The sequence below is a fragment of the Lepisma saccharinum genome, chromosome 7 (assembly GCF_977018435.1).
Source record: "Lepisma saccharinum chromosome 7, izLepSacc3.1, whole genome shotgun sequence".
NCBI lineage: Eukaryota > Metazoa > Arthropoda > Insecta > Zygentoma > Lepismatidae > Lepisma > Lepisma saccharinum.
In genome coordinates, this window is record NC_139235.1 from 9,860,907 (window position 1) to 10,005,085 (window position 144,179).

At 39.1% G+C, this 144,179-nt stretch overlaps 1 protein-coding gene across 1 annotated transcript; it reads right to left on the bottom strand.

Annotated features, from left to right (window-relative positions):
- Positions 1-27,470: 27,470 nt before the first annotated feature.
- Syn (synapsin) lies at positions 27,471-104,239 on the bottom strand. Its single transcript, XM_083125737.1, has 11 exons — positions 104,080-104,239; positions 97,993-98,098; positions 82,128-82,187; positions 58,519-58,842; positions 55,373-55,522; positions 42,444-42,579; positions 39,628-39,732; positions 36,344-36,549; positions 32,604-32,868; positions 31,387-31,600; positions 27,471-30,205 (listed from the first exon to the last, which is right to left on the bottom strand). The coding sequence occupies exons 1-11, from the start codon at positions 104,237-104,239 to the stop codon at positions 30,027-30,029; spliced, it is 1,905 nt and encodes a 634-aa protein (XP_082981863.1). The 3' UTR covers positions 27,471-30,026.
- Positions 104,240-144,179: the final 39,940 nt, after the last annotated feature.

Sequence of the window (144,179 nt, forward strand, 5' to 3'; positions counted from 1 at the left end):
GAAGGCACATTTACTATCTACTAGAAGAATAGGAAACAACGGCGTTGGAGGCACACCAACCTGTATAAAAAAAGAACTGGTACGGAGCTTATGATGAATTTGAAGTTACATTTGTCCGCACAAATATTCATCTCGGCACCTATTTTCCTCCAGGCATCATCTTTTTTTTTAATTATTTTTTTTATGGTCCTTATGTTTAAGGTTCCCAGAGTAAAGATTTGTTGGTTTCATAAATACCAATAAATTTTAGTGCATTTTCCTATGACCACTCCATAATTACATCAAGAACTGCAACAAAACCAACAGAAAATCTGGAGGTTCGAGAGCAGAAGAAAAGCAACGAACTACTCACGACGCCGTCGCGAACTGCGAACCGACAGGAGATTGATTGCCACGAACGGTTCCCAAGCAGTTCGCCCGGCGCTGCAAACTACGTCCCAATGGTGAGAACAAGTGGTTCACAAGCGGTTCGCGAACTGTTCAGTTCGCACATACATATTCACTTCAAGACGCAATAGTACATACGAATATCAGCTGTTTTTGTCGTTGCTAGTTGCATCTCATTTACGATTTTGACGGTGTAACGATAGTGTAGTTAGTTTATGTCATGTGTGAGAACACGCGCGCGTTTGAGTGTGACAATGTATTGAGAGACTTGTGTATTTGTGCTGCCATTAAAACAACTGGTTTGTCAAGTCGTCGTAAGAGATTTATAAATTATTTGTTGCATTTGTAATTGTAAACTAAGGTATGTCTGATAAAAGGAAACTCTCGGGCAAAATGGGTACAGAACAGGATCCAATCACACTGGACACCCTTTTATCCTTCATGAGGGAAAGTAATGAAAAAACTAGCAGTAGGCTTGATGAACTTAAGGAGGGATTTAGGACAGAAATTAAAGAAAGTAATGAGAACACTAGCAGTAGGCTTGATGAACGTAAAGATAGGATAGAGAAAAGTGGGAAAAAAACATGAGCTTAGAAATGAACTCCAAGCTCTTAGTGTCAGTCAGGATAAGAACTGTCAAGAGCTTAAGGGAGAGTTGTTGGAGCTTACAAATAGTATAAGTGACAGCATCTCTGAACTCAAACAAAGGGGTGAGGAGTTACTGTTGTGCCTGTCAAAATGGAACATGATGGTCCTTCCCAGACAGTTAAGGTTGGGGCTTCAGAAGGTTCCACTCTTCATGGAAATATTTTGTCAACTTTGCAGTATATCGAGACATCAATGGCAAAGTTTTCTAATGTAATTGCCAAGTGGGAAGATAAGTTAGACAATGGAGGAAACCACATGCAGTCAAGGAGACTGAAACAAGTTTTTATAGGAGTCTTTCTCGAAATAAAGTAGTCTGGGAAAGGGAGAGTAGAATAGACAAAGCTACGTCTACTGATGATTCAGATACTGAAGGCAATCAGCATGACTTTAAGAAATTAGGGACTAAGAAAAGTGGTACTTCCAATACTACCAATCTTCGAGTGGGAACTTGGAGTATTGGTCGAAAGCTTCATTTAACAATAAGAAAAGCTTCATCAAAACTCGACATAGGAAAAAGAAGTTAAATTCGGGAGAAGTGGGGTCTGGTCAGCAATAGGGTCAGAATGGGATTCATGAATTCTCAAACGGTGGGAATCTATCAAAATCCTCAGTTCGAGCAGCGGCGGCTGGCCAAGTGCAACAAGTGCAGATGTTTTCACCTAATTTTCAAATTAATATTGACATTTTTCATTTGCTTGTTAAATTAAACTATTTCCCAGCAGAACGCACACGATAATACTCAAATAATACGCCGCTCGGCGCTACGCACGTGAAGAGTTCGTCGTAGCATAAACAAACCAAGAGCAGACTCCGCCAGGTTGCGGAAGACTTAGCCGGTTGTCATGGCAACGGTGACGTCACCTAGCGTTTAAATTGAATGGGTGTCGCCATCTAGGTGCAACATTGCATCCAGTGGTTGTGGCAAAATCGTTGCGTTCTCGCGAGATCTTGTTCCGCGTGTGTGTTTCGCGTTTCCTATCGTGAGTTGTGTTCATGTGTTGAGCTGAGGTTTGTACAATCAACCCAGTAAATGACGTAGTGTGTAATTTGTTGCAGACACAATTTTGCAGATGGACGGATGAAGACAAAAAAGAAGTTTTAAATTGGGGGGGCACTGACACTTACTATTTGTTTTTCATTGCCTATAAATATACTTCTTCACCTGTTGTTTTAGGCACGAGCCGCTACTGGTTCAGTCGACCTTCAGTATCAAGCCTCAAGACCTATTTAAATTCCCAAAGTTTAATGGATTGATAACAGATAATTACCCCGTCAGAATTTATCGAGATGATAGAAGAAATGATTGAGTTGTATGGAGTTGACAAACAACTTTATTTAATATATGTACCGAAATTACTTACTCATAGTGCCAAAGTTTGGTATAATTAGAAAAAAGTCAGTGATAGGTACTTATTCCTGCTTTAAGAAGGAATTCATTGCACATTATGAAAGCTCGCGCTGGAGGAGTACATGTCTAGCAAAAGTTCTCAATTCTCAATATGTTAAAAAGAATGACGAATTTGTATTACAATTCTTCTCAAAGAATTTTAAATTGTTGCGATCGATTCAGCCCAGCTCTGAAGAATCACATATCATTGCTCAGGTAGGTACTCTCCTGCCATATAAGTTAAGAGAACACTTTGTGATGCAGGATGTTAGTACCTTTGCAGACGCCATACACGTGATTGAAAACTATGAATCGTTAAGGGAGGTAGTAGTCAGAAAAGAAACTACACCTACTCCTAAGTCAAAAAACTTCAAAGGAGGAATCATCAGGGTAACGATTACCTCACATGATCAGGGTATTTCTAGTTCCAAGGAAAATTCTGAAACTAAAGGTTCTCCGAACCGAGAAAGGCTACAGTTAGTCCTAAGACTTTTAGACGTTCGCAGAATAGGGTTGATTGTTCTGGTGGCATGTCGTCGGGAAACGAGTCACAACTCATGTCGGAGGGGGTGATGTGAGTTGTCCGCAGAATAATCCTCTTGTGAATAGAGTGACTTCCACTTATGGTCCGAAACCTATTTCCTCTTCCGAGCAGAAATGCAATGCAAATTTAGTAGCGTCTGATTCTTTAGATCCTCTTTTTGAAAACCACCAGCTGATAGGTGACAGCATGTTAGTGAAGTTGGCTCAAAAATTCAGAGGCTACACCATGAGTTTTGAAGATGATGGAACTAGAAGGATAAGCTTGGCTGTTAGTGGCCAAACATGTGCGCAATTGAACGAGAGGCTTTGGTCGCGTACAAAATTCGCACCTTCTGTTATTGTTTTAATAGGAACCAATGACATACTGAAGTTTAACTCGTTAGAGAAGATTAAACAGGATCTTTTAGAAACTTTGAATTTGCTCTCCACTAAGACAAAACAAATACATTGGTTAACTCTCCCACCGGTTCCAAAGATTTTTGGCTTCAAAGGTTCAACTGGTTGGCGAAAATGGGAACAAATCAATGAGTACATTTTATCTTTTCACGACGGAAAGCAAATTAAGGTTCATGATATAGCCCATTTATTCTTTGACGGAAAAGGAGCCATGAACTTAGAATTCTTCGAAGAATTCCTGGGTTCTCTGTCCAGAGGAAGGACAGATAAGAGTTCACTGGAATAGATTAGGATTGTTGCAAGTGTTAAGTTTCCTGAGACAGAAAGGTTTGTTTGGTACTTTAGGTTGCCCTGAAGTTAATTCTAGTTCGCAACTCACTGTGGAAGCTGAAGTTCATTCCAATGATAAAATGATAAACAATTCGGGAAACAGGTTGGGAACTCTCACCTACGCGCAGGGGGTGAACAGAATATAATAAATCCTGCCATTTGTTTTGTAAATATGGATGATGAATTGTGTGAGTACGAGTATGGTGATTTAAGGGATTCCTTGATACCGATTAATGTAAATTATGATAAAAAGGCATCGGCCATGATAAAGGTATTAGTTTTTGAAAAGAGTTTCCTAGCACTTTGTGACACTGGCTTGGAGGTGTCTTTGATGGCTTTTGAAGTGTGGAAGGAATTATCATCTGTAATCTCAAGACCGAGATTAGAATCATCCTCTAATATCAAATGAATGAATGAATGAATGAATGATTTGGTGTTTTAAGTCCACTTTATGCACAGTAAGGCTAATCGGGACTGGACCTACAGTTTAAAGTGGGATCCGAACCACAATGTGCCTCCACCGCGTATTGAACCCGGGACCCCTAGATTACAAGGCGATGACGCTACCACTGCGCCATCGGGGAGGCCCTCCTCTAATATCAAACTAGTTGATTACTCTGGAGTGAAATAGAAGTCTGTAGAAGGATTAGCTAAGATGATGATTGATCTAGGGGGTTTGAATATTTATGAACAGTTTGTAGTGGTCAAAAAATTAAATGTACCTCTTATATTAGGGTTGGATGTAATTTATAACGTTCATGGTGAATTGAATTTTGATCAGGATGTCATCTTTTATCATTCGCCGAATGGTAACATTTTTCAAAGGTTTGTGCCACTTGAACAAGTCATGAACCCAGGTGGTGATTAATATGTTAGAGAAGTAGCTTTAGGAATGAATGATGATGGCTTTAGGTCCGAAGACTTCATAACAAAGATTAAGGATAATCTTAACTTGGGGACGGAGGAAAGTTCTCGCTTCACGAATATGTTAAAGTCCTTTGAACAGATGTTTTCAGATAAACCAGGCTTGTGCACCGAGTATGTGCACAAGATGGAACTTGACACTGATCAACCAGTAGTAGCTAAAAATGATCCCATTACTTTGGGTCAAGGAGCAGTTTAATCAAATGATATCATGGGACATAATTGAGTTGTCAGATTCGGTATATCATTCACCTCTTCTTGTGGTGCCAAAGCCCAATGGAGGAATTCGCTTGTGTGTGGACTTAAAGAAAGTCAACAAGCATGTTAAGCTTAAATAGTTATCCCCATTGAAATTTGGAGACATTCTGTACTCGTTCCAGGAATGTCAATTCTTCATGGTCCTGGACTTGGGCAATGCTTATTGGCAGGTCCCATTGCACCCTGACAGCCATAAATTTACTGCCTTTTCTTTTGGTGGAGTTTTGTATCAGTTGAAGAGGGTTGTGTTTGGATCGGTGAACGGGACTGCTGTATTCTTTGATGTTATGAATAAGGTACCCTGTTCATATTCTGACTTTGTCGTAGTATATGTAGATGACATAATCATCAAGTCGAGGGATTTTGACTCACACATAGAACATGTGCGGTTGGTACCTGCTCGATTAAAAATAGCTGGTTTTATCTTGAAATTAGAAAAATGTAAATTTGTAGTAAAGGAACTGAGGTTCTTGGGACATATCATCACCACGCAAGGTTACAAAAAAGGACCCTGCGTATGTGGAGACTATAGTCAATTTGCGTAAACCTGAAAATCTCAAACAGTTGCAAAGGATTCTAGGAAGTTTCAATTGGTTGTCGAAATACATTCAGAACTTCGCTTTAGTTGCACACTCTCTCTATGATTTATTAAAACAAAAATCCAAATGGAAATGGACGGATGAAGCTAATGAAGCTTTTGTAAGACTAAAGACTTTAGTTGTGGCGGAAGTATCGCTGAACTACCCAGATTTTTCAAACACTTTCTTCATTCAAACCGGTGCCTCTCTGATTGGCATCGGAGGATTCTGTTACCTGTTGGATAACGGAGTCATTAAACCTTTGGGATTCGTCAACCGTTTGCTTAAATCGTATGAGAAATCCTATACCTCTACTGAGATAGAGGTGCTTGCTATTTTGTACACCATAAATAAATTTGCCACATTCCTCAAAGGAAGAAGATTTGTTGTGATTACTGACCATAAGTCACCAACATGGTTAGAATCGGCACATACGTGGAATGCGCGGTTAACACGTTGGTTTATTCAAATACAACAATACTCTTTTGAAATTAGGTATTGCAAAGGCTCTGAAAATATCTTACCTGATACTCTCAGCAGAAGTTTTCAAAGTGTGCCAAATTCTAGATTTATGGTTAACGTGCCATCATATTCTCGTTTCGGTCAGGATATATTTCCAAGGAAAGAATTGATCACTTCACAGTCTGAGGATGTCGCGCTGAAAATGATAATAGATCACCTGAAAGGTGTTGATATGGGTGTTAATTTTCGATCTAGACTATAGAAACAAACGTATTGTTTACTTGATGACATCCTATATATCAGGGATTTCCATGTAGCATCCAAGTTCAGGATCTGTATACCCATAACATTGATTGGAAAGGTGTTGATACACGATGTTGTCACGATGGTTTGGGTCCCTTTGGGGTGGCCAAAACGTTGTCTCTAATTTACCAAACCTTCTTTTGGAAAGGTATGAAGTCAGACATAAAATCGTACGTAACGAATTGTGAAACATGCGTGCGTACCAAACCTAATAAACATCCTTCAAAATTTGTAGCTAGGTCTCATGTGATAGACAAACCTGGTCAAGACTTATTCATAGACTTGCAAGTTACGTTTGCTTCTGGTCCCAAACGGGAGAGATTTCTTCTAACAGTCTTGGATGCAGCTTCCCGATATCTAGTCGCTTATCCCATTGTTAATAGTAATACGAAGACAATTTTGAATAAGCTAATAAACTCATATTTCGTTCACTTGGGGGTTCCAAAGCGAGTCTTTTTTGATAATGGTTCGCAATTTAAGTCTAAGATGTTTCGGGATACAATGAAAGAATGGGGAGTTCGTGAGATGTATGTTCCTGTTTGTCATCCCAGCTCGAACATGGTCGAACGCTATCATTCTGTGCTCAACAGGTTGATGAGAGTCCTGTGTTCAGGTAAGCACGCAAAGTGTCCTGAGAAAGTTGCAGACTCGTTGTATCTTCTTAACGGGTCTATCTCATCTCAGACAGGGTACTCTCCAGAAGAATTGAGATTAAACATGACGAGAAGTTTGACGGATGCACGGTTTGGAGTTACCCTTTCAGATGACGAATCTTGGAACTGGTAATGGCCAATCTTTCCAACCTGACAAAAAGGCACAATAGGGTGAATAAGATTAATGACAAACATTTTCTTCATCCCGTTATAAAAGAAGGAGATCTCATATTCGTGAGGAATCAGGCTCCTGGTAACTTAGGGGACAAAGTTATAAAGAAGTATTGTGAGCTATATCTGGGTCCCTATCTTTGCATAAATAATAGTCAAGATTCGACCTTGAGTTTGATAGATTGTTATACTGGGAACAAATTACAGACCCAATCCATAGAAAATTGTAAACTGTTGAAATACTCACGTGAAAAGTTGATCTTTTGGCTTAAGAAAATGTTAAACTCAGGTTGGATTGATAAAAAGGATGTGGATGTTGATTTAAGGGACCTATGTGAGCAAGGGGATTCTTAAGTGATGTTTCTACAAAATTTGCAGGAAGTAGGAATACCGTAACTGATTTCTGTGGGTCAAGTATAGTCTTACCCGCGGCAGGCCTAAGGTCAAGTAGCTAGGATTATAGGGCGGACTAGCTCAGGAGTTGGTGGTCTGTGTCCTAAAAACCTAGCTATTTGAGACATTACAAAATTTTAAAATGCAGTATGCACATGTGGTTCCTCTGCCTGAATTGATGGATGTTTGTGTAATGTTAAGTTCTTAATGGTTGTATATAATGTTTATTGTTCTTGTATCGAACATGTGTGTGGTAAAGTGTTGATTCTGGAAAATGTAAAGATATCTGTTGTAATGCATGTTGCGTATGTTCAACTAAAGGGTATATTTTGAACCATGTTCATGGTGTAACTTTGAATGTTGTATAAGAGGTTGTATAATTAATACAGTTTCTCTTGGGTCCTGTCCTTGTTGGGCGCCATCTATGACGTACCGCCATAGCACTCAACAGATTGTGGCATTTCGCCCCAAAACATTGGAACGATGAGTGACTGATGAGCAAAACGTCTACATAATGAATGCACTTAGTGGTTTGTAGGATTCACGAGGGATGGTGCCAGCATTCAGAACACAACTGCGTTAGATGATCTGTTTTTACTTCCGGAACAGAATCAAAGTAAATTGTTTGATAAACAACTTTTACATTATCGTTCATAAGAATGCGTTAATAGTGATTGTTGATCCCACGCATCATTGTTGTACTCGTCTTGCAACTTCATTATTAACATTGCCTTGGTTATGATTAAATTTAAACAGTCTAGGCCAGATGCGAGTCCGCGGTGATGGACAGCTCGGCACACCATTGCATGAAAGTTGCGTTCTGCTGATGCTACACCTTTATTTTAAAAGCATATCTAGGAATAAAGATCCAAGTGTTCTTTATAATGTAAGTTTGAAAACACGATGGAACGTGTGTTTGGTTTAACAAGTGATTCCTTGGTTTGTGTGTTTAAGAAATTTTAATCGATTCTGCGCCGATGTTCGATTCGAGATGGAAGTTATCGATTTCTGTGCGCGGTGATCGGAAGGGACTTCCGGAGGAAAAGATGGAGTGATGAAAGAGAAGTTATTGTAGTCAAGGAAATTGTCATTGTTTCCAGTTGTTTCTGTGAGAATCCGACGTCTGCTGTTGTGATAAAACTGCGGATGAAAGCATGGACTAGAAGTACAACGCAGAAAAACGTTGGAGGTGAGTCGAACTCTCGAGTCCCAGGAAGGAAAAGAGTGGACTCGTGCATGCCGGATTCTCCGTCCCTGAGACATGAGGTAAGGAAACTTAATTTCCTTAAGTGACGTTGAGAAGAAGAAAATTCTCGCAAAACGTGGTACCTACGGGTACGCAAAGTCGTTAATGAGATAGCTATCTCGCGTGTGTTGAAACTAGTGTGACACGGTACTATTACTAGCTACGATCCATGCGGTAATTACAAAATGGCCTTCGACGCTATGTCAGAAAAACGTTGTGTGCACACATAAAGCAAACTATTCTCGTTCGAGAAACGTATAGTACATGCCAAATAATTGAGGAATATGTTCCAGGATTAGTTTTACGTCTATTCTACGAAGTAATATGGGCTATTTGTAACCAATTTTATGTAACATGGCATTTGCAAGCTAACGCTCGTATGTTACGGGTCAATGTTAAAGACATATTGACATTACCTTTTTTTGCCAAGAGAAAACGCTTGGTAAGACTATTCGATCGTTTGCTCATTTTGAAAAGCAACTCTTTATTCTTATTTCTTTCAAAAATTAATGTAATATTCATAATATTGCGGTTGCTGGAAACGATCATATAACCATCTATACACGTTAGGTAAAAGTTTAAATTGGAAGATTGTCAAACTATGTTATAAGTGTATGTGGCCTAACGTCGAATTAGTTCAGACTGGATGATATAAAATTGAACGTTTGAAAGTACTGATCTTACATACTAAACAATTGTGACTATTTTTTTTATCTTATTTTTGTATATACACAACAGTTTGAATGATCATTAAGGTTCAAGATCACACTACAGAATTTTGTGAGTAAACATTTCGTTTCTTGTAATAAACGCAAGCTTAATTAATGTCCATGTGTTGTAATTTCAGCTGTTTGCATATAAACTTTTCTATGTCAACAATAACACATAATTATGTATGCTAATTAAGATATTCCTTTTCAGTGGGGTGACCATCATGTGCATACTGAATTGGGATTTGGCCTTGATATATTGTGAGGGTGAATCTAACGAATTTACTATTAAAATTGAGTCATGAATATTTATGTTTCTATGTGTCTAATAAAATAAGTGAGCATGTACATAGGCTATTCAGTATCATTGTAAAGTACAGAAAAGAGGGGGAAATTTGTACTGTGGCTTGGACAACTAATATATATTAAAAGTTTCTGGGGATCCAAAAACACTGATTTCTGGAAAATGTTGGTGGACATCCTGGTGTATTAAAATTAGGCACAGGGTGTTCCAAAAGTAAAGTGACCAAACTTCGAATTTAATTTATTTTGTTTGTACAAGTTTGAATTATCATATATATATTTTTTATTATTCTTTTCATTGCAAGTCATAGTACTGCGAAATTCCAAACGGTGTATCCGGCGTCACCGTATGGTTGCCACATGAAAATCGGATTAAGTTGAAATTTTGTGAATCTTAGGAAATTTTTGTTGGTTGAGGATTGATGATGGGGTATTCATATGACATGAGGGTGTCGGCTACCGCGGCAGGGTCGTACCGTTAACATGTGCCTAATAATTTTATTTCTCAGTATCTTTGTGGAATAGGGAGAGACAAAAAATAATGGCTATTAGTCGACATTCGTAAAGGAATTATATCAAGTGGATGCTAGTTTCTGAGAATCACAATTTTAAGCTTGAATTTCATGAAATCCATTAAATGGAGTCTGTAGCAATAAATATCTGAGAGAAAAAAACAGAGTTACCTATCTTAGTGGAGTGTTATTTTGCTCAAAACAACAAAAAAGAGTAATTTAAAAATATAATTACTATTGTAAAAATTAAGAAGATATATTTCATATGTTGTGAAAAGGAACATTGTTCCAGTCTAACTATCTAACATCAAATCAAAATGCGACTACTAAAGAACTAAGTAACTAACTAACTCTCTAACTTTCTTAAATCCGAAAGTATATGGCTGCAACAACACGAGATTTCCATCTGTCCCTATCCTGGGCAAGATCAATCCAATCTTTTTCATCCTTACCGATTTCCTTTAGGTTCATCTCAATGCTATCCCTCCATCTTCGTCTTGGCCTTCCTACTGGTCTCTTTACCATCAGGTTTCACAAGAATTCTGTAAAGTCTTCTTTCATGTCCCATTCGTTGCATATGGTCTTCTCGATTTAATTATTCTAATAATATTTGGACATGAAAACATATCATACAATTCTAAATTATGTAACCTTCTCCACTCACGTGCCTTCTCATCGCTTTTAGGTCCAAATATTTCTCTTAAGGTTTTATTTTCAAATGCTCTTAATTTATGTTCCTCTTTTAATGCCTACTAAAAAACATTAACCAATTATCTTAACTTTTAGTATATGTAGATCTTCTCTAAACCAAATCTTCTCAATGTTGTTTCCGACACTCACACTGCATTTCCCTATTCACACACATGTACACAATGTGGCACTTCAAGGAGGAGGGGGGTGAGGGTGAAATTCCTTCTCTGGTTTCTGGATCTACCTTCTCGATACTAATGTTTGGCACTTGATGGAGGTGGAAGAAATGCGTGGGCTATAATTTATATAATATCCTGTTACTTCAGGGGTAGTTGCTGGAATTCTACTCCACCGTTCTCCACGTTAAATTTTCAAATACCGGATTGATTGTACAGCCACGGACACTCCTAGGTTGTTAACAACTCACAGACAGAAATCAAATACCCGAAAGCACTTTCCATTTACTTCTAAACCAGTGGCGTATACTCAGCCCCGGCCCTAGGAATTTTACCGCCCCGTGCAATTTTCTTTTTGCCGCCCCACCACAAAATACGTACAAAGAAAACGTGATTTATGAACAACTAAATTTATTATCCCTGGCAATTTCACACGGTATAACCAATTTGTAACATAATAAAATGAAATAATATAGGAGAAGATAAGTTATTGATAAATAAAAGCAATATATATTTAAGCCTAATAATAATAAAATATCTGTTGCATTTACTCACCATAGTGAAAAATAAAATCAGGTTTCGGTCTCTCAGGTGGGCCTTTTTTTAACGATCTCCACTCTTTCTGCGTCACTCAAATGTGGATTCCATTTTGCTGGATCTGTATATTCTTCATACAGTTCCACTACATCCTGAGTACCGACAAAAGGAGATTCTGTGTCACTTTTTTTTGCTGAATTTGCTACCTTCATTTGGTGCAAAGGTACATAAACCTTAATCTTACAACTCAGCTAGCTTATCTACAGGGTAGGGTTCTTTGTAGACAACGAAACCAGACAGGATGCCTTCCAATGGAGACGTTTAAACGAATATATTATTTAAACACAGGATACATGGAGTAAGAATTTTACATGATAAGCTACATTCTTCTATAATTTTCTTGTTTACAGTCAATTTTCATCTCAATCTTCTTCCTTCATTGTAATGGGCAGATCTGGATCGGAACTTCCTTCTCAATGGACTGTCTGACTTCCCTCTTAATGGACGTTCTGGGTCGGGACTTCCTTCTTGATGGACGGCCTGGATCGGAACTTCCTTCTCAATGGACGGTCTGGATCTAGACTTCCTTCTTAATATGGAGGATATGGACTTCCTTCTCAATGGACGTTCTGGATCTGGACTTCCTTCTTATCTTCTTTGTAAACTTCCCTCTGGATTTCAATTTATTTAGGTTTTGACTATTTTACGAATTCCTTTATCCTTTTCCAACTTTTTCCTCCAAGCTTTGGGAATAATACTAATATCCTCCCTTGGGGCTGCAATTGGAACGAGCCACCACTAACTAGGTACAACAGAGTGTATACTTGGTGCAGCCGATTGACATGCGCATCCAAGTAGGTGCTACGGTTAAACCGAGCAACCAAAAAGTGCTGTGGGGCGTCGATCAGAACGCGCTCGCCACTGATGTAAACAAAATTTCCCCTATAGGAATGGTAAATCAATCATACAGATGCAATATATGTTCAAAGACACAAACTTGTATCAGTGCTTTGACTTCCTTAATTTTCATATTAACTTACATGTGATCACTGATTTGATTTATAAAATATATATATTAATTTACTTCTTTCATATTTATTCTTTGTCTTCTTATAATATATTCTATTGTTTTTCATCTTTCCAATTTGCTTTGTTCTTATTTATAAAGTTATTCACATATATTATGCCAATTCTTAACCTTGCACGCCTGGTGCTGCCATCTCTATTCTTCTTTGGCAAACTATTCACATTACTTGGTCCTATTGGGTACGTAACAAATTACACCATTATCATCAGAATCGCAATTAGAGCAACCTGCCACGAGTTCAGAATCACCGGTTTTGAATTCTTCGGTTTTCCCTACTTCGCTTGCCTCAAGTTTCAGAAATTTATGCAAAGCTCCAGTTTGTTTTTCTATATTGCGCTCTTCTTCTAGTTTGCGTTTACAATATTCTGCACCTTAGAGTATTTTTTCCGTTTTATCAGACATACCTTAGTTTACAATTACAAATGTAACAAATATTTTTCAAATCTCTTACGACGACTTGACAAACCAGTTGTTTTAATGGCAGCACAAATACACAAGTCTCTCAATACATTGTCACAATCAAACGCGCGCGCGTTCTTACACACGATATACACTAACTGCACTAACGTGACACCGTCAAGATAGTAAATGAGGTGCAACCAGCAACGACAAAAACAGCGGATATTCGTACGTACTATTGCGTCTTGAAGTGCGTATACATGAGCGAACTGAACCGTTCGCGAACCGCTTGTGAGCCACTTGTTCTCACCATTTGGACGTAGTTTGCAAAACCTCGATAACAGGGGGCGAGGACGGAGGACTGGCGCCCGATAAAACAATAGATAGCGTTGTAACTTGGGACAGCACACGCACAGTAGACGTTGCTTACCATTTTCACAGACAAACAATAATAGCTGCTTTTGAAAGAGGACAGACAACTAATATAAACTTTCGGCACTGCTTTCTTTAGCAGTTTCTCTTTGCTTTTCTTATGCGTTTCTCCTTTATACTGCATATGCAAATGGATTTAATTGGAATTTTCTCCGCCCCAAGAAGACCAAACTGCCTCAAATAATGCAGCTTCCATTTTTTATATATTTTGCCGCCCCCTTGAGCTTGCCGCCCAGTGAAAATGCACGTGTTGCACGTACGGTTGAGCCGGCCCTGCGTATACTGAGTCATCTACGAATAGAAATAAATTTACCAACTCCTAAGAAATCAGGTTGCCAACTCATAGGAAATCAGGTTGCCAACTCATAAGAAATCAGGTTGCCAACTCATAGGATATCAGGTTACTAACTCACAAGAAATCAGGTTGCCAACTCCAGAATCACCATCATCATCATCTCACTGAAATGAATAATTTTATTTAAAATTTCTGATCGATTTTTCTCCTGTATTTTATTCTCTAGACTTCAGGCTTAGCAGGTAGCCTAGCTAGCCTAGAATATACGCTCCTGTTCAAACCATTTGTGTCCCCTATTCTAGAATACTGCTCACTCATCTGGAACATGACTGCCCATTCTCATCCCTCCAAGATCGACAGCTTTTTCCTCTCCATCGTTCGATTTAGAGTACCGGCACTGAGACACTTATCCAAGAGAGATTTACTTGAAAATTACACAAATACCCTAAGCACGTAGATATACTGCAGATATGAAATTTCCACATAAGATCATAAATGGAAACTTGAGATGTAGCATCCCACTTTATGAACACTCCCTCAGAGTGCCTGGACATAAAACATGGAGCAAAGAAACTTTCCACACTGCAACTTCCAGGTTCTCACTCATACAACGTTCATTATTCCATAGGCTACCGAACCAATTCAACATCATCTCAAGCCAAGTAAATATTTTCAGCTGTTACTCCTCTTACGTCACCAACCTACAAAAAATTGTACATCAGTAATGCTATTGTGAAACAGCTCTGTTCATCTTGGTACTGTTTGGTTTTCCGTTTGTTTATTATTGTTGTTTCTTTCCGGTTTAAAATGGTTTATGCTCTACTGGAAATTTAAAATAAATGAATTGAAAGTCACTGGGATTGTTACAATCAAGAAGTGTCCGTGACTGTACATAGTTGGTTCTCTGGCGCATGGTCGTAAGGTACAAGCGACCTTGTGCCCCACTCCAACTGAAAAAAAGAGGCCACCGCAGATGGTAGCCACGTTGATGCCGTTGTGGGGCTTTCCTACTGAGAGCTGCCTGCACCATCTTTTACAGTCCTTGCAGTTCAGGGGAATCAAAGGCAACAAAAGAAAGCTCATAGTGGCGGATAATCCGCGCTTTCCAGCATTCACCAGCGTGCATCAGACTTCTGTACCAAAAATCACGTAAAATTCGGTGAAACACGGAAAGCTTCATGCTGCAGCAATGAAAGCTAGATTCGGAATGCGCGCGCATATTCAGTGGTATTCATTTGTAAAAATGTCGAATTTTGCAAATGGGTGCTTTCCTGCATGTTGCAGCAGATGGACGCATGTTTTGATGCATTGGCATACTTTATTTGACTTTGCGTTCAAGTGAAGGAACAGTAGTATTTAAAATGTCGACAGTTTATGCCTGCATCCAGTTTATTCGCCCTCCGTGCAACAAAATCAGCGTGTCATTCCGTACTATTGCCTACAGGACGCATATCAACCAAGAGAACACGTTTCAGTACAGACGACGCCATTTTGATTCACCAGCCGCACCAGCTCTTGAGACTGGTGTAAATTGATGACGTCATGGTTTAACCTGGTGAAAGCTTTGGTACGCCCCGGTGAAATACATAAAGCCAAAGCGTGCATCAGCGATGCACCAGCGCCTCCACCGGTTGATTCTGGAAAGCGCGGAATGCCTTCAGTGCTCGGCATCTTTGGCTAGAAACCGCTTATAAGCGGCGGGAGCCAATAAAAGAAGAAGCCTTCCCCGACGACTCCTCATCTTTCATCACGTAAGGTAAGCAGGGTAAAAGCCTGGAACTGGATTTTCAGAAGGAATTTCCTAGTTGGTGCTGGACTGGCTACCTGGTTGGCTGCTAGACTGGTTTTGACGACTGGCTTTCTCTGCTTGATTTTGTGGAACATCCAATCAGAGCAAAAGTTTGGTTATGTGAAGGTAATTTGCGAGTTTGGCAAATTACCTTCTGTTACCCCTCTGTTTCCGTATTTTTTTTTTGTTGTTCGCTGTTCGATGAAAGACTTGTCACTGAGTCCAATGGAAGCGTCGCACAGTAATTTTTCAAGTCGGTCGTTCATAATAGTCAACTCTTCGGGGATGTAGCTGATTAAAATCATGTACAGTGGTACGTGAACTTCTCACCCTAGACGTCAGTATGATATCGATGCGATATGGGCGCTATTCACTGGATGTTTACATTTCTGTGCTTCCTTGGCGCTGGCGGGGACTGCACTTCCGGTTTTGAAAAGATTAACATTGAATTCAGAGGTGTAAAGGCAGTGTCTTCGGAAAAGGCGACAATATTTGTGTCGTGAGTTCAACATGAGATAGGGAACAAACAATTGTTCTCAGGCAGGCACGTATCCAGGAATTCCTTTGGGGGGGGGGGCTGAACACCAATTTTTAAAGGGGTATAGATAGAACCTCACAATTGTATGTTTAAGGCCAGTGGTGGCAATTGGGTTCCAAAACGGGTGAAGGGGTTTGTGGGGGGAGGGGTGGCAAGGAAAGTTTACTTTCTCTTGGTAGACAAGGCTTAACATTCAGAGGCCATAGTGTGATAGTGAGGAGGCAAAAAAATGGGGAGCAACTATCCCCTAAATCGTCGCCATTGTTTAAGGCTGTCATTTTAATCACAACGTGAAATTGGAACATTTTTTTTACCACTCGACTTCTCTGTTTCAATGCATTAACATTGTGAGCCGGAACCATCTCAATATGTGTGTTTGTCCATTTCTTCTCATCAGGCATCAAAACATCTATGGTGTCTGTGAGTGTTTTTACGAAGCTGTTACACATGCACGGGATGGACAATCCACTCGACAACACGAGATTAAAACTAAGCGCTGCAAACTGGACGCAGGCTGTTCTCGAATATTTCTCTCTGATTCGAGGATGAACACCATTAATGTATCTTGTCATACCATGTTTGCAGCTCTTATAAAAGCCGAAACTCACCAAATTGTTCATATTCAGGCGTAAGCGCTCGCTAGGGTTCAACATTGTCTGACACAGCTTCCGCAGTCTTGTCATATATCGGCACGAAAGAAAGGAAGTCTTCTAGAATACAGCTGAATCGGAAAACAATTAATGCACAGTGAAAAGCCTTCTGTTCCCAACACATCTAATGTTTCGTCTCCCAATATGATCAAATGCTTACTCATTTATCTCCAGTGACGTGCCCAAGGGAGGGTTGGTGGGGACATAACCCCATTTGAACAAGTATTCCTTAAAAAAAATAGAGAACTTCAAAGACAGAAAAAGATTGCAAAATGACGACTGACCACCAAAAATAGTATGCGTAACCCCTCTCCATTCCGAAAATCCTGGGCACGCCACTCTTTATCTCGGACACATTTTTTAAAATCAACTCGCCAGAAGTTATCATCATTTCGTATTGGAGACTGAAGTAAGATGCGTTCTTCCTGCAGGTTTGGATGTTATCCTTTAGGGTGCTGTCGCCTGCCTTTGGACCTAACCTTAACAAAGACCTAATTTTCCATCCTTGTAACTTGGATCTTCAAGACTTAAGAATATTTCAGACCGAAGGGACACGAGATGCATGTCGTTTGGAACGAAGCAATCAACAGCAACGTTTCACACCGTAGCGACACAAAAGGCCGCACAAACCTACTTTCGACTTGTGAAATCCTCAGGCGACACGATGTGAAATCTCCTTTAGTAGGCCTGTCATCGTCACCTCGAAGTGGTAGCTCTTGTTGACCATTGTATAGGAATATGTTTCATTTATTCTTGTTTTCATTATTTGGTTTTGATGATGTGAGTTACATTATTTTTGTTGTCAAGAGATGGCGTATGTAGTCCATGTATCAGCTGTTTGCGTGGGCGCAAAGCAAAGAGAACGGTTAGTGAGAGAGAAACAACATGGCGCGAATCGCGGTGACATGCAGCTGGACATTACCAAGAACAATCGTCGTCTGATGTGATCAGTATTGCTTTTCAGTTATTCTTCAATGTAGTGCTTACAGGTAGAATATAGATATCTTAAAAGAATCAGCGTGTGCATTTGTGATTGTGTTTTCTTCAGAGAATCAACGCAACTCCCTACATTTTTATGGTCCTCCAAGCCTAGGATGTCTTATATCTCTACCTGTCGTTGTGAACAGTGAACTGTGTGGTGAAGAAAACGTGCAACGGAGTGTTCTCGTTTTACATTGACATTACGTGGTCCAGTTGTGTAAATTCGTATCTCGAAACCAACATTGGAGTAACGGACAGCTCGTGATAATTTGCAGTAGACAAAACATGGCAGTTATTCGTGCGTGCATGCAAACGCGAGAAGTATAACGTTCATTTTGATTGTCGGTGGGACAACAATAAGCTATAGCATTAGTTTTGTGTTGCTTCAAGGATAGTGTCGTCAAGTGTGTATATCTACAATAATACTTAGCGTACATATCACGTGAAAAACTGAACATTTCGTACGGGTAGCAGAAAGAACATTCCGGAATCTCGATACTAAATTTATTGCGCAGCAAGCATATGCAGAAGGCGGGGAAGGAAATCAGCTGATTCTTCGTGCGAGCAGTGCAGCAGTGTTTCCAACCGGCGAGACGATTCTGTGTCCAACATCGGCAGCGCTGAAGTTTGCAGGTAATCAGGCTCATTTAGTACCATTTCCTTTTCCTTTCTTTACATTACATTACGTTCATTAATTGCATTGTTGTGAAACCTTATCAGTTATCCTTTCACCATGACAGAGGCAGAGATTAAACGTTTACAAGTTGTGCGAGGAAGCTACAAAGGGCAATTGACCCGTATGAAAGCATTCGTCGATGCATTTGACATTAATATACAGAGTGTTCAGGAAATTAAACTGAGATTAAGTCACTTGACTGAGATGTGGGACAAATTCAATGAGGTTCAAACCAGTTTAGAACTTCAATCGGAAGCAACCGAAGAGGAAGTTGACAGAATAGAATTTGAAGAAAAGTACAACAGCATTAGGTCTCAAATGGAGACAATAGTGATGCGGCATGATCAAATGAATCAGCCCAGTGTTAGTACTAGTTCTGTTACGTCAGTTCAGTCTCAACTTAGACTTCCAAAGATTTCCATACCCTCATTTGATGGAAATTATGAAAACTGGCTTACATTCAAGGACAATTTTAAAGTGTTGGTCCATGATAACAATACATTACCAGCAATACAAAAATTTCATTATTTGCGGTCCTCATTAAAGGGACAAGCCAGTAAGCTCATTTCAAACTTGCAAGTCAGTGAGGCATATTATACAGTAGCATGGAAATCGCTCACTGAAAGATATGATAATAGCAGGCTTATTGCATCACATTATGTTAGTGAACTATTACACATAAAGTCAGTGCGTAAAGAAGATGCTAATGAATTGAGACAGTTTGTAAATACAGCAACCTCAAATCTGAATGCTTTAAAGGCTCTTAAACTTGAGGTGCCGTTGGATGAAGTCATTTTATCACAACATTTTGTATCTCATTTGGATCACAATACTCGTAAGGAATTTGAATTATCACAAGAGCATGATTACTTTCCTACCTTGTCAGAATTATTTACATTTGTAGAGCGCAGGTGTCAAGCTTTAGAAAACATGAAACCAACACATAGTAACACCAATGCTAAGCAGTTTCTATCACATGATAAACAAGGTAAATTCATGAAACAAAGCAACACGTATTTAGCAACATCCACTAACATTCAGTGCATGTACTGTTCCGCAAATCATACTTTGTACCAATGTGAGACTTTCTTACAGGCAAGTTATAAACAGAAGCAAGAATTTATGAAGAAAAAAGGTCTTTGTTTTAATTGTTTGTCTTCAAAACATTCAGTGAAATTTTGTAAATCTGGAAATTGCAAAATTTGTAATTTGAAACATATTACTCTCTTGCACAGGGATACACCTGAAAGACCAAGATCGGCGAGTGTCAGTAACAATACAAGCAATAGACAACAATTGAATTCCAGGGTGTCTACGCAAGAAAGCAACAATGTGGCAAGAGATGAAGCACCTCAATCTTCATATTGTACAGTCAAAGAAAGACACACTTCACAAGTTTTATTGTCAACTGCCTTAGTGAAGGTAAAAGGCGACAATGGACAATTTCATTATTGCAGAGTTCTCTTGGACAGTGGGGGTCAGTCAAATTTTGTAAGTACATCATTAGTGCAAAAACTACGACTGAAGAAAGAAAACTATGTTGTTCCAGTACAGGGAATAAACAATTCGTGTCTTGAAACTAAACATTGTGTAGATGTTGTAATCCAGTCTAGAACATCTAATTATACAACAACAGTGAAGTGTCTTGTGTTACCAAAAATCACAGGCGATTTGCCTACACAGGCAATCGATTGCAGTACTTAGAATCTTCCAAAGGATATTCAGCTTGCTGATCCTTCATTTCATCAGCCAGGCAGCATAGATTTGTTGATTGGATCTTAACTATTTTTCTTGCTACTACGTTCAGATAGAAGAACAAGAATAGGAAATTATCCTGTACTTCAAGATACAGAGTTAGGATACATTTTAGCAGGAGCTATGCCTCAACAATGTGAAGAACCTACAACAGTTACTTCATTTTGTTCGTACTGAAGAAAGCCTTCAATTACAATTACAGAGGTTTTTTGAGTTAGAAGAAGTATTCACAAAGACGAAGAGCAAAGAAGAAATGGATTGTGAAAGGCATTTTCAAGAAACAACCATCAGGCAGAAGGATGGTAGATTTATGGTTAGGCTACCATTCAAACCAAATCATACTGAATTAGGGAATTCGTTTCAACAAGCAGACAAAAGATTTCATCAGTTGGAAAGAAGATTAACAACACAGCCAACACTCAGGCAGAACTATTCTGAATTCATGGACAATTATGAATCATTAGGCCACATGAAACAAATTAAAACTACTGATCAAGAAAACAAGGAGCCATATTACCTACCTCATCATGCTATTATTAGAGAAAGTACTACAACACCTGTGAGAGTTGTATTTGATGGATCATCGAAAACAGACAGTGGACTATCCATTAACGATGTTCTAATGACAGGGCCTACAGTCCAAGAAGATCTATACTCTATTGTACTGAGGTTCAGAACGCACAAGATAGTTTTTACAGCAGATATAGCCCAGATGTTTCGCAACATTAGAGTCCATCCTGATGACACTAAATATCAAAGAATATTGTGGAGAAAATCACCAAACGAAGAAATACAAACTTATGAGTTATTAACTGTAACTTATGGCTTAACCTCATCGCCGTACCAAGCTGTTGCAGCATTACAAATGCTTGCAAGACAGGAAAACGAAAACTCCCAATGCATCCAGCATATTATTAATGGATTTTTATTGCAAAAATGTAGCATCAGGAGGTGATGACATTGAAACTATGATCAAATTGCAGTCTGAACTGAATGAACTCTTGAAACGAGGTGGATTCATTTTACGCAAATGGTACTCCAATTGTGAGGAATTGATGCAAGCAGTACCAGAAGAACACAGAGAAGTTCATTTACCATTTGAGTTCAATAATGAAGCAGAAATAAACACATTAGGTCTCATCTGGCAACCATCAACAGACACATTTTTAATTTCGTGCAAAGTAGCGAAAGATGGAGACTTTTGTTCACCATTAACGAACATAACCAAACGACAAGTTGTCAATTGTTAGCTCCATATTTGATCCACTGGGACTTATCAGTCCAACTGTCATTTTATACAAGATGTTTTTGCAGAAACTCTGGAGTTGTAAATTGGAGTGGGATGAACAATTAGATTCAGATTTAAGAAACCAATGGACAAATTTGTATCAACAACTACCAGATATAATTCACATCCAAATAGAGAGATTTATACTGACAAGAGAAAAGACAAATGACATTCAGATACATGGATTCTGCGACGCAGCAGAAGGAGCTTATGGTTGTTGCATTTATATCAGATCAAGAGATGAGTCAGGAAGAATCAATGTTAAATTACTGTGCGCAAAGTCAAGAGTAGCACCAATAAAAAAAGGTTACTTTGCCACGACTAGAATTGTGCGGTGCTCTTCTATTAGCTAAACTAATTAAGAAAACAACACCAATTTTGAGAATTCCAATTGATAGTACATATTTTTGGACAGATTCTAAAATCGTACTTGGGTGGCTAGCAGCGTCCCCCACTCGATGGAAAACCTTCATAGGTAACCGTGTTGCACAGATCCAGGAACTTTCTGTTATTAACCAATGGCATCATGTCACATCTAAGTGCAATCCAGCAGATTTGATAACAAGGGGAGTAGAACCAAGAGCCCTCAAGGATTCGGAAATTTTGTGGAATGGACCTACGTGGTTAAAAGAAGATACTTGGCCATACTTGTTATGGAAAATAGCGAACTAGAAGAATGCATAACAGAACAAAGTAAGATTGCTACATCAATGTTTAGCAAGATTAATGCAATAGAAGCAGATTTCATGCTGAGATTTTCCACATTACAGAGATTGCTTCGTGTAGTAGCAACATGCTACAGATTCATTTACAATGTTAAGAATCCTGCTTCGAAGAGGACAGGAAGATTTTCTTATGTTGAAATATGTGCAGTACTAATGAAATGTATCTTAATTGTTCAACGCATTTCATTTCCACAAGAAATTCATGACTTAGAAGAAGGAAAACAAGTATCAAAAAATAGTCCTATCAAAGATCTTCATCCATTTATTGATGACAGACAGCTGTTACGAGTTGGTGGAAGACTCGAAAATTCAGAATTGCCTTATGAGAGCAAATATCAATTAATTTTGCCTATCAAACATCACTTGACACAACTCATAATTGAATCAGAACATCGTCGTTTATTACATACAGGGCCTCAATTGCTGATAAGCTCTTTGAGACAGGAATACTGGATTCCACATATCAGACAAACAGTAAGATCTGCCTTGTATAAATGCTTAATATGTTTTAAGTTGCAAGCCAAGGCGTCACATCAACTTATGGGGCAATTGCCAAGCCCAAGAGTCACACCATCACGTCTATTTTTAAATACAGCAGTAGATTATGCTGGTCCTTGCATCCTACGAACAAACAGAAGAAGCAGAATCACTACCAAGGGATATGTAGCTATATTTGTGTGCATGGCTACTAAGGCAGTGCATATTGAAGCAGTTGTTTCCTTAACATCAGAGGCATTTATCGTTGCTCTACGCAGATTTGTTTCTAGAAGAGGAAAATGTCAAAACATATACAGTGACAACGGGACTAATTTTGTTGGAGCTAATAGAGAACTGAGAGAGCTCAGTCAGCTTTTCAAAGCAGAACAACTAAAAGGTGCACTTGAAGATTTTGCAATAAAAGATGGAATCAACTGGCACTTCATTCCAGCTAACGCGCCCCACTTTGCAGGATTGTGCGAAGCCGCTGTAAAGTCTATGAAATATCACTTTAAGAGGATAGTGGGAAATGCTACATTGACATACGAAGAGCTTGCAACATTGTTAACGCAAATTGAAGCGTGCCTCAATTCCCGACCCCTGACCTCAATATCTGATAATCCCAGTGACACCTTTTACTTAACACCTGTTCACTTTCTTATAGCGTCACCTCTCATGTCCATACCTGAGCCTGATTTAACTAACTTGCTCCAAAACAGTCTTTCTAGATGGCAACACATTCAGCAATTACGACAACATTTTTGGAAGAGATGGTCGAAGGATTATCTGCACGAACTGCAACAGCGCCGTAAATGGACGGCTTCAACAGAAAATCTTCAACCAGGCATGGTGGTTCTGGTCAAAGAAGACAACGCACCTCCACTTACATGGAAGATAGCAGTAGTGGAAGAGACGTTTCCTGGTAAAGACGGTGCAATGCGTATGGCAAAAATTAGATAAAAAAAATGTTGATTGGAATTTATCCAATCAAGAGGGGGGAATATGTATAGGAATATGTTTCATTTATTCTTGTTTTCATTATTTGGTTTTGATGATGTGAGTTACATTATTTTTGTTGTCAAGAGATGGCGTATGTAGTCCATGTATCAGCTGTTTGCGTGGGCGCCAAGCAAAGAGAACGGTTAGTGAGAGAGAAGCAACATGGCGCGAATCGCGGTGACATGCAGCTGGACATTACCAAGAACAATCGTCGTCTGATGTGATCAGTATTGCTTTTCAGTTATTCTTCAATGTAGTGCTTACAGGTAGATATAGATATCTTAAAAGAATCAGCGTGTGCATTTGTGATTGTGTTTTCTTCAGAGAATCAACGCAACTCCCTACACCATAGAATAAAAAATTATCCTCAACCGGTGAAAATGCCCCTCAGTTTTCTTCTTTCTCCTTTATTTTCTGTGCTTGTTCACTATACAGGCAACATCTTACGATTTGACATACACAGGACATGTACTATGTAGACATTTTAACGTAAAATCAGTCGAAGTCAAGGATGGCTGGGTGGCTCAGTTGGTAGAGCAACAATAATAATAAAATTCGAATAAAATTTATTTAATTAGGTATATATTATTAGTGCATGACAATAATTTTAACCGTAGTAATTATTATTATTTCTTTTTCTGTTGTGATCTAAGTATTTCAATGTTTATAATTAATGTAAGCTTCATTTCAACCTGGAGAGGTCTTTTCAAAAACGAAACTGATGGTAGAAGATCAACATTGCCTTGGAAAATATTAGTATTGTCCCTTATATCAGCAGCCAAAGGATCAGGGAAATTGCCAATCTTTTCTAGGTACCTTTGTTTATCTATATCACTCAAAAATTTCAAGTGATCTATTTTCAGGGTTCCCACACACCTGGAAAACCTGGAAATCTCAGGGAATTAGAAACAAAATACAAATCTCAGGGAAAATCTTGTAATTGATTAATGGTTCCCAATGAATCAAAACTGAGGGATTATAATATGCTCCTGTCTGTGGATAATCAAGGCTGTTGTAGCATTTCTCTTTCAGCAAGGAACTCGTATCTATTTGTTTGTCTGTTTCTTGTTTTTAGATGTGATTCCAGGGCTGGTGTATATCCTCATAAGTTTTGCGCTTTTTAAAATTTAATTAGCTGATTTCGATCTTCTACATGACGTAAAATATATTTCAAGATGTGGAAAACGTATAATAAAGATAACCTGATGAGTAAAGTTAACCAGTGTTCATCTGATTTCCCTTATTAGGGAGTAGTTTTAAGTTTTTTCTTCCTTCTTTTTTTACAAAATAGTAAAAAATGGAGTGTCGTGTTTAGGGAAATATTTATTTTCTGTCATCTTTTGTGTACAATATTGTTGATTGTGTATTTACTGCATTTAGAACAGAATTTTAAATATTTACTTACTAGTGCCATATATGAATTATGTACTGTTCATAAATACTTGTTCATATTTTAAGTTTTTGATCATGTTCAACTATTGTTATAGTCATGACATGACATGTGAATTTTTACATGCCTCATAAGCTCACATATGTGTAAAATGGAATTACTTGTAGGACCAGCAGATTTACATTAATATCATGTAGTGAAATAGTTTTTCAACAGATATGCCAGAAATTGAATATCATGAGGTGAAGGCCAGTCGAATGGTGTATACTTAACCCCCCATCACACTTGCACTTGCAACTGTCACTAACTTACCATTACGTACTAGCGTTCCTCCCTTTTTCATCTTAGATTAGGCTTGTTTTCTTCCTGTCATTATCACTGTCACTCATAATATTACCAATTCTAAAGCATGTTTCTCTTGCAGGATATTTGTATAGTTGGTACTTAAAGGCTCAGGAAAAGTAAGTCTACTTTTCACACTAGTTTTAATCCCCGGTGGATTAATAACTTATTATTCCTTTTTAAATCGGTACTAATAATTGTCACTTCATTTTTATACGTTTTTAAAATTCCAATAATTTGTTTGTCTTAACTATCATTGTACGCATTACAGATTAATTGATATTGTATCCATTTATAAACATTTATGAAAAGTGTGAAAATATTTCAATGTTTTATATCAGATATGTTAGAAATTGTTTCAGAGTTGTTTAAAGTTCTAGAAAACTGGACATTTTTGTTCTTAATTACATGCAAAGAAGTGTAATTTTATTTTATTATTGAACTAATTTTGTTATTTGCATCAGAAAACAACAGTAATAAAGAAAGTGAGGATGGTATGGCTATGAGGAAAAATGGAGGAGGCCATTGCAAAATTATAGTAGTCGTTTACTGTGCATTCAATACTCTGGAAAAAATATGAGGATTCTGAAAAACTCAGGGAAATCTAAGGGAAAATGGATTTGGAGTTTGCGTGGGAACTCTGTAAATTTTGTTTCCGATCTTTTATTAGAAAATAAGGTCGTTGACGATCTGTATTCCACTTGTTTACACTGGGAAATTCGCCAAACCGGAAGTTCTTTCCCCGCCATCAATAATCGAATTGTCTGATCGATCATTTTTTGTTTACTCAGGAATAACCCCCATTGACGCGTTGGAGGCTTTTTAATGCTTCTTTCTGACACCTCGAACAGGAGGAAATGGGTACAACCCTTCATTCATAACTTTTTACTGGTTAAAAATACGTCGAAAAAACCTTCACCATTGCATTTCACGTAATCTAGAGTGATTTGATACGTCATACCACCTTCTTTCCGTTTAAAATTTTGGAGTTGAATTCAATATGGCAGCCAACAATATGGCGGACATCGGCTTGACACACACTCCTGGGCCTAACTTGTTTCTATCATGACCAATTGTACGCCACCATAACTCCTTTACACTTTATAGAGGGTGTTTTTCTTAAAAACCTTTGACTCACCCTGTATATCTGCTAAAATGCGAAATAAAACGAAACAAGTAGGAAACACAAGTTAAAAAATCCGAACATTTTGTTCACAATTTGTTATAAATAAATAAGCTGATGGATCAATATTTTTCTATTTTTATTTTGTTTTGTAATACTTTGTTTCACATTTAAATACAGCTTAATATTCCCCCAAAATATTCTGAAACAAATTTTCAACAAGTTGTGATCAGCAACGAAGCTCTAATTCTTATATACATGACTTACAATACTTAATAATACCTTCACTCAAACTATTGACATGCCGTATGTACAACGTAGACGTAAATTTCATCAAATTTAGTATGAACACCATTTCTGTTGGCTCTCTCGTCCTAAAATAAGTTGCAAATGAGTAATAAAATCTGTCAGAAACATAAATCTGCATTTTTATTCAGTGAATGACCAATATACAGCAGTCTTCACATAATTAACAACTGTTTTATTTATTTATTCTTATGGGACAAGGTCTTCTCAGAGCTAATCTTTATCATGCATGTTCTCTATAATTTTCAAAATAGACCCCATTTATAACATCAGTTCTAGTCCTGAATACCATTTGGGAAGTTGTTATCGTTTTTTTGGCAAGATTACCACCTTTTTCTCTTCATAATGAATGATCTTAGTTTTTTTTGTACGAAACTTGAATACCTGCATACACAAAACGAAATGTCTTCATACGTAAATGATAGGGATGAGTAAACATTATAAAACTTACAAAAGTAACACTGTTTTTCACACTATAAATGCAATACAATCGATATAAGGCATTATCACAGGGATCACAAGTCTTTACCAAACTATATTCAAGTTAGTAGACAAACATATTTTTTAATACTGAATAATAAAGATAATGTGTCTTTTTTTTTTTTAAAAAAAAAAAAAGGTTTTAAATTGTTGTGTTGTTTGCCATTTCGATCAACAACAATGATGGAAATCAGGATAGCTCTCACGGAACGCTATTGTCAAGTTGAAACCTTCTGTCCACAAAAAAATTCAAGACAAGCTGCAACCATTACTGCATTGAATTGAATTTTATGCACAGATCTCCCCTACTAGAAAAGAAGACACAAGAAACGAATTCACCTTGATACTTCCTTTTTTATATAGAAAACATCCTCTCACCTATCAGTTACCACATTTCAATGTTACTTCATGTCATTTTTCTTAAATAGGACACTAACAGTTTGCCTACATCTACACAACAAGCATATAGATTTCTTTTTACTATTTTTATGGCTAACAAACAAATCCATTCATGTGCCCCAGTGCAACATTGTTTTTAGCACTACGTCTCATACATATATATATATATCTTCATAATATATATATATATACCTTTGTATATCAGGAAAGTTATTTTTTGTTTACTAGGAAATAATATACCAATGCTCTGTGATCATATAATAAACAAGAAGATATCACACAGTGCAATACCAAGAACAACAACTTGTAGTTACGTGCTCATTGTTAATTCTTGTCGATAAATGTACACGTATAACAGTATGGACATAACAACGAATTATGCGTGAATGTGTGGAGTATACTGTCACAAACATCAAGTTGAAATCAACAGTGAATTAGAAAAGTCCTACTATCCCTTTACATCATTGTATTGCATCAGATATTCTTTTCCAAAAATTATTATTATTTGCTATATCTGCATGGTTACTTCAACACTGAACACGAAAGTTGGAAGAGAATTAGATATTAAAGTTAAGGAGTATATGAGATGCTTGTGTCTTCTGCCTCTTCCAAACAATATATTTTTTTAATAATTGAAATTACACTCACAGCAAGTAGTTATTAAGCTTTTTTTCTTAAAGTTGAATACACAGAGTAGATTTTTTCATTGCAATAACGTTTACAAATATCAGAACAGTTATACAATCTGCTTACACCTTTACTGTAGAATAGACATTTGAATTTTACACCGAATTTGTGTTTCTTATTGTAATATCTTAATATTTGTATTTGAGATACACAATCTTTTCAACGAATAAAAAATCATGCTGCTGTTGTTTTAACATAAATCATGTTAAGCTACCGAGTATGGAAATAACTATAATGATATAGTCTATTGCTTTTATATCACAATGTTAGCTGAAAATGTACATTCAATTAAGGAATAAAACGTAAAGAGCTAGGGTAAGTAGAAGTTCATACCTCATGACAGCCAGACAATGTATCACTTCTTTATAGAATTCTGTTTCTCAGTATGGCAGTTGTTAGTAGGATATAGGGATAGACCTTTCTTTGCAATACTACTTCCGAACATCAGCTAATATCCTTTTTTTTAGAGCAAAGTAACCCACATTTATATACATATACCCAGAACACATTGATACAATAAAAAGGAAATACTGTATTGTATTGCTTACTGCACCAGCCAACCAGAATGCACACATTTCATCCCCAGGCATTGAAAATATCAGTACGTTTCAGATTATAAGTATATTTAACGCTCAACTACCAAAAGATGTATAATTTTTAAGTGTAATGTCGCATTCATTATTCATCCTTTAGTGAATGCTGGCATTTAAATGAACCAGAGAACACTTCCCAGAATATATCAGTAAAGATGACAGATTTGCGGATACAATAACTTCAGAGCATGTTTTTTCAAAGATTTAGAACCGAATATCTCTCTCTCCCTATAAACTAATTTAATTCATTTATAATTCATTATAAATACTTGATATGCTTGGTTTGTTACCACCACAAATATTATTGCAAATATCATCCCAGCTTATGTTATTATCTTGATAGTATATTTCTACAAATGCGACGCCTTCTAACATCCCCCCCAAAATTATTCGTTCCTATAAATTAATAAACGAGCCAGCTCAGTTTTCGTCCATAGCGCACAACTACAATGTTCCCAGAAATTCTGGGCGTAACAGAAAAAATGTTAACATTCACATCAAACAGTTTCCATTCTCAACAATTGATAACTACATTACTTAATATAAGCATTGTTGCTTTACATTGTCATGATACAACGTTACTAATAGTAATAGGCATTTTTTATTATGTTTTTGTATAGTTATTATTTAAAACAGTATTCTGTCTTATTGGGGGTAGGCTAACTATTCTCTAATCTGCTCTACGTGGTGTAAAAATGAAATGTACATAAAACAATTCGTTAAGCTACAATAAACAACGCTTCACCAACAACAACTACTTAATCTCAGGCGCTGGCCATGGTACTTGGAACGTTCATGCTCCCACACCACTCTCTCTCTCAAGAACAAACACCTTATGCATGTTGGCAGCAAAAATTTCAAAGCTTAACAAATGAACCAAACTCTGGGAGGAATGAAATATTCTCTTTTTTTATTTTTAACAGTCAAAGAAGATATTAAAGTGGCTATTGTCCAAGTTGAAGGCCGTGTATTGGATTTCTTGTTATGGCTCCTGGAGGTCACTGAATTCTACATGTCACCGAAAATACCTGCAAAAGTTTTTCTTAAGTTCTTCATGGTGTCCTCGGTGTCGTCTTTTTCCCCGTTTTGAGTTGTGGAGCTCTGTCGTCCGAACAACGAACGAACCTCGTCGGGTCGACGACCTGCGCTGGCGCTGCTTACACCTGACACCGTGCTGGATTGTGAAGCTACGACAGAAAGAAATAGAATTTAAGAACATGAAACTAGTTTTAGCCCATCTTGCTTCCCACCAAAATAGCCATACAAATAAAAAAAATGAGGATGAAGAGGTAGAAAGATCAACAGGCAAAGTAAAGGAGAAACATGGGAAGAAAAGAACAGATGGTAAAAGAAAGGAAGACGGAGATAGGGAAACAGAGAAAGAAAGAGAAGTAGAAATAATAGATTGAAAGAAAGGTAGAAAATAGAGAGAAAGAAAACAGCAAAATACACAGAAACAGAGAAAAGTAAGAAAAGGTAGAGAAACCGAGAAAGAAATAAAGGCAGAAAATGATATAGAGAAAAAGAGAGAATGGTAGGTAGAAAAGAGGTAGAGAAAAATAAAAAATTGAAACGTAGAAAAGATATAGGAACAGAAAAATGAAGAGGAAAAGAAAGAGACGATAGAAAGGTATAAAAAGATAGAAAACCATGAAAAGTAGAGAAAAAAGATAGAGAAATAGGGATAGAAAGAAAGGCAGAAAAGACAGATTAGAAAGAGAAAGAATGATAAGTAGAAATAAGATAGAGATACAGGGAAAAAATAAAGTTAGAAAAATATAGAGAAAGGAGAGAGAAGTATAAAAATATATAAAAACATGAAAAGTAGAAAAGAGACAAATAGGAAGAGAAAGGCAGAAAAGGTATAGAGAATAGAAGAATAAAGATAGAAAAAGAGAAGGAATGAAAGGTAGAAAGAAGATAGGGAACAGAGAAAAGTAGAAATGGTAGATAGAGATAAATGGAAACAAAGATAGGCAAAAAAGTATAGGGAAAAAGAACAGTAGAAATAGAGTTTTGCTTGTTGTTTCTATTTAAGTCTATTTTATGCCACAGAAAGACTAATCGGGACTGGGCCTACAGTTTAAAGTAGGATCCGAATCACTATGTAACCACCGCGTATCTAACCCCTTGATTACAAGGAACCAAAATGTTACCACTAAGCTATTGGGGAGGATTTTCTTTAAAGAATGTTGTAACTCAACGATATAACTACAGTAGTGTGTTGCCTCCCAATGTGGGAGACTGCAATAACTGCAAGTGAGAGAGGGGTGGACTACGAAACAATTACACAAACGACCTGAAAAAGCTGTAGGATAAAACCATTTTAGACCACAATGCTAACTGCAACAACACTAATGCTTCTTACCTTGAGAATCTCTGCGTTGTTGCTGTTGCTGCTGTTGGCTGGGGGACCCGGCTGGAGGAAGCGGGGGGCCTTCACCGCCCACTCCGGGGCCGGCCCCTCCAGCAGGCTGCGCCGGTGGCTGAGTGGGGGCCCTCTCTTCGGTTGGCGAGGTTGCTCCCTGACTCGACACGGAATGTCGGGAAGCCGTTTTAGTCATGGGTGGCTTGCACTGAGCCTAGGAAATATAATAAATATTTTCCGTATGAACACTAGAAGACAGCACACGCATAGACACAAAATGGATCCTCGAGGCAAGAAGTGTTAGTAGTGTTAAATAAAATTAATGCAAGGATTTTGAACAACACAGTAAAAGGCATATTCAAGTGAATGAATGGGAGTTGTTTCAGAGGCTCAAGCTAAATCTACGCTCTATAGAAGAAGAAAAAGAAGGAAGTGGAGGAGAAGAAAACTGAGGTGTTGAAGGAGAAAAGGATGTAGAAGAAGAAGAAGGAAATGTATGAGGAAGAGGAGTAGTAGTATGGAAGAGGAAATAGTGGAGAAGTAAAGAAGAAGAAACTGTATGAGGAGAAGGAGAAGTAGAATGGGGTATGGATGGAGAAAATCGTGGAGAAGTAAATAAGAGAGAAGTAGACGAGAAGAAGAAATGTATGAAGAGGAGGAGAAGTAGAATGAAGTATGGAAGGAGAAAATGGTGGAGAAGTAAAGAAGAAGAAGGAAGTACATGAGAAGAATGAAATGTATGAGGAGAAGGAGAAGTAGAATGAGGTATGGAAGGCGAAAATAGTGGAGAAGTAAAGAAGAAGAAAGAAGTAAATGAGAAGGAAATGCATGAGGAGGAGAAGTAGAATGAGGTAAGTAAGGAAAAAATTGTGAGGAAGAAGAAGAAGAAGAAGAAGGATATAGATGAGATGTAGGAAATGTGTAAGAAGGAGGAGAAGTAGAATGAGGCATGGAAGGAGAAAATGGTGGAAAATAAGAAGAAAGTAGATGAGAAGAAGAATAATGGGGCAAGGATATGAGATGTAGGAAATGTCGGAGGAGGAGAAGGAAACAGATGAGGAGGAGCTGAAGGAAGAAGAGTAGAAAATGAAGAAAATGGATGATGATGCGGTGACGGGGAAGAATCAAACGGGTAGAAGATGAAGAATCAAGAGAACAAGATGCTAAAGGAGAAGAAATAGACGAGAACAGAGCTGAAAGAAGAAGAGGTAGCTAACCTGCATCCTCTGGGCCACCAGCTCCGCTATGTGCCTGCGGTCCTCCTCCTGCGTGTCTCCCATGAGCGTGAGGGCGCTGTCGTTGACCTCGATGATGAACTCTCGGCCGTCCTTCCCCACGATGATCTCCAGCGCGCAGATGTCGAGGCCCCCGAACAGCTCCGACACCTCGTCGATCCACAGCTTGTAGCGGTCCGTCATCTGGATCTGCTCCAGCATCGCTGAACCCGTATTTGTTTTCCAGTTGCCGGAGATGGATTTTCTCCTGGAGAAAAATATTTGAACAGTTTCAGTATTCTTTTAAGTTATCACCCCCCTCGATTCCTTGAAGGACAAGACTCTCGAACTGGATAGAGGGAACTACCCAGGGATTGTGTCCTATGACGTTCATTATAAATTAAGAGCATTGCATTTCAATTAAAAATATAATTATTTTGACCTTTTTTATTCATTTCACTAATGAAAAAACTTATAAAAATTTAACACTTTTTAAAAGATTCAATTTAAAGACTACTACACCTTTCAATTATAACCTTTCAGCTCAATTTAAAAACATCTAGCTTGTTGAACTAGGATAGAGAGTGACGTACCAATCTGATAAGATACTGGGTAGAGTTCATTGCTTGTTGAACTAGGATAGAGAGTGACGTACCAATCTGATAAGATACTGGGTAGGGTTCATTGCTTGTTGAACTAGGATAGAGAGTGACGTACCAATCTGATAAGATACTGGGTAGGGTTCATTGCTTGTTGAACTAGGATAGAGAGTAACGTACCAATCTGATAAGATACTGGGTAGGGTTCATTGCTTCTTGAACTAGGATAGAGAGTGACGTACCAATCTGATAAGATACTGGGTAGGGTTCATAGCTTGTTGAACTAGAATAGAGAGTGACGTACCAATCTGATAAGATACTGGGTAGGGTTCATTGCTTGTTGAACTAGGATAGAGAGTGACGTACCAATCTGATAAGATACTGGGTAGGGTTCATAGCTTGTTGAACTAGGAAAGAGAGTGACGTACCAATCTGATAAGATACTGGGTAGGGTTCATAGCTTGTTGAACTAGGAAAGAGAGTCACGTACCAATCTAATAAGATACTGGGTAGGGTTCATAGCTTGTTGAACTAGGATAGAGAGGTAAAGGTAAAGTGTTCCCCTGTGCTTAGCACCACGCCATGAAGGCGTATAGGGAGTGTGGGGGTAACGCCCCACACTTTCTTGATCCGGACGTGAGTGGGGGTGATGTGATCAGCATCACGCCCCTGACCGCCTTTACCCCGCAGGGTTTCCCCCAGGTACCCATGTTATTCGACGCTGGGTGGGCGCCGGGGCCGCTTCCATCGTTAGAAAAGTTCCCGGATTTGAACCGGCCGGGGATCGAACCCGGGATCTTTAGCATGGTAGTCAGACGCGTTACCGACTGAGCCACCGCGGCCATCACGTACCAATCTGATAAGATACTGGGTAGGGTTCATAGCTTGTTGAACTAGGATAGAGAGTCACGTACCAATCTGATAAGATACTGGGTAGGGTTCATAGCTTGTTGAACTAGGATAGAGAGTCACTTACCAATCTGATAAGATACTGGGTAGGGTTCATAGCTTGTTGAACTAGGAAAGAGAGTGACGTACCAATCTGATAAGATACTGGGTAGGGTTCATAGCTTGTTGAACTAGGAAAGAGAGTCACGTACCAATCTAATAAGATACTGGGTAGGGTTCATAGCTTGTTGAACTAGGATAGAGAGTCACGAACCAATCTGATAAGATACTGGGTAGGGTTCATAGCTTGTTGAACTAGGATATAGAGTGACGTACCAATCTGATAAGATACTGGGTAGGGTTCATTGCTTGTTGAACTAGGATAGAGAGTCACGTACCAATCTGATAAGATACTGGGTAGGGTTCATTGCTTGTTGAACTAGGATAGAGAGTGACGTACCAATCTGATAAGATACTGGGTAGGGTTCATTGCTTGTTGAACTAGGATAGAGAGTAACGTACCAATCTGATAAGATACTGGGTAGGGTCCATAGCATTGTTGAACTAGGAAAGACAGTCACGTACCAATCTGACAAGGTACTGAGTGGGATTCACAGTCTGTTGAACTAGGAAAGAGGGTCACGTACCAATCTGATAAGATACTGGGTAGGGTTCATAGCTTGTTGAACTAGGACAGAGAGGTAAAGGTAAAGTGTTCCCCTGTGCTTAGCACCACGCCATGAAGGCGTATAGGGGGTGTGGGGGTAACTCCCCACACTTTCTTGATCCGGTCGTGAGTGGGGGTGATGTGATCAGCATCACGCCCCTGACCGCCTTTACCCCGCAGGGTTTCCCCCAGGTACCCATGTTATTCGACGCTGGGTGGGCGCCGGGGCCGCTTCCATCGTTAGAAAAGTTCCCGGATTTGAACCGGCCGGGGATCGAACCCGGGATCTTTAGCATGGTAGTCAGACGCGTTACCGACTGAGCCACCGCGGCCATCACGTACCAATCTGATAAGATACTGGGTAGGGTCCATAGCTTGTTGAACTAGGAAAGAGGGTCACGTACCAATCTGATAAGATACTGGTTAGGGTTTATAGCTTGTTGAACTAGGAAAGAAAGTCACGTACCAATCTGATAAGATACTGGGTAGGGTTCATAGCTTGTTGAACAGGATAGAGAGTCACGTACCAATCTGATAAGATACTGGGTAGGGTTCATAGCTTGTTGAACTAGGCAAGAGAGTCACGTACCAATCTGATAAGATACTGGGTAGGGTTCATAGCTTGTTGAACTAGGATAGAGAGTCACGTACCAATCTGATAAGATACTGGGTAGGGTTCATTGCTTGTTGAACTAGGATAGAGAGTAACGTACCAATCTGGTAAGATACTGGGTAGGGTCCATAGCATTGTTGAACTATTAAAGACAGTCACGTACCAATCTGACAAGGTACTGAGTGGGATTCACAGTCTGTTGAACTAGGAAAGAGAGTCACGTACCAATCTGATAAGATACTGGGTAGGGTTCATAGCTTGTTGACCTAGGATAGAGAGTAACGTACCAATCTGATAAGATACTGGGTAGGGTTCATAACTTGTTGAACTAGAATAGAGAGTCACGTACCAATCTGATAAGATACTGGGTAGGGTTCATAGCTTGTTGAACTAGGAAAGAGAGTCACGTACCAATCTGACAAGGTACTGAGTGGGATTCACAGTCTGTTGAACTAGGAAAGAGGGTCACGTACCAATCTGATAAGATACTGGGTAGGGTTCATAGCTTGTTGAAGTAGGAAATATAGTAACGCACCAATCTGATAAGATACTGGGTAGGGTTCATAGCTTGTTGAACTAGGAAAGAGAGTCACGTACCAATCTGATAAGATACTTGGTAGTGTTCATAGCTTGTTGAACTAGGAAAGAGAGTCACGTACCAATCTGATAAGGTTCTGGGTGGAGTTACAGCTTGTTGAACTATGAAAGACAGTCACATACCAATCTGATAAGGTATTGGGTGGGGTTTACAGTCTGTTGAACTAAGAAGGAGAGTCACGTACCAATCTGACAAGGTACTGAGTGGGATTCACAGTGTGTTGAACTAGGAAACAGATTAAAGCATCAATCTGATAGGGGGTAGGGTGTACTTTTCATTCTGAGCTGTGAAACCACAAGAGAAAAGTTCATGGTGGTTAGGCACCTATTCACCTGTACAGACGCCGTTATGACACATGTTTACTTTTCGAATACTCACATGAAAGCCTTGTAGTTAGGCCCTATCTTCTGCACGTGGATGTCATACTTGCTCTCCACGTAGGGCTCCGTTGTGCAGTAGGTGCCGGCCACCGCCACCACGGACGCCATGTCCTGGAAGTCGTTGTTTGTGTCCACCTTCACCTTCCCCAGACCGCTGTGAGCGTGACCTATCTTGAACACAACGGGGAACCGCGCCGTGCTGAGCTGCAACACAAACACAATGAACAAACCTTCTAATGAGGGATCTAACATCTGAATCACGGTGAACATGTTTCAGGTACTGGACATACAAGACGTTATTAAAAATAATGCATAAGAGAAGATATTTCGAGAGTTTTGACAGACCTAATTCGTGTAAAAGACTAAACTTACATTTCAACCGCGGTAGCGTGATGAACAACGAGGACATAAAACTCAGAAGATTGAGTTAAATTCCGTGTCAATTTGAGCATTTATAATTTTCTACTTCTTTGGCAGGATATTCCGTGACCCAAACAGTGGTACAGTGGGATGCATTAATATTACCAAGCAACTTTTCCATCAACATTCCCCGCCACCTTTGTTTTAGCCAATGAGAGCTGCAAGAATTGGAACAAACCGCGAAACAAGCAGTTGACAACCTCTCCACCAGAGGACGTAAAAGTCCATTCCTTAAAAACACGTAGGATGCAAGGGAAAAATTGCCGAAAATAGTCCTGGACAAATTTGTTACCAATACTTGTGCTTCCCACTGTACCACCCAGAGCTGGTTGGTTTATTTTAGTTCGCTTTTCAGCCACCTTAGGCTAATCTCAAAAATGAGGATGAGTGATGATATGATGAAATTGATGAAGGAACACTCACAAAAAACACTCACGTCCAGGCGGGGATTAAAACTCGGGCCGTGGCGCTGTACTAACCATTCCACCACGGAGATCGGCATAAGAAATGTTTGACCTTTATATAATTACCAATCTATAAAGGCATGCATATTTCGCTTTTGACGAAAACACGAAGTGTGAAATAACACATTGTAATGTTAATTTTTCATGTTTTTAAAAGGTGCGAGGTGCATTTTCCTACCCTGTTTTGTCACGAAATAATGCGAAATGAACTGCAAAATGCGAAATAGACTCTTAAACACGAAATTTAAAGTTTATTTACCGACGCGACACTTTCTGAAGTCAGAATTATCCTGTGAGTTTTGCAATTCACGGAAAATTGATTATTTTGCTGTAAATATTTGAGAAGTAAAAATGGATCCCTTTGTACAAGAACAAACTTAATATTAAATTAACGACATAAATGTGCTATTAGAAGGGCTATGTTTATTTTGTGTAGTAAGCGCCGTTTTTAAATCACATTTTGGGTTATATTCACATTTTTAAAACCAAAATGTCAATTTATATACCGCTTTTTCACCGCTATAAGAGCGATTTTTTTTACCGCTTTTGAACCCGAAATTGACTCGGTTTTTATACCGAAATTTTCCTTTTTAGTTACCGAAGATATGTGCCTCTACCAATCAAGTATGTAGTATTAGAATGGCGTTTCATGCAGTTCAGAATCACTATTGAAATGTCCATGTACGAAAATACTCTTATCTCGTTAGTTGGGGGTAAGCAGATCGTTAGAAAAAGAAAAGCATTATCTTTGCACAAATTGGAAGACATTTTCAATATAGCTCACTAAAATGCAGTAACAAGTATGTTCTCGACGCGATTAGCCAAAACTGGCCGAAAAGCAACGCCATAGCCATGCGACCTAACCATACAAGTGAATTGGGGGCATATCCTTTCCAAGAGCAAGATCACCGAAGACAAACTTTTCTCAGAGAGAATCCAATAACAAAGTAATAAAGTTTGAAGATCTGGAACCAACCCAATTCGCAATTTCCCCCTTTCGCTCGTTCAGCGACCTCACAGAAAACGATACGGGGCAAAAACAAGCTCCCATGTTCTTATTTTGTCCTCTTTTTCAGTTTGTTCATGCACTTTGTTTTTATGGTTAAAGGATTCTCTCATGTCCTGTTTAAATATCCAGTAACTAAGCACCAAATGAACGCAATCTCTCTTTGGCATAAAATATACAGATTTAAATTAAGATTCGAACAATCAGAAAAGTAATAGCGAAAAACAGCCCATAAAGATAGATTAGCTGAACGAGAAAATATACATAAATAAGCCTAGAGGAAAATTGAAACTTCGAGCAAGAGCTTCTCTCTCTAAGAAAAGTGACATTGCCGTCTGTTATTCTCTTATAAGTTCCTTTCTTTAACTACCATCTGTTGGGGTTTATTTTCAGTAGAATACGGAAGTATTTTCTGTCTTTGCTTATTTCAGGATAATCAGAAACATCTCAATCTTAAGACCTTTAAGCAAAGCTAATCACAAAGTAATTCCCTCCCGTCCAAAGAGTTCCTACTTTCTAAAAATACTAGTATTTTAGTAGCACCAGTCAACATTCCAAAACAAAAAGTCTGATTCAGAAGTCAGTGTTGCCCGATGGAGAATTTATTTCGCAGTGCGGAAGTTCCGACAGGAATTAAGGAAAAGTTTTAAAATCATGCGAAACATGAGGATAGCAGGCCCATAGATTATGTCATATGAGTCAATATATGTCAATTCATCACATCAGCTCAGCTCTATTTAAATCTTATGTGACAAGTTTTCGTCAAAATACTGTGATTCTGTTATTGCAATTTTGTAATCCTTTCTTTTTCTGTTACCTCAAATCAGTTCTTCAGATACATAAAACGTTTATTGTATTTGCGGATTTACATTTCGTAAAATTAAGAGGAAAACTGAAGAAAGGTAGGTATAAATAGATTTATTATTTTGAATTTAAGCAGATCAATGTCATGTCACCACTTATATACACAAAATTAATTGGAAAAATGAAATTTTCACTGATTTCAATATAATTTAATCTACATAATTTCCGAAGGAAATTCATTTTTATTTATCAGTGGTGTTTAGATATACAGTGAAACCCCGATTTTAAGTTCACGAAATTTTCATTTTGCTGCTTATAAACTGAATCTTAATGACTCCAATTAAGTAACTTGTTATAAAAATTTTCTCGGTTTTTAGGTTAGGCCTATCACAAATTTAAGTTTATTCACATTGGTACATTGAAATATAAATAGTAATATCGAGGTTCACTGGACTTATTTTGTTAGCAATAACTAACAAAAATTATTAAAAGTTAAACTTATAAAATTATATCAAGTTAACACACACCCAAACACACACATAATATTACACTTCAAGATTCAATTCAGATAAACTTGTTGTCACTTACCATTTCTCGTGAGTTAGGGTAGTAGGTCTGCTCAATGAGAGGAAAGTTTTCCTTGCCCAGGCGTCGCTGTAAGTGCAGCATGTGAGCGAACACCCATGGCTTGTCCTGCAAGTAAACCAAATGAACTCATTTCAGAACAACAGCACATCACCCGGTACGAACTTTTCTTTGTCCTAAAAGTGATTCGCAAGGGATATTATGCTCACTGTGAACTTTATGCTACATAAACCCCATAGTTGTTATGCGTGGAGCGTAGAGAGCACCAAGACAGACAAATTCCTGCGCTAACATGTTAAGCCCTCGTTTGGACGATACGAGCATTCGACTATATGTATGGAACCACGCGACACAGGTGCCAGTGGTATTTATCTTTTTTTCTGCTTATTCATTTCTAACACAAATGCCCAATTACAGTGTTCTAAATTTTCTGCTTTGATACTTTGACGACAAAAAAACATGAAATTGCGGAAATATAAGCAGACATTTATATTTGTCATAACCATGGGACAAGTAAAACATCTCATAGATAAAGTAACTGTACAAAATAAGATACGTAGATGCTGAAACAATGAATTATAATAACAAGAAGATAATACAATCTATATTGAAAGTAAAGATATATTTTTTCAGGCTTCCGCGTATACAAATAATCTACACACATACAAAGCTTCAAAAATCACAATATACAACATATTTACAACTAATATTTAAGACCTACACCAGCACATGCAGTAAAAATTATAAGGAAATACTAATATAATGCAATATAAACTGCATAAAATAGGAAATAATGTAATGTAAACAAGTTCAAATTCGAGGACAGAGTATGTAACTAAACGTACAATGTAGAGACGTGTCTTAATTACATCCTGAACTACAGTGAATTAAACTTAAAATTACTTCTAAATATGTTGCAATGCTTGGATTGTTACTAGAGACAGAATTATATATGACATGCACATATAACATGCACATTCTCCCAGTAGGTACGGGTTTCGGGCACGCAAGTCCTTCCTTGTGTGGATTTGAAAGAAAAAAAGGCAATTCTTTGGCCTTAACATACAATGCGGAAATCTCAGGTGTAATATGGACAGACTGTTTTTATTTCACGAACCAGCTGCATCTAAATAAGCTAACATCAACAAAATTTATGTTTAATCAAAATAATGCCTGTAACAAACATTAATTCCATAACCAGTGGAGGTGCCTCTCCGATGGTGCCTTGTAACCAAGGGGTCCCGGGTTTGATACCCGGTGGAGGCACATAGTGGTTCGGATTCAACTTTATACTGTAGGTCCAGTCTCGATTGGCCTTAATGTGCATAAAGTGGACCTAAAACAGCAAATCAATCATAACCAGTGGCGGCACACAGTGGTTAGGATCCCACTTTAAACTGTAGGTCCAGTTTCGATTACACTTTCTGTGCATGAAGTGGACTTAAGAAGCAATCTCAATGCCAATACTCTTTAATTAAAATTTTAAAAGAAATGTTTCTTCTGTATGAGAAGGCAATACTGGAACATATTGATAAAGTGGTGATCTGACAGATGCACTATAACTCGTACGAGAGAGCCAAGAATAACACCCCTAATTAGAACGTAAATCTTAAGCAACTGGAAAAAGGAGTGTCCTTGCAGTTTCTAAACCAATGAAATTCCTCTGTGGCCTGTGAGACTCCATGTTACATTCAAGGCTCAACATGCAATTTCACAACCTTCCTCCCCTCGATCAATGGATGCGTGCTTGAATCCCCCCACTCCTGACGAGACCCTCTGCAGACAATTCTTGCGTAATTCAAACGCCTCCTTGTAAATCAAAGTCCTTCGCAGCTGCTTCAGATTCATTAAATAGGAACTAATGACGCTCCGAGTTCTAACGGGTAGGATTGTTGAAGCTACTTCCTCTTATGCTATCCTGTTCACTGGTAGCATCCCTCATAAATGTGGGAAGCCCCACACTACGTTTCATCTTTCTGTGGAACAAAAGTGCTTCACGCCGAAAAGAACTAATTTATTACAATTAACAAAACACGTTTATTAAACTCTCGGTAACCATAAACAAATTTTATGGTATCCTTTACTATAGTTGGTAATTTTGGTAAAATATATTGATAGCTCTAAGCAAATGTGCAAGATTCCTAGAAGAATTTGTTCTGGTGAACAATTGCTTTAAAAAGAATTTGGTTCTGGTAAACAATTACTTTAAAAAATAGGTACTGATGAACAATTCCTAACAAGAATTTGGTTCTGGTGAACAATTGCTAACAAGAATTTGGTTCTGGTGAACAATTACTAAAATAATTTCACCCTAATGAACAATTACTAAAATAATTTGGTTCTGGTGAACAATCACTTGCTTGTCGCCAATTTAAACAAATGTTTACCTGCCGGAAACTATTTTTTGGATATTCCAAACAAACATTTTTCTTTATGAAAGAATTCACACTTGCTAGGGAAAGATTCTCTCTGTGACATACTGTAGGATGTAAACTAATATTCTAGCATTAATAAACACGAAGGTTTATTGCCGAAGCAACATATGTATTCTACTCGTTTCCTGGGTAAGATTATTCCACCATTCAACCATCCTTACCAGTTTCCTCTAGAGGTCTCTTACCATCAAGTTTCCCAACAAGAAGCTGTGAACTTTCTTATCCTCTGTCATACATGGCCTGCCTACTGAAGTATTGTTGATTTAATTATTCTAATAATATCAGATATAATACAAATAATGTAGTGTTGTTCCATCACTTCTACGCCCAAATATATTTCATAAGGTATTTGTCCTGAGGACTTGAGACAGAAGGAATGCTCACCTGAAAGTTGTAGATGGCGTGAAGGGAGTTGATGCTAGGAACTCCTCCGAACTTGAAGCCAAGAAGCAGATTCTTGTTGTCTTCCCCAGCATCCCGAAGGTTCTGGCGGATCAGAACGAAATCTGGCCGGAAGGACCTGCAAGTAGAAAAGCAATGTTGCCTCGTAAATGATCACCCAGAGCAGCAGCGGTTCTCAAACTTCTTTTTCATTGTGCCCTTTAGTCGTAACTAAACGTCTAATGTACACCCACCATAGGTCTCCTCTGAATAGTGAGTTTTGGGGATTTTTTTGGCTGCCTAATCGATGAGGCGTTTTTGATATGTTGGAGGCATGTATCTGCAATAGATGATGGCTGTATGTGGAAAGATAGTAAACAAATAACCATTAGAAACCTACATTTATTTTTTTACTAGTTGATTACCCGGCATTGCCCGGGTATTTCTTTATCCCAATCTTCTATTATACAGGAAAATAATGAATTCTAACTATAGTGTAAAATGTAACTAATTTTATTTATATGTATTTAAATAATGAATTCTAACTATGATGTAAAATGTAACTAATTCTATTTACAGGTAAATATCATCGTGAATGTCACCAATTATCTTAGCGACTCCGAAAACTATGGATTCGACACTAATCTAGGTCATTTTTGACATTTTATTTTCACCCCCTCTCAACCCCCATGCCAATAGGTGACAAACTTGGAGTTGAAAGGCATTGGGAGTATCACAATTCATCTTAGCGACCCCGAAAACTATGCATTCCACACTAATATCGGTCGTTTTCGATTATTTTTACACGTCACCCCTTCCCATTCCCACCCCTAGGGGTGCCAGGGGTGTATTACCCTCACAGTATTTCTTTCCAGATTGTAAGTCATATGTGTACCAAGTTTGGTTGAAATTGCTGCAGGCGTTCGAGAGTTATGCCGGAACAAACATACATATATACATACATACATTTTTATATATATAGATTGTGTGACCCTACGTTTACCATCTTTATGATTAGTTACAAGAATAAAAATATGAAACATATGTATGCTAAGAAATATATTTAAAAAGAAACTATAATTTTCATCGATTTTTCCAGAGTTATTGAAAAAAGTTAAGAACAAAAATAAGTTTGTGATCAAACTGTCAAGCACAATTTTGGAGTTTTTGTTGTAAATCCTGAGAGTTTCTAGTGAGAAGGATGTGCCTGCAGAGCCTGACACAGTTTCTTGATGTCTGGTATTGCACTTGAAATTTTCAAGCGGAGATTTGGCTCCATATTTAGTCCATTATAGATTTCGAACGAGTATTTTGTTTGTTTAAAAAATATGAAACAAAGATAAGAGTGTCGGTGACAAAATTACCCTTATTTTCTGTTGAAGTTATGAAGTCTGAAACAATGAAGTCTGCTCTACACACCTGCAACAAAAATGTCGACATTTCTCCTCCGAGCTAATCGCGTACCCCTTTCAAGTCGTTCATGTACCCCTGGGGGTACGCGTACTACAGTTTTGTTCCTGTAATCAGATTTATTTGCTTTCAGTACAGGAATAGGTTTCAGATTAATACGGTCATTATACGTAAGTTTTGTAGTGCCTAATAGTATCTAAAAATGTTTCAAAACTGGAGCAAAATAACCTGTCGACTGCGAAAAGTTGTGAGTGTCCCTTATACAGTTTCATCATGCCATCACTCATCTTCATCTTCGCGGTTAGCCAAAGTGTCAGAAAAATGAAGCAAAACAAAGTATATCTACTAATCAATATGTAGTGCTCAAAAGAATTGTTGCATTGACTTTGGTTGCCAGGAAATGAGGTAGAAAGAAAAAAAACACAGTAAAGGCGAAGAATTTTATATTTAAACAGGAGGAAAAGTATACAGTAGCAGTGTTACAAAACGAACTAAGGCAACTGAGGTGCATAATGAGTGTCAGTAGTCTCAACGGCCATTGCCGATGCACTGGTTCCTAGTTTTCAAGAACCAATGAGCCTCCCAGAGCACTTATGCACCTCTCTACACGACGTGGCACGCTTCGAACCAGATTCATTGTAGCATCCTGAGGAGTACGGCCCATTACTGTATGGCGGCCGGTAAGCTATCGGAGCGTCTGTGGTGGGTTGGGACGATAACGATAGCTCTTCTCAGGAGTGTCGATGCATTTTTTGATGCAGTTGAGGTTGGTGTTGTTGTTTTATGTATACTTTATGCACTGAAAGGCTAATCGGGACTGGACCTACAGTTTAAAGTGGAAATTGGAACCACTATGTGTCTCCACTGGGTTTCGAACCTGGAACCCCTTGATTGCAAGGCGTCGACGCTACCACTGTGCTGTCGGGGATCACACAGTGTTTTCACAATATGCAACATTTCTTTTGAGTGTATATGGAACACACACTAAACGTAAGATAACTGATTTCTAGCGTGCTTTCAAAAACCGTAAAATCTTAACAGGTGAGGTTTCATAGTAATAAAATAAAATAAAATAAAATAAAAATATTCACGATTAAAATGAGGATTGAATCATTCCATAGCTTAGAGCAGAATAAATATCCGGATATGCTTGTCTCTCCGGGATAATCAATAATGAACAACATGTGACAGACCGAAATAACTCGAGCTTCGTTCACGCAACATTAATCTCTTGATGTTATGCAACCAGTGCAACAGTACAATCATTGTGGTTGCATAAACGTAAGGATAATCTTCATTCGTGGAAAACTCAACGTGGAAAAACAGACAAGTGGTGTCTGTGGTAGAAATCTATTGCTTTCCATATTTCTCAAAGAAATATGTCCTTCCATTCTTTTATGTTTTTTGGTCATTTCTTCTTGTTTTCTTCAGTTTCACCATCACTTCTTATAACAACGTCAGCCATGATATCTGGATAACCTCAACTGTCGGTAGGATTCCTCCTATTGGCGAAGAGGTAAAAGAAGCACCTATCATATCACGCGTAAGACTTCGGTTTGGGCCAAAGTGGAATATGCTTTTTTACCATGATTAAAATGACGAATCGCTTTCTACTCAGATCTTGTATACTCATTCATGAAAAGACTACTTAAAGCTATTTCTTTTTTATGATCAGAGATGGCGTGGCCTATCGGATATCACCATTATCTCATTTTCTGCTCTGGGGTGGGATATGCCCCTTTTCCAGCAGCCCTCTAAATTGAAACAGATAAAAACTGATTTTTAGTTAAAACTTCAATGTTGTTTTATTTCTAATATAGAACACATGTAGGCACACATACTTTCGGCTCGGAATGAAAATCTAATGTCTAAGAAACAAAAGTAGCGCCATATTGTTTTGTAATCGCAAATTACAACGCTGAGGTCCATGTGACATATACCATAGATTTATTTCCAGCTTGCCTCGTGCTCGCGTCAACGAAGAAGTTCAACATTAAAATTATTATATATCATCGTTTATAGAATCTAACTTGGCTGTAGGCCCAGCTGACAGAGCCTCGTTAGCATGCAAAAATGCAGTTTCCAAGGTGAAGGGATGTTGATACGCGAGACGATTTTATGTCAACGTTAAAGTTATTTGAAAAACGTATTAGTTTTCGGTAATGAGGCCCAATGATATAGTGGAATGGCGAATAAGAAGGAATTGATTTTATTTTTCCTCTTGTGGCAATTGGCAAAACGCGAAGATGAGAATGAATGGTGATAGAATGAAATGGATGGAAGGACAATCAGAAACACATGCGGACAGAGCACACGTTTCTCAGAGGATAATTGTAGGTGTGAGTCCAGACGTCAGAGCCTCGTTAGTCTGCAATACTCAGTCCAGGGTGCACTATGTGAAAGATAAATTGAAATTTTGGGGCATTCACAGTGCACCCCTTACACCGGAATAAGAAGGATTTTATTGATTGATTTGGTTTGTTTTACTTAGCATTTCTGACATTTCTGTTCGATACCAGGTGGAGGCACATATCTGTTCAGATCCCACTTTAAACTGTAGGTCCAGTCCAGATTAACCTATCTGTGCATAGCAGGAGCATATAGCTAGGCTATCTGCGAAGCCTGAGACCTAGAAAGTAAAATACTGAAGAGAAACATCTTAGAAACTGTGTGAATTAAGCTGATTTAAGAAAGAACATAATGGCGATTCTGAAGTTGGCAACCTGAATTCTTGGGAGTTGACAACCTGAATTCTTAGGAGTTGGCAACCTGAATTCTTAGGAGTTGGCAACCTGAATTCTTAGGAGTTGGCAACCTGAATTCTTAGGAGTTGGCAACCTGAATTCTTAGGAGTTGGCACCTTGAATTCCTAGGAGTTATCAACTTGAATTATTAGGAGTTGACAACCTGAATTATTAGGAGTTGACAACCTGAATTCTTAGGAGTTGACAACCTGAATTATTAGGAGTTGGCAACCTGAATTATTAGAAGTTGGCAACATATTTTTTTTAAGTTTGTAACCTGACAACCGTTGGATGACAACGTGGCTTCCTTGAACACGTCAAGAATAAGTCTAGTCTTCTTCCTTCCTCCATAGCCAAGGACCAGGTGTCATAGACTCAGCATACTCCACTGGTGCATAGAGTGGACAAAAAACAACTCAACTTGTGCTAAGGCAACTTGAGAAGCGTATTGTTCCTCATTCTCATCTCAATCATGTTGTTCCAGATCAACAAGCATCCATATTGTTGATCATCCCACAGGATCATGACTCCCCAGTCCCGAGATTCTGGAGCGAAATAACTTTCCCTGGCCAATCGCATCGCGTCGCGATAACAAGCGGAGCAACAGCTGCAGGGACCATCGCCGCAATTGGATTTTCCACTTCATCGAGCGGAGGAAGAATCAGTCTGGGTAAATAATGGGAGTGGGCGGTCGCAGAACGATCTCTCAACCAGCAACCTCGAGGGCAGGCTCCGTCCGTCAGAAAGCAGGGCTCACGAAGACGACCACTCGAAGCAAATGCCGTTCATCTTGTCTCGCAGAGATATTCTGCATACAGTCAGGCTACTGAAGCGACAGCGCTAACCACTCCTCCACAAAAGCTTGTTTTTGATATAGTCCTGTCCTCTGGCCTCCACAAAGTCCAGATACCAGTGCGTTACCAGTAAGACACATTCTTCTTTATTCGTTTCGTATTTACTAATCTCTAAACTTCTTACTAACCCTTTACAAATTCATGGTAATGAAGAACTTTTAATAGTTATAAATAGGGAAAGGATTTTAAGGTGAGGCATCTTTCCAAAAATATAGTTGTTTTTATACCGATCATTTGAGATGTGTATTTTAGGACATGAAATCAAGTAAAACGAACATACTTTGTTGTACCTTTTTATGAGATTAGCATATTTATTTCCTTTTTACCCTCTCTTTTATGGTTCACCACCCATTTCCTTCCTTTTCTTTCATGTTTTCTTAAAAAATTGGACAGAAAAATAAACTATTTTCACTCTTCTTGAGCAGCTACATAAGATCCCATTTTGGTCTCATTTTGTAGAGGAGAACGAGAGCTATAGAATGGTTTAATACAATCATTGCAGCCCCAAAAGTTCCCAAGATAATGTAGCCAAACCCTCGAGAGAATACACAAACTTCAACAAAACCTATTCGACAGAACCAGTTCTCTATGCGGTCCGCGCGCATTACACATAGAGATGGCGCAGAAAAGGGAGAATCGAATAAAGGCATTTTACCAGCACATTTTTTGAAGCATTTTCAGAACCTTTTTATCCCTTTCCCGACCATAATTTTGCACCTTAAAATCCTTTCCCTAGAAGAACTTTTAATAGCTGTAAATTAACAGCTAAAAGCTTATAAACTTCCTGCCACATCCAATTAGTAACTTCCTTTTACTAACTTGTTCTCTAACTTTAAGCTCTGAAGATTAATACTTGTAAACCTAACTCTTTCTAGTTTTAGCCTCGGTTGCACTGTAGCCAAGACTAAATGCAACTATTTCTATCCTTACATACGCTTTTTTATGTAAGCCAATGATTATTCTGGTCCTTATTCTGATATGATATTAAATCATACCATCATGTGAAAAAAATGAAATTACAAATGAAGGATAAAGAACAAAGATAAACGAGGGAATCCGATAAATATTTTGCGTAACTGACGTTCCGGCGTAATTTATTATTATTATTTTAGCCAGTTTTTTTGTTACGTCTCCAGTTGAGTACGCGATTCTAGGTAGCAAGCCTAGATACCGCGTGGAGCGTGAGCGGGAAGATTACCGATAGGTTCGGAGTTGAGATGACGTCACCGGCTCGATTGTTCATTGGTGTTTTCGGGAGTTATGACTCGCACCCAAGCTGCAAATGCATAACAGCCAGAGTTGTTACGGAAGTAATATCACTCTAGTTATAACATTGTGGGGTCCTTATTTACTTATTCATATTCAGTGTGGTATTTGAAAAAAAAATATTTCGGTATATTATATAAATTATATAGCCTATAGAGTTGTCAAACATTAGCAGTCAAAGAAGGGAATTACCCTTCACGCCCCTTCAAATACCATCCTGTTTATACTCATAATATCCTTGTGTAGAACAGTTAAAGAGCCTTGATACAGCAGTTCATACGTATACACTATGGGCTAAAACGGACTTAATTTTTATACCATTTAAAAAATTTCAGTCGAGGAGCCTATCTATATCTCTATGCTGACTTTAGCCATCACCCCTATTTAGAAACCAAATTGAATTGATAAGAGAATTGAATTTATCTTTAAAATGTTACTTAAGGTAACTTTCTAACTGTAGTAAATAGTATTTCAAGGTTCAGATCATCTAAAATGTAAACAAAATTATTTAACAAAATTCACACTTTCATCTCCCAGTTATTCTCATAAAATGAACTGTTTATTTTTTAAATAGCCTTATTAATTTATTATGAAAGCTTACGTTATTTGGAATATTTTTGTGGAATTCAGACGTTGATAAGTGCCACAATTCCAGAGATATACCAAATTAAAAAAAATATATCCAATATGGCGGACTCTTTTCAAAATGGCGACCGTCAGCACGCAGGTAGCGATTAGTTCCTCGACTAAAATTGCTTAAATGGTATATTGTATAACAATTGATCCTACAATGTCTATTGCTTTCATCAAAAGTTGTAGCAATTTGTCAGTTATTAGGGACCTAGCCACATGACTAAATTGTAATTGGATATATTTCAACATATTTAATTTTTATTATATCAATGATTAATGGACTAAAAAAATAATCGTTTCTAACCAAAAGAGATAGGAAATCTAAAGACACATGAAGTATTTTTCTTTGAAGATAGTCTTAAGTGCGCTTTATGCTTAGATAGGTAGATTGGGACTGTATCTACAGTTTAAAGTTATATCCGAACCTTTATGTCATTCGCCTGAGTATCGAAGCCGGGACCCCTTGATTACACGGCTACAGCGTTAGCCATTATGTTATCTAGTTTTCAGCTATAAATATAGTTTAATAAAGCTTGTCAAGCACTAATATCTTGGTAGTGTAATATACCTAAATTATGACTAAGATTTGGATTTTAATGACCTAAAAACTTCTGTAATATGCATGCATTTATGCCCTTAAAATTAGCAAAATATGACCTTAAAAACTGAAAATATGACGAATAGGATATATGTAAAATTTAAAATGACCAACATTTAAAAAATATATGAAACACAATTTACAAATTAAAATTCGGCCATCAATACTGAAAACCGTTTCACCGAACTCTCTTACAAAACTCTTTAATTTCACACTCTCTGGGCACTTCACTTTCGGCATCTTGAAATTATAACAACGTACGCGTTACCTGCAAAATTCGTTCCCCTACTTTCTGGAGCAAAGATGGTCTCTGGATGCACTGCGAACTGGAAGCTTCAAACTCTAAACGACACTTCCAATGCTGTCTGGTTGCCGTGTATAGAAGGGAAGGGGAGGGGCAGAATAGCTAACGATAAGGAATTAACAATAGCCTAACAATCTTTAAGCCGGAAGCGGACAACGAAAAGAACGATTGAAAAACAATTTCACTGTTTGTTTTTTAAAGCACGTCCAGGAAAAATACACCGCTGGTTATTTTCCAACCAAGGTATAAAACAAACTGAAAAAAAAATCCGCCGGTTAGATAAGTTTGCGGAACAAGCCAGGAATTTCTTTATAAACACTGGAAGTACTGTGTGTTGAACATGAAAATATGCTTCTATTCCACACTTTTGGTCATAATATGCCCTAAACCGAAAATATAGTAGACATATGCATTTATATGACCAATTATAACACCATTAAGCCTTGTATCCATGATATGAAAAACTAAATATGCTGACCAAGGCAGTAATTTATTTTATTAAAAACATAAACTACTAAACGTAACGTTTCAAGCTTCTAGCAAGGTCTTCTTCAGACTCTATATCAAGTAGCTACAAATGTAATAAGATACAAAAACAGGGCATTATATATACACAAACATTACTCCCCTCCAGACTATTAGAGAGTTGTACTGGAACTTTCTAGCAGGTGGCTTTCCCTTGTCAACTGTACTTTCACCTAAAAGGCTAAACATATTTAGAAGAAAAGGAGAGAAGGAAGAAAAATGAAGGAAAAAGAGCGTGAGATAAAAAGTCGAACCACATTCTATATGGAAGTAAATATATTTAGCCTTTTAGGTAAAAGTACAGTTGACAAGGGAAAGCCACCTGCTAGAAAGTTCCAGAACAAATTTCTAATAGTCTGGAGGGAGTAGTGTTTGTGTATATATAATGCCCCGTTTTTGTATCTTGTTACATTTGTACTTGGTACAGAGTCCAAAGAAGACCTTCCTAGAAGGTTGAAACGTTACGTTTAGTTTATGTTTTTAATAAAATAAATTACTGCCTTGGTCAGCATATTTAGTTTTTTATATGACCAATAAAACAGTGTTTTTGATTTCAAAACACCAAGAAACGTGCTTAAACTAACCTAACAAACAGAAAACCAGCTCCTTGGAAAATATGATATGTCATAAAAATCCGAGCACTAATTATGAGCGTTGTGATTTTGAGTGTACAATACAATATGCATGAATACAACACACACACACACACATTCCATAGAGGCGCTTCCTAGCCCAGTATCCCTGGAGGTAAAAAGCATTCAACAACAATGTACCATTGTTAAGCGATGTAATCATCGTTACGGAACATGTCATCATGGTAATAGCTCCCTGAAAGCTCTTGGAGAGAAGGAAGTCGATTAATCAATAAACACACGGAGGGAGGGCGGTGAAAAATTTCCTACGCACTTCTCATGCCTCTCTTTTCGGATAGCAGCAGGCTTTGAGAAACAGTTTTTGCAGGTACGCGACAGGGATAATGAGAATACTTGCGTTGCAAGGCAGCGTCGATCTGACAATGCTCCAAGTAACGTACATTCTGAGCAAGCTTGTACCTTTTCACCTTCGGGTAATTCAATGTCAAATCAACCAAGAAAAAATAAATTTTGGAATTTGATATCATGGATTTGACTAATTTTTGGTATACATGTTTTTTATCTGAAATATAGAAAATATTTATTTTTTATTTTTCATGTTGCCGGTTTTTGAGTTATTGAATTTTGAAAACTGACTCAAAACCGCTCACTGTTGAAACTTTAAATACAATTTGCAAGACACCTGTTTCAACTACAGGGCTGGGCCTAGTCTAATTTTAAAGCTTATGAACAGGGCGTTCATTTGATATACAACATGTTTGTTTTTTGAGAAAAACAAATTTTAAAAGGATTTTAAAATTTGTCACGTGCCACTTCCGACGACACAATGAAAATCACAAGGAAGAAATGTTCCCGAAAGCGACGATAGATGGCAGCACGCCATATAAAGAAGAGCAGAGCGGAGAAGAGCGATTATATATATTATAGTAAATGAAAAATATATAAAGGAAGAATATAAAAATTATAGAATGAGTGAATAAAATGTTGTATATAGCAAATTAAGATAATTAAGAACATGCTCATATATGAAACAATTAGGAAAGTTATTAAGTGAGCAAATGAATTCAGAAATGTAGCTCTTTTATTTCTCTGGCGAGGAGAACGTCGCCATGTTTTGGTTGCTTGTCTCCGGTGGCGCTGTTGTCAAATTAGACGCCCCGAAGCACTTTACGGTTGTGCTCTTTATTAGTCGCACTGGGCCATCGGCAGCGCTTGTTATTAGCGATCCTGGTTATTTCCCTTGGTTGTTGTTTTAGGAGGAGGCGCTATTGTCAGATTAGACGCTTCTAAAAATCCTCTATAGCTTTGGTTCAATTCTCTACAAGAAATGCAGCATAATGATTTGTCTATATTATTGAGAAGAGATGTGGTAAAGAGAATATTTGCGATAAATGAGAGAAATAAGACTTTTTCCAGTGGCAAAGAAGAATAGAAGAAATAAGAATTTGCTGTGGAAAGAATAAATGGAAAAATTTATCGAGAATATAAGAATATCTCATCGGAATATAGAAGATAATAAGAATTGCTGCTGAAAGAATAAATAGGAATTGATATGAATAGAGGAAATAAGAAACAGCGATGAATAAAAGGGGATGACTATTTTTTGTAAATAAAAGAAAGAGATTGTCATAAAAGGTAGAAGAAAGAAAAAGAAGATTATCCTTTTACCAAAGAAAAGAAGTGGAAATTGAAGAAAGAAGAAGCCATTCATATATTTTATCATAGAAGAAATTGACGAAAGAAGAAGAAGCCTTTATTTCCTATAGAAGAAATTGATGAAAGAAGAACGAGCCTTTCCATATTTTATAATAGAAAAATTGATGAAAGAAGAAGAAGCCTTCCTATTACCATAGAGGAGATTGATAAAAGAAGAAGAAGCCTTTTTCCAAATTAGAAGGAAGAATAGTAGAAGAAGAATTTTCCCCAAAATTGTGAGAAGAAAGGAAGAAGAAGATTTCCTATCGATTATACCTATATTTATTATATATTTCAATGTATATACAAGCTTCGCTATATATTTTCTCTGTAATGTGTATAGTTTTCAGAATATGTTGTAGATCCGCATTTAACTATATCCTCTTGGCTATAAACGCTTTCTTATTTGGAATTCTCGAATAAAGAATCTATCCCCCTGAGATTAAGATATCTGTAGCCGTGGTAAAGAACATTTAAGTACGTACCCCCAAAGGGCGTAGCATAGTGACGCCCATAACGTGGAGCCTTACCTTACCCACGAATGAGATGTAGCAAATTTGATTTGACAATTTCCAAAATTTCGTGGCCGCGGTGGCTCAGTCGGTAATGCGTCTGACTACCATGCTAAAGGTCCCGGGTTCGATCCCCGGCCGGTTCAAATCCGGGAAATTTTCTAACGGTGGAAGCGGCCCCGGCGCCCACCCAGCGTCGAATAACATGGGTACCTGGGGGAAACCCTGGGGGGTAAAGGCGGTCAGGGGCGTGATGCTGATCACATCAACCCAATCACGACCGGATCAAGAAAGTGTGGGGCGTTACCCCCACACCCCCTATACGCCTTCATGGCGTGGTGCTATGCACAGGGGAACACTTTACCTTTAATTTCCAAAAAACGAAATTTTCAAAAAATTTCAAATTTTTTTTCACATATTGGTACACATCTACTGAAGGTTCAGTCAAAATTTCAAGGTACTATCTCTTTGGTATCATATGAAAAGTAAATTCCTTTCAAGACCATGCGATGATTTAAGTTATGTGTGTTGCCTAACTCTACAGGTAAGAATGAGATGTAGAGAGTGAGAGAATCACAAGAAAGACACAAAGAAAGAAAGAGACAGAAAATAAGAGAGTGGATGACAGAGATGGGGAGATATCGACAAAGGGATAGAGAGAGAGAGAGGGAGAAAGAAATAGAGAGAGAAGGGAAATACATGCAGAGATAGATAGATAGATAGAGAGAGAGAGAGAGAGAGAGGGAGGAGACATGGAGAATGGAAGAGGAATAAACGGAAGGAGAGAAAAACGGAGAAAGAGAGACAGATGGAGAAAGAGATAAAAGTAGAGAGGTGGAGAAAAAGGGAGATAAAAACACGAAGAGAAAGATGAAGAGAGAGAGAGAGAGAGAGAGAGAGAGAGATAAAGATAGAGAGAGAAAGACAGAGAGAGAGAGGGAGACAGAGAGAGAGAGAGAAAGACAGAGAGAGAGAGAGAGAGAGAGAGAGAGAGAGAGGGAGGGAGGAGACAGGGAGAATGGAAGAGGAATAAACGGAAAGAGAGAAAAACGGAGAAAGAGATAAAAGTAGAGGTGGAGAAAAAGGGAGATAAAGACACGAAGAGAAAAATGAAGAGAGAGAGAGAGATAAAGATAGAAAGATAGAGAGAGAAAGACAGAGAGAGAGAGAGAGAGAGAGATGAATGCCTGGGTACCTTACACATACTAACGCTTTTCCTAGTGCACCTAAAATACAAGATCAATGTTCACTATTTTGTATCTTGATGAACTATATTTTTTCAATTTGACTGTTCAATTGGAGGGGTACTTATTGAGTTACTTTAAGCCTGTCTCATTAACATCACTCAGAGCGAAGTCGCTTGCGTTGAAGCTGGGATACTTGGCACAGAGCCTTAATTGCATACTTTCTTTGAGTTTCCTCCTGGAAATATGCCGACATGTTTCGTCTCCTGCATTAATTTCTCGCGGGACGGCGTCTCCCGTGGCAACAGTTGATGAATTTCCTCCGAGAAGTAAGTCCGTTGATTGCTTCCGGCTTTCATTCTGGCCATGGAGACTATCTCTGAGGGGCGGCGTCACCGGGTGAGGGAAGGTGGGAGCAGGCCCGCGGTAAAATATCTTAGCTCACCCACTTACCCAGCAAAACTTTTGTAGTGAACAACACACACTCTCATATGGTATAAAGGGTAGAGAGGGAGATAATGTTCTTGTATTGGTAGAGCAGTATCAACATTTTTAGCTCTACACTCCCTCACCTTGTACCATGCTGACATCTGTTGGGAAATTCTTGTACTCACCGAACAACTTTCGTCCCGTTCCTGTAGACCGCCATGCTGACAGTGGTCCCCGCCTCGGCGCTGGCTGTGAGCGACAGTTCTTTGAACTCTGCCTGCTCCACTCTGATGTCATAGTCCCCGTGCAGCCTCTTCCCTCTGAAGTATTTGGACCTGGTCATGAAAGAGAGATTATATTTACGATTACATTTCTACCAGTGTTTGGAAGCAACTAGTTACCTGTAATTGAGCTTCCAAGATAATCCTTTCACCTTAGCATTCAGAGAAGACACATCAATGTAAACAGAGTTGCCTGCCTGTAACTACGTTACAAGTAACAGTTCCTTTCAAAAGTAAGTAGTTGAAACAATAATAGAGTTACTTGTTTACAATTGAATTAACATTATCAGCATTTACATTCCGACACTTAAATTGTTAACTAAAAATTTGCAACGTGGTGGAAGAGCTAAATGTGGCAACTCTGTTTCCAACTACGTGTATTCTCTGGATGTTAAGGTTAAAGTATTTTAATGGAATCGCCTAAGACAAGGAAGCTAGGCTCCATTGCATGTTAAATTTCGAACATCCACACCTTATTGAAATTCGTTATTTGTAATTGCGCGTGAAGACTTCAGTGTTTCAAATGGATTATTACATTCATTTGGAACATGGTGTCGAGTTAGAAATAAGTCATTGTATAAGGAAGGGATCTTACAGACCTTGGAATGGAGGAGAAAGAAATAGGTGCAGGTGGAATTGATGCCACTACATGGAAAATTCAGTGGCCGGCATATATATATTAAGTATTATGAACCAGAAGCATAAACGAAATACATGTAAGTCTTCATATATTTATTATTTATCAGTAGCTGTAACTAAGTTACTTTTGAAAATGAGTAGAAAATGAAAATGAGAAAGAGAAGAGATGGAGTTTGATAGAAATATAGAGACATGAAGAGAAAGAGTGAGAGAAAGAGAGAGATAGATAGAAAAAGAGAAAGATTGAGAGATAGAGAGAGAGAGAGAGAGACAGACTATGTATTAGCTCATAGAAGCAGATGATTAGAATAAAACAGCAGGAGGCAGGCAATGTCATATGTCAATGTCAGGCAAATGAGTAAACAATGCTGATTTTTTTTGAAAACTTATTTTTAAAACAATTTTGGTTGCGTGTGGGCGTTCATATTGTTAGTTTATAATTATGTTTGAATCACCAGTAATAAATTAATTAAAATATCTTGTCGCTTTATATATACACAGTGTTCAAATTTGGAGTAACGCTTATGATGAAAACTCACAACTGTTGGCTGCCTGGCTCTCTCTCTCTCTTTTCTTAATTAACAATTCCACATATACAGTGTATGTAAATACAAAAAAGAAGTGATTTTTCTTAAAAATTCTGAAACATCAAGGCAAAACTTTTCAAATGTTTTTGGAATTCTTGCGATATGTATTTACATATGAAAAGTCAAAACATAGAAATAATATTTGATATTTTCTGCTCTAGTTATCACACCTTTGGAATTTTCAACTTGGTCATAGGCTCATGTACAAACGGAAAGTATGTTATTTATTTGTCTGCAAACATGAACCGTTACTTTCATAAAGTCACTAGAGATTGTACGAGTTTCATTCTGAATTGTAAACATTTTTCTCACTGCAATGAAAACAGAAACGAGGGAATACAATTCCCAATAACATTTACTTGTTTTGCACAATAAAGAACATACAGTTGTGATTTTTTAGAGGAACAATAAAGTGTAACTACATAGTATATATTCATTACTTTACTTGAGTCAATATTGTAAGTAAGCACTAAATAGATTGGAATGTGATACATAAGGGAAAAATAAACATGAAAATAGGCATCAACAGAACACAGACAATAAAGATGAAGGGAATATATACTTAACAAGTAGCGTATACTGAGTTCAAAACTTGGGATTTCTCATCATATTATAGTATTCGAATGGACAAATATTTGCGGGGGGAGGCCTTTTTCAATTATTATTGGAAAGTGATGTTGTTGGCCCAGAGGGGAATTTCTCTGTCATAAAAGCAACGCCCTTTCCATTAATAGTCTCGCTCCATAATTTCCCATTGCTGGGAAGATGCCACGCTGGTAACAATGAGTTCGTAATACTAACGCCATCATGAAGGAAGACTGCCAAGCTCAACTCACGCAGTCCCCTGCGGATTTCAAAGAAACCGGGCAATATTGCAAACTCCTAAGAAATTAGTGTAACGACTTATAAGAAATAAGCGTGCCAGCTCCTGAAATGCCATCATCTTCTTATTGAAAACGACAATTTTAGGCACATGTTTTGACAGATTATTTCTTCTCTTCTGAGCCTGGGCTTTGCAGGTAGCTTAGATAGCCTGGAATGTACGCCTCTGTAACTATGAATTATAAGAATTAAGATGAAAAGAGGTGAAAAAAGGACTTGCGTACATGGTAAATTGTAAAAGAGGCATAAGAGGAAGGGTCTGGTGCAGGCAGCTGCTAACACGTCGCGATTGCTAACAGCCCTAAACTTGACTTCCTCACCTAAGAACGTACGCATTTGTAGAATTGTAATTGTGAAAATAATGCATGTTAATTGGTTATGATGGTTACGTTTTCTGCAATCAGCGTGCCTGAGAAGCCAATTTTCGCCAAGTGTTAGTAGCTGGATGTGCCTCTTACCAATCTCTCAAAGGGAAATAGGGATTTAAATAAAGAAATCAGAAGAACAGGAACAGTGGCAAAATTTGGAAGACGTGCAGATATAATTTCCTCTCTCTCTCTTTCTTATTTTTTAAATTTGAAGTTCAGTATCGGGCTGGTTAGGTAGGCCCTTGACTCTAAAAACTATGATTATTTGTATACGTATAGAGTTGAAAACCGGTTAAAATCTTAAGGCTAAAAGTACGTATAGTATATTAGCCCGAATTACAAGTTTTCTTCATATGATTCTACTGTATTTAAAAGTAAATTGTAATTAATCCACATCGTGAATAGAAATCACAAGCCAAAATTATTAAAAAAGAGAGAGAGAATTTTGTGCACCAAATGCTTGAAATGTACACCTAAAGCACTAATAATAACTTGAAACATGTAACCATTACCATGTATTACGCTAGGTTGGAATAATGAAACAAACCTGCCATCTGTTGGTAAATATACTCACCAGTCGGTGTTCTGGTCATCTACGACGAGTAAAGTGAAGCAACGATCTTTGTTGTAGGAAGTCCTGACCCCACTGACGGCAGTGCTGAGGATGGTGGCGCCCCCTTCCCTGGCGACCCCCGTCAGCGACTGCACCCTCTGCAGGAGGCTCTCCCTTGTCTTGGCGGGGGAGGAGGGGGCGCTCGTCGTCCGGCTGCTGGGGCGAAGGTTCAAGGACAGGTCGTTCTGCGGCGGTGGCGGAGCGGTGGACGAGACCACCTGCTCCTGGCGTTCTTTCACGTCAGCAACGTCGTCGAACTCCGAGGACAAGTCCCCGGAGGAGAACCTGCAACAGAGAACGAAGGTCAGGTCTTACAGCGGCGCACAATCGTCAAATTAGAAAGTAGGCGCGTTCTCCAACGAGGGATCCTGCTGCAACGTTCTCCTGTACTCGTCACCGTTGAGTGGCTTCCGAGGTCCCCAGATCTCACGCATTTTACCCCTAAATCATAACAGCTCCGAGAAAAAGGGTTTGGTGCTTGAATCACTCCAAATATAAAAAGATAGGAAAGTAGCCGCCTTCTCCAATGAGAAATCCTGTACTCGTTGCCGTTAAGTGGCCTCCGAGGTTGCCAGATCTCACGCATATTACTCGAAAATAAAATTACTCACAACAGCTCCGAGAAAGAGATTTCGGACTTCAATCCCTCAAATATAATATGATAGGAAAGTAGGCGCCTTCTCCAATGAGGACTCCTGTTGCCACGTGCTCCTGCACTCGTCGTTAAGTAGCCTCCGAGGTTGCCAGACCTCACGCATATTGCCTCATATATAAAATTACTCAAAGCAACCCTCGAAATATAATAATATATGAAAGTAAGACGATTCTCCAATGATGAGTCATGCCATCAGAACACGTGCTCTTGTACTTGTCGTAATTGGGTGTCCTCCAACATTACCAGACCTCAATACCCAAAGCTAGTTCCTAAAGCTGTTCACACACGATCAAATAAACATCGTTTGAATTCCAATCTTGAAGGAAGTGATGTCAGAGATCAGGAGTTGCCCTCGTTTGATTCAATGTTAATGTTCAAGAATTCGTATTTTAGAAACGGTTCTGAACAAATTCTTTGATGGCAGACCATCAGAGCACGTGGTACTGAAATAGATTATCGAAAGCATCGAGGCACAGAATACAGAATGATATTGATTTATATTCTGTTGAGAAGAGAAAGCGACGCTCAAAGTGTAAACACGAGGTTGTAGCCAAGGAAAAGAGGATTGGTTGGTTATTCTTGCCGGTAATTATTCAATCTCGATCATGCAACAAAGAATAGTGTATATTTATAAAGCAGTGATGTGATAATAAATTAGATTCGACAATCAACAGGAAAGAAATCACTGCTGTTTAAATTGCTCTGTTGCTCTTTAAATTGCATCTTAGAATAAGAAAGTGAAACAAAAGACTACTTATATATCTGTGGAAATAATATTGAATGTATATCTTTGTGAAAATCATTTTGATCTTACATCTGCTATTCTTCTGTAAAGAATTGCTTCCAGTTCAACGCCCAAAGTAATGTAATCGAGCAGGAAAAAAATGTATTCAACCAATGGAGTAGCTTCCTTCGTGGGTCAACCTTTTCCTGACACTTCCTTCTTGAAGTACGGGAAGACCAAACGGGATACAGAAAAAGGCACTGAGAGCCTAAAGAACAAAGATAAGGATAAGCCTCAAAGTTGCCACTCCCTTGACGAGTAATATCGCTACCCAGCCCATCATCGAGATTAATACCTGCTTAATTGGTCAGCTGCGAAAAACAAACGGCACATCGTTACGTTCCCCTCCCCCTTTTCCTTTGATAAAACCCGGAGAGCATTTCCATCTCTCCAAGCTAAAATGAGAGTTGCCGTACGTCTCCTGACACTAAGGATGGGCCTGTCTCTGAGGATCATCCGCCATTGCGTCTTTAAGATGAGGCAGGAGCTGGAGTGATGACAGGCGCTAATCCTTCCTAACGGGACCGTTTCCAGGGACGGTCATAATTCATTGTCAGGACTTCCTTGCTCGGGGGATTAAGCTCAGGTAAACGTAGATGTGCCAGAACTTTCCCAAGGGTCACACTTATCTTGGCAAAACAAATTTACCAGCTGTTTCACGGTTTTCAGATATTCTGCAACCATTTCCAGTTCACCCTGTAAAATTTCAGTTTACTTTCACTCGGTTTACAGTATTTCTAAATGTAAATATGAACTCATTGATTCTAAAATGAGAAAAAATATTTTTAAATATGTCCTTTATCATAAGACTTAGATGGGCAGGCCATGTGGCACGAATGGGCGAGGAAAGAAGAGTTTACAGGATTCTTGTTGGGAAACCTGATGGTAAGAGATCTGTATGAAGGCGAAGACGAAGATGGAGGGATAATGTTGAGATGGGCCTAAGGAAATCTGTAAGGATGGAATTGGATTTATCTTGCCCAGGATAGGGACAGATAGAAGGCTTGTGTTGCTGCAGCCATAGACCTTTGGGTTTAAGAAGGCTAGAGAGTTAGTTTAGTGATGTCCTTTATCATACGAATACCTATTCTATACTCTGTCTTGGGAATCGATGAAGCAAGGCCGTGCATAGCGGTAGAGAAGAGGAGAAAGCAAGTAGGCAGAGCAAAGCAGTGCTTGCTGCTGCAAATGGCAAGTAGCTGCAGCCGCGGTTTCCCCTCTCACGTGTTCATTGGACGATCCGTCTGGAGTCGTACTTGCGCAGAGACTTATTTTCGTTCGCCTGCTCCACATATTCCCGAACAGAGCGTAGATAAAGAATTCCTGCGACGAATATGAGCAGTATAACTTGTAACTACGGAGCCTTCATTTGAGTATTGTGCCGCTTGTACGCAGCCCGTGTAGCGATTAAACCTTGCTTCCATAGACACGTGCTTTAGAGGTTTATATATCGTCAAACAAAAGTAGTCACTCGGGGGAATGCGCCCAACTTTTTTATGGCGGTTTATAGCTTCGGTAAATGAAGGAGTGTCGAAATGAAAAGGATGTCAAATGAAAGCTACATGTTTTGTTATTGTTACCTATAAGTTTTATTACTGTAAGTCTTATAGCAAATGAACCATAGAAAAATAAACACATGAACGTCAATTTGGCAAATCACCCGTGTTCAGGGTAAAATACCCACCCATTAGGGGTAAAATGCCCAATACAAGAAACAATTGTTGTAATACTTGACATGGCATATTTAAAGAAAAATAATACACAGAATTAACTGGAAGATTATTAACGTTTGTTTAGTAAACAGAACATCATTTGTATAGACAAGCATAGCGTTTCTAACATTTATTTTGAATTTACCATAGCCTCTTTTACTGTTTACATTTGTGAGAAATTTCATTGCACTTTGGACACATGGACGTGAATTTGGTACATATTTCATCCATCCACATACTACAACGAATATACTGGATCCAGTCACATTGTGGTCCTTTCTTCTCATAATAATTCCCATAGGCATATTGTACTTAATTTCTGTGGGCATATCATCCCACAGCTACAAGCAGAAAATTGAATCACTGGGTTGGCAACTCTGAGCACCATGCGGCAGTTTCAGTCTCAGATATGTTTCCCTCACTCTTGATCTTTACACCAAATATAATTCACTTTCTTTCACTCTTGGTGTTAATACAGCAACGTCCAAAAAATTATTACCTCAAAAATTGTCTTCTTACCTCATGAAATTAACCCAGAATGGCTTCAGATTCTTTTCACAACTGCTGCTTCGTCTCACCACGGAGGGCGCTTTCAAACAAGAGTCGCAGAGTTGCCATAACATTAACATTGCGCGAGATACGAGGGGGTGGGCATTTAACCCCGATGCGCATATTCCCCCTGAGGAACTCTATATGAAAGTCACTACATTTTTTAGTTCAATAATAATAAAAAATATAAAAAATAAAAATATATAATAACAAAATAATATAATAAATAAATAATAGAATAAATAATAATATTAAAATAATATTACAATAAAATAATAATAATAAAATAATATTATAAAATAATAAAATACTACAACTACTAATAATGAACGTACAATAATAATATAAATAGACAGGATTATAACATAAGCTACCAACCATAAAATATCTACCAGAATACCTTCGCATGATATATTAATATTACAGCATTAAAATTTTCAATGTTTCGCAATTTTTGAATAAAATAACGAATGTTAAAGTTCAAATCGAGTATCTTATCAATCAGTTTAATGTTTGAGTACCCACATGGCCAACCCGCAACGTAAAGCTCTTTCACAATATCGCTACAATTCTCTCTAGTGTCGCTCCGGTGCGAAATGTTGCATTTACTAGCGAGGATTCGTTTCCAAGCAGCACATGTCGCTTCAGTCTGAATGCTTCTATATAGTTACGATTCTAGACCCATCAACGTGAGAGAATATCTCTATCATCACAAAATAAAGGGAATGCAAATTACAGGTAGGTTGAACGATGCGATCTTCCTCTAGCCACTCGCGTGGATTTGGGACAAAAGGCCTCATGCAATGAGAAGGAATTCACGAACACAGCCGAGCACACGCGAAAACTACAGAACATGGGTTGTTCACAACTCGAGAGATTTCGATTATGATTAATCGAACACGTGCAGAGTCGAACACGATTAAAACAGCAACAGTGAGCACATTTTTCGAAAAGTTAAGAAACCTAAAAACCGGATTAAACACATTTGTTTTTACAATACTTAGACCTACAGTGAAAGCTATTATAGCGTTACGTATTTTTTTAAACGAGCAATAACTATTGATCTATCGTTACTCTCTCACTTCGCCGTAAAAGATGACAAAGATGACAATTATTTACATAGAAAAATTAATACTGCGTAGACACATTCTCAGGAAGTAGTTATTGTACAACGGTAACAATTTTTACTAATCGTAATCTTTGTTGATTAACGTGACATCTGTAGTCGAATCCTGAATCAGCTACTCAAATTATCTTGTGATCAAAACGCTTCGTCTGACGTCAATGTAAACAAAAGCACGTTCCTTGTTCTGCTTGTCTATTGGTTAATTCCTAATTTAGCCAGGATATAGATATGTTGATCGTTACCACCACTACGGCTTTGTAAAACGAACACATCAGATATTTGCAATCGTTTCGTGCTTGTCTTTACAATACTTAGACCTAAAAAGCTATTATAACGTATTTTTATAAACGAACAATAACTACTGATCTACCGCAACTCTCTCAGTTCGCCGTAAACACTAAAAAAATGACAATTATTTACAAATAAGATCCTCCTTAGGAGTTATCCTTTTTTAATTCTCCTTTTATTACAAAAAAGAGCATGGTAACATTATTTGTAATAGCAGTGTATAGCAGCTACATTGTTCTGCAATTTTTTTTAAAAAAAATAAACAAATAAATGAATTGACACACGTTCAAAGGGATATTTTCATGTATAAGATCGTGAATTATGATACTCTAAAGATAATTGTGTACTGCTTCAAAGACATTGACAAATATTAATGAAATAACTATTTATATTTGTGGCAATTCAGGACATACTAATTTTACCCCTTTTCCCACTCGAGTTCAATGCAAGGATACCTCCGCAAATATCGAATGAAAAGTTATCATCATGTGCAATTCTCTATTAAATGTTTTCGCCGAGTCGTACTACCTTCGTTTTCTTTGTTACAAATAAGTATTGTTTGCACATTACATGTAGGAGGAGAGTTGCATCTACATTTTACATTGGTCAGCTCCTGCTACTTACTTTCAGGAGCGGAAACTTGTAGGGTAGTGTTTAACGTTCAGGACTATCAATCTGATGGTCGTAAGTTCAAACCCTTCCGGTGGCAGAAAACTTTCGTAAGTTTTAGACGTATCCCATTGTGTTCATTGTTTGCCCCGTGTGAAACGGAATGATTCAGTTTGGCATTAACGATGGGGTGACGGAAAATATTAAATTACAAAATCTCCATTTCAACGAACCGAGAAGTGGACAAAAATTGGATAATTCTTATAAATATTAAAATTACATTAATGTTTTTAATGGTATAATCGCAGGTAAAATCAAATATCTTACATGGAAGATTTTACCTTGCTCTGAACTAAGCCAAAAGGCATTTCGCACCGATTTAATACATTCTCTAATACATTTGAAAATGTTATTGAATGTTTCATGTCGATAATTTGACCAATGCATCAATTCTTGACGCTGAGACGATATTTTCTGCAACTACCTCTTATCTTCAGTCCCTTCTGTTCTTCTCTTCTCCTTCTTCTCTCCCCTCCTTCTGCTCTGCTTTTATCTCATATCGCCTTCCCTACTTTTCTCGCAACTTATCTCCATCCCACTCATCTGCACTCTTTGTATCTAATTTCCTGTCTTAGATTTCCGACTAAACACACTTTTCTCCTCTTCTTTTCGTTCTTCTCTTTTTCTCTCCTTTACTCTACTCTCCACTCTTCTCTCATCTCGTTTTCCTTCTCTTTTCTCTTCTTTGCTCCATTTTCCTCATCTCTCCTAGAATATTTTTCCATTCTCATCACTACATCTCTTCTCCTCGTCTATCATCTCTTTCTTCTCTCCTCTACTTTTCCTCTTCTCCTCTCGCTTTCTCTTTCTCCTGTCCTTTGTCACCTTTCGTTTTCTCTCACCTCTTTTCCTTTCTGTAGACTCATCAGCGATGAAATACTAGAAAACCTATTCTTTTTCTTTCAGAAATAATTTTGTCACTTGCGATATAATAGTGATATTTTTAATACTTTTATACACTAATACTTGTTTTTATTAACTAACTAACTAACAAACTCCCTAGCCTTCTTAAACCCGAAGGTTCATGGCTGCAGCAACACATGCCTTCCATCTTTCCCTATCTTCAGCAAGTTCTATATACTCTTTTCCATCCCTACCGATTTCCCTTACGTCCTTCTCAACGTTGTCCCTCCATCTTCGTCTTGGCCTTCCTACAGGTCTCTTACCATCAGGTTTCCCAACAAGAATCCTGTAAACTCCTCTTTCCTCTCCCATTCGTGCCACATGGCCCTGCCCACCTAAGTCTTCTTGATTTAATTATTCTGATAATATCTGGACATGAATACAAATTATGTAGTTCTAAATTATGTAACCTTCTCCACTCACCTGTCTCCTCATCCCTTTTAGGTCCAAAGATTTTCCTAAGGATCTTATTTTCAAATACTTCGAATTTATGTTCCTCTTTCAATGTAAGGGACTAAGTTTCACACCCATATAATACTACAGGTAAAATTACTGTTTTGTATATTTTAACTTTTAGTTTCTTAGATATTAAACGAGAAGACAAAAGTTTATGAAGAGAGAAGTAACATGCATTTCCTGAATTAAGCCTACTTTTTATTTCCTCTTTAATAGAATTTTCATTTGTTAATATTACTCCTAAGTATTTGAATTTGGAAACTGGTTCAAATGAGTTGTTATCAATAATTAGATTTTGATTATTACCTAACACTTGGTTTCGGCCTGTAAGCATATATTTAGTTTTCTCTTTGTTAACTTCCAAACCTATCTCTTTAGCAGTTTTGAAAAATATTTTAGCATTATTCTTAATTGTATTCACATCATCCCCCAGTAAGTCTACATCATCTGCATATGCTAACAACTGAGTCACACCATTTAATTTTAGTCCTTCTTTAGTTTCTTTTACCTTCCTAACAGCATATTCTAAGGCAAAATTAAAGAGCAATGGAGATAATGCATCTCCTTGTTTTAACCCATCATGAATTGTAAATTTGTCAGACATATTAATACCCACACTAATTTTACTTTCTCTTTCACTGGTGCATATTTTTATCATACTAACAAGCTTCTTAGGTATTCCAAACTCTACTAATATATTATACAATTTATCTCTTTTGACCGAATCATATGCTTTTTTGAAATCAATGAATAGCTGATGGACATTTTGATTATATTCCCACTTTTTTCAAGTGTCTGTCTGATGTGAAAAATTTGATCTGTAGTTGATCTGTTACGTTTAAATCCACATTGATAATCACCTATAATTTCATTAGCATATGGGGTTAGTCTTGTTAAAAGAATGTTAGACAATATTTTGTATGTTGTTGAGAGTAGAGAAATTCCACGGTAATGATTGCAGTTCATTTTATCACCTTTTTTAAACACAGCAACAATTATGGATTCTTTCCACTGTTGAGGGATTTCTTCTTTATTCCATATTAAACAAATTAATTTATGAATTTGACATATTAATGAATTTCCACCATATTTACTTAACTCAGCTGGTATTAAATCAATGCCAGGTGCTTTGTTATTCTTTAGCCTTTTAATAGCATCTTTAACTTCAGTCAAGTTAGATTTTGGAACTAAAGGTTCTGCTGTGTGATCTTCATTTACTTCTGATTTATCTCCTACATGGACATTTAAAATGTCATTAAAGTAGTTCTTCCATCTATTTAGAATATCGCTTGGGTCAGCTAGAAAATCACCGTCTTTATCTTTTATCAAGTTTACTTTAGGTTGCCACCCCTTTCTAAACTCATTTACACCTTTATATAAATCTCTGATATTTTTATTTTTGATGTTTGTTTCAATTTCGTTAATTTTGCTTTTCAAGTAATCTCTTTTTTTTACTTCTAAATTTGCGGTTAACTTCTCGCTTTATTCTATTATAATTGTTTAGATTTGTATCATCAGAGTTATTTAACCACCTAAGTCTAGCCTGATTTCTTATTTCTATTAGATTATGACATTCATTATCAAACCATGGCTTACTTTTTCTCGGTTTATGGTATCCTATACTTTCTTTAGCTGCTGATTCTATTGCATTACGTATGTGTTCGCAATTCTTATTTACGTCTGTTTCATTTATATTTTCATCATCATTTAAATCCTGCAAAACATCAAATCTATTTGACAGTTTAATTTGGTAATCTTTCTTAATTCTTTCATCAGTAAACTTACCCGTATCAAATTTTATAACTTTTAGATTTTGTTGCCTATGATTTATCACTGAGAGCCTTTCTCTTAATTTAGCAATTACTAAATAATTGTCACTGGCACAGTCAGCACCTCTATGTGTACGAACGTCAATTATACTAGTATGCCTTCTCTTATCAATGAGAATATGATCTATCTGATTTTGAGTTTTACCATCTGGAGAAGACCAGGTATATTTATGGATATCTTTATGTTTAAAAGTGGTACTTTTCACAATTAAATTCTTTGAGGTTGCAAAAGTAATCAATCTTATACCATTATCATTACTTAATTCATGAAGACTTTCTTTACCAATCGTGGGTTTAAATGTCTCTTCTTTGCCAATCTGTGCATTACAGTCACCTAACAGAATTTTCATATCATACTGAGAAAATTTATCAAAGACCTGTTCTAACTCTGTATAAAAATCATCTTTAGTATTATCATCTTTATCTTCCGTTGGTGCATGTATGTTTATTAAAATAATTTTACACCACCTACCCTGTAAAACTGCATATGATATCCTATCATTAATAAATTCTACTGTTTTAAGAGCCGAGATAATTCTATTATTTATGAAAAAGCCTGTTCCAAAATTATGATTTTCAGTACCACCATAGAAAAAAATATAATTTTTTACAATTCCCTTCTCCTGGCCACCTAACTTCCTGGACAGCTACTACATCTAATTTATACTTAACTATCTCATTAACTGTACACTGAAATGCCCCAGGCCGGTAAAGGCTCAGAACATTCCAGGTGCCTAATTTAATATCCTTATTCCTAACGTAGATCTTATCCTTAGTCCAGGGACCTCCCAAAGCAGTCCCCACCCGGAGATCCGAACGGGGGACTATTTTACCTCCGGAATATTTTACCTTGGGAACATCCATGGCCTTATATTGCTGTTTCTTGACATTTTTTTTACAGTGCAGAGTTGTCAGCTCTACGCCTAACCCCCAATATGAATGGAGGAACTACTACACAAGACAAACACAAACACATTAGACAGCACAATTACTACACAAGACGAACACAAACACATAATATTGCAAATTTGAATTTTAAATCTGAAAGTTACTGTTTGGATAATTATATTACAATTCGGGCGCATTCGGAAAGTCGCATAAATTTAATGTGTTAAACGACTTATGGCCACTGGTCATCCCACAAGTGATGTCGCGAAATTGGTGGTTTGTTATGGCATTTTCATGTGATGTGTGAAGTTTGTTCTGGTATGAAACTCATGGACTGGGAGGCTGGTTTGTTCAATGAAAATAGTCTCCAGCTTGCAGATATTGCACGTGCATGATGGCTTCAAACTGCACTAGTTTGGAAAATACATTATAATTTTAACACAGAACGATACGAAAACATGCACAAGATAAGAGTACTGGAATAGATAAAGTGTCACTGGAAATGATTCTAGGAGCAGGAGTGATTGGTGTACAGTGGCTACACAGAATAGTGAATAGTGTGTGGCAAGAGAGGAAACTTGTTTTTATTTCTTTCACGTATTTTATAAATATTTATTGTGCATGTGGCAACCCTGAAATTGAGCCTAACTCTACACGCAACCCACCAACGCCTTGTGTAAATTGGGTTGCCTTGTTTAAAATGTCGTTGTCCTAAAACTTTTGAGAGACACTGTACAATGGTAAGAATTTTTAATATAAGAAATCTTTGATGATTAATGTGACATCTGTAGTCAAATTCTGAATCAGTTATCAAATTAGAACAAATTAGATCAGAACAATGCAAATTATATACTTCGTCCATCATTAAGACTGACCTCAATGTAAACAAAATCACGTGCCTTGTACTGCTTGCCTATTGGTTAATTCCTAACTTAGCCAGGATATAGATATGTTGATCGTAGCTATTCGGAAAGTCTCACCACTACAATGGAATGCAGTGGCGGCGATTGGGTTCGAAAACTATGGGGACAAGATATAAAAATTGGGGGGGGGGGAGGGTAAGGACAGTTTACTCTCCCTTGGTACATAAGGTTTAACATAGTGCGGGGGGAAAAGTGACAAAACGTAAGGGCAACTGCCTCCCTCGCCCCCCCCCCTAATCGCCGCAACTGGTGGAACTGGGGGAATGGCTTTGTAAAACGGACACATCAGATATTCGTAATCTTTCGTGCTTGTAACCCCCAATTAAACCAATACGAGAAAGCACACTACACGAAAATTCATCTATCCCTCTAGAAGGAATTCCAAGCATATGCAATTTTTCAGAATTTGGAAGCATAACGTTCTTTTTCGGAAGGAGGGAAATTTTCGAGAACTGCTTGACTGGCGTCGGCCAATGGTCCAGATGAGACTTCAAGATATATGTATAAAAATTATACAGGGTGTAACGAAAATAATGGGCAATACTTCAGGAATGATTCCTTATGGGTAGGGAAGGAAAAGAGTTGAAATCAACATGGTACGGAAATGCGTAATTTGTGAGTAATAACACCTGCAAGTACAGGGTGGTTATAATTTAATTTCCCCTTTTCAGGGCCCTCTGAAGACCGTTCCGAGCAACGGATTCCGGTGAAACTTTGCATTGAGGCTATGGAGACCATGAGAAAGTGAACATAGGCGTGCGCACGGGGTTCAATTGCCCCCTTAATCATGGGCGTCCGCAGTTTTTTCCCATTCAGGGGCAAGCAAGGTATTTTTTTCGGGGGTTAAACGAAGCACATTGCCCTCATTATAGTGTTGCCCTCTCAAGAAACACCTATAGGGCCTCCCAGATGGCGCAGTGGTAGCGTCGTCTCCTTGTAATCAAGGGGTCCCGGGTTCGATGCCCTGTGGAGGCACATAGTGGTTCGGATCCCACCTTAAACTGTAGGGCCAGTCCCGATTAGCCTTACTGTGAATACAGTGGACTTAAAACACTAAATCAATCAATTAAAAAACACCACTTGAGTTTGAAGTTATCATGTTCCTGCATCCCCATTATAATAATTACTGTGACTGAAATCAAATCATGTGTGTAAAATTCGTATTTTTAGGTTGACATTCATTTTCCAGGGGAATGTGGGGTCATCCTTGCCACACCCATTTCTGGACGTCCATGCCCTATATAGTACTTTCACCTAGAAATTTAGTGTAGAGGAATCTTATCGCCGTTATTAAACGATACTCTTAAAAAAATGAAGTATTTTCAAGTATGAAAGTTCAAAGCAACTACAGGGGAGGGGTGTGCATTCTTTCATGCGTAATTGAACTATAATACACCTAGAACTACACTAAGGGGATTTTCGCTTAGTCCGGACACACACTATATACGCCTCTATTTCGTACCCATCAATACAGTAAAACAGTGAGATGGAATGAGGCTTTTCTTTCCCGATTGAACTTTCATCAAGATATTTGCGAATGCTGATTAAATAATAATCAGTCAAAATTTTCACCTCCAGGCGGAAATCTGGCTCTGAAATCTGGAGCACAGTGAACAACATCCTGCTACTGAAACATTTATCATGCTGTCTTCCGCTTGCAATGTTGCCAGCGTACATACTTGAACACTGCTGTATTGCATGTCTGGCTTCCTGTTGTTGTTATTGCAACGCCACATCTCCAACTGGTAGTGAAAAGTTAAACTCTGTTTTGTAAACATATAGTTCCCCATGGTTTCCATAGCCTCAATACTAAGTTTCACGGTGATCAGAACGGGCTCCAGAAGACTGCTGATTAGATTATAACTATCCTGTACTTGCAGGTCTTAGTACTGACTATTTCCGGACTCGTGTTGATATAAACTTTTTCCTTCTCTACGCATGAGGAATCCATTCCTGAAGTATTGCCGCATATTTGTGTTACAGCCTGTATAGAAAAGTTAGTATACAGGCGGTAAACGCCGTAGCGTGGAGAATACGCCAATGTATGCGAGAAGTGCGACAACTGATCTGTGCGGGGGTTTAATATACGTTAGCTTCGGCAAGAGACGACCAGTTTCCAGAAGAGAAATGAACCCCATCTGAATGCTGAGCCGGAGACGTCTCCGGTGATGCGAAGACTAAGCCTCCCCCACCCCCTCCCTCTTCTACGTGTTTCATTCCTGGAAGCGAAGTCTCTCTGATCAGAAGCCTCTTTGTATTCTGTCTGCCGCTCCGTCGGGATCGCTTTGTGAGTGACGAACGGTCGCGAATGCGTTCCCAAAGAGGTTGACATCCTGACGTGACGCTGAGTCTGCCGCAGACTTTAAAATTTCCCGCTGGAAGTTCACAAAAAATCCCTTCACGATTTAAAAATTTCCCTCTGTCGTTATACAGGGTAACCCAAAAATAGGCAACCCGCAATCCGATGAATCTACCGATGTTTTCGTTCGTCTACGTTGGCAAAAATCGTATAGGACTTTAACAAATCCCACAATGTTTCCATCTATTAAATATATAAATGTTTATCGGGATCTAGGAGTTCAAGATGTATAATAGAAGGGGTAGCGAGAAATTATTACATTATAGGCTCAGACATGTGATAATACACAATCTTAATTATTATCTAGTCCTTTTCAGTTAACGAGATTTGTCAGCATCAACTTGAAAATATACACCGATTCTCAATCTTCTTACATCGGTAAGGGTGCTTAGATACAAGAATTCCAGTACCTGTCAATTTTGTAATTGGTATTGTGCATTGAGTAATTTCAAGCACACAGTGACTCTATATGCAATGATTTGGAACAAAATAACCATTTCTAGCCATTATCCGTTACCAAGTGCCATCTACAGGACTTCTGGAGAAGCTCATTCTTGTGCTAAAGTTTATGACAACGTAGGATCCGAGCACTTCGAGTTCTGCCGGTCGCGGTGCGGGGCTTCTTGAGTCAATTGTCAACATAGTGCCAATCAGAGGTCCTTCCTGCAAAGGTCGTTCCTGCCTGTAAGTGTTGCCACCTATGAAACGGAACTTTGATATTGTTATCAGTCTCTTCAGCCCTAGTGGCAACGCACATGTTGCACCGGAAAATTACCATCTTACATGAGATGAAACCTGTAAAACATCCACAGATGTGGGTGGTCCCTTTGATAAAACATGAATATTCTCATAATTCTTCGAACGGACTGTGTAAAGTATTGTAATACTCCAAGAACTGAACCTGCTCTGCAACACAAGAAAAATGCCTCATTAAGTAATCAATGTGCCTGTGTTAAGTTGTTAAGTTCAGCATGGCACAATATTTTCAATAATGCTGATGGAATAAATCAATAAAGTTTGTTAAATGACAACGACTTCTTACCACAATAATATAATTTTTCTTTAGATGCCTAAATATATGTGAAACCACACATATATGTTTTTCCAGTGACTTATTGTAAGAGTTGGCTATTGTGCTTGACTCAATAAAATAAACTTATTGAGCGAGGGAGATTCATAATAATAATAACCGAGTGGTTCGACAGCCCTTGACCTATCTCCTGACTGCCAGTCTCCCTCCCATAATCCTACCTGGACGTGTGGATATATTCAACCGGTAATGAAGTGACGTGGGGTCAGAACGTCGACCTCCCCCCCCCCCGCCGTAATAAGATATTTTTAGGACCGGGTTACGCTACCCAATCGTAGCTCCCCAATTTCCTCACGATGGTGGGTTGCCACCGGCCCTATACACAGGCTGAGAACCCAGAGACTGAACCCAGGCAGACTCGAACACATGCCGTCCCGCAGTCAGGAGTCCAAAGCACGGCCACGGAGGAGGACGAGGTAGATTCATATGCACCAAAAATAGCCCAAAATGATAATTTAACTCAAAATCAAAAAAATGTATTTGCTTGTTTAATTTTTTATTCTTCGCAAGGTTTGTTAAGGGGCTGCGACATGATTTAAGTCCACTTTATGCACAGTAAGGCTAATCGGGACGGTTTAAGTGGGATCCGAACCACTTCACCGGGTATCGAACCCGGGACCCCTTGATTACAAGGCAACGACACTACCACTGCGCCTTCACGAAGGCATCGTTTGCTAAGGAGGATTCTCAAAATCGGTCTTCACGAAATCGAGAAAAATAATGTGCGACTCAAGAAATCGTACAGTTTGTGAAGATAATTGCTTTTAACACGTTGCGTGTTTTAGGCTGTCTCAATAGTAGAATAGTTATTTGCTGCGAATAATACTACTTGCCCTGAGATATGATAATAATCTTCATAGGCATCCCGCCACCATTATACTTATTTTAGTGTGTATTGCGCTCTGATTCGGGACGACTTGTAACTGTTTGCATACAATGCGGTTTACCGCCGCACAAGCGGCCATTCTTCAATCTGGTCACAAACTACTCGAGCTGGAAACATTGCTTGGGAGCAACGGCAACACTCAACCTGCCTGCTGATGACCTGCGAGGGGTGGAAAGACCGCTCCCTCAAAATTCCGAGAAACATCGAAGTGCTCGGTTCCTACACTGACATCCAGCATAAAGTGAACGTCAAGGATGAATGCTGAGAGCAGAAAAGCGCCAAGTGCGCGAAAACCAACAAATAGCAGTCGAGTCTTGTTTTCAGTTTTTCAGCTCTGTTTATTTCTGGGGAGGGGGAAAGCTGGTCTTGGGTCAGCTCGTCGTTTGCCTGGCGGGTAGTACTTAGCCAATGAAATACACGCCGTTTGCCTGGCGGGCAGTACTAGCTAATGAAATACACGCCGTTTGCCTGGCGTTCAGTACTTAGCCAATGAAATACACGCCGTTGGCCTGGCGGGCAGTACTTAGCTAATGAAATACACGCCGTTTGCCTGGCGGGCAGTACTTAGCCAATGAAATACACGCCGTTTGCCTGGCGGGCAGTACTTAGCCAATGAAATACACGCCGTTTGCCTGGCGGGCAGTACCAAGTCCCCACACCCCCTCCCCGGAGACCGTCACAATCGCGTCGGGAGCAGATACCACAGGAAGAAGAGGAGTCGGCACCGGAAGATTCAACCCGAAGGAGAAACTTCAGAGTGTCCACTGGGAGACGAGGAGCCGCCGCCAGGAGAGGGTTACCCCCGTCCAATCAGCCTGGAGAGAGCCATGAAGGTTGCCCGGAGAGAAGTCGTCGAAGATGAAAATGACCTAAAAACCATCTCTAGGGATAAAATAATACAATAGCATAATAACGAAAAAAAAACAAAAAAAAAACAACAACTTTAAAAGTAATATCAGAACCCCACATTGAATCGTGACTAAAGTTTCTTTAATAATACATCCAAGATGAGGGGCCATAAACTCTTAAAAAAATTTAACTTGAAAATTGCTAGACTTGGAATCTGCTGGAATCCAGTAGGTAACAAAGAGACTTAATATAAAAGGAAATTTCGAACAAACAAATTAAATTAAAATTAATTTTTTAACAATGTAAGTGTAGTAAAAACCATGAACATATATTTATATACTTATTATTAATTAATATAATCTAATATAAAAGTTTGTTTATCTTTTCCCTTTTTTAAAAATTTTTTATTATTATTATTATTATTATCAAGTCTACATATAATTATTTGCGTTTTTTATGTCATATTTATTTATCTATTACATATCTAACAATTACAGTTTCCGCATAATTAGCATTCTATCAAAACTTAGTACCCGTTAATTCACGTTAAATTGTGCGGCTGTGATTTCATTCTGAGATCTCATAGCAGCCTCAGTCTGCACGGACATTGAACCTCGCACGGCCACTGTCGCTAGCGTGGAATGCAGAGTCAGCTTCGTGTCGCATAACCAAGTTGACACGGAGTGCTGACGCCGGTATCTTATCGGGCGTGTGTCCTCAACACATAAATGAAACAACGGCGAGATAAATAAGGAACTACAAAACCTCTTACAGTAAGTGTATATTAGGAATCGACATCCACTAAATTAATGAACTAGCCCAGTATTTCAGTGCATTTAACTTCCAAATAGCAAATTCTCCCCACACACTACAATAAAGCCTGATCTGGAAACCAGACAGGGAACTTGCGTCCGTGCAGACTAATCCAAGCAATCATTCACCCCAATCTAAACTCTCACCCCATCATACTCTCCCCTCAAGCTTAAAACAGTTCTGGATACCAGAATGGTTGTCCCTCCTGTACATAGCATTTCCTATAGTACTATCTATACGATAACTAAAACTAACCAATAAACTAACATAAACTAATCCATAACTACTATTAACAAATTTAATTAACTACCAATCATACAAATGCACAGTAAATTTACAAGAAATCTTTAAGACTTGTTCCGGTCACCAGAACGGTCTATTAAAATAATACAAACTAAAAATTATTAAATGTAGCTATGTATAGAATCTCCATGTATTTTATTTTATTTTTTTGTAATTGTATTTTATGTATGAAAATAAAGATGAGAAGAAGTAGGATAAAAAGGCGGGGGAACCGTTTAAATCCAGGAAACTGACGTCCTGGTTTATTTAAAGGTACCAGGACATTGAGAGCATACCCTCGAAAGTACGCGGGTGGAGGCGGGCTACTTCGGGAGGTTTCCCCCTTTAGATATGTATATGTGCTGTATGTGTATATGTGTATGTATATATGTATGAATATGTATGTGTGTATACATTCTAAAGGCCAATAAATATATAGTGAGTACTTAGCCAATGAAATACACGCCGTTTGCTTGGCGGGCAGTACTTAGCCAATGAAATACACGCCGTTTACCCAGGCCCGTAGGCAGGAATTCTTAGTAGGGGGGGCGAAGTCAATCCTAGAGGGGGCAAATTTTTAATATATTGTGTTGCATTGGCACATATAGCAGGGTACACAGGGGCACTTGCCCCGTCCTTCAAAAGTGATAAGTGACAAGAAAGGGATGATATCTTGAAACTCCAACGAACAAAACATCAAATAACAATATTTCGATAATGTCTTTTCGGACTACCAAAGAATAAAAAGATAAAGTTTAACATAAATAGACTAATCTGGACTGTATCTACTTTATACGTATTTACAGGTCGATAATGTTAATAGACGATTAATATGTACCAACAGCTTTTGGCTTCTCTGCAGAACTGATTAAAAAATCCTTTATAAATCGTGCTTCACAATGTTTCCTCTAGTTTCCAGTATGCAAGATTTTTACGCACAAAGCAATCTAACGATTATCCAACAACAATTGTCTTGTGTTATGCAAGAAAAATCGAATTAATTAAATAATAATGGTTACATATTTTCCACACTTTGATGAATTGTGTAAAAATTTGTATTACTTTTTTGTAGGCCTACTTGCTAAAACATTAAAACATGGGTCCCTTATACTCCACCACGAATTCTATTTGCTTCAAATGAAAGAGTCTTGCATCACTACAGACAATGTTTGTCTACTGGTTACGTTAATCATTTTGCAAAATATTGTGTTGTTGAAATACATGTGTTTGACACCCGACAAACAAATAGGAATCCCTTGATTGATCAATGACTTCTTGGATTATAGTCTCATCAATCATTAATATTTCATCTCAAGTTTTATAGAGGGAAATGTTGTATCCTCTTTACATTATGAAAAAAATACCTTCCTTAATGACTAAGGTACGAAACGGAACGATATAAGCGGCCTCCTTCACCTTAACCCATTTCCACGGCATGAGGTCTCTAGGCCGCTTATCGCCACTACTTTTTGAGCAGAAGCGTACAAACCCCAAATATCAGTTTTTTTTATGATGATACTAATTTCGGCCAGTCACACAATGGCTTAAGATATATGAATAAAATTAAGAGAATCCACTCCACAGCAGAAGAATTGACATAATTATTTGTCAACAAATTAGGTTGTGCCTGAGATACTTTAACAGACAACGTCTGCTACAGACACAATGTAATATTATAAATATAATAAAATAAATATTTAAAAAAATTAAAAGATTTTCAATTGTATTTATTTCACTGAAGCTTTTCTCTACTTGTCATTTTCTTGAACTTATATTCATAGTGTGCCGTCTGATAACACCGACAACTTTCACAGTGTGTACAGGACATCAACACAAGCAACTTTTCTCAGTCACTATTTGCTCGTCTAATTCTTGTTTCGATGTATGGCATCTTCTGTCCATAATTTATGCATTCCCATTGATAGCTTCGCAGTTGCAAATGTCATTTATTTCTATACTGCCGTTTAAAATTCTGAGAGCAATGGAAATGATATCATGCAAACAGTCAGGGTTAAAACTTAACTTTCTCTTTATAAAATGGATATCATAACACACACCTATATTGCTTATCATATTTGATGCGTTTGCGTAGAGAAATGATTCATAAGATTTGAAATTGATATTTACACTCCATAAGATGCTTAGTGTAACCCGTATCAAAGTACAAATTTTATCGCTTTCTAACCGAAATAATAAATGTAAAACATAATTTGATAATAATTTGAGCCAGTAAGCTGTCCTACATCTTTCACTAGCCGACCTCCATGGTGGGATGGTTACATAACACACTATGAAGCCATGGGTTCCAGGTTCGAGCCTGGGCATGAGTGTTCTTTATGAGCGGAGGCGAAACCACAAATTTTTATCTGTAGAGGGGGTTAAGTACCAGGACAAATGTGCCAATAATAATAATATTAATATAGTGCTGGTAGTGGTAGTAATAATAGTAGCATAAAAAGACGTTATTATCGTCGTAAATCATGCAAAAGGGGGCAGAAGTTGGTGCTAAAACATTTGTGTTTGAACAAATGATTTCAAATATTTTTTCAACACGTTCAATTTCATATTAGCTAATAATAGAAAAGAAGCACACAAACTGTATTTTTGAAAGACAGAATATGCATGCATGACGAGCATTATTCTTTTTGTACATTTTACACATATGCAACATAGAGCGACGTAAAATAAGAAATACATATGCAACGCTAAATTGTGTTTGTGTACGTATTCAAAGTTTCTTTAAAATATATATATTATTTAAATACATTACATGATCAATTCATACACCAAATTGTCTCTCAAATGCTCAAGCATTTAAGCAGCAACAATCTGAGGTATATATATCTGGCCTTACTTCTCTCCCGGGTAATTTAAAATGCATTACAGAAATAATCATTGGGATCGAAGCGAGCAGGAAAATCTTTAGATCCAAATATTTGCAAACTGAAAACAATATTGATTTAATAGAGCGCAAATAATTCCACGGGGTGCCATGGCATTCTCTTTGACATTTCTTTTTCATTTAGATCGTTTTGTCCCCCAGGGCTGACTCCTCCCCCCCCCCCCCCAGCTATGGATCTGAACTTGCACTATAAGAATAGCAGATATTGAAATTGCGAGCGAAGCGAGCAAGAAAATTTTACGAAATGTACTTTTATTTGTATAAAATTTGAAATCGAGGGGGCAATTGCCCCTCTGTGCCCCCTGTAAGTGCCTTTAGCCGTCTGGAAGAAAAATGCAAGAAACACTTGAAAATTAATTCCATCTTCAGGATCCATTTGTCATACTATTCTTAGATTCTGCTAGTCATGTTTCTTTACTTCAATGTTTGCCCCCCCTAGATTGTACTTCAGTCCAATTCCTCTGCCCCTGCCCCTCTGTAGTTGCAGCACTGTTTGTGAGTGTCTCTTCATCAATTTCACGTCATCACTCATTGTCACGATTAGCTAGATGTGGCAGAAAAGCAACGCTAAGTTCTAACTGTTCTAGATACTGAAAATTGCGAAAACATTTCCCGAAGTCTGAATCTGGAAGGGAATTTTTTCCTCCATCATGATAGGACATTATACGGAATCCCACACACCTTCATAAATCACAAAATCAATAAATGTCTTTGTTATGTTACTAGAGTAATACAAGATATAATTGTACAGATTAGTGAGAATTCCAGGTAGGAATATGTTCTGAATTTTTCACAGGGGGGGCAAAGCAGGCTCTCAGGGGGGGGCAGTTGCCCCACCTGCCCCCCCTCTAGCTACGGGCCTGCGTTTACCTGGCGGGCAGTACTTAGCCAATGAAATACACGCCGTTTGCCTGGCGGGCAGTACTTAGCCAATGAAATACACGCCGTTTGCCTGGCGGGCAGTACTTAGCCAATGAAATACACGCCGTTTGCCTGGCGGGCAGTACTTAGACAATGAAATACACGCCGTTTGCCTGGCGGGCAGTACTTAGACAATGAAATACACGCCGTTTGCCTGGCGGGCAGTACTTAGCCAATGAAATACACGCAACGTAGCATACGACAAAATTCGGCAGTTTCCGTTTACTAACTGGGACGAGTGTACAATCACGTCGCTGTCAATTACTGAGGGAGCTACCGTATATGTAACAATATTAAATAAGTCCAACGTACAAACTCTGCTACTTAGTGCTATTTTAATGCGTAGCTCTCCAAATATTTACTATAAGTATATATATATATATATATAGTATGTGTATATGGATTGATACATGTTCCATTCCTGCAGTACTTCACTTATTATATTGTGTGTATAAATGTGTTTGTGTGTGTGTGTATGTATGTACCCTACACTGTTATATGTTTATTAATTGGAGATTCTCTCTGTTGGAAGCAAACGAATAAAAAAATAAAATAAAATTAATTTGAATTTATTACTTCGTATAAACTATTGGCATACATAAAATACATTGGTATTTGTAGGGTTCAGTACAGTTCATCTTTTCATTACAAGCCGAAAATGTAATTAATTACAAAATTTATATAATTTACAATCTAAGTATTCACTTATGCTATAATATTCCTGATTAAAAATAGATGTTTTCAATTTGTTTTGAACCTTGTCAGGGGCGTAAATATCACCCCCGCAAACCCCGCGGTGCGGGGGGCGCAATAAGAATGATAATTTAAGAAAGACCGATAGGTCACAAAAATGTCCATTGGGCATTATAATATATTTTCAGCCAAACATATACTTTTTTACTAGATTAGAAGAAAACGTTCAGTAGCTAAATAGTTCAACATAGTTGTTTCCAAAATCCCAGCATATTCCTTGATGAGGCATGCAGCCTTCAAGAAAAGTCTGTACGTGGTATTAATGAGCTTCTAAATAATTTTGGGCGTTAGAAAATGAACGCCAAGATAGGAAGCGAGGATGTATATAAGCTAACTATTGGGAAGCATAGCTTACACGTAAACTGTAATGAAAATGGAGAAAAAATAGTCGATTTTGCTACCAGTAAAAATATGATTGTGAGTAGCACGACATTCCCACACAAAACACATAAAGCTACCTGGCAGTCTCCAGATGGTATGACAAACAATCAGATAGACCATATATTAATAAACAGAAGACATGGCAGTGTCTACGAAGCTTCAGAGGAGCAGATGTGGACTCCGATCATTACCTAGTAACCATCAGATATAGACAGCGGATCTCAAACACAAAAAAAGAACAAGGGATTAGACAGACTAAATATAATGTGAAACTGTTGATAAAAAATCCAGAAAAAAGAAGAGAATATCGAGCCAGATTGAAACAAAGTTTTGAAAATATACTAAATCCCGTAACGATAGAAGAAAAATGGAAAATAATAAAGAAAAACATTCAGAAAACAGCAGAAGAGACAATAGGATGGGAAGAGATAACCAAAAGAAAGGAATGGTTTGACGAGAGTTGCCAGAAAGCATTAGATGAAAGAAACATAGCTAGAAATAAAGTTTCCAAAGAAAGACCAGAGCAAGTGTAGAGATTTGGATACTGAAAAGAAGTGAAGCCAAAAGAGAACGTAGAAGAAAGAAACGGCAGTGGGAGAAAGAAAACCTAATAGAACTAAATGAACTACATAATAAGAAAAAAATAAGGAATATGTATCAAATAACAACAAACTATAAGAAAGGATTTAAACTGCGAACAAATTTGTGCAGAGATAAATAAGGAAATCTTATTGGAGATAAAAAGAAAATAATAAGTAGATGGGCAGAATATTTTAAAGAATTATTAGGCTTCGATGAAAATGAAAATTAGAAGTAAGAAATGACCAACAATGGGATGAAGAACAAGACTTGCCTGAACTAAAGGATGTCACAAGAGCCATACAAAGCTTTAATAATAACAAAGCACCAGGAGAAGATCAAATTACTGCTGAAATGCTCACATATAGAGGAATAGAGCTAAAGAAACAAATCTTTGAGCTTATCAAACAGATCTGGAAAAAAACTGAAATGCAAAAGCAGTGGACAGTAGCAATAATATGTCCGATACACAAAAAGAATGACAAGACATGTTGTAAGAATTATAGGGGCATATCTCTCCTTAACGTGACATACAAAATATTTACAAAAATTCTGGCAAGGAGACTAGAACCATACGTAGAAACACTGACAGGGGACTACCAGTGCGGATTCAGAAGTAATAGATCAACAAAAGACCAAATCGTTGTATTAAGAATGATATCAGAGAAAAATTTTGAACACAATAGTAACATACACCAATTATATGTTAACTTTCAACAAGCATTTGACTGTATACGAAGACAAAAACTCTATAAGATAATAAAGAAATGGATATCTCAGAAAAATTAGTAAAATTGACAGAAATGATCTTAAGAAATTCGAAATGCAAAATTAGAATCCAAAACCAAATATCCGAAGAAATTCAAATTGGAAAAGGACTACGACACTACTGTTTAACATAAGTTTGGAACATGTAATTAGAAAGATTGAAATAAATTCTGGAGGAACCATCTTAAATAGGACAATACAATACCTTGTATTTGCGGATGCCGTTGCCTTACTAACCAGATCATCAAAAGCGCTAGAAGATGCCCTGAAACAATTACAACAAGGTGGACATGAGATTGGACTAGAAATAAACCAGGATAAGACAAAATACATGATAACAACAAGAAACAAGATCAGATATCAAACTATAAATGAGTTTGCAACACACAGCCAAATGTTTGAGCGTGTTGGAAATTTGAAATATCTAGGTTCAACAATAGCAGAAGATAATAACATTGCCGAAGAGGTAAAAACAAGAATAACAGCAGGTAACAGATGCTATCATGCATTTGGAAATGTTTTAAAATCCTAACAAGTGAACCGAAAGCTGAAACTAAGACTGTATAGAACCATAATGAGATCAATAGTGATGTATGGGTCGGAAACCTGGTGTCTGACAAGAAAGGAAGAAGAAAGGCTAGATATATGGGAGAGGAAGGTTTCACGTAAGATATATTGACCAATCAATGAACATGGCATCTGGAGAATTAGGACAAACGAAGAACTAGCAACACTTTACCAGAACCTAAGTATAACAAGTGAAATAAGATCCAAACGCCTTAGCTGGCTGGGACACTTAGAAAGGATGCAACCAGACAGAGCGGTCCATAATATCTACCAAGGGACACAGGAAGGCAAGAGGAGTGTTGGCAGACCCAGGAAGAGATGGTTCGAACAGGCAAAAGAAGACCTCAAACGAATGAGTATAAGTGGATGGAGAACTGGAGCGAAGAGCCGAGATGAGTGGGCAGCTATCACCAAGGAGGCCAAGGCCCTGCACGGGCTGTAGAGCCGCGGAGTAGTAGTAGTAGTAGTAGTAGTAGTAGTAGAAAATGAAGCTATGAAGACATGGCCACAAGGTGGCAAATAGAAACGTCAATTTCTACCAAATGGAAAAGAAAAGTAAAAAACTTCGACGAACTGACAGAAGATGTTGGCTTTCTCGACCCATTGGATTGTTCTAAAGTAAAGATTTTCTACCGTGCTTTACATATTATAGTAAATCAAATAAAGAATAAAATGAAATAAACCAAATAAGCCATAACGGAACACACTGACACACAGTTAGTGGAATCCGCTACTAAATTTTGGGAGAAATATGAAGAGGATGTATCTTGCATTAGCCTGTAGTTACAGACATTATTTGTTTTCGGAATTGTAGTGTCCACTCACGTCAAAAGAAGAAACATCTGGAAAATCAGCGAAGTTGCAGAATTCCTCTTGATAGAAAACAAAATTCTAGGTAGTAGCATTCCTGACGTGTGCACCGCTTATATGCTGTATTTGACCCTACTGTGACATCATCACCAACCGAGAGGTTGTTTTCGTAGTTAAAACTGATAAAAAATTACTTGAGAACCATAATAACAAGAGTGAGATTGAGTGGACTGGCGCTGCTGTTTAGCATGGAAAGCGATCGGGCTCTAAAACTGGACTTGACCAAACTAGCAAAATAATTTTAGCTTCCATTAAAAGACGCAGAGGACTGGTAATGGGCATTTAACAACATCGTAATTTTTTAAGTAACAGTGTATTTTCATATACAACATAATTATAATACATAATTTTTTTAGCTTGTCTGTTGTCATCTTAACTGTTCATATCAGATTTTTCATTGATTCAAATTACATGTATGTATTTTCATATTTGTTGTAGGCGTGAATTAATATTTTAGAAAAGAAAACATTTTTTAATTAGTAGGGGCGCACAACTGAAGGTTGGGGGGGGGGGGGGCGCAGAGCGTGTTAGTTACGCTACTGCTTGTGATCTTAATTTCTGCTTTTCTATCATTTGGTAGGTTATTGAATATTTTAGCTGCCACCTGTTCGGATCCTTTTTGAACTAATGTTAATCTGGTGAAGTAGGTTTTATAAGCTGTATTATTCGAATGTTATGTGTGTGTATATGTTCTGTTCAGCTTTGTGTTGTAATATTTTTCTCTCATATAATGCCATTTCCTTTACCATATTTGCCGGCGTATAGGTGCACACCTTCTTTTGCACACATATCTGAGGAAAAAAGCTTTATCACTGAATTTATAATTAATTTACAGTATTTTAAATATAATGTAATGCGAGGCCTACTTTCAACAAAGAATACATTTTAATCTTCTTCGCACACTGCAAGGAAATCGTCTAACTCAGAACAGAGAAAGTTTCCAGAAATGAATGTAACCAAAAACTGAGTATCGGCATATAAGACCCCGTTCTTGAGACCTACTTTTAGAAGAAAAAAGTGCATCTTATACGCCGGCAAATACGGTATGTACAGTGAAGGCAGAATTAATATTTTGCATTTCCTAAACAATGTTTTGCAAGATGATATATTTTTTATACCTCCTACAATCCTAATGGCTTGTTTTCTTTACCTAAATGCTTCTAAACTTACCAATGAGGAACATAAGTGATGCACCAGCACCATTTTTCTTTACAAGTATTCTAATAACCCGTTAAGATTGTCTATTCCAGGTGGCAGAAGTGGAATAATTTGAAAACGAACCTCAGCATATTGGATTGTTAGAGGTGTCCCAATCGCCTGGTCCCTTAAGTATTCTAACATTACAGTCCTGAACTTCTGTCAAAGAACAAGCGTACCAAACTCTTGAAAGTGATGTGATCTATTTGAAGACCAGAATAACCAATGCCACTGCCACCGTTGACGGGGGACATGCTATTTCGAAGATGGACAGAGCCGGAATACCAATTAGATGTTGTACGTGCCACCAAAGTTAACATGTTCAAGTGTACTGAACAGAAAATATTTTTTTTTGAGTTGGTGTATCACTTGGGAGAGGAAAGAGGAGTTTACAGAATTCTTGTTGGGAAACCTGATGGTGAGAGACCTGTAGGAAGGCTAGGACGAAGATGGTAGAATAACGTTGAGATGGACCTGAAGAAATCAGTAAGGATGGAAAAGATTGGATTGATCTTGCACATGATAGGGACAGATGGAAGGCTTGTGCTGCTGCAGCCATAAACCTTCGAGTTTAAGAAGGCTAGAGAGTTAGTTTAATTGGCATAACTTAAGGCAGTTAACAGGTTACTAAATTTCGAAATAAATTAAATTTATAGATACCCTGTTTATAATAATGGTCGAAGACAATTGGATTGGAAATAGAGGTCACAATAATACATGTGGGTAATATATTTTAAAAGGACACGAAAATTGTCAGAAAACTGATAGCAACAATAGCATTGCTACTATTCACCAGGCGAGAGATAGGCTAGGGGATCGAAGCCTAAGATGCCATTCAAATGTTTCTTTTAAGACAATAAGTGATAATATGCGACGGAGAAATTTACACTTGGCAGAGATAAGGGAAGAAAATGTGTTACTCGACGCTTGTTCCCATTGAAGATTTTCAAGTGATAAAGATACTTCCATTGGGAGGGTGGGTCCCATGCGAAATAGATTTCACCACTCAATTTGATACATGGCGTTTTCTCTTCCACAAAGTCATAAAAATATCTCTATCATAAATCCTTTTCGATAAATTAGGTTGAGAAGAAGTTACAGACTCACCCTGTATATATACGAAAATTTAAATTATGCTTACCTACTGGCATTCTTAACTTATTATTCTTGTAATATAATTAAGCCTTGTTTCCATATTAAAAACACTAAGTTGCTGACCAAGGCAGTTTATTAAGATAAAAACAACACTTAACACTTATCAGGAAGACCCTGATACAGGGTTGAAACGTTACGTGTTAAGTGTTTTTATCTTAATAAACTGCCTTGGTCAGCAACTTAGTGTTATTATTCTTATTTCTTTCTTCTATTACCTGTAGGCATATACTGGAATTTTCTGTTTCCCAAAGTAGAACTAATAGTACGTTTTTGAATATGTTCTTCAGGCACTAACATAATTGAAATATTCTTCAACTTCAATATGCTAAACTTTTTTCATCAGAAGGCAAACTACGAATCTTCAAATATAACCTGTATCATTTATAATAACTTTGGAACGAGTTTACAATACCGGACCACTCTCCAATTTCTATGAAATGTCACCTACTTACTAATTGTGAACTCCTAATCACGAATCTGCATGTAATAATTGGCGGTCGAGCATGGAAATCGAGAAAAATACGAAACAAACTATGTTTTCTTAACGTAACGTAACCCTAGCATTCGTCGTCTGACGTCAATATTCAAGGTAGCAAGATTGTTGTGCGTAAAGGAAGACCATTAACGAATTGCGAAAGAAAGATGATTCCGAATTGCTGTGTATGGACAATGACCGTGGTAAATCGAAAGGTTATTTTACAAGTTCTACACGTAAATGTACAATTTTAACAAGTGACCGCCAAATATGAACTACAGATACGTCATCAGGACACCGAAATTAGTAAGCAGGCGAAATTTTATAGAAATTGAAGAGTGGTCCGGTATTGTAAACTCATGCCATAACTTTTTCCTTCTTTCCTCATTTCAAAATTTGGAGGATGTAAATATCATAAACCACGACATAACAAGCAAATTCGAAGGGCGCGCATAAAATATCGGTGCGTGGTAGAGCGGAGGGTGGTTGGGGAGGGTTGACAAACCACAATCCTGACTAGGGCGCAAAAATATCTAGCTACGGGCCTGCTATTGTCATTGATATTCACAGAAGAGTCATTTTGCAGGAATTACGAGAAGGCAATACGTGCTGCAGGCATACAATTTCAACAAATTAATAGGCAGACCCTTTTAGCAGAGTCGTTAGTACAACGCGCTACGAAGTATAGGGGCCCGAGTTCGAATCTCGGTCTGGTCATGGATGTTCTTTGTGAGAGTCCCTTCATCACTTTCCTCATATCATCACTTATCCTCGTCGCCGTTAGCCAAAAGTGGCAGAAAAGCGACGCAAAATAACAAAATCAAATCACAATCAAGGAATTAACGTTTTGCATCCAAATGACAGGGTCGTTAAAGAAAAAATGCATTTCTTCCTGTACGTACAGTGATTGATTACGTTCGTTTTACTTCGTTTTTCTGCCACTTATGACTAATCGCGAAGATGAGGATGAGTGATGAAATGATGAAACGATTGAAAGGAACTCACCAAGAATTGAACCCGGTACCTCTGGAGTCGTAGCGCGCTGCGCTAACCACTCCGCCAAGGTGCTACGTCTCCATGTACTTCCATAGAGGGACGATGACGCTTATTCCTCGATATGATTTTTCCCTCAATGTTTCCCATTCGTGCCATTTCCTCCCTCTTGAATTGTCAATTCCTGTAGAAAAAAGTTCCCTGCAGGGAAAAACATCGGACAGCAGCTGGCATTTGACATCCCGCGGGGCGAGACAGGAATAGACCTGGAAGGTCAGAAGTTGGCTTTCTCCCGTCATGCATTGCGGACGTTGACAAGGAGCTTTCCAATGGCGGTCACGTTTTCACCATTTTGCAGGGGATTTCTAACGAACCTCTCTTTGCTGCCCGACGCATCGATTAGCGGATTCATTCCCTTCGTGTGAAAAGTGCTAAGCCGGCGCTGGAGTTTCATCCTCCTGTAGTTAAAACTACCATATTTTCAAAGCATTAAATCTGTTTTTTTTTGGGGGGGGGGAGGAGGAAGATGGGGAAGATCAGCTTCAACAGAGGGTGGTGGGCATAGGCGCCGACTCCATGGGGCTTGGGGTGGCTCGAGCACCCCCCCCCCCCAATGTTAATGATGTGTGGGCAGAGCCCCTCAAATAATTTTGCTTAAGAGGATCTAATGTATTATTTTGCTTCTCTTGTAAAGTTTACTCTGAATTGTGCAACATGAACTTAACTTTAAATACACATTTGAAATGTTCTAGACCATCAAATTTGGGGGCTAAAACCGCTAAACCATCAACTTGGGGGGGGGGGGGGCTATGAACGGAGACAGCAAAACACATGACTTATTACTAAGTATATAATTATGAGTATTGTTAACATTTTTACTAAAAATAGTTTCAAAATAACGAGGTGATATGACAATTATACCAGTATGTTGTTTAGTGAATTCTGAAGAATTTGTTGTCGTAAACACGACTTTCAGGCAATATTGATATGTATGATATTTAGTTATCCTCGAAATCTCTTCCTCTAGTCCAAAGAATAAGGGGAAAATAATTCTAAAGTCTTTGAGTTTATTTAACACTGGCTTGCAGTTTATTTATTATTAAATTTAAATATATTAAATTTAAGAAGTAAAATATTGTAGCAAGAACAAAAAAGTAAAAGTATTTGCCTGGGTATATGTAAATAATTAAATAAAACTGTTAAATATTGTAAATATTAGCTACTTTTATGGGTACGTCAACACTAAGGTTCTTTGCACCCGTCACATTCAATTTCTTTACAAGTCTGTTGCGGACATTAAAACACACCCATGCCCTCGCTGGTACTCGAACCCGAGACCTCCGGATCAAGACTGTTATGTTGGCCTATTAATGTAAATACATAGCCTACTTTTAAATAAAAATGTTAATTGTTATCTAAAAAACAAATCAGCAGACACGTTTTTCATGTTGTATTTCATTTGCATGAGGAATATAATAGCTGCTTAAAAATTGCTATACGAAGACGTAATTTTTATTTTTAAAAAAGAAGGGAGTGAGTCATTCATTCATTTATTTCAGTGATCAGAGCCCCCGCCCAATAATTTTGACAAGTCGGCGCCCCTGGTGGTGGGTAAGTGTGGAAATACACACTTAAGGTGGTATTCGAAAGCTGCAAGACCTTACTTTAAGCGAACATACTTAGAGAATGGTGTCACAGTTCAGTATCGAAGTTTTGGACTGGAAGAATTGGAAACTGAAACTGGACAATATTTCGAATTACAGTTCGATTCCTGTGCAAAAAACAATATTTCGTTGTAATAAACCTATTATTTTAAAAGCTATAGGTTTTTAGAATCCTGCAGGACTTTTAAAACACACAATTAAAAGTTATATTTACATGCATTTCCACACAATAGAAGAACTACAATCAACAACTGGCCGACTTTCGACTTCCATGATTTCAAACAAGTGAATAACGAGCACACGAGTGAGGTAAACAAGCCTGCATTTTCGAGTCGTGCGTGCTGAGGACTCGATTGCTCGTTTAATTGTCGCTTTCGAACTGCACTATACCGCGCTTGTTACAACCTGTCCCGGTTCCCGTGCTAGCTGTTCGCTGGCTTTTCTCCGTGCTGGGGAAAGTCAAAGCCAGGCAGCCAATTAAAATACGCAACTTCGCAACAGCGTCTACGTCAGCGCCTCTCTTCTGGCTCCCATTCGCTCCTCGCTGCCCAGCAGACGATTTTTTCCTCGTTTCTCATTGGCACCGAAACAGTCGAGCGATCGCTAGCGCGGGAAAGGGGACAGGTTCTAACAAACGCGGTATAGTTGACGTCACTTCCGATAAGACCGTACTTCAAGCCTGCTTTATGGACCTTTCGGACAGCCTGAGAAGTGTATCTTGTCCATATTCCTTAGTTTATCTTCTCAGCAAACAACCACGTAGTTTACTGGACGAGCAGCTAGTGACAGTTATCGAAACTTGGAGATTTCCGTATGTTAACAGCACCAAACCTGATGTACCTAACCTACTCCCGTATGAATCTAATAGCAGAAATGAAAATGCGAATAGGTTAGGTAGGTTAGGTTTAGAGCTGTTAGCATAGCTTGCTCAGTAGAGACAGTAAATACGTGTCGTCATAACATCACTGCTTCCTAAGTTGCTAAAAGCTAAAGCTGACACTAGCTGCTAGTGTTTACTGGAGCTGAATTTCATCATTTCCTCCGTGATGGTGTAGCTATACATAACGCAGTATTACCAGATGTCATCTTTCCCCCCCGAACATGCCCACTATCTGAGCATCACATAATTGGAGAAAATCAGTCTTAGAAATATATATATATATATAGTGATTTGAAAATGCTATATATACGTGCAACAAAATTGTTCATGCTGACAGTGCAGGTGCCAGAAAAATTCTAGTGTTAATGATGATTATTGTATGTCATGCAAGTACTCACAACGATCAATTTTCAAAAAATAAGATAAGAATAATGAAGATAAAAATTACATGCACTAACAACACTACATTATTCAAGTCAAAACTAATTTGTGCATGGGTGCAGATTGACATGTTTTATTTCGTAGATAAATAAATATATTAAAAATTGTACTATGCTATTTGTGAAAAAATAGTGCAAGAAAACAATACATGACGTTAACAATTCGTGCTCTTTAAAATTCACATTCTGGTAAAATTGTTTGCATAAAATCCCTTACAAATACTCAATATAGTCATAAGATTCAAAAGAAGGCTTAAATACCTTACAAATATGTAGCATATATCAAATGTTGGAAAAATGAACTCGTTATGTTCCATGGTAGTCTTACATTACGAACAGTATTATTTCGTAACATTATGTCTATGTCATTTCGTGTACAGCAGAAGGATATCGAATGAAATACAATGATCTGCGCGGTTGGATAACAAACATGAAAATAAACCCTGGTCTTGGGATTTGACGACGCATAACACTGACTGCAGCATCTACAAAACCTTATCGTATATATTTCTGATGCATATCTGTACATGTTAATTTTCAATGCATTTTTTTAAACTTTCTTATGGTAAAAGTGCATCACATGCCATTTGTAGTATTAGCAAATAAAATTCACTTTGAAAGTAACAAAGTACTTCGTTATCTTATTTACACAAAAGCATACCTTTACAAACCTATTTTTCATACATAAAAACACAAATTGTATGCGCTCTTCACTTACCAATGAACAGAAATTGTATTAGTCAAGTTTTGTGTTAGTAAGTGGCATAGTAAGTATTAAAACACTGTATGCTAAGTTGCAATTGATCATTTGGGAAAGCGAAAGAGACCACATTCTTTAACACAAACATGTTCATAAAAAACACGTTAAGTCAAAAATATTTTTTTCTAGAAACTTTCAATTCTTTAATGATGCTATAATATTCAAATCTTCTACTTTCTTATCAGCTTCTAGTGCTCCATTGAAAATGGAATGTGTTTGAAAACAGATGCTGCAGGTTAGTAACATTTATGATGTACTTTCCTAGAAGAGGTTTAGAATGTTACTTGGTTCGTTCTTATGTACGAGACTTGGGAATACATATGCATCTGACTTTATCCATATCCAATGAGGCTTAAGAATCTGTCTATGGTAGAGGCATGCTAATTTGATTACATTTTAACCACAATTACCGAATTAACACCAGAATTATATTCAATGTAATACATAATAATAACCTGCTATATGTTTGACTTTGCACCTCTGCTAAGATGCAATAGGTAGAGGTGGGTATCTCAAGACAGTTTGTGTTCGGGTATTTTCGGCTTTTCTCGTTTATCACTGATGTTTCTCACAAAAATGCACGAAGCTAAAGTCCTAACCAACAATTTTTAGAGTTAAGACTTTCCAAGGATATCTCAACATAACATAATTCGTATGTGAAAATTATTCGCATAAAAGCATTGTAATATATCGGGTAATCCGTTTGAGATGTCATAAAAGTAAACCGTTGTGTACAATAGGTTAATGTACGTATCTCTGAGCAGTTTGTTGTAATATATGCAGAAAGGATGTAAGTTTTGAGTGAGTGGAGGTTTACAGACTTCAGACGCGTGGCGCTAGCGTTCATGGTGGACAAAGATAGTGGTCACGCCACAACAGCGCACAATGTATCATAAAGGATGTGAAATTTTCGAGTGTTACATGCACACTAGTACAGCCACATGGCTGAAGTCTGTAAACCTGCACTCACTCAAAATTTACATCCTTTCTGCATATATTACAACAAACTGCTCAGAGATACGTGCATTAACCTATTGTACACAACGGTTTACTTTTCTGACATCTCAAACGGATTACCCGGTATATTAATATTTTTCATTGCAGGCGATATCATTCGTTCCAGACGACCTCATATTTATGTCGTATATATCTATACCTATTTTCTCCACGGAGTGGAGTCAGTTATAGAGACAATTTGTACGCCAAGTAGAGTCAAAATAAGTGAATAATTAGTAAATCCGTAAATATTTTGAAATACATATACATATACATATAATGCTTCTATTATTGCACTTGTAAGAAACAAATTCTGACACGCCATACAATTTATTAATTTGCGTTTGAACGTTAATTACTATACAAGAAAAGAGAGACGAGTGGGTTTCCCAGTTATGTACAACACACACACGCACAAACAAACAAATAGCTACATGTTTGATTTTAAAAAATTCATGTTTAGTCAGTTCGTAGCATTTGTTCCTTAATTTTTAGTATTGGTAAAGAACATACCATTATAGAGAATAAAACTATAAGAAATCACTATATTATTAAATGCACTAATAATTGAAAAATTAATGAAGGGTCGTATGATTTTCAAGTCGCATGAATATGCATGGATGCAGATGATTGAAAGAAACGCCTTCTAAGAATGCAGGTCATGCATTGTGATTGTGTAGCTGCATTTGGAAGCATGATTGTTATATATATGCATTGAGGATATTCCACCGTAAGCGCTATGTTGTAAAGACCAGTAGCGTTGGTTTCAAATAAATTGGGAAAAGGTCTCTTGGTCCTCCAAAAGGGGGCACGTACGGTAAAGACATTTCGTTTCACGTTGAAAAGCAGAGAGAGATGTTTTCTCAAGTTAATGATATGGATGTATGTGCAATGTATTTCCCTATGTTGGTTTCGGTAACATGCATGTCTGTTCCCATTGCTACACCACGCATGTACAGTAAGTTCATTTTCCAAGGAGTTTAGTAGCCGGAGAAAAAAAAAATCAGGTTAAAATTTATTACAGTACAATCACATTAAAAACTTTTTCAACTTCAATCCTCTCCCCAAAACCCTTCTTCCTAAAGCAGTCAAAGCAAGAATTTCTGTTATCAGATTACTTAATCCAACCGATTCCTTAAATATCCTGATAGTTGTTCATTAAGTTTAGAAACTAGTCTATTCATAGATTTGAATATGTATATGTACACGTATTGTATATATGTAAATATATATAAGTGTGTGTGTGTGTGTGTGTGTGTGTGTGTGTGTGTGTGTGTGTGGCGACCTCCGTGGCGGAGTGGTTAGCACAGCGCGTTACGACGCCAAAGGTCCCGGGTTCTTACCCCGGCCTGGGCATTGGTGTTCTTTGTGAGTGTACATTCATCAATTTCATTCATTCTCATCTTCGCGATTAGCCAAAAGTGACAGAAAAGGAAAGTAAAAGAAACCTAATCTTTCAGTCACGTATTATGTGCGTCTGTGTGTATATATATATATATATATATATAGTGTGTAAATATATGTTAGTTTCTTGGGTTAAGATTTCGTCCCAGGTGGAAATGAAATAGTGATTTTTCCCTATGTAAAAACACTGAAAAACGAATATCATATATCACTTGCGGGGGGAGGGGGTGGAGTTCCCTTGTCCCAGATGAATTATGGTGGTTGGTGGGCGGTGTTCGAATATGACAAAGAACCCACCTAAACTTGAAAGACTTACGTGGTGTCTTAGCTGCAGCAACATTTTAAGAATATAAATATGTTTTGAAGACACACTGAATTGTTGAAAGTCAAGAATGTAGTGATCGATGGTTCAATTATGACAGATGGAGTTAGGGAGGAGGATTCAAGAATGTTACTTAATCTCCTACTATGGTGTATGTTTGGGTATGCTCTGCTAGACTTGTTCTTGTTGAAAGAATAGCAAAACACACAATGTTGTTTGGCTGTAATAAATTCTGAAGATACTTGCAGAGTACTGCTGAATTAAGACTTCAAGAATAATATTTCTTAGGTATTCTGTCATTCTGAGAGTATTAAATGAATCCCTTTTGTGTTTCAGTGGTTGCCATGAAGTGTTTATGTATATTCGAACAAGTGTTCTCGGGCAGCCAGGCTAATTTGGCATTAGCGTCCAACATTTCGAGCGCATACGTTTATCTCATCATCAAGATGTGTTGCCATGTCAATCGTCAAGCGACAATTGAAAATAGTTATATATTGCCTACAATTAGGAGAAACAAATAGAGAAAAATTCAAATGTAATTACAAATATTAGTATTACCAGTGTGGCATGTAAAAAATTTCCAGTGGAGGAATTCTGCGGCACCGAAATAAAATATGAAAAATATAGATGTTTAATCTTCACCTTACAAGAGCACAAAATTGACAAGCTGAAGGCGATATAGGAACAATGAGAAGGTAAATCCCCCTCACCACCTTCACATATCTCTTATTATTGCGAAATTTAATCTTCAGAAAAAAATTTCCATAGCTTTAAATTCCAAGTTTTTTTTGGTCATAAATATGCGTATGTTAAGACCAGCGAAACTGCTTGGATAAGACACATTACCTCAGTTAACATTATACTGAATAAAAGTGAAGGAGATTATAATAATTTTATCACGACAACTTTAACACAGCATAAGTTTAAGGTTCGTAATTATTGTGGTGCCAAATGTGAAGCAATATAACCGAATTCTGCAAATGCACTTATCAAATGAACTAAAACTGGCAAACTCATTGATTAGTATTCTGGTCGAAATCATCATTATTGCTCACGAATGCACACAAGAACATGCTCTCTCTTTTATACACATTGCTAAATATGACAGAAGCTGCAGTTCTGTATTCGCCACAATGCAGAAAACATTTTCAGTAGCATCAGCTTGTCTCACTTCATTCCGAATGTGGATGGAGTGTTTTCTAAGTGTGTGTGAGCCAGCATCTATAGTTTCCCCTTAAACCCCAATTTGTTTTAACAATAGAAGCAGACGAGCTGAGTGATCGCAATCTTAACTCAATTTTCCAACCCACTGACTTCCATCATGATGATAATGGTGTCGCAAATTGCATTTGCTCATGATCAGTTCTAATATTTCTGTGGCCGACAGGAACCTGATTGTGAACCTTCTCTCGTTTCGTAATCTTGTCTTATCTGAAGCTGTATTTGTAAAACCTTGACAACAAAACTATATGGGAAAATATACCAGGAGTTGGACAATAACCAGTTTTTAAAAAACGAGAAAATATGTACTGTGACTGTCCTCTGCGACAGCACAAATTTAAAAAAAATATTGTAATTTCCTTTCAAACTTTTTGTGTATTATCCATAAACTATCTTCCAAATTAAATTTGTATATTGACTTCACGTACAATATACAGTGTTCAATAACGTTGCATACTACTTATGCTCTTGGCAACACTGACGTTGCTAGTAAAAAAACACAGTTACTTTTATGGTTCATAAATTGAGTATACCAAAACTTGGTTTGAACAGAGGATATGACGTAGAAGATATAGGAAGGTCATCTTAATTGAAATAAGGAATACTAAAAGAGAATGTTAGCACCAGAAAACGGATCTATCTATGTGTATAAAAAAAGTGTTATATATGTAAATTTATATTTAGTCACTTTAATCAAAATATGGAATTAAATGTGGATTTGCAATTGTGAAAAATTGCAATTTTCTTTAAGCGAGAGACTCACTTAGGTAAATAAAATGCATTAGGCTTACATGACATTAATTGCAATACTAAATTCAAATACAAAATGTGCTTTATTTTCTGTTAATAAATTAGTGCTGAAATGTGAATCTCCTACTGTTTCTAAGTTGACCAAAACTGCGTTCAATATCTCATGAAGTAATGGGAGTATATTAAAAATATACAATGAATTTCACCTCAAAAGCTTGAATTTACATTGTATATTGTTGACAAAAATGTTAGAATAACGGATGCAATACAGATGAACGTAAACATTTGGTAATAAATGCAGTAATAGTATGAATATGGAATATAATTCGGCAAATGTTTGAAAAGATGGAAATTACATGTAAAAATAACTCAAATATGTACAGTTATATGTAAAAATATGATAAATATAATGTCACTCTTGAAGTTTCAATAAAACAATACAAAGAAAATACAAAATAACATTGATTTGATCATCACACGAAGATATGTATTTACACATAAACCCACTCCCTGGTCGCTACAAATAGCGTGGAGAACATATGAATAGCATGGAAACTGAGGTGTATAGTGTGGAGGAAACGTTGAATGGATATGGTGCTCATATAGAAGAAACACAGAGATTGGAAAAGCGGATGACACTTGAAGAACCCACGGTCCATCACAAACTATGTGTAACAGGCGATGAAACTAAGTGATTATAAACGGTGTCTCGAAGCTAGTAATGTGAAATCTTGACTAGCTAAGCGTTGATTATATAGCAATCATGCTCGCTGTTGACAGTGGCGCCAACTTTTGCAAAACATTCGGCGGGCTTTAGTCGGATATATGATTTAAAATTTTACGCAATGAGTCGTAAGTAGGCTGAGGATTTGCCCTAAATTTCTTTTTAGGCCAGTATCTTTTACTTTTAAAATCCGCTTGCTTCAGTTTATTTCTGAGAGGAATACATCAATTTTATAGTGGTTGTTTTAGCCTATTATAGTGCCTATTTAGTGCCTAAATCTGTTGATGTTTATAAATTTTAGTGCTTATTTTGCTTTTCGGTGCCTATTTAGAGAGATTATAGAGCCTATTGATCCTCAACCTGGTTATAATACCTAATTCTCCCTTGCTTTCCTAATAAGAATCTGACCACGGATAGTGTAAATAATATGGGACACTGAAAAGTTTTCATATTGGAGATAACACTCAGCTGGACCTTTGGCGCTGCCAGGTCAGCTGTTTTAAAATGTTTCTCTCCTCTCGAAAAACCGTTACGATATTACAAAATCTGAAAAAGTACATCAGCTTATAATTCCTTCTAGAGCATTCACGTGAATTTTGGCGTGGTTTGCTTTCGCTTTTTCCTAGATATCATCAATAGTTTAATAGACTTACATAATCACGAAATGATTGAGAATATCTAGATAACAGCGAATGCTCACCACATCAAAATTAAGGCCAATGCTCTAGAAGGAATTCTAAGCAGTGATGTGCGTCTACACGTAAACAACGATAGTCTACATTCTACACGTAGACTATTTTGTACACGTAGACGACGTAATCTATGTAAACAACATGACGAAAGGTGATTACTAGCAAAGGCCGCTGTGGAATTAAAATAAAATTATACTGCATATAAGTTGGCAACGTGTGAGGAGAATCTTTCATACTGTTCTTTGCAAAATGGAACAATTTCTCACCTAGGAAAAACGTAACATAGGAAATATTCTAGTGTTTTATGGGAAAAAGACCACTTTTGCCTCACGACTGCCATCTGTTATTCTTTTCTTTTCTTTTTTTCTTGTTGTTTTCTTTTGCATACGATATATCTTCTTTCATAGTTGATGATAGAAGAGAAATTTTGTTGTAAATAGCATTCTTGTTATTTCGTTAGGAACCAATATAATTGAAAATGTCACTTTTCTTTCATGCAAGCCTAGAAAATTAATTTTAATGTACTTTATATTGCCTACGTAGTCTATGTAAACTACACGCAAATGTAATCTACGCGTAGATTACTTGTAGAGAACGCATGTAGACGTAAACGTATAGTGTACGCGGCACATCACTGATTCTAAGCTGATGTAAGTTTTCAGATTTTGGAATTTCATAACGGTTTTTCGAGAGGAGAGAAACATTTGGAAACAGATGTCTTGGCGGACCCCATGTGCAGTCTGATGAAGCATACTTTTCTCTTAAGAGCGCGGACTTAATTTCTAAAATAAAATGCAACACGCAAATTATTGTGGGGGCTCGACCCCCACCGGCCCATATAAGTTGGCGCCACTGGCTGTTGAGATGGTGATGAGTTCGAAACGGACTACTAGAAGAAGCCTGCCATGCACTGAGATCAAAATGCGCAGTAACGGAGCTGAGTACTTGTTAGACACTTACCTCCGCCTAAGGTAATTGACATTGGAGGTGAACGACTGCTTGAAGCTTGAGAAGGAAATCTTGGCGGTTGGGGGACGACGGCAGTCACGAAGAAATCCTGGAGGTCCTTGGCTTCACCCTGGAGGTCGTCTGCGTTTCCTTCAGAATTCGGTCGTCTTCAGGAGGCAAAGTCTGAGGAAACGGTGTCGGGCTTCTCTACCTAATGATTGTCCTAAATGCCAAGTACTGCACCTGCAAAGGAACAGAATAATAATAACATTATTTACTTATTTATCTGTTATGGATGTTAATATTAAGTTCATAATTACTGTAGTCACGTTATTGAAAAATTTTCATTATATACAGGGTGGGCCACAAAGGATAACCGAATATAACTTTCGTTACCTTATGTTTCGGTTACCTTTTTTGGGTCACCCTGTAGAACAGAAAGAATAAAGTTGACACTAACTGCCTGGCCGAATTTTGCATTGTCTTGTGGGAGGCTGGAGGTAGTTTGATTGTGTGTATAACAATTGAAGACTAAAATTGGTAAACGCTGTAAGTGCTACAATAATTCAAACACCGTTTTCCACGTTAAACTGTGAAATGTTGCATGATTTATAATGTGGTAAACGTGAAAAGTGGCTGGTAGCCCTCTAAGTAGTTCAAAGGGCGTGTAAAGAGGTCACTAGTGTGCACGTTCTTACGGGCTGATGTGCGGAAAGATGCGATTTCCCAACACTTTCGCTTTTGGCACTTACAACGTTTACCATTTTTAGTCCTCAATTATATACACCCTGTAGAAACTTAAATGTACAATACTAAGTAAAACAGTTGAACAGAATGCATTATTGTATAAGGTACTGGCTTTCAAAACTTGACTCTCACGCCATCTGTGAGAAAACTCCGAATCCAACACTGCACAGCTTTTCCGAGAGGCCAAAGAAACTTGTACACAAATTTGTTTTAAAAGGAGATGTGTATAATGTGTGTGTGCAAGATGTGGTAAAGGTGTTGACATAGAGAGGTGAATGATCGAAGTTTTGGAGGAAAGGAGAAGACGAGAAGGTCCTCACGAAACTCAGGTAAATCCTAGCCAACCTAGCACCTAAAGTTGCGTATCTGTGGTTATATTGGTCTGTTATTACTATAGGAATAAGTAAGTGTTATAATTCGTTTGCATGAATTCATCGGCGTTTATTCATTCCATTTGCCAAGAATGAATGCCGCCGAACACATCCTCATTGAGGTAACGTTTACTTCTCGCAGCCGTTTTTAATTTCTAGGAACGTTACGATAAGAACTATGCACACTGTCTTCAAGTTGTGTTAAAATCTGATACACATGGCCTGCGACAGGAAACATCCTGTGTATCAAGCAGTTTAAGTGTTAAATTGCCGCAATTTTAAACAAAATCGGACTGCAGGATCCTGAGTTATAGCTTATGACAGTTTTTGGAGAACCTTGAAATATAAATATCATCATGACCCCAGAAGCTTCCCAAACTCGATAGATTTTACTAGGTTCCACATGTTAGAAACCAAAACAAGCCCATTGTCATCACAGGCAGGGCCGGCCTCAAGTGGGTGGGATTTGGGGCATCTGATCTGTAAACAAGATCAGAAGTTATGAAAAAAAAATCAGAGATTTCAGTTTATTATTATGAACTAAAGATGTCCTACACTGTCATATTATAGAAATTATTACAATTAATAAACGTTCATTTATATTTTCCTATTATCACCTAAGAGAAATAAGCAGATCATGTTGAATATTAAAGCCAAGAAATATGAGAGGCTAGAAAGTATTTCTAAATTAGTATTTCTTTTCATTTCCAATGTGCCACTGGTTCGACGTTCATTTCATTTAATTATAAAATTGAATATGTTCACATTTTACGTATCAAAGTGTTTATTTGTCTCCGAAGGGAATTTACATTGTTTCATATAAAATAATATATTTCTGTCATGATTTCACTTTAGAATTAAACGAATATTGTTTATTACTATTTTTCATTGAAATATTTGAACAGGATTTTCATATAGTGTTTTGTTTAGAATACGGTTTCAGTAAATTTTGATAATTTTAAGCATGTCAGAACATTCCATGAAGTGAGGTAAAACTAAATTAGTTGCTTAGTTGGAAGGACCAGTGTCATAGGCGTTGACTGTAGAGGCAAGGCACTTTCTGCCCCCCAAAATGTACTTGAATTGTTGTTTTAAGTCCACTTTATGCACAGAAAGGTTAATCGGGACTGGACCTCCAGTTTAAAGTGGATCCGAACCACTGTGCTACGTGAACCAACGGGTATCGAACCCGAGACTTATTGATTAAAAGGTGAAGACATTACCACTATGCCATCGGGGAGGTCCTTTACGTAGATGGGCAGATATTATATATATTTACATATAAAATATTGTTTTTGCCAACCTTGCTTCCAAAAAAATGATTTTAAATTGACACTTTTGACACGAGTTCTATAAATTCGTAACAAACTGCAAAAAACAATCATTTTTATCTCGCATGGGGCATCTTGAAACATAGGGCCTCAGGCGAGTGCCCGAGTTGCCCCCCCCCCACTGATCGCAGTATACAAGGAAGTAGGCTGAAGGGACAATGTTCAATAATCACTGTAGTTCGGACAAAACTCTGAGCCAGAACCAACAAGTCTGCTTGGTGAAAAGCCTTGTCGCACCGACAACTTGTCTATGAATCTAGTGTGTGTAAACCTGAGCCTATTTCCGGATAAGAGAAGCTTCCCAAACTCGATGGATTCTAGAGTCCAGCACAGATATTACTGCCGTGCGATGCGCGACACAACTCAAGAAGCAGTGTTGCTAATGGAGCAAATAGAAAAATCGCTGCAGGTCGCCGATGCACAGCTGTTACGTACAACAAGAAAATTAGAAATTTCAGGTCTATCTAACGTTGAGTTTTAAACGTCATGCATTATACCAGGACTAGGATTAATATGTACTAACAAGTGGCTTTGTATGTAGCTACATACACATGGACTAAAAATTCGTAAAATATGAACTAACACATACGTAAAAGTACCAAAAATGCTGCAAAGAAGACATCTTCATACGATTCCTTATTTGAGTGACTTCAAACAAAATTAAAAAAAATATTATTTTCCATTGGATTATTGCACTGGTGGCGTTCTAACTGTTCACTCCCAAAACCCGTATACACTGGTACGGAACAGCAACGGAAGATAATAACATGCCAACGTGTTAAACCGCGACAATTGGACCACAACACTCCGCCTCAAGCAGTATTATTATTTCCTCTCTGTGATCGGCGACAGTCGGTTGCCTTTGTTGTACATTTACAAACGATACCGGCTTCCAAAACAATAACAACATATACTGCCACTAGACGATAAGCTGCGCGGCTTTTTCTTTTGCTATGAACCAGGGCCGGCGCTAGTCATTTTGCCTCCCTGGGCGGTGGCGGCAGATGCCGCTCCATTTCGAACCCCCCCCCCCCGTCATTACGCAGGAACGGGAAATTGAAAATCAATATATTCCTAAGTAAAACATCAAAATATAAAATAAATAATGAGACTTCTTATGCTATTTCAATACTATTAAGCGCAAAAGAATATCTCGCTCGACCACAGTTTTCAATAGGCTTATTTTTTTCTTCTCTTCAAATTTTGCCGCCCTGAAAATTTGCCGCTCTGGGGGGGGGGGGGGTGGCACGGTTCGCCCTCCCCTTCCGCCGGCCCTGCTATGAACTTGGTCACCCATCAAAGCATGGCAATTTTAACACAGAAAACAATATGCATCGCATTAAGCAGCAAAAATGACAGCCTCCTCTATGCCATTTCTACAAGAACACGTGCCGGAGCCAAGAGTTGAAATGCTGTTGGAGCCACATAATTTATTTATTTTGAACAATTCCAATATTATGAAAAATGAATAATTTGTGAATTAAACCTGTTGAAATATGTAAAATTAAGTATATTTTCCTTAAATATGTAAAAGTAAGTATTTATTAAAGTTAGAAATATGGAAAAATATTGACAATAAAATGTACCTTAAATCACTACAAACATTACTATTCGCAAAGGTATCACAAAATTTCAGCGATATTTCGTCAAACTAAAAGTATGTATTTATCTATAAATCCTAGCCCTGATTATAACCAGTAGATAACATTGAACACAGCTATGGGTTCGGTAAATTGTCTACAGTTCAGAAGCACTCGCACACTACGTCAAACCGGTAAAATACTTAGTATAAAATAAAAATATGGTGCTTCCAATTCAACAAAACTCACCGTCACTTTACCTGCCTTTCCCCTTCCGTGACAGAAATAGTGCTTCATTATTACAGTTGGCAACACTAGTTACTAGCTAGCCAATGAACATGCACTGCATAAAAGAAGCAACCACTACGCCGTGCTATATTGCCACATTACCGTCCCTGCCGAACGGTGTGAACTGCGAGCTGGAGCGCTATTCAATTGTTTTCAATGATGTTTGCGCGAGTGTGTCCAGGAATGGAATGACAATATGGCAACAATAGCGAAGGTTGTCGAGCATGGTAGAACACGTGATGCTAAGAGAGAGGGAGACGAAACGAAAATTGGTATCTACGCAACGTCAACGATATGTGTGTTGCACTCTACTAGAAAGTTCCAGATGTTAGCAACCGAACTGGTTCAATGTTTTCGCACTATCCAAGGAATCAACAGGTGGTCGTTAAGGAATTAAGAGAGGTGCGACATGAAGCAGCGTTACGTTATGGTCTAAGGTTTCTGTCCCTGAAGACTCAAACGAGGGCGTTCACCTTAGTGTGACCGGACTTCACCCTCTATCCCGGAGGGTAAGTCCCGTTGAGCAACGGACGGCGAAACATAAGTACAGTCACCTGGACACTTAGGTCCAGTAATACTCGCTTACCTGCAAGGCGTTATACTATTTAGGGTGTATCATAAGTAACAGCGCAAACTGACACAGGTGAAAGTACACGATAATAGAAGCCAAAAAGTCTCAGTAAACATGGGTCTGCAAACGTGCCGTTTTCGAGATAATTGCAAATGTGTGGTTACAAGTCGCCACTGACTACATTGTTTGTAAACGTCGTCCTAGTTGGTAAAATGCTAATAATACAGTAAGAAAGTCATTGGAGATTGAATTGCTTTCATTGAACATTCTACTTACTTTAACAAGTAATACAGTACTACGTTAGTATGTTACAATTAGATACTTTACACTCGTACCTGGTAAAGGAGGTGTTCAAAGTGTCGTCTTTGTATCTGGTCCCATTGTAAGGTTCCATTTTCACTTCGCAGTACAGCACAACTGACGTGACGTGACTGTGTACTGATTGTATCCATCCTGTTTGATTACAACGCCACCTCTCGGAAATGTTCTGTTTTGTAAACAAAGAGCAAACCTCGGAACGCGCAAGAAGTGAAGCACTCGGTATTTACAAAATGCAATCAATGACGGCTTCTAACCACACATTCGCACACATTATTAGCATTTTACTAACTAGGACGACGTTTACAAACAATGAAGTCAGTGGTGGCTTGTAACCACACATTTGCAATTATCTCGGAAACGGCTAGTTTGCGGACCCATGTTTACTGAGACTTTTTTGCTTCTATTGTCGTGTACTTTCAACAGTGTCAGTTTGCGCTATTACTTTTGATACCCCTGTATGTTGAGTAACCCTATTGCGGTGATAGAAGTTTTCATTGGATTTCTTGCTATTAAAATCCATTTGTCGCCATAGAATTAGGCTACGCACAGACGTATTGCAGGGAAGCTAGTGTTTCAGGATCTAGTTGTGACATTTATTGCTGTTGACTGTACGTTACCCAGTTTCCAATTGACTATGTTTATTCCCGTTAGCAAACTAACAGCATCCCACTTACGTTCAACTTAAAGGAGTAACATACCATTCGGTACGTGGGATCGAACTATGGGTGTGGCTCATTCATCCTGACTATTGGCATACTCGCTGTTCATGGTTAGCTTGATGGTAAGGTGCGAGAGGTAACAATTATACACTTAAATGAATGACAACACATAACACTTGAGTCTTAAACCCCCAAAGACTGGATCCGAAAGGCTAATGGAAAACGGTATACCTGTCTCTGTATGGCAACTGAAGTTCTGCGAAGGATGGTTATGGTCGTGACTGTACAAAAGAGTCTGACTCTCGACTCGTTCCAACACGGCCTTCCCCAAATCATACTTCTGCCTCTCTTTCCACAATGCTTGTAACTCACTGCCTGACTGCCTGGCCATTCACCTCTCTCCTCCCAGGCATTTATTCCGATCGAATTTACTAAATAATGCCGAATCAGTTACCTGTAGTCTCTTCCTTGATTGCAATTGTTTACACCTGTTTACAACGATGGCGATCAAGGAAACTCGGCAATGTCATGACAAGGCATTCCCCAGATGCTTGTAGATATTTCCTGTCTGGAAAGGTGATGGCTAAATGTCTGGGATTTGGAGGTATTTGTATATTTCCAATGATTTTATAGATTGTTACGAAGAGAGGTGGTTAGGGGTGAAGGGGTGAGCATCCTAAAGGGGTGGGTACTTATCTCTGGTCCCTGAATCTACCCAAACACTGGAACGGTCGTCTGGGCACTGGTCCCGCTGACTGGTGTCTTGCCTCCGGATAGGTTATGGCTTTGACCCCACGGTTTCTGGCGGCCCTGTAATGGACTTGTTCCTCACAGTGGCCGGCAGCGGTCGCCCTCTAGACGTGAACCGTGTGACCTACTTTCCGCCCTCTGGCGGCCTCCGTGTGTTGCAAACTTCTTTAATAATGTTCTCTGGAGTTGGGTAATGTTGAGGATATGGTTCCGTGCATGCCCGGTAACGTTAAGAAGAGATAACAACGAGATCCTTACATTGTAAAGCTGTTATTATAATGGTAATAAAAGTTTCGATAAACCTTGTGTTCAAGCTAAGTAAACGGCGTTATCATTTTCGCCCGGAGAAGACAGAGCAGCCACATTTTACAATTTTGTCGTATAAGCGATTGGGCAAGTTGCCGTGACGTGGTAATCCTTGTCCTCGGGGGTGTGAAGATTTAACTTGTTGCGCGAGAGTCGTCAATCTCGACCAGGGTTTAAAGGATGAGCAAGATTGGTTGAAGGGACAGGGATCAAATGGTTATTGAAAAGGACACACTCTCACTGATCGGCTGGATATTGGAGTGGACAAGGTTATTTATTTATTATTTACAGAGAATTGATTGATTGATTTTTGTTATTTTCTGCCACTTTTGGCTGAACACGGCAATAACAATGAGTGATGATGAAGCTAATGAATGGACACTCACAAAGAACTCCCATGCCGAAGCCGAAACCCTTGGCTGGCGTCGCATCTCGCTGTGTTAACCATTCCCCACGGAGGTCGACAATTTAGTGAATTAAGCAATCTTGGGAATGTTAGTTTCTAAAAATAACTGAGCTACAGTTACAATTACTTGCTTAAGAAGTTAAAGAGCTACTCATTTTAAAAGTAACTCAGTTACACATACTTCTACGTACTTGAAAAGTAACTGTACTTACCTTTACAGTTACTTTCTGGTGTTGCAAACAGGTTATGCACAATCAAGGATCATTATTAATTGTAATAATATAAATGGGCGGGAATACAGAATACCGAAATTTGGCAACACTGTACATCGTTAGTATTGTGTTGGAAAGCGAGGAAGTGCAGAAGTGGTTCTTACAGAGAACAGGTATAGTGCAGGGCGATGCTCAATGGCCTCGAGTATTCGAGAGAAGGCGTTTGTTGAGGAGACTTATTCCCGTTCATATGGAAGTTGCCGTTGAGGTGGGCTATGTTGGAGGAGATTTCTGGAACTTCTGCTGGGAAGTTCACCCCACATGCAAAATGCTGTCCAACGCCTTAATCAAATCGCGGTACTGTTTGCCAAGTTGCAGGATCGCTAAGAAAAAGGCTTTGTATTGGACAGACCATACTTGGCTGTTCTGTTTATGTTCAAATGTTGTGTACAGTAGCTGTTGTGTTGATCCATACAATTAACATTTTTCAGTATACTTACATTATACTTACCAAATTAAATAAAACATTACCTGCTCTGCATCTCGACATAATTTATTTTCGGCCATACTGTATATTAAGACTTTCACTTTTATATAAGTCTCTATATATTTGTATTATTACAGAAAATATATGATGGGACAGGGAGTGAGCTTCCCTGAAATGATTTTAATTCGAAAAATCGTCCGTATCCTCATCGACGCGATTAGTCAAAAGTGGCAGAAAAGCTACGCTAAATAACAAAAATACACATACAAAACTTGGAGAACATTAAGCAAAACATTTTTTTAAGAGGCTTGCTGCGGCACGTTGTGACATGTCGGTGTCGGTCAACTTGCATGTGAGCAACAACAAAGAAAGGGAAGGAGAGAACACGTTGCTGTGGAGACCAAAAGCCCTTCAGGCTCGCCGAAAGAACCTTAATACATATCTGCCTTGTTACCGGATCGATACTCGAGGAGCGGAAAAAAATGTCCATCAACTCTTTTCCCATGCCTTGAAATGTATAAAAAGGAATTGGAGGAGAATCCGTGCGACCATTCCCTCGGGAACTTCAAGCTCCCCGGGGAAGGAAAACCGATGTTCAAGTCGCTTCCACTCCCTCAAAACAATTTTCAAACCTTCCTGAAAGGACTAAGGACAAGAGGCTTCATCTTTGGTCAAAGATTCGCTTCCTTCCTGTCTTGAGATGCGCTCGACATTTTGTACGAGACAAGGTCCTGCTAAGACTTGAATGGTGACTTGAATGGCGAGTTGAATCGCTACTTGATTGATTGATCGATTTGGTGTCTTAAGTCCACTTTATGCACAGTAAGGCTAATCGGGACTGGACCTACAGTTTAAAGTGGGATCCGAACCACTATGTGCCTCCACCAGGAATCGAACCCGGGACCCCTTGATTACAAGGAGACAACGCTACCACTGCGCCATCGGGGAGGCCTTGAATCGCTACTTGAGTGCTAAGAACTATATCTAGAGTGTTTTACAGCAGGAAGTTATTTATGTGTATTCTTTTAACAACAAACATTACAGACCTGATATACATGTTCGATCATCACTGTTTAGAATTGTTACATATATCCAATATACGAGGGCTAGTCAAAACAGAGAGAATGATTTTTTTATATATCACACTGAACATGCAGCGGTGATACAAATTTGCGCGAGAAGAACGTGTCTCGTGGAATCGACAGATAAAATTGCAAGCGCGTATGCGCATGCGTCTGGCAACACTGCGCAAACAAAACACGAATGGTCAGAAGTTGTATACGGAAAATGGAGTCTGTTCGTCAGGAGCAGTACGCGGCTTTGAAATTTTGCGTCCGTCTGCTTCCGCCGCGGAAGCATATGAAATGTTGCAGTAGGCATAAGACGAAGATGTCCTTCCACAATCAACCGCATTTTGATGGTTCAAACAGTTTAAGGAGGGCCGTGTTTCGACCACAAAGCAGGGCGGTTCGGGCGCTCCGAAGTAGTGCAGTAAGGCCGGTACCACAACCGAAAATGAGGTACACAACCGAAAATGAGGTATAGTGAGGTACACAGTGTTGCCAACCTCTTACTTGAAAAAATAACCAAGGTTTTTCTTTTTCGGTCTAACCTAACCTCAAACAAGGAGCTGGCAATCTTGCTTGAGGCTTTTCTCGCAGTGTTGCCAGCTGGAGCTCGGTGGGGCTCGGTGCCAACCTCTTACTCGAAAAGTTACCAAGGTTTTTTATTTCTTGGGCTAATCTAACCTAACGCGAGGAGCTGGCAATCTTGCTTGAGGCTTTTCTCGCAGTGTTGCCAGCTGGGGCTCGGTGGGGCTCGCAGTGTTGCCAACCTCTTACTCGAAAAAAATGACCAAGGTTTTTATTTTGGTCTAACCTAACCTCAAGCAAGGAGCTGGCAACGCTTGAGGCTTGTCTTGCAGTGTTGCCAATATTTTACTCGAAAAGTTACCAAGGTTTTTATTTTGGTCTAACCTAACCTAAAGCAAGGAGCTGGCAATCTTGCTTGAGGCTTGAGGCTTGCTTTAATTAATTGCATAAATCAAGGTTGCCAACCTACTGGTATTTCTACCATGGTTTTTTTTTACAAAAAAAAAAGAGAGAGAGGGAAGAGTTAAACAACCGACAATGCTGCCAACACCTACCTATAGTTTTTCTTACTTGATAAGGGTTTAGCCAATTTATACACTGGCGTAACATACACACACTGTGCAATAGAGCCGGCAACAAATATATACTGCCGTAAAAGAGAGATGGCAACACAGTATGTGTGTGCGTGTGTGCGTGTATAATATGTAGCATTATTAACTAGAGTGTGTTGGCAACCCACCTGCAATTAAAAAAAAAACTAGAGACGTCAATGTTGCCGTAAGATAAAGAGGGAGACTAAGCTGGCAACAGTGGTGAGCGAATATGCCTTATTTCCAAGTCCCGGGGCGCTAATGTATATCGGGATTTTTGTAAAAACCTTATCGCGGGAACGATGTGCTGCACATACGCGCGCGCGCACCTGTATTGTGATGCAAACAAACAAATAAATAATTGTTGTTTTTAGGATGCCTGGCCCCTAACCCCGCCAGGGTGCGTGGTGCCCAACCAAAAAAGGTTCTAACGGCTGCGGCTCTAGATTACCGCACCTCTGTAGAGTTTCACGTGTTTTTTTTTTTTTCCCCCCCAAACTTCCATGAAACCCTACAGAGGACCTCCGTAATGCATGCAACGTGTACTAACGACTCTAGTGTTATTTTGATGTTGTAATATTTTTGGATATAGAGTTTTATTGTGAGATATAGATAAAAATAATTATGTTTATTATAATATTTTTTGATGAAGATGGAGAATGTATGTGTGTGTGTTACAAATAAAGTTGCATGCTTTTTTCTAGTGTGTGTGTATGTGTTTTTGATGTACGACAGCATCTGAAACGATAAAAAAATTTTATTGTTAATTTTCTCATGTAAAAACAACAACAACAAAATTTTTGTGCAAATTTTCTGATTGTCTCGTGCTATAGTGCAAAAAAAAACTGATGAAATTGATATTGTAATTGATCTTGAACTAGTGAAATTTTCGTATTGTGCCATTGAAACTGATTGTGCTAGTACAAAAAATTCTTATTGTGCAAGAAAAAAACGTTAAAAACTTGTTAAAACTGCTCTGTGACCCTCTCGTTCTTCACGTCGTGGACGAAGGACTTCTCGGCGACCAGGATCACACTGCATACGGTGTCCTCGGGCAACGGACTGTTGAACTCGCAGACGATCTTGATGTTGGTTCGATCGTTGACCACCACCTGCTTTCTCTTAGATGTGTTGATGACGAACATGGGTCTGCGGGTTTTGAATTCGCTGGGCGTGTAGTACATGTCCATGCTTCCCTCGGTCACGCGTTTGAAAGAGGTGTAAGCTTCGTAAAGTTTGAGGTAATCGTCTTTGGTCATGTCGAGGTTGTAATTCTCGCGCGGGAAGACTTCGTTGCGTCCATTCTTCAGATAAACATTCTTGATCTTGCAGTCGTCGAACATGCTGGAATTTTTTTCCTGGTTGTTATCGCGCCCGGTCTGAAAGAGCACCACGACGAAATCTGGCATGTCGAACTGTATGTTGTTGAACTGCGTCGTCACGTCGAATTCCATGTGACTTCCCGACGCCATCTTCTGCACGCACTGGTAACCGTGAAAGTGAATCGGTACCTGCGGACTCTTCAAGATCTCCGCTTTGTACTTGAGGGCGTAGTTTGTTTCGTATTCCACGATCGGTATTCTCAATTCCATGCTTTGTATGACGCACTTGGCCGCTTCAGGTAATGTGTTGGCTATCGGCGTGCCGTCGGCGTTCAAGTTGGTGTATCGCATCAGTGCGTCGTTGTCGTTGGCCGCTCTTCGAAACGTGACGCGCAATCCTCCCTTCCACATGATTTCTTTGTAGTCGGAGAAGAATCCCGGCAGCAGACGCATGGGAAAAAGCACCGTGTGACTTTTAGTCGATATTTTGGTCCCCGCTTCGAATCCCCCCGCCTGGTAGTATGCTGCGTCCGTTTTGGATAATTTCAATGTTCCCACTGCCGTCGACGTGATGCCTGGATAATCTATTCTGTCTATGACGGTGTTGTGTTTCCTCACCTCCACCTGCGAGAACAGGTGAGGCACGAAGTTGTCCACAAGTATCAAATTTGCATTGGGCGGAAACGCGTCTCCGCTTTCCTTCTTCACCACGTCGAATTGAAGGTAGAGGTCCGCTCTGTGAGGATGAACGAAGCCGTCGCCTACGTCCACGTCGTATTCGATCTCCCTGTTCGCTTCGTTGAGATTGGCGAACGTGCGACGGTTGGGAGGGAAAGATTGCAATTCGTAACTTTCGATTTGTTCCATTTTTACTATGCATGTTATTTATTATACGTTGATCTCCACGATGGCCGTCGTAGTGGCACCTGCGAAATCCACCACGTCTTCTTTCTCGTTCGTCACCACCAACTCTATGTCGTCTATGCGGTTGCGACATACTGGAAAATAGATCGGCGAAGAGGGTGTGTAGATGATCGGTTCCATGAATTCGGAGCTGGGTTTGAACGTGGCGATGATTCCCGTCTGCTTGTGACTTCCCAGCAACCCCCCGTCTGAGGATTTCGTGATCATGCCTTCTGCCACGTTACAGTGAACGTTCAGAGTCTCTATGGCCAGAAATTTAGGAATATTAGTTGCCGTATGTTTGATGCCAGCTTCGAGTTTGGTGTCGTTCTCGAAACCTAAAAGTTCTCCCATGGTGCCCAGGTTTATGGTCTCCGTCGCCGATAGGATTTCCACTCTGTGCGTGACCGAATTTTGAGAAAAGTACGTGCCTTTGGGTAACTGAGCTTGCAAAGTGGAAAGATTGTATTGGCCTGGCGTGACGACGATGTGTTCGCTTCCGACACTAATTTTGTTGTTGTGCTGCGTGACGTTAGGTATGAGGTACATGCTGTAGAATGCACGCAGAGCTACGGATTTAGGATAGACGATGTCGTCGTGCAGCGTGAGTTTCAAGATCGAAGATTCGCTCGTGAGATGGAACACGCCCATCGTGTTTAAGGTTCCACAATGCTTTCTGAAAATGTTCCACCGACGGGTTATTTATTTTAGACATGTATGCGAGAACAGAAAGGCATAGGTGGCCGCAGTTAACATCGGTGAAACCCTGGATGCGTTTGTCATTGTAGTAGAGGTTGGCAACACTGAGATACTTCACCAACCTGGCAGGTGGTGTGCCACCGAACGAATCGAAAACAAATGCATTGTTATCGTTAATTTTGAGGTAGCATATCCAATGTGTACCAGGATTTTTGTAACTGTCCAGGTTGACCACGCCATACTCTTTTTTCTTCACAGTAGAGGGTAGAGAATCGGACATGAAAACACCCCTGAAGTTTTTTATTCCCAACAGTTCGATCAGAGATTCAATATCGAAGTTGGACAGGGCTTCTTCTTTTTTTTTTTATATTTCTTCAAAGCATCGAGGTTGCTTTTTTGCTTTTTGGTTATACCTTTCCCCTTCTTCTCCATAGCCAGGTTGTGACGTTTCTGTTCTTCCAATTCCGCTTTGTTCTTCTTCGAGTCGATGACGGTTTTCGCAATGGCGGCGCTACCGCCGGCCAAACTTCCAACAGCCCCCAATGCTGCCAGGATAGCTGGGATGCTGAATATGAAACCTCCGATCTTTTGCTGTTTCCGCGAACGCTGCAAGCGTTTCAATTGAGGTGTGCTGAGAAGTAATTTCATTCCGTGTCCTTTCGTCAAGCAAGAACGTTTCTTCTCGCGTTGTTTCTTGGTGAGTAACCCATCGAGGGCACCTAGATTTTTCAGATTGGAGTATGGTATCTGGTACACGACACCCTTAGGCTTCATGTTGATGCTCTATATGTTATTTTCACGGTATGTTATTTATATATATGTTTTGAGATTTTTTTTGTTTTGTGTAATTTTTTTTCGGTATGTTATTTATATATAAATGTTCTGAGATTTTTTTGTTCCGTGTAATTTTTTTTCAAGGATATACTCCGCGCAGAACCGTTACACAAATTCTATTACGTGCTTTGTTTTCTTACCAAGAAGTTCCTTTGTACCCTTGTACACGATTTGAGTTTTGTTCTCGATTAAAATAGCTAGCTTCTCGTCAGATAACATGTTAGCGTATCGATCTGGTAAAAATAGACTGTATTGTGCGTTGAGCAACAGACGCGCCTTGGGACCATACTGGGTAGAAACAATTGAACCGGAAGTTATCGTGTAAGGTTTGTCCACTTCCAATTCCTGAATTTTTACATATTCGACTGACAAATTTAGCATTTGTTTTAATGCTTGGAGGTCACTTATTTTTTCAGTCGTCATATCGAAGAAGAGAAATTTTCAGTGTGTGTGTTAAAGAAATTTAATTTTTTTCACGATGTGTGTTATTTATATATACCAAAGATTTTTTTACAATTTGTGTTATTTATATATATTTTTTTTTCACGATTTGCATCGAAGATTTTTTTATGTGTGTGCGTTAGAGGAAGAAAGTTCGTGCTTCGGAAAACGCAATGATGTGCGTGATGATATCTTCCGTCTCTTGTTTAGACTTGTGCCAATCATCAGTGTATCGTCTTCTTCCCTTCCTCGCCTCGTGCAGATCATCTAACCTATTGTTTAATTTTTCCCCTGCAGCCGAAAGAAGAGTGTCGAGATCACCCCACCTCATGCCACCGATCTCCCGAAGATAATCCTTAACAGCCATTTCACAAGGGATGCGAAATTCCGGCGTTGATCTCGCTATGATTAAAAGTTTATTAACATCTCTGTTTACTGCGTGTTTAAAAATTTTACACAACAGTTCGTGTGGCAAGACGGTTATACCAGACATGTTTTTTTTTTTTTTTTTTTTTTTACTGTATGTTATTTATATACCCCACCCAAGTTTTTGTTTTGTGTTCATGGCGATGGTGGTGCCCAGTGCTGCAACTCTTTCTCCCAGCGAAGCGTCTCTGCTAACGAATCTTTCGAAAGCTGCGTGCTCTAACTTTCTGTCTGCTTCGTGACGCGCATCCAGATCGGTGCGAGTGGTGTTGTAGGCGATGTCGTGATCTTTGCATGCTGCGTCCAACGGATTCACGCCCTTGTCTCCTCTATTCAATCTTTTCTCGAGTTTGGTACCCGGTCCGCAGTACTGGTAGCCGGGTAAATGCATCTCGAAAGGTAACTTGTTGATGATGTCGTTCACGAGTCCCTTTCCTTCGGCCACGTTCCAGAATCTCGGAGGCAGCGTGTTGATGATTTTGATGAGGTAACCTATGCCCTTGTCGTCGTTCACGATGAAGTTGGAAAGTTTGGTGCTGATCATGTCCACGATGCCAACCTTCTCGTTGTAGAAATTACGATTGCCTGCATTCTCCTCTCCTGCAATAACCAACAACCTGTCTATGAGCTTGCGCACGTCGTCCACCCAAACGAATTCTTTGGGTAACGTGTTGTAGAGTTTGACGCCGCTGCCTGTTTTGACCTGGTTCCAAATCGGTTTGATGAGATTTCTGTACTTCTCGCCGCTGCTGGATTTCACCCTATTCTGCGAGGCGTCGTTGTTCTGGTACAAGGCATCCGTCATGATCAAAATTTCCTTGTAACTTTGGTAATCTTCGTCGGTGTAATCTTTCGGCTGCTTTTTGGCAACGAGTTCCCACAGTCCCACCGTACCCGGATACCTGTTCCAACTATCCTTCTCGCCTAAATTAACTTTAATGTCGTTGCCTTCGAAGGTCACCTTCGATTTTCCAATCTTCCAAACCACACCGCCGCCTTCGTTGCTCTCCATGCTCGGATACAATCCGAACACTTCATCTTTGTCGAATTTTCCCGTGCTCAGGTAGTCTCGTGCCAAAGGTCCCAACTCGATCTTATCCAAAGACGACGGCGTGCTACCTATGGCTCGACGTCGTGCCGGTACGTCCTTCAGTTCGAACGGCGTCGAAGGAATGCTCGAAATAGGCGTGGGTACGGCGTAACTTTTAGCTGCAAGTGGTACGAGTTCGTTGATCAAATTTTTATTTTGTTCCGTGACGCCTTTAATTTCTTTACCTAGATCGCTGATGGCGTCGATCACAGGTTGATCTTGACGTTTCTTCTCTTCGTAGAATCCGCGATTCTCGGATTTCCAACCTTTGAAGCGTTTCGCGAGGTAATCGCGGAGCTTGAGATTTTCGTCTTCGATTTTTCGTTTCGTCATAATGTTATTTATACACGTCGTTTCTCACAACGTTGCAACGTTTAGAAAGTCGTTGATTTTGTTTCTGTATTTTCCGTCGTTGGGTTTCCTCGTCATGTCGATCGTTGCGAATCCGAAATCGTCACTGTTCCAACAGTGGGAGCAGCAGCGTTCCGAAAATTGATTGTAGTTCATGTCTCCGCCTACGTAGTCATCGTACGCGTGCTTGAGGTTGGTGTGATCTTGACGAAACAAACATATGAAATTAGCGTTGTCGCGTACTAACTGTTTTGGAATTTTGGAAAACGTTTGAGCTAGGAAGAAGCAATCTATTCCTTTGTGACGACCTTGCGTGAAAAAATTTCGAATTTCATTTTGATTTTCCAGGATGACATCGTCGAACACAACAACTGAATTTTTACGACAATCGTCGAGTGGTTTTATTTCCGAAGCGAACGTTGCAATGTCCAGACCATCGTACAGTTTTATCAGTTGCTGGTATTTCGCTTGTTCGAGACTTTTCGAAAATACGTAGAGGTGCCTGTTCTTCCAATCTAACCAATTCGGTGCGAGGAGAAAATTGTCCACGAGCAGTGTCGTTTTCCCACACCCTGAAGGACCTACGATCAGACAGCGGATGCTGTCGGGAAGCAACTCGCCGTTCCTTTTTTTTCGATTTTCCGAATCAGGTAGACGTTTCACGACATTCCACGCACTCATAGAATCACTTCGTTTGAATCGATCCAACTCGTGTCCGAAAGTCCCAGCCATTTCACCAAAAGTTTGTCGCCTCTCTTACGCAAAACTTTTTCGATAAGGTACGTGTCGGGGTATTTCGTTTTAGAGAGTTCCTCCTCGTAGAAGCGCCCCAATAAAATTTCACCGCCACTGTCCTTTATTATATACGTGTGACGGTTTCCGGGTAGAACTCGAACCACGGTAAAAAGTTCCGTGCTCCAGTTTCGTGTGAAACCCCTGTCGAACGTTTGCTTCAATTTACTGACCCTCACCTCGTCTCCAATTTTGTATTTAGGTTTTTTTGTCGTGGGTGTGTACTTTGGACAGTAAACGCTGGAAATTAATCGCTGCTCGTCGGACTTGGTAACGTCAGCTGGCTTCATGCCTATCGTTCTGTGTACCGTATTATTATAGGTGTCGACGAGTTCCGGCAGAATGTCGACCCATTTGTAATTTCCCCGAAGCGTGAATCGTTTCCACATGTGTGTTTTCAAGGTTCGATTAAATCTTTCCACAATGCTGGCTTTGATGTGACTGAAAGTCGAATAATGTCGAATGTCATGTTTTTGAATAAACTTTTGGAATACGGCATTGTAAAATTCCTTCCCCTTGTCCGTTTGCAAAAACCGTGGTCGTCTGCCGCTTTCGCGAAAAATTGTCTTGAATGCTTCCGTGACGCACGTCCCCGTTTTGGCTTTCAAAGGTAGAGCCCATGCGAATTTCGAAAACGTGTCTATGACGGTGAGGAGGTACTTGTTGCCCTTGTTCAATTTATGCACATTTTTTAGATTGCCGCTACTCATCTCCACGAGGTCACTTTGCCAAAGGTCATCGATGCCCTTGGTTACCACAGCTAAACGCTTGTAGTTGCGACGTGCAGGTTTATGCAATTCTTCGACAATGGCTTGCCTAGACATTTTTAAAGATTACGTTTGAAGAGAAGCACCAGCGTGATGGGATTCAAAGAGGGTGGCACTTCGCTCGTGTTTTGAACAATCAGCTTATCGCCGGCACTCACGTCAAAAACGGTAAGATCTTCGTCTTCGTGTATTTCATATACGTTGCGCGTTTCGTTCCAACGTGCCAGAGGAATGTTTCCTGCTTTCTGGACACCACGATTCGATATCAAGGTCATGGTGGGAACGCTAGCTTTTCTGCCGTGAGACCAGTACGAAAATTCATTTATCTGAATCGTGCCATCGAGGAGAAACTTGTAGTACGGATGATAAGGATGTAACATGTACAGTTTGTTACCTTCGACGAACGTGGAGATTCTCTGTTGATTGGGTACGCTGTTGATTTCGATGGCTTGCAGAGAATGCAGTTTAGCGAATTTAGTATCGACGCTAACGAGGTTGCTGTGAAGCTGTCCCAGTGTATTTTGTACGGGCAACAAATGTTCGACGATGGTATCCGTTACTGTAGAAAATGACGGTTTGATTTTCACTTCCACGTTCAACTGCTTGAAGTTTTCGTTGAGTTCTTGCAACTTGGCACCGAAAGAGGCCAGCGTCGATTCCTGCGTGGATTCCAGCACTCCAACTTGATCTCTAATGTTGACGACGATACTCTGAAGGTTCTCGACTTGATTCAATTTCGAACTCTTTTCGGTGAGATCGTTCACGATGCTTCGCATCTCGATAAACTGCGTGTGAAGGTCGGCGACGCTCTGCGAAGTGGGCAACGTCGACACCAACGAAGCAAGTTCGTCTCGAATCTGTTCCACGTTCGCCGTTTCCGTTTCTAGTCGTTTCAGCATACGTGATATGCTCCTTTTCAAAGCATGTAATTCTTTTGAGGTGGGGAGATTGGCCACCCTACTCTCGAGATCGCTCAACGAACTTTTGATGTCGCTCGAATCGGATAGTGCCGTCACCGCTGTTTTCAATTTTTCCAAATCTTCGCTCGAAGGTACGCTCGTCCGTAACGATTCCAAGTCACCCTGTATGTTGTCCAGTACGTGATGAAAATGAGCAAGGTTCGATTCGACGTTCAAATTTTCTAAATATTCGATCTTCTGCTGAACCGTGCTCAACGTGTCTTGTATGCTCGTCAACGCACTGGCTTCAGCGTGAATATTTTTAATTTCTTCGTTGATCAACTCCAGAGACGCCTGAAGCGTAGCGATGGTGGTTTGAATGTGTTCGAAATCTTGATAAGCCTCCAATTGAATTTTTATGTTCGCGACGCTTTTGCCGATGATCTGCAGTTCGTCTGACGATGGTAGGTTCGTCATGGTATCTTCCAAAGTCTGTAACTTGGATTTAATTTCTTCCAACGTGCTGGCGAATTCTTCTTGTAATTTGGAAACAACAACATGCAAGCGTTCTACATCAATATCTTTCACGACGGTTTGAAGTTCAGAGAAATTCTTTTCGATTGCCGAAGTTCGTTCTTCGATTTCGAGTTTCAATTTTTCCAAATCTTCATTTTTCGATTGAAATTGCTGCAATTTGAGCAAATCATTTTGAAGCTTATCCACGCTCAACTGTATATTTTGAACGTTGTCGTAAGAAGGTACGTCGACATAATTTTTTATGAGCGTTTTCAGTTCGGAATCGATTTTCAGAATGGGGTCGAGACATTGCGTTTGGAGCGTAGCGATCTCGGACTCTAAACTTTTGTTTAAGGTCTCCTGCAAAGCAATCAAATCGCTCCTCAACTTTTTAATTCGGACGTCTAACATGAGAATCTCTTCTGCGTGGTCTACACGCTTGGTGTGGCCGAAAATATCGTTAGGCATTTTGGTTAACGGTTATTTATAATAGGATAGACGATTCGTAATTCTACGAAGAGAGGAATAAGTTTGTCGTAATCTCCTAGGAGTTCCACGTATAAACAATCTCCTGCAGAAACATCGTACGTAATGCTAGAAAGCATCTTGTCGTGCTTGATTCGAAAAATGTTCTTGCCGGTAGATATTTTGATTTCGCCTACGTTTTCCGGATTCACGGTAATTTGAAGTTTTCCATCGATCGGAATTTTGTAAAAATGTAAATTGTTGTTAAAGACATAAAACATCTTGCCTACATCGTCATCCAATTTCGTCCAAATGCTGTTAAGGTGAACAATCAGTAGACCGTTGAGTTTAGTTAACATGGAAGGTAGAAATTCATGATCTGTCGTCGCGCGGTGTACAGTCTCCATGTTGGTTTGTTTTCGGAAACCAAAAAGATTCATAGGTATGCTGGTTATTTAAAATACGGTCAAAGTTTTTTTTGTAATGACAGTCAGTGTTTTTTTTTTGTAATGACTAACAAAATGATTTTTTTGTTTTTTTTTGTTTTGTTTTTATGAATCTTCTGTTGAAGATGGGCATATGTTGCAGGTTTTGCTTTCTGCTAAGCGATAGTGCCCCCACGGCAGTGTGTGGATTCCACACTCGAGGACGCGCCTCTTGTCGTCGTTGGGATCCAGGGCAATCTTCCTCACCTTGTTGGTGGTCAACACATGGTCGACGCTCTGGATGCGCTGTTCTGCTCTTAGAACCGACGACTTGGTTTTGAGGCAATCCACAAAGTCCTCGAATGTGAGATGCTCCCGAACCACCTGTCTGCCGACACCCTTGGCCTTCTTGGTAACGCTACCCTCGGCTTTGATGGTATAGGCCTTGGCGCGAAGACCTGCAAACTCAAGAATCACGTCTCCGTCCTTTTCATCTTTGAGTTTGCCAGGAACCTTCTTGTTGCGGGCCAGGATATCGTACTGGTTCGGCTGGGGATAGCCCGAGGTGTCGAAGAGTTTAACCAAAGATGGAGCTGTGGCTATATCCCCGTATGCGTCGGCTGTGCGAACGTGGTACACCAAGCTGTCCGTGTCCGTGTAGAGAAGCGAGATGTTGTGGCCGTAGTGTGAACGTAATATGTCGTAGTACGTCTCGAACATGTGGAGCTTGCTCAGATCCAGAACCGCGGCTCCGACGTAGATAGGCTTGGTGAGTTTCACCACACCTTGCCTCATGTGAATCAGAGCCAGCTGCTCGTTATAGATTGTTCGAGACTTGAACAATGGGCTCGCGACAAGCTGACGACATCGCTCTTTCCTCGTCACCAATTTTATGTCCACGCGATTCCGTATATTCTCCATGGTTTTGCCAAACACTGCATTATTCATAAGCTTGAAGAAATCCTTATCAAGCTCGGACGTGGCTGCGGTGCGGTGTTCAGTGTTGACTTCAATATATGGACGCAACCATGGAGAATGCTCGAACTTGAGGATGCGATGAACTGCGTGGACCGTGACCCCTCGCTGCATCAACCACCGGAGATTCTGGTAGTGAAGAACATAATTCTTCTTGGGTTCGAAATCCATGACGAGCTTCTTCTGGTTGGAATTGGGTGGACACTTGAACTCGGGTGCAGGGGGAAGATCGCAGAACAAATCCTGCAGCTTCTCGGAGAACTCAAGGTCCACCTCGGCGAAGAACCCATGTTCCGAATCGTCGAAACCTTCAACGTCGAATTTGGAAGGGTCAGCCCACTCGAACCCTCTAAAGGGGAGTGGCTGCATCATGGAGTGCCCGTAGAGGTTATTGACGTCCGTGTGCATGATGTAGCTCGTCGGTTGGGTGGAGTCGTAGCCAGTAGCCATCTGATGGTTGTTGGCGCGCGCGTGCCGTTGCGACACCTGGACCATGCCACCTCGCACGGCGCGTTCTACAAACAGCATCATGTCCACGTCCGAAAGAAGCTCCAGCTCGACTTTCGTCACCAGAAACATGGCTGACCACGCCAGTCCGGGGAGACTATAGAAGTAGGCGGGATCCAGGTGGTAGATCTTCATTGCAGTCGCCCGGAACGTCTGGAACACGTCGGCGAGGAGCGTCACATCAAGTTTGAGGTAGGCGTCGTGGTAGTCTCCGAGAGTTCGACACCCCAGCTCGCACCACATGGACTGGGCGTGGTGATATTCTTCGTCGGTGATGTTCGAGCCTCGTAGCTGACTGTAGAAGTTCGCCTGGGGAGGTAGCGACGTCTCCGCAAACTTGGTAGAGTCGGTGACGTATTCGTAGGGGTAGACCCCCTTACGCCTGAAGAGACCGACGTCCAAGTTCGGAAAATTCGCAGAGGTAATGAGCATTTGCTCGTTGCTCAGCTTCCCTGCAAGGGCATCGAGGCTGGCCGGGAGGAACCTCAGGGAATCGAGGAAGCGAAGCTCGACGGTAGAGCTTGATTCTGGGATCGACACTTGTTTGCTCACACTGATGTAACGCTCCTCGTTCTGGGCGAGAACGTTGATTCGCATGTCGTCGTACCCAAGATGCTTGATCAGGTGGTGAAAGTCGTACCCCGAGCCGTTGTGAAAAAACACAGGGATGAAGCGTGGGTCCCGGGCCAAGCGGTTGCAATCATTGCACCAAGGGCCAACGTACCTACCGTTAAAGTGATCGTGGTGACGGACTTTACGGTTTTTGGTAGTGTACTCCTCGACGCAGACAGGGCAAGCGATGGCCTCGTCGTGTCTGCGTTGATCGTCGGGGGACAGTGGGAGCATAGACTTGGGGGTCAACAGCACCTTCCCTATCTCGATGGCCTCGTCAACCATCCTCTCGAGGAAGTGTTTGGCTGCGTCGGGACCGCGATACACATAGGGCTCGGGGGCGATGTGTTGATCTCGTCGCACCACAACGTAAGCGAAACTGGATGCATCGTGGAGTTGGTAAGGGGTGGTGGAAGAAACTTCAGGATCGGGGTCGCAAGTGGACAGGGGTTTGAGGAAGGCCTCGAAATCCGCGATGATGATAGCAGGGTGCTCCACCATGGCACCGTGCATGTGGAAACGCTCCACGGTGCCAGGTTTGGGCAAGTCTGCCACCCCCGGTTCATTGGCATTGCAGTAGAGCTTGTGGTTAGCGAGCTTCTCGGCAGCGATGTTGGAACCTCGAACATGTTGGTAACTGCGTTGATCCCGTCCGTCGAATATTGACAAGCACCTGCGACAAACTTCTATGTGGTGTTCGTGTTTGCTCCGTTGGCTCGAAACAAGCCGAGAGAGGGAGCGAATAAGAGTGTAGTGGTGATGGGTCTCGTTCTTGATGAGTAGGAGATGGATTTCTCGAGCATCATTGTTGTCTACGTCGCTCACCCGGATGGGGTACACCACATTTTTGTCGGTGAGGCCATAAACGTTGATGGCCAACCGAGGGTTGTGTGTACGGGCCTCGAACTTGCGAATGTCCGAGACCTCCACCGGGTACTCAATCCCAGCAATGGCATCTTCCAGCTCTGGCTCATAGGGTAGGTAGTGGTTAACTCGGTGTGGTTGGTTTTTCCAGTGAACAGGGTGCAACGCCGCAAGCACACACCATACGAAGCACTTGTTATCTTTATTTTGGATGTTCAGAACGGCCGTCTTTGCCGCAATTGCTTTTGGTAAGCGGGCGTAGCTGGAGGCGGAGAGAGGCACAAACTTGGAAAGTTTGACGCGCAGCTCGTGAGGCTCACCACACAGCGAACCCCCCGAGCCCTTAGCTTCATGTTCTTCTTGCTTTGCCAGCAGCTCCTCGACAAACTTGTTGTAGATGTCCTCGAGGTTGTCGACATCCGCCAAATGCAGCGTCTTCGCCTTGGTGTTGTGGCAGAAGCTGTAAATTTCATCAGACGGCTTCTTGTACCAGCAACAAAGCGATGCGTAGAATTTGGTAGAGTGCGTTGCAAGCGTATCGCGGAGAATGGAAATAATTTGGGCTTGCACGTTCTCCAAAAAGCTACGCACGTCGCATGAGTCCTCCGAAGTAAAAGGAAAATCCTCTAACAAATGCTGGAAAGCAGACTGGTTCGCTTTCGCCACATGCTTGACACGTTTGGCGGGTGGTGCATTGATGGTGGCTGCTTCTGCCTCTCTCTTGGTGGAGGTCGAAGGCTGTGCCCCAGATGTATTTTTGCTTAGACAAGTAAGCTTATGTTTCTTGGCATACGCAATCGTAATATGTTTATTGCATCCGGAACACAGTTCAGTGGCAGCCAAATGCTTGTCTGGCACGCAGGTGCGACAATGTCTTGCAAAATTTTTGCTTAATATAGTTTTTTTGCACACAGGGCAACTTTTCATAGAGGGCATTTTTTCGGGGTATGTTTATTTATATATGGGTAGCGTTGTCTTCCTCAAATATGTGTTTTAATCAACTCTATAAAAAAATATAAAAAAATATATAAGAAAAATATGATTGTAGATGGAAAAACACAATAAATATTGTATGTATGTGTAATTTTATTTAGCTTACTTTCGCTAGACACGAATTTTCTTCAGATTTTATTGCCCATTACAACAACAATTAACCCACCCACTATTGCCAGCACCACCACTACCATACAAAAAAAAAAAAACACGTGAAACTCTACAGAGGTGCGGCTATCTACAACCGCAGCCGTTAGAACCTTTTTGGGTTGGGCACCACGCACCCTGGCGAGGTTGTAGGGGCCTGGCATCCTAAAAAACAACAATTATTTATTTGTTTGTTTGCCTCACAATACGAAAAATAATAAGAGGCGCCAGCGCGCACGTATGCATGTGTGGCGCATCGTTGCCGCGAGAGAGGTTTGCAAAAATCACGATATACATTGGCGCCCAGAACTTGGAAATAATGCGTATTCGCCCACCACTGTTGCCAGCTTAGTCTCTCTCTTCATCTTACAGCAATTTTAGCATCTCTATCTTTTTTAGTTGCAGGTGGGTTGCCAACACACTCTAGTTAATAATGCTATATATTATACACGCACACACATACTATGTTGCCATCCATCCATCCATCCATCTCTCTTTTTACGGCAGTATATATTTGTTGCCGGCTTTATTGCCCAGTGTATGTATGTTACGTCAGTATATAAATTAGTTAAGCCTTAAGCAAAATAGCCCTTGCCAAGTAAAAAAAAGCTGTAGGTAGGTGTTGGCAGTATTGTCGTTTGTTTAACTTTTCCCTTTCTTTCTTTTTTTTTTTTTTTGTAAAAAAGCTATGGCAAAAATACCAGTAGGTTGGCAAATTGCTTTATGCACTGTAAGACCTCAAGCAGTATTGTCAGCTCCTTGCTTTAGGCTAGGTTAGACCAAATAAAAACCTTGGTGATTTTTTCGAGTGAGGAGTTGGCAATACTGCTTGTGAGGTTAACATACACCATGAAAAGCTACAACAAGTTGGAAACACTGGTGAGGTTAACATACACCGTAAAAAGCTACGACGAGTTGGCAACACTGGTGAGGTTAACATACACCATAAAAGGCTTCAAAATATCAGTTGGTGAAATTTTCGTGGAGTGAGTTGGCAACACTGGTGAGGTTAACATACACCATAAAAGGCTACGACAAGTTGGCAACACTGGTGAGGTTAACATACACCATGAAAAGCTTCAAAATATCAGTTGGTGAAATTTTCGTGGAGTGAGTTGGCAACGCTGGTGAGGTTAACATACACCGTGAAAGGCTTCAAAATATCAGTTGGTGAAATTTTCGTGAGGTGAGTTGGCAATACTGGTGAGGTTAACATACACCATAAAAGGCTACGCCTCGCCCGAACACGTACACTCACACACAAAAGCTAAAAAATTATACACCGTGAAAAGCTACGACGAGTTGGCAACGCTGCTTGTGAGGTTAACATACACCGTAAAAGGCTACGTCTCGCCCGAGTTGGCAACGCTGGTGAGGTTAACATACACCATAAAAGGCTACGCCTCGCCCGAGTTGGCAACGCTGCGAGCCTCACCGAGCCTCATTTTCTGGCGCAGAACCTGGGCACCCCCACTATTTTAGTGATTTTTTCGAGTAAAAAATTGGCAACACTGCAAAAAAAAGCCTCAAGCAAGGTTGCCAGCTCCTTGCTTTAGGTTAGGTTAGACCAAAAAAACCTTGGTGATTTTTTCGAGTAAAAAGTTGGCAACACTGCAAAAACAGCCTCAAGCAAGATTGCCAGCTTCTTGCTTTAAGTTAGGTTAGACCAAGCTAAAACCTTGGTGATTTTTTCAAATAAGAGGTTGGCAACACTGTGTACCTCACTATACCTCATTTTCGGTTGTGTACCTCATTTTCGGTTGTGGTACCGGCCTTACTGTACTACTCTCCGACCACCGCAGTGAACGAGATCATGGTTAACACAGCTGCCGTCATTGTTCGGGAAGATCGCCGAAAAACGATAGATGAACTGGCCGGCGTGTTACACAAGTCCCATGGTAGCGCGTTCACCATTCTGCACGATCGCTTGCACATGAGACGCGTATGTGCAAGAAGGGTGCCGAGATTGCTAACGCCTGAACAGAAGCAGGTGAGAGTGAAGGTGTGTCGGGAGCTTCAGCATCTGGTAGCTGAGCATGGCGAGGCCTACCTGAATTCCATCATAACTGGTGACGAGAGTTGGCTTCACCACTACGATCCCGAGAGCAAACAGGCGAGCAGTCTGGAAATCACCCAGTTCTCCGACGCCAAAGAAAGCCAAAGCTGTTCCGTCGGTGAATAACGTAATGGTGATTTCCTTCTTCGACTACCGTGGAATGGTCTAGCAACATGAAGTGCCCCGCGTACCACGATTACTGACCAGTATTACGTGACAGTTTTGAAGACCCTGGATGAACACATCCGTCGAAAACGCCTTGAGCTGCATCCATCTGTTTAGCGCCTAAAACAGGATAATGCACGCCCTCACGTTTCCAACGTTGTTGCCCAATATCTGGCTCGACAAAACATTGAATGTGTCCCTCCCCCACCATACATCCCGGATCTTGCTCCGTGTGACCTTTTTTTGTTACCTCGGCTGAAATCGGAGCTGCGGAGCAAGCGCTTCGACTCATCAAAGGCCGTTCTGAAGAAGGCGGAAGCGGTTCTGAAGGCGATGTCAAAAGACGGGTTCCAGCACGTCTTCCAGGACTGGCAGACACGTTGGGCCAAGTGTATACAACTCGATGGGACGCGTACAACTACTTCGAAAAAGACCTGGACCCTGCCTAATGTATTTCGTAAGTAAAAAAATCATTCTCATTCTTTTTTGACTAGCCCTCGTAAAGGTTATACTTATAAAACAGGATGTATCAAAAGGAATCATCCGATTTCAAAAGGCTATATTTAGGAAACCAATGAACATAGAACCTTGCAGTAAGTTGTAAAATACATGTTGGAATATAAAGTTATAATTACACAATTTGTACAAATGCTCAATATGCTCACCTCTGAATGCACGGCACACATCCACACGATAGTCAAATTCATCTCATACTTGAGCGAGCATGTCTGGTGTTACTGCAGTCACTGCTACTGTTACGCGGTTTCGCACACTTCCATATTTCTTGGAAGGGGGCACACACACACGGAGTCTTTCACGAACCCCCTAGGTGAAAAAAAAATCAGAGAGCGTGAGATCTGGCGACCTCGGTTGGGAATCTTGTAAAGCCAAATCGGTAGGCCCCAATGGCCGATCAATCGTTGAGGAAGCTCATTGCTAAGAAATAAACGAACATCCAGGTGCCAGTGCAGTGGTGCTCAAAGTAAAACCTATTCTAAGTAAAACTTTATATTCCAATATGTATTTTACAACTTACTGTAAGGTTTTATGTTCATTGGTTCCCTAAATATAGCCTCTTGAAATCGGATTATTATTTTTGATACAAGGCATATTTTCTTCAATTGATTCAGTGTGGCTTAAATGAAAGCAAGAAAAAATAGCAGTTTTTGACTTGAGTGCTTTTTCCCGAACACCCTAGATATAATCTGTGGAGTAGAATCTTCTGGGTGGGAAGTTGGTAGACTAATGGGTAGAACACATTATATTTCAAATCAAGCTCATTAACCAAATTTTTTCAGTTATTATTCTGACTTTTGTCGATGTCCTTCAATTGACATTTTTACTTATGAACTGGTATTGTAATCAATTTTGAATTTCAATTTCAATGGTCTTTATTCTTGGACGAGGTTCAGCAAATGCTGATATACCACCTAACCTGACAAAAAAGATGTAACAGAGTACCTAGGTACATTATTATACATGAAGATTATAAGACACTACATAAACGAATCTATATAAAAAACTACTTCTACTACACAAAAAAATCACAAAAGAAACAGATGATGAAATACACCAATGCGTGTGCGCGAATAAGTGAAAAATAACAAAATAAGTGTATTATTACTTAGTTTCAGTTCAGTTTATTCTAATAATTCACAGGGAATTTCAGTTTTTAATCGGATGTGGTTTTACTTAGCTTTTGATCATCAATCATATAATGCCCTACGAAAGTGATTGTAGTTCAGTAGTTTTCGTTCGGAAGTGCATTCCAGATTTTGGTAACAGTTTCATACATCGGAGACATATTTCTTCAATTTTATACAAAACACTACTTACGGAAACGTTCGTCGAGGTATTTTCTTTCATCGTGGAATATATTTGACCGAGAAATCATGTATTTTTCAAGATAAATATCTCACCGACGCACAATTGCCATTGCTTTCATTTGCTTGCCCTACGACAACCGGATGCTGCGTACGTTTGATGACGTAAGCCCCTGTCAAACCGCTTTTTTTTACTATGCTTGCCTAACGTAACCAAACCTAACCTAACCTTATCGGAAATGGTTCGTGGGGCTATCCGTGAATGGTTTGTGGGGCTATCCGTGTATGGTTCGTGGGGCTATCCGTCAGCTACCCGTGCATAATGTACAATTTGCACAAGTGACGAACACGATGGTAGGTATTTTTCGGTGAAGGATGTTGGAAACACTGCATGCCCACTACGGTAGTCAAGATTTGCCAGCCATATTCTGTGTAATGGAATCGAAAAAAAAAGAGTCAAAGAAATTACTCTCTACGTGAAAAATTGTGGGTTTTTTTCGTGTAAAAAGCATAATGGCACCTTGAACTATGTTCCTTAATACACAATTGGTAAGTACGAACCATGCAAAACACAAAATATCCGATTTTAATATGTCTCCGATCTATGAAACTGGTACACAGATTTTAGGTGCCATGTAACTAAACGAAGATTGCGAAACAGTGGTTCTGCAGCGAGGTATATGGAGATTAGCGGCGTCTCTGGTGGAGTATGAGTGCGTTTCACTCCTGGCTTTAAGCTTTACACTCAGATAGTCCGGAATGATTTTATTTATAACATTGCAAGTAATGCAGGTCACGTGCAGTTCCCTCCGTCTTCCCATGTTGAGAATTTTGATCGATTAACTGTCCATTCCCTTTTTGCATCCATATCTCAGCCCCGATTTGAAACTTGAATCCCTAGATCTCTGCTCTGACGACTTCGTTACAGAGGTCGACAGCAACTGACCCATAGCACGACCTAGGCATGGCATGTCGGAAACCTGAGTTCGAGTCCTGGCTACATATTTCTCCTAAATTTCTACGTAGTACGTCTCCTGTGTGTGTCAAATTCTAAGAAAATATTTTGCACACTTCGACTTGCTTTCCATAACTCCTCGGTGTCATTATTGACACAAAATGAAGTTTACATTACTACTTACAACAAATACTCTCTCAAGAGTACGTTTTCCAAATCGAGGACCACCAGTTTCAAACAATAGCGACATATAAAACAGGCGCCTCGTGTATTACTATTCTTGAAGCTTCCTGACCGTGCTGAGCTTTGTCAATTCCTATATTTCACTACTCTCAAGGGAGGCACTTATACCATACGTTCGTTTTCTTGTAGTTTAACATGCGGCACAGTGCATCGACGAAGTTATGTAGGAATATATGAGTCTATATCCATGTATCTCGTGTCTCGAGCGAACCTCTGCCTTTCATAAAAATTTCATTTCTTCCTTCCAGGTCTTTGGTTGTGTTACGGTTGAGTTCTCTTCTTGCAGAAATGACTCCTATGGAGTGAAGCACTGGCAGGATTTTTTCGGTGATGGGCTGGACTTGTAGAATTGGATAATGCATAGCTGCGTTCAGTAGCGCAGGAATGTTTTTCAGTTGAGGGTATAAAATTCAACCTACACACACACACACACACACACACACACACACACACACACACTCCCACACACACACACACACACATATATATATATATATATATATATATATATATATATATGTGTATATATATATATATATTTATATATATATATATATATATATATATATATATATATATATATATATATATATATATATATATATATGGGAAATTCAATTTTTAGAATAGCACACATAGATTTCTGTTTTTCTAAATGGAAAGTTTACATGAAAAAAAAATTAGAACTTATGGTTATTTTAAAAAGAAATGTTAAAAAGATAATTTCGAAACTTAAAGTTCTAGACCTCGTTATGGACTCACTTTTACCTCACTCAAAGTTTATATGAATTCAATCAAAATTGTACCAATATCTACAGCTGAATGTGAACGCTGGTTGAGTTCTGTGAATCTAACCTTTACTGGTCGGGGAAATAATTTAGAACTTACAAGCATTTTAGAATGCACTGGACCTCTAAATTTTCAGATATATTAAAATTTTCAAGTTAATGGAAATTTTTGTTGACCTTCTGAGACCTGAGGAGGAAAATAATACACTTATCACTTTGAGTTTCCCATACTTCTTTGTCGCTTTCTTCATTTGAATTATTTTTTCTAACAAAATTCGGGGGGAGGAGGATGTAATCCCTTCAGCCCCCCCCCCTTCTGCTCTCTGTAGGCAGGCAGCAGAACACATTTTACTTCGTTACTGACCCACCTCCTCATCTACACACACACACATACTCACGTTTGCAATATAAGAAGACACATAATTCCAATTTGGTCCCGTAATAGACGTAGGCCTTTACTTTAGCATTTTTGCCAGCATAAATGCTTCCAAAAATCTTGTAGCATTCTTTTTAACAGACAATACTTTACACACAAGGATTTCACGTAACATCCTGGAGCCTCCCAAATGGCGTAGTGGTAACGTCGTCGTCTGGTAATCAAGGGTCCCGAGTTCGATAAGCGGTGGAAGCACATTGCGTAGGGTTCGGATCTCACTTTAAACTGTAAGTCCAGTCCCGATTAGCTTATCTCTGCATAAAAAGGAAGCCTGCAGAGAACGTTGGATCATATATACAGTACGAAAATCACACGAGTTACGCAGTTTTCACACAATAACTAATAAATTTAAAGAGGAAGAGATGTAATTTATATGAGGGAATGGTTATTTAATTGTCAAGATATTATGAAAATAAACTAAAAGTCTACAATTTTATTTGTAACCATCAACCGCGCCTGTATATTAAGATATTTGTATCCATGAGCCAGTACCCGGTTTTTATAACTGAAATAACTAATTTATTATTCCATAAGTGCACTGTAAGTGCTATAATGCATGTATTTAAGCAGTGCCATTAATTTGTAACCTAATACAATTTTGAAGCAAACTTTATTCCCCTCGGGTGAATAGCTATCGGCTTTTAAAAATGTGAGGTGATACATTGTTTACATCTCACTCGGCCACCATTACACTCGTGACCTGGAGCTCGCATCTGGTTGGTTATGCTACGTGAAACAAGCTAGGGAAATTAGGACTGAACCGATCTGTTACATAATTATAAGAGAAATACCAAGGATGCTCTCGTCTAAAGCGGGTCTTAGTTTTTGTTTGAGAATACGTTATTTCTTTTTAAAAAATCAAAAAAATCGCTCTTATGTAATCATTTTAGTAGAAGAGCATAGAACAAGGCGACGATGCTACCGCTACGCCATCTCGAAAGCAAAAGTTGAAAACTAACTGTTGCTGAAATTAATGACTATTTCCACCCTTGCCTCTACAAGGAGATGGGAACAGTGCCTTACACTCCAATGTCCACGAATTATACATACTTCATGCCCTGTGCTTCTCATCTCCAGTTTCCATTCACCGCACAGAAGCTGACCACTAGATCTGAAAACTTCCTCGTCTGAAGAGAAAGCCTCATCTATTATTTGTCCCTTATTTCCTTATTTAACGCCAAGAAACTCTGCCATCAAGGTTCCAGAAGCTTCTAGCTGGTTCAGCTAAACCTTTTTGGAGACAAAGAAGATTCTTGGAAAAGAATGACAATTCTTCAATTGTGCTCCATCAAAATGCAACAGAAGATGCTATTTTTAAACAAGAAAGCCTGGAAACTTGAGTAGTACAGGATAAAATGTCAGACAATCCTAAAGCTTCTAACCCCTTATGAAAAATTAACGCAGAAAGAATGAAATAATATATATACAGGGTGATTCAGTAAAAACGTGCAAAAATTAAACAGGAAATATATGATGCACCATTGAACAATTTGAGATAGGGAACCTAAGGTCGGAGAAGCCAGCGTAATGAAATATGAGCTCTAACATGTCGAGCTCCAGCGCGTACCGTAGTCCATAGGAAGTACAAACAAGTGACATGTACGAACAGATAGTAACACTGCTGACTACAATGAGTAGCGGCATTTATTGACATTGATATACGCGTATGAGTTACATGCTCGGTATTTGGAAACTAGTGTCAAAGAATTGGCAAACAGGTAACAACGTAAAATTAGGTACCTCACAACAATTGTTCAAAATGACGTTGACCAACCAGAATACAAGAATCAGAGCAGTGTACAAGATTCTGCTTGCTGATTCATTTTCCACGGAGTGATTCTGGCCTCCATAATTGCTCGCGAATTACCCAAGCCTGCCGTATACGGAGCTCGAACTTGGTTTCATCCAACTTTTATTCCACTAAAAAATCGTGAAAAGTACTAAGTTGCAAACTGGCATGGCTTGCCATAATACAGCGGGTGAAGGTGGGGAATATGGGAGCCGATCCACTTTTGAGAAGTATATTCATGCCCCGATGCTCTGAAAATATCAGCCGCTTCCCTTTCAATAATTCAAAGCCAGCGACGACGACTGTGTTCACGTCACAAAAATGCATGCTCCTTTCAGGCCAGTTCCGGGGAACCTGTAATAGATTTCGCTCGCAGCTCACGCTATTCAGCGATCACAGAGTAACAATGCCTTTAACAGCCGTCCTGGCTCTAGTAGGGGCGTGAACTTTCCTTTTTAACGATAGCGCCGAAAAATCGAGGGAAGCAAAAGAAGGTCTGTAGATTTGGATATGACCACGCTACTCCTGTGACATCAGATATATCTTTTAAATATCTGGACAACTGATGCCATATTGCCAAAACGTCAATTTAAAGATCCCGTGGACAATTGTCACTACATTGCCAAGACGCCAGTTTAAATTGAAGTTGTCGTTGACAATTTCCACCACATTGCAAACAAGCAAGTTCAAACTGAAGCTCTCATAGATAATTGCCACCACATTGCCAATAAGTCAGTTTAAAATGAAGTTCTCATGGACAATTGGCACCACATTTGCCAAGAAGCCAGTTTAAAGTTAACATCTCATGGACAATTGCCACCACATTGCCAAGGAGCCAATTTAAAGTTAAGATCTCATGGACAATTGCCACCATATTGCCAAAAAGCCAGTTTAAAGTGAAGTTCTCATGGACAATTTCTACCACATGGCCAAGAAGTCAGTTTAAACTGAAGTTCTCATGGACAATGGCCAAGAAGCCAGTTTAAAGATAAGATCTCATGGACAATTGCCACCACACTGCCAAAAAGCCAGTTTAAAGTTAAGATTTCATGGACAATTGCCATCACTTTGTCAAAAAACCAGTTGTAAGTGAAGCTCTCATAGACAATTGCCATCGCATTGCCATGACGCCAGTTTGAAGTGAAGTTCTCGTGGAAAATTGCCACCAAATTGCCAAGACGCCAGTTTGAAGTGAAGTTCTCATGGAAAATTGCCACCACATTGCCAAGAAGCCAGTTTAAAGTGAAGCTCTCATGGACAATTGCCACCACATTACCAAGACGTCAGTTTAAAGTTAAGTTCTCATGGACAATTGTCACCACATTGCTAACAAGCCAGTTTAAAGTAAAGCTATCATGGACAATTGCCACCACATTGGTAACAAACCAGTTTAAACTGAAGCTCTCATACACAATTGCCACCACATTGCAAAGACGCCAGTTTGAAGTGAAGTTCTCATGGACAATTTTTATCACATTGCTAACAGGCGAGTTTGAAGTGAAAGGCCTCATGAACCATTGAGATCGCACAGAGCATGGAGCCTGCGCAGTTCCCCCCTCCCCAACGTACCCAATGCGAAGTCCCATCACTGCATTTCTTTACACCTTTCGAAATTGCCTTCCATACTACTTCTTTGTTTATTCAATTATCACACTTCTTCAATAAATTTTCCCAAAGTGAAAAATCAACATAGAGAAAAATTACTACGTGTAGTAAGTAAGTCTTTCGCCAGCGCCAGAATGCTTCGTCAATCTGAGTCGATTGAGTTTGTGGTGTCCAGTTTCTGGACTGAGTTAAGCCAGCAAAGATGAGGAGTCTCCTGCTGTTCAGCCCACACCTTATACTTCAAGTCATTCATTTCCCCTATAATAGAATACTGCTCTCCAGTCTGGTCCATGGCATGTCCCATTCAGCTCTCTAGAATCGATTCAGCCTTCCACTTTTTAGTATCTATACTTCGTTACAGGGTTCCCTCACTCCGCAATTTTTCAACTGCACATCTCTTCCATTTTCTGGTACCTATGCGCTCAACACGAAACACCAATCTATTTTACACAGAAAAACCTAGACTGGAAATGGAAAAACATGGCCTCCCATCAAGTGTTTTTATATCTCAGGCGAGGAATTTCTCCGAACGTGTACCTGCACAAAACTGCTCAGGGGTTCATCCATTCCCTAATAAAATGCGTACATGGGAAGTAAAGGCGGCAGGAGTGTGTTGCTGATGACATCACCTCCACAAAGGTCAAAATCAAAATGTACATATTTTCCCTTTCTCAATAACAAATTTTACATTTCTGGCAAAGGTAACACAGGCCTGCATGGGTTTGGATGACTCAGAGATGACTGTTCTCCCTGAATAATTTCAGTATGCTGATTCCAAAAATGAAATCTATTTTTACCCATCACGTGTAGTTTCTTCAAAAATAGCAATATATATTATGTGCCTTTATTTCACAATAAAATGTGTAGTTCCATGATTTCCTCAATAGATAGCTCTGTTTAGATGATGATAAAATATTTGTTTTCTAGAATACAGATCCTAATTTTGAACTATAAATGCATATAGAGTAGTAAGCATTTAAAACACCTTCTATCTTCGCAAGACACATTGACATGAAAATTGTAAACTTTGATTACGTAAATTCTATTTTCGAAATCCCTCATAAAAATTTCCTTCAGAAAATGTCTAAAATTCAATATCATAATGTATTGGGTTGATTGAACTTACTGACGTGGAGAAAAATCATGATCTAGGGAAAAATCCTGATATGATGGGAAGAAATTTATGTCATATCCGTCATCAGCATTCAAAATACTTCCAGAATCACCTATTGGTTTGTATTTGTGAACATCCGAAATTTCCATTGTTTAAATTTATTTTATTGCATTCTGTAATAGGCGTAATGGAATGGCAAATATGATAATATTGATTGTGAAATTGTGAAATTGTGAAAAATCCTGCCGCGATGGGGGAAAATGAATGTCATTTCCGTGATCAGCACTCAAAACACTTTCGGAATCACCTATTGCTTTGAAATCATCGTTTTTTTAAAAAAAAATGCAGGGTGGTGTAATGAACACTTTAGAAACCTTTAATTTGCCTTTGACTAATGCAGTAATTGAGGTTGAAGAATTGAGAAAGGTAGGCGGGGAGAAGGGCGACATAATTGTACAAAAAGCTCGTTCCCTATTTGAAGAAATCCATGGTTTCCAAACTATGGCGTATTGTAGCTGTTGCTTTGAACAGTGACACGTCTGCATCGCTTCCAGAGGGATTCACAGTGAAACAACTGGCTTCGTATAAATATGCAAAGTTTACTACCTGTGATGTGGAACGTGGCATTTTGCGTTAGAAAGCCTTGTTCCGGGACAATCGTCACTTTTTGACAACTGACAACCTAAGGATGATATTCACCACCCACTGCAATGCAAGCTTGTAAAGTAAAACAGTTTTTCATTCGTTTTCTATAAATTTTTGTCACATAATTTCAGTGCATAAATAAATAAATAATTTACATGTTTTTACCAAATAAAAATTCGTACTCTAGCTATAGTTTACAGAAAGTACACACTTTCTTAACACCCCTCGTATATACATTACATCGAAATCGCTCTTCCTTGCCAAGGAAAGGATTTGATAACTCTTGCACCGGGGACACCGGTGGGTGGCGAGACTTGGCGCAGCTTGCGGTCTCGGAAAACAGATGTGAAGTTCAGCCGAGCCGTGGAAGCCTGCCATGAGCCTGCAGGGAAGGTCTGGCCATCTGAGGTGGGGAAAAACTAGCCCCAAGAACGCAGATCAATCTATTCCAGCCAGCCGCAGTTCCTCTGCAGAATGCCATCACGACGTTCGCAAATGCCTACTAACACTTGATTCCATTCTTTGTTTATCTTCAGTTCCGTATTCCAGTTCATTGTGTCTTCTTCTCCTTTCTTCTCTATTTCCTTGGCCTCCTTCCATTTTCTCACTAGTACTCTCTTCTCCCTTCCTATCTGCTTAGCCTCATCCCACTCTATCTCATGTCCTGTTTCTCTCGTGTGTTTAAATATCGCATTTCTCTCTCTCTTAAGTCGTACATCATCCCTATGTTGTTTCAACCTGTCTTTCAGCCTCTTTTTCGTTTCTCGTATGTACACACTCTGACATTCTTTACACTTCACTTCGTAGATAATCTCTTCCTCTTCTCTGTTTTCCTTTTGAAACGTTACGTTTTGTTTATGTTTTCAAATAATATAAATTTCTGCCTTGGTCAGCATATTGAGTTTTTCATATCATGGAAACAAGGCTTAATGGTGTTATAATTGGACCTTTTCTTTAGCATGACCTGATGCCCTGAAATACAAAAGATAACCTCCTTTTTTATACTCTTCTTCGCCGCGTTACTATTATCCGAAGGTGCAGAAAAGCGATGTACTTAACATATATATAAATAGATACAGCCTATATTCAAGGGAGCAGAAAAAAAAAGAACAGAAAAAATGAAAATGTTAATATGAAACTGGAACTTTACATAAACTGTAATATTGTAGTCAGATGTCTTAAAATTTCCCTGAAATTGTGGTATTTTTCATCGAAATTCCCTTTTCCCTTTTGCCTAAAATTTCGGTCCGAATTTCCCTGCAAAAGGGAAATTTCCCTTCATGTGGCAACACTGGTTCGAAGACATGATGGTAACTGGCAAATGATAAAGAGTTTGCCAGCACAGAACTGAGGCACAGTTTTCGGAAACTGCCAGTAGATGTCAGATACGTGCAGGCTATGTTCTTTTTGACGTAAACCCTGTACCAGCTAACTGTAGAACAGGGTAGCGCAACGCATAGCGGCAGAGGAAAAGGATGGAAATGGAGTCGTGAAAGCGCAGCGTTGCCAACCCTACGGTCCAGACCTTAGTCCGTACGCTAAATGTACGGCTTATCAAAATTTACACTTTCTGTTTTATCCCTAATATTTCCCTAAGAAATTCTTAAACAAAGCGTACGGACTTGGAGACTTGCCATGTGCGTTAGGTATTATCGTTTTCAAAAGTTTGCAACGCTGACAGGGTGCAGCAGGGAAAGGGGGTAACTCCAGTCATCCATTACGCAATCCCGTTTCTCTCACTGTTGATTGGTGAAGCCGTCTCACGTCAATACTTGCGCAGATACTTTTTCTCGTTGGCCTGGTCTACAGTTAGCTGGTACAGGGTTTAGTTATCGTCTGCAAGGCGAGAACTAGATTACGTAACAACCTTCATTCACACACAAGGGTGGATGGAGGTCTGTGGTGAAATTATGTTTAATAATTATAAATATACGTAATCACCACAACCTACAGTTTAAAGTGTAATCCGAACCACTATGTGCCTCCACCGGGTATCGAACCCGTGACTTCTTGGTTACGAGGGGCTGACGTTGCCACTACGCCATCGGGGAGGGACACGCACACGCACACACGTACGAGTGTGTGTGTATATGTGTGTAGCAGCGGCGGTTCTGCCGACTTTCGTGGCGGAGTGCTTATCCCAGGTTTGAATCCCGGCATGGGCATGGGTGTTCTACGGGAGTCTTCCTTCATCAATTTCATGATATCATTACTCATCCTCATCGTCGCGATTAGCCAGAAGTGAGAGAAAAGCGACGTAAAATAACCTCATTAATTCATTCCGATATTAAATGAAATAAAATTGAAAGAAAAAGGTCGTTAGAGGGCCTTAATAAATGCTGCCGCAGCGTGGTGCTGATCACATCACCTCCCCAAATGACCGAGATTATCCATATGTGTTACCTAATCTCCACCCCCAGCAACGTTCTGAAAAGAGAAGTGGGAACAGGAAATTCCCTAAAGTAACATATGAATTGTATATTTTGGCATGAAAGTTCCTTTGATTACAGAGTTTCCCGTTCGGTTGGAAGGTTTGGTTTATATCACTTTTATACTTTTGGCTAATCGCGACCATGAGGATGAGTGACCATAGGGCACTCACGAATAACACCCAGACCTGGATTCGAACCCGGAACCCTTGGCGTCGCAGCGCCAAGAGCTAGCCACTCCGCCACGAATCTCAGCCCGTGCTGGTTGGGTGGGTGAATGGCATAGATGTGCCAACTAGAGTGCGAGTTGGCGCCCCTGCTCTGTTTACGTCACTGCAGGAATTTTATTTCGTGTTTATTTAGGTAACGCAGAACATTCTTACCTTCACCCCTTCTCGGTGATGTTTGTAGTCTGGGACACATCGCAACACTCAAAGCCACTTTTTTATCTTTTGTACAGCGTGTTTATCACGTACTGCCGTTTGTCAGACATGATCGATAACATTGCACTAAGCACTGAGCACGTAATACAAAGTTTATGGATTGAAAGAAAACGACACTTCTTTACAACTCACACAACTTGCAGTTAAGAAAACTTTCCTTACTGCCCCAATGTATTTTAACTCGCTGCTGACTCGCCGTTTCATAACCCCCGGAGTTTCAGTCAACGAGCGTTGAAATAACAATGTAGCGTTGTTTACGGGCTTATTACATTACAATTTCCGTCCAACTTTATAATTTGTTTCTACACCTCTTCCATGCTGGAGGGAAAAGAGGTGAAGCTTTATTTTCCAGTATCTGTGACGTGAAACAAATATCCTTAAGCTTTTTCATTCATGGAATCTAGACAGAGTTTCTTAAGAAAGACAGTGGCGGCAGTGGCGTAACAAAATCCTCAAGGCGGCCCCCGGCCCACACTACAAGAGAGAGAGAAGGTAGGTAGAAAAATGCACAATTCAACGCTGTAGGTTTCAGAGCAGTATTTTGGGTGCGTTAAGAAAGTCATAACGAAACGAACGAATCGAACGAAAGTAACTGGCCTCGTGAATCTGGTGAAACCAGTTATTTTACAGACTTATGGGACGCTCTAGACGAGGGCGCAGGCGCAGCGTTTTGTTTATAAAAATTTTCCGCATGGCGTCCTTCTGACAGAAATAAACTCTACTGCGGATACTGTTACTCATTTTAATCACATTGCAAGAACAGTTGAGGCACACTCATCTTGTGCATGTTGCTTCATATCGCTCTCATGAACCCGCGGTGTCTGCAGGCAGCATACGATTCTCACTGAACAAACCAGCCACCTGGCAGGTGCGTTTGGTATCTCGTTCTTGCACGAGATGCACAGAATGCGACTTTTGGGACAGCATAATGAACCTCACGAAACGCACGGATGCACTTATGGAACGGCCAGTTGCCATAACTCGTTTAACGCATTAAACTCGTGCGACTTTCGGAACGGGCCCTTTGTTTGTATGCTTTGTTCATTATAATTTGCTTTATTGTTTATGATTCACGATGAATTTTACATCTCGTAACATCTCCTCTTAACGTATTTTGCCGGCGAAATTTCAATGTTGCTTCAGAAATAGATGGTTCCCATGTTCGTCCCACCCCTATTTTGCTACTGGACTCGTCCAGTTCGCGCATGCGCACTTGCAATGGTCTCGACTGTGCAAGTTCAGGCGTGAACGTTAAATCAGGCATTAACTGTACATAGACCAGCACTTAACGACATATTTTATTGCAAATATCGTAAAAGTAATGAGCTTATAATGGACCGCTTACAAGATAGTTATTTTTCAGCACCATAATGTCGCTCAATAACAATTTTGATGTACTGATCGATGAAAACGGACACTTCTATTTTTTAAAAGAGAAAAACATCGGCGTAAAGATGTATGGAACCACATTGAATTGCTGGCTTCTTCCTCCCCCTTCCTTCAGTCATAAATTGAATTATTATCACGCAAAAATCGTATTAGCGATTTCAGACACCAGGTTCAAATCAGAGCAGAGGGTGTTAAAATCGGGGAGCGATTAATCATCTTCGGCCTCATCCAATCACACGCTCGGATCCCCATTTCATGACGTCACGTACAGCGACAGAGCGTCTGTTTCTAAAAAGCCAGACGATCTCTGATCGAACAAATAACACGGAAAGTTATATTTTTAAGTTCGAACATGAATAACAGTACCTTGTAAGTCTAGTAGTAGAAACTCGAGACTTCCATGTAGAAAGGTTGTTCAAGAAATAACAGGACTGGATTTCTTCCATTTCATAATGGGTACAGCTTGACAAAAGATTTCCACTTTAGTTCGCGAGTTTGCCGGGGCATTCTTATCTTGGCTAAGCTGTATAGGGTGTCTCGAAAGGTACGAACGGAGGAAGAACAAGGGACAGAAATATACAAAGAAGGAGGGAGACACACAGAGAGAGGGAAGGAAGAGAGAGAAGAAAATTGCGACACAGTAAAAGACAGTTTTTTAAGTCCAATTTAAGCTTAGATAGTTTAAAGTGGAATATGAACATATGCGCAATGCACAGAATGTATATATATATATATATATATATATATATATATAGAGAGAGAGAGAGAGAGAGAGAGAGAGAGAGAGAGAGAGAGAGGAGAGGGAGGAAGAGACAGGGAGAAAGAGACACAGACAGAAAGGAAGAGAGAGAGAGAGATGATGAAAGAGATGGGGAGAGAGTGGAAGGTAGCCTGAGACAGAGAGAGAGGGCGATAGATGGAGACAGAGAGATGCACAAAAGGAGAGAGGACACACACTCAGGGAGAGAGAGAGAGAGAGAGAGAGAGAGAGAGAGACAGAAAGAGACACAGGGACAGAGAGCGACAGAAAGAGAGAGATGCATCACAGAGACACGAAATTGTCCAACACTGTGCCTTTTTTTGTCAGGAATTCCGAGCAGATACTCTAATTCGCTATTCCCTCGGCGTGTGTTACTCCACCTACCCCGCCCCTCTCCCAAGATACGTTGTTGGAGGAAATTAGATTCCCCGTACATGCAGAAACAACCGATGGCTGGACTGGGGGGGAGGGGGATGAGGAGAGGGGCGTAAAAACGAGATCGGAAAATGGGATGGGGAAACATTCATATTTCTACTTTGAACTATTATCGTATTGTATATTGATGTTGAGAGAATGTTGATCACAGATTGCCTGAAATACGAAATACAATTTCGCTATAACATGGCACGAATGGGACGGGAGCGAAATATGTGAATGTAATATTTTTTCACACTGCGGAGGTTTGAAGTAACTATCACCCTAAAATAGGGTAACCATACGTCACGTTTTGACCGGGACAGTCCCGTTTCAGAGGCGTGTCCCGTCAATATCTCCCGTTTTATAAAAGTCTAGGGGTTAGCTTGAAAACCAAATCTAAATTTGAGAGACATTTCATGCTAAAAGAATAGAATTTTTAAACGTCGTTGAGGATGTTCGAGCAGACAGTTGTATTGTTTAGTGTGTGTTCCGTTATTTGTAGAGAAATCAATAGTAGTGGCGGCGATTTGGTCCCAAAACCGGGGGGAGGCAAGGTGGCAAAACCAGGGGGGGGGGGCAAAAACAGTATATTTCCATTTGTATATAAGATTTAGCATAGTGCGGGGGCAAAAGTGGAGAAAACTGGGGGCAACTGCCCCCCTCGCCGCCACTGTGGCCAAGAAGCGAATATGTAGTTTTAATACGGACCTGCAACAATAATTTTAATTCTTGCGTCTTGACACATACTCAAAAGACAAATCTCTCGTTGTGTGTCAGATATGTGGGGAATTTTATGAACGGTTGATGAAGAATAAAGTTGTTCTCAAGAAGATTGGTTCTTCTAGCACTCCTCAGCGTAGGACTAACATTAAAAGTGGATAACAAGGGACCAGAAACAATATGCAAGTCCTACCGTAACACCTCTTGACAACGGGAAATCATATTTCAATTATTACGTATTTGTGATGTATCATTTATGCGATCCCTACTTTAATAAATGAAGGGTTCGGGTGTAAAAGATGGTAAGTGACATTTTGGTCATTTCTGAGTTCATTAAGAGAAAAGGTTATTAGAAGCTATACTGTAGATAAATTGTTTTCATGTTGTGTTTACCAATTTCAGAAGGCTTCACTGAGTCCAATCCAAATTGTATGACATGGCAATTTCACCCGAAAATTGAAAGATGGCACATTATACTTTGTAACTCAAAAAATTACGAAAATGTCACTTACCAAGTTTCCCACCCGAGCCCTTCAAATGATAATAATAATAATATGTAAATTACAGCAATAATTTTAAAATTCGGCTTAACCGGGTTTACACGGGAGGAGGGGGGGGGGAGAAACTGACAAACTTGGGATGTTCTTGGGTAAAAATATTATGGTTACCCTACCCTAAAATCGCCTCAGTGTCATAATAGATTTCTTGTTTCACAACAAAATTAACTGTTGTAAATGTTTTCACTCGATGGTAGAGAATGAAGCAGGGTTGATAAAGGTCCAGGAATTTTAATTGAATTCACTTCCGGTCCAGGAGAGAAAATCAGAAAACGTAAATGAGTTCCAGACAATGTATAACCTTTTCAAGTTTAAAGGATTCCAATTCGGTCCAGGAACCTTTTTCCGGATCAATTTAAATACGGCCCAGGAACCTTTTTCCCAGAATGAATTTAAATTCGGTCCAGGAACCTTTTTTCCAGAATGAATTTAAATTCGGTCCAGGAATCTTTTTTCCAGAATGAATTTAAATTCGGTCCAGGAAGTTTTTTTTTCCAGAATGAATTTCAATTCGGTCCAGGAACCTTTTCTCCAGAATGAATTTAATTTCGGTCCAGGAACTTTTTAAGAATGAATTTAAATTCGGTCCAGGAACCTTTTTTCCAAAATGAATTTAAATTCGGTCCAGGAACCTTTTTTCCAGAATGAATTTCAATTCGGCCCAGGAACTTTTTTAAGAATGAATTTAAATTCGGTCCAGGAACCTTTTTTCCAAAATGAATTTAAATTCGGTCCAGGAACCTTTTTTCCAGAATGAATTTAATTTCGGTCCAGGAATCTTTTTTCCAGAATGAATTTAAATTCGGTCCAGGAACCTTTTTTCCAGAATGAATTTAAATTCGGTCCAGGAATCTTTTTTCCAGAATGAATTTAAATTCGGTCCAGGAACCTTTTTTCCAGAATGAATTTCAATTCGGCCCAGGAACTTTTTTAAGAATGAATTTAAATTCGGTCCAGGAACCTTTTTTCCAAAATGAATTTAAATTCGGTCCAGGAACCTTTTTTCCAGAATGAATTTAATTTCGGTCCAGGAATCTTTTTTCCAGAATGAATTTAAATTCGGTCCAGGAACCTTTTTTCCAGAATGAATTTAAATTCGGTCCAGGAACCTTTTTTCCAGAATGAATTTAATTTCGGTCCAGGAACCTTTTTTCCAAAATGAATTTAAATTCGGTCCAGGAACCTTTTTTCCAGAATGAATTTAAATTCGGTCCAGGAATCTTTTTTCCAGAATGAATTTAAATTCGGTCCAGGAAGTTTTTTTTTCCAGAATGAATTTCAATTCGGTCCAGGAACCTTTTCTCCAGAATGAATTTAATTTCGGTCCAGGAACTTTTTAAGAATGAATTTAAATTCGGTCCAGGAACCTTTTTTCCAAAATGAATTTAAATTCGGTCCAGGAACCTTTTTTCCAGAATGAATTTCAATTCGGCCCAGGAACTTTTTTAAGAATGAATTTAAATTCGGTCCAGGAACCTTTTTTCCAAAATGAATTTAAATTCGGTCCAGAACCTTTTTTCCAGAATGAATTTAAATTCGGTCCAGGAATCTTTTTTCCAGAATGAATTTAAATTCGGTCCAGGAAGTTTTTTTCCAGAATGAATTTCAATTCGGTCCAGGAACCTTTTCTCCAGAATGAATTTAATTTCGGTCCAGGAACTTTTTTAAGAATGTATTTAAATTCGGTCCAGGAACCTTTTTTCCAAAATGAATTTAAATTCGGTCCAGGAACCTTTTTTCCAGAATGAATTTAATTTCGGTCCAGGAACCTTTTTTCCAGAATGAATTTAAATTCGGTCCAGGAATCTTTTTTCCAGAATGAATTTAAATTCGGTCCAGGAAGTTTTTTTCCAGAATGAATTTCAATTCGGTCCAGGAACCTTTTCTCCAGAATGAATTTAATTTCGGTCCAGGAACTTTTTTAAGAATGAATTTAAATTCGGTCCAGGAACCTTTTTTCCAAAATGAATTTAAATTCGGTCCAGGAACCTTTTTTCCAGAATGAATTTAATTTCGGTCCAGGAACCTTTTTTCCAGAATGAATTTAAATTCGGTCCAGGAATCTTTTTTCCAGAATGAATTTAAATTCGGTCCAGGAAGTTTTTTTCCAGAATGAATTTCAATTCGGTCCAGGAACCTTTTCTCCAGAATGAATTTAATTTCGGTCCAGGAACTTTTTTAAGAATGAATTTAAATTCGGTCCAGGAACCTTTTTTCCAAAATGAATTAAAATTCGGTCCAGGAACCTTTTTTCCAGAATGAATTTCAATTCGGTCCAGGAACTTTTTTCAGAAACAATTAAAATACGGTCCTTGAACCTTTTCAATGTAACAATACGCAACTTGGACCGAATTTAAATTGTGCGAGAAAAAGGTTCCGGTCCTGCAGTGGAACCCAATAGAACCGATGGGTTCCCGGAACTTTAACAACCCTGGAATGAAGGTCGTGGTACCGTCGCTGCCTTGTAATCAAGTGTTCCTGGTTCGATATCCGGTGGATGCACACAGTGGTTCCGATCCCACATTAAACCGTAGACTTTGACAAAACAACTGAAACAGAAAGAGATAGACATTCATAAAGTCGACATTAGTGTGGTCAGCGTAATGCACTACGACGCGAGGGCTAAAGGATTTGAATCCTGGGTAAGACATGGATGTTTGTGTTTGTCCTGCTAAGAGTTAAAGAGTAGAGATGAAAACAATAAAATGACAATATGCTGTTACAAGTATGGTCCAGGTTCGAATCCTGGCTGGGAAATACGTGTTCCTTTGTCCAATCTAATCACAAGGGCTAGGATTTTTATGACCTAACAATCACCAAAATATGCCAAATAAAATATGCTCTTATGACTTAAAATTTTACAAAATGTGCACTATAATTTGAAAAATATGCCCTTATAACTGAACTGTTTTCAAACATCAATATCTAACATATGCTGAAATATTCTCAGGTACTATTTTTAGTTCACTTTATGGGCCCTGAGTTAGAGTATACAATGAATACTTTCTGTAAATTTTCAAATAAAAATGAAAAGATTTTGCTGCAGTACAAAAAAAACCGTCGAGTGAACATGGGAATAAGAAAGAATTCAATACAAAAATGACTTGAAAAAAAGCAAAAATATGCTGAATACGTATGACCAAAAATCCATCAAAATATGCCAAAATATGCCCTAAAAAAGCTCCTTAATTCAATTAATTTCTTCACAATATGAATTTCTATATATTTAGGGAACACATCACCCTTACCAAAAAAATACGTTAAATCATGAAAATGCTAGAACTACTAATCACCATTCATTTTAATCGTCGCGATTAGACTAAAGAGGAAGAAATGCGACGCAAAATAAGAATCATCAAAATATTTACATGTTAGAATCAATTTTAACATTAAACTAACATGTCTCTGTTATCTCGGTCTGAGCCGATCAGTAACTGTCTAAACTTTTCGCTGCCCTTTTTATTATCTAAGTTCATTACTTAGATTCCACTAGGATAATCGCATTTAAGTGAAGGAGGAAGCACTAAATAAAATAAAAAACTTTTCCAACTGATTTACAGATTTTATTTCATGGGTGTAACTTAGGGATCTATCTTTGAGTGGATCAGAATGGAACTTGAGGCTTA

Coding starts and splice junctions, on each gene's coding strand:
- Syn (XM_083125737.1), bottom strand. CDS start 104,239: ATGGCCAGGCAGTCAGGCAGTGAGTTACAAGCATTGTGGAAAGAGAGG. Junction 36,550..39,627: donor ACCCTAACTCACGAGAAATG/GTAAGTGACAAC, acceptor TTTGTGTTGCAG/CTCAGCACGGCGCGGTTCCC. Junction 30,206..31,386: donor ACAACGCAGAGATTCTCAAG/GTAAGAAGCATT, acceptor TTTCTGTCGTAG/CTTCACAATCCAGCACGGTG.